The sequence below is a fragment of the Phocoena sinus genome, chromosome 20 (assembly GCF_008692025.1).
Source record: "Phocoena sinus isolate mPhoSin1 chromosome 20, mPhoSin1.pri, whole genome shotgun sequence".
Taxonomy (NCBI): Eukaryota; Metazoa; Chordata; class Mammalia; order Artiodactyla; family Phocoenidae; genus Phocoena; species Phocoena sinus.
In genome coordinates, this window is record NC_045782.1 from 50,550,226 (window position 1) to 50,692,958 (window position 142,733).

Consider the following 142,733-nt stretch of genomic DNA (forward strand, 5'->3'; position numbering starts at 1 on the left):
TGATTTCCCTTTTTTTTCTTTCATGATCTTTACTTCTAAGAGTTTATCTACTTTGTCTTCTTGAAGAATCAATTTCGCATTGGTTAATTATTTCTTTTGCAGATTTTATTTCCCTAATTTCTGTAGTTAACTTTATTATTTCCTTCCTCCCATTCTTTTAAAAATTTCCCTGGCATTTTAATTTCTTCTGTTGAATGCTTAATTAGTTTTCACTCTTACTCGTTAACGAGTTTTTAAAGTTACTCATTACTGCTTCAGCTATCTCCCCTGTTTGGAAATGTAGTCCTTTCATTGACATTCAGTTCTAAATATTTGACACTTTTTATTATGCTTTATCTTTTGAATGATTTAGAAGTATGCTTTTCAGTTTCCAAACACTTGTGATTTCTCATTTCTTTATTTAGTGTCAGGAAGTGATCTAGATGATATCAATTCTCTGGTATTTGTTGAAACTTCCTTTTTGAGCCTAATATCTGATTAAATTTGTTAAGTGTCAGATGCATGTTTGAAAAGAATATTTAGTTCCTGTGTATGTCTAGATCAAGCTTTTATTAATTGTGTGGTTCAGATCTTCTATAGTCTTACTAATTAAGCTATAATTTTTCTGACAGAGATATGTTAAAATTTTCCACTGTGATGGGTTTCTCCTGAAGTTTTGCTTTTTTTTTTTTTGCCACTCCGAGTGGCTTGCAGGATCTTAGTTTCCTGACCAGGGATTGAACCCGGGGCCACGACAGTGAAAGCGCCAAGTCCTAACCACTGGACCACCAGGGAATTCCCAGTTTTCCTTTCTATATTTGACACTAAATAGAGGCACAGAGGCTCAGGTGTGGCATATTTTCTTGAAGAATTATGTCTTTCATTATTGAGTAAAGACTTGCTTTCTGTCTTAATGACTCCTTTGTGTGTCAGTAGTACTGCTATACCAGCTTATATTTTTTTCAAGCTTTATTTGTTTTCAACCTTTCTGTGTTGTTTGGGGTCAATTGTATCTTAAAACATTTTGTACAGGTAGATTTTTTTTCATCCAATCCAGTTAGTCCGGATTTTCTTCATCCGGTTAGTCTGAGTCAATTAACAGGTAAGTGCAATACATTTACTACTATTGTAATTATGGGTATATTTGGATTTACATCTGTTATCTTATTTATCATGTCTCTACCCTAATTTTTCCCTCCTATCTTGCATGTTATTCTCGGCTAGCATTTTAGTTTCAGTTTGGTTTTAACCCCCTTGATTCATCATTATTTTTATTAATATTATGGTTAATTATAGTCAGTGTGCATTGGGTTGATTACCATTTAAATCATTCTGGATTTAATTTCCACTCCAAACCTCTTAGTAGTTCATTCAGTGAGGATCCATGAATAGCAAACTCTTTTTGTCTCTGTCTGAAAATGTCTCTATCACAATCCTTACTTTTGGATGATAGTTTAGCTGGGCATATAATTTTAGTTGACAGATACATTCTCTCACTACTTTGCAAACACAGCTTTGTCTTCTGGCATCCATTGTTGATGCTGAGAATTCTGTTGATCAAATTGTCATTTCTTTTTAGGTAGTGGGTCTTATCTCTTTGGTTGCTTTTAAGATCACTATGTCTTTGATGCTCTCTTGTTTCTCCACCATGTGTCTAGATGCCTATTTATTTTTATTTGTCCTGTTTGAATAATGTGACTCTGATGACTCATTCTTTCAATTATGGAAAAACCCTATAATTTTTTCATTTTAAATTTCCTTCCCCCCATTGTCTTTATTCTCTTCTTCTAGACCATCTATAAGATGTGTCTTCAACCTACTCATTCCATCTTCCACATTTATGTATTGTGTTTTCATATTTTTGATCTCTTTATATCTGGTATTGCATTTGGGATGATTTCTTTCTATTTATCTTCTACTTCTCTAATTCTTTCTTTAGCACTGTAAACTTTGCTATTAATCTCACAAATTTAATTTATACTTTCAATGAATTTTTTTAAAATTTAGGTCTGTTTTATTTTTTTCATGTCTGCTTATTCTCTTTTCAAAATGTCCTATTCTTTCTTTATGACTCTGATTCCTTCTTTTACTTCCCATGTCATTTAAAATATACTTTAAATGTATTTCAGATGTTCAGATGTTCTATTAAATTTAGTTATAGGGGAGCTAATTCTCCTTTTATTATTTCCTTTTCTTTTTTACTTTATTTTATTTTTCAGTTTTTGGCTGCGTTAGGTCTTCGTTGCTGCATGCGGGCTTTCTCTAGTTGCTAGGAGTCGGCGGGGGGGGGGCTACTCTTTGTTGCGGTGCGCGGGCTTCTCATTGCGGTGGCTTCTTTTGTTGCAGAGCACAGGCTCTAGGCACGCGGGCTTCAGTAGTTGTCGCACACAGGCTCAGTAGTTGTGGCTCGTGGGCTTAGTTGCTCCACGGCATGTGGGATCTGCCCGGACCAGGGATCGAACCCGTGTCTCCTGCATTGGCAGGCAGATTCTTAACCTCTGTGCCACTAGGGAAGCCCTCCTTTTATTATTTCTAATGTCTCTTTTTTATGGTGGTTTGTTTACATACAAATTTTGTAATTTTTCTATTGTGGGTCCATATTAAGAGTGTTTGCCCCTGCCCCATGGGAGTCCAGTATGCTCTGGGTTGTGAATTGTCCTTGCAGAGAAGTTTCATATTTGCTTCTGCCAGAGTGCAAGTGTTTAAATGGTTCTAGACCAGTTTTTACGTTATTCTCATGACTTAGGTTTCCTCCACGTCTCGGATTTCATAAAATTATAACTTCCCCCCATTTTTGGCAGAGGCCTGGGGTTTTGATTTCTGACAGGTGGATTTTTTTTTTTTTTCTAATCAGGTCCCTAAGTAACTAGCCCAATAGGTGGAGTTTTCTAGCCCCCTTCGCACCAGCTTCAGGGCAGTAATGGGCAGCTCTTAAAGACTCTAGGCTTCAAACTGGGCTTCCATTCCAGCTACATCACCTCAAGTAAGCTCCAAACGTCACCTCTTCTTGACACATTAGAACCTCGGCCCCCATCCCCAAACCTGGGGAGTGTTGGGGTCAGCCTCTGCTATCCTGCCCCGGCCTTTAATGATCTATTTTCCACCCTGGGAATTTTTCTCTCTCTCTTTTGAGTATGAATACTCATTTTAAAAACCTTTTGGTAGTGGAATTATATTCTGTTCTGCTTATCCTTGTGCTAGAAGAGAGGAGAGAAAAGCCCCCATCCACTTGGTCTGCCATGTTGCTAGAAGCCCTTCTCTCCTTCCATTCACCTGCCCTCCACCTGCTTTTAACATAGACACAGGCATGTTTCCAAAGGCCCTTAGATAGAGGAGGTAGGGGGGAGGGACATGGACCAGCAAGGGAGAGGAGGATAAATAATAATGGAGGGATGCATGACCTGGGTGACCACAGGGCCAGTCTCTACAAGGATGGATTTGGGGAGACCTGGTTTGGGGTCAGGGATGGGCCTATTTAAATAGTCAACTCGGTAGGGTGGTTGGAAAGAGTCCTCCAGAGCAGATGTCCTATGTCTCACTCTATTATCTTTTCAATGGTAACATGACCTCATGGGAATTAACCCCATGGTTGCCCTAGGTCAGGGCCGTGGTCCGGCCAGGTCAGCCACTTCCCTCTAGCAGAGGTCCAGCCTGCAGACCGTCTCAGCCCTTGAGCGCCCTGAGGCCCGTGGCTCTAGAATGCAGGACGGAAAGAGGACACTGGAGGGAAAGCTTCACAGAGAGCCAAAAAAACACTGGGGAAGAGGCATCAATCTCTCGTAAAATAGAAGCCTGCTCATTTCTGATCTCCAATCAAGCAAAGGAGACAGAAGGGGCAGCTGTCATCAAGCGGCCACAGCTCCAGAATCACTGCTGAGTAATTGCTTGGAAATTCAAGTCTGGGTTGGAGGCTCTTCAAGCCATATTTCATGGGAGAGATACTGAGCCCTCGCCGGGAGGAAGAAATATGGTCGTTAAATGACAGCTAATGGTCCATTATTCATCTGGGGGCAAATCAGTGAGGTTCATTAAGCTGACCAGCCCAGCCTTGGAAGAGGGATGTAAAATTAGCTGGAGGATGGAAGAGGCAAGAAAGACACTGGAGGGAAGTGGTGTAGAGGAAGCTGGTCTTCCAGGTGGTGACTCCGGAACATGAAAGGGAGGGAGGTGGAGGTTTGTTTTCTTCCCTGCTCCTTGCAAGGAATGTTTTGACTCTGCGGCACAGACTTCTGAAAAGAATCCCCAGTCCGTGCATCTGACTGGCCAGCTCCCCTCCAAGATCACCAACTTCTACTGTTAAATTCCCACCCCACGCCACTCCCCAAACCTTTCCACAAAAGGCTGCACCATCAACCCGACCTCTGAGTAATCAGAAGATGGAGAACAAACTCCCCTCCCAGGGAAAAAGCTGGAACCTACCTGCCCAGGGAAATCTATATGTAAATTCAGACAATCTGCAGTCTTCCTGGTGCAACACTTTTGGTCTCCAGCCAGGTCACAAGCAAAGATAAAACAGGCTGGCAGCAGATTTCTGGTCAGAGCTGGAACTGCCAGGATGAGGGGTTACTGTTTGGGCAGGGACCCGGGGAGGGGGGGGTCCATGTCCCAAAACCAGGTCAAAAGTTCTCTGCTTTGTCCCAGAGAGCCCCAACCGATAGCTTACTTTCAATTCTTAACATTGTAATTGATGCACTTGAAAAAAATAAAAGAACACAGGTGGAAGAAAATTAAGTAGTTTCAGATATTACGAAGCAAAGCTTTCTAAAAGCATGACACTCGGCAGGGTGTGCCTGCCATCACTGTCCAAGTCGGCCTGGTCACTGGCCACACCTGCCTTCCATGCTTCGAGGCTCAGGACCTCCTCACCTGGTGTTACCTAATGTTTAGCATCACTCAGCACAGGCCACGTGGTGCCGTGGTGCAAAGGCAAACAAGCCCCGAGTCTCAGGGGCTCCCTGTGAATAGTGTCCATTGTGGGTCATCTATGGCCCTGCCCCCAGTGATGACAGAGGCAGAGGTTGGAGTGACATAGCCACAAGTCCAGGAACACTGGGGGCCACCAGAAGCCGGAGGGGGCAAGGGCAAATCCTCCCCTAAAGGCTTGGGACAGAGCACAGTCCTATGATACCATGATTTCTGACCTTTGCCCTCCAGAACCCTGAGAGAATCCTTTTCTGTTGTTTCAAGTCTGTGGTACTTTGTTATAGCAACCATAAGAAACTGATACAAGTTATATCTTTACTCCGGGACCCAGGCTGACCGAGCAGCTTTTACCCAGACCACTGGAGATTTTCCTGGAAGCAAAAGAAAGTAAGGCACAACGTGTGAGCTGGTTCTCAAAGCTTCTGCACAAAAGTGACCCAGTCACTCTGCTGACATTTCATTGGTTGGAGAGGATCACCTGGACATCCCTGAGTTCAAAAAGCTGGGGGATCTAATCCTCCATCGCAGAGGTTGACAAACTTCTTCTATGAAGGGCCCCGTAGTAAATATTTTAGACCGTGGGTTGCATGGTCTCTGTTACAGCCCCTGAGAGAGCCTTGAAATGTGTCCCTTATAGTTGAGAGATGCAAAGGACAGACACCCAGCCCAGCCTGAAGAAGCTTGCATGAATAGGGACGGGGTCTGCACCCCCAGAGACAACACAGCAGGGAAATGGGCTTCGGCTGTTCAGATGGCAGAGTCAGGAGAGGGCTTAGGAGATGAAAGGACAGCCCACAGGCCCAGGTTCTTCAGTGCGAGCAAGGAGATGAGATGTTCTTTGTGGACCAGAGAGAGAATCTGCCAGGGGCCACGTGGGGACCTGTCCAATGGGGCCGTCTGATGGAGTTAGGGGCGGTGCCCTGCAGCACTCCTGATGGCTGTTCAGTCAGAGGAAGGAGTCACATGGGGCCATTCAGAATTTGACGAGCACACCTGGGGTCACAGGTACCCCCAGAGACAGGCAGGGAACGTTTAAGGAATCCACAGAAGCCAGGAGAGGAAACTTTTCTTCACAAGCAGGTCCTGGAGTGTTATTATAAACTGGCAAAGCTCACTTACCATCTTACCTGCCTGCGGGAGCCTCCATGAACCCCGCAAGGCGGCCAGTGGTTTGAGGCTCCTGGATTTCTGCTTTTGAGCTGTCTTACCTGCCTGCGGGAGCCTCCGTGAACCCCGCAAGGCGGCCAGTGGTTTGAGGCTCCTGGATTTCTGCTTTTGAGCTGCATTTGTTCCGCACACACCCTCCCTCAAAGAGATGGGAACCCGGTTAAGGCAATATGAAGTGGGAATACTGGAGTCAAACTCAAGATAGTGGGAGAGGAGGAGAAAAATAAAACCCCATTGTCTTTGAAATTTCAGGAGGGTTTTGGGTTAATTGCGGTGCCAGGGGATCTGCAAAGCACGCTCCTCCACCATGGCCAGGGCAACTTCCCCAACACTCCTTAATTAATAGATGTCCTTTTCTGCAGTGGTTTCTGGGTCTCTCATCAGCCAATTGAACTGTTCTCCTGGAAACAAAGACCTGTTTGGAGGTGCTGGACTTTCCGGTAATTTCTTTCTTCCATCTCTTTGTCTGGAGAAGAGTGCACGGAATGGCAGGTCCGATGAATTCCATTTCTCCGAGACAAAAGCCCTGGGGTGGGGGAGGGCGGTTGCTATAGTGACTGGGGGTGGGCCACTCTATTGATCTGCAGAGGGACCATGAGGAAGTCGCTGACCCTCAGCAGGAAGTCTGAGCTTGAAATGACCATTGTCTCCTGAGTTCTTCTCCATCATCTCCAGGCGAGGGAGAAGTGGACCCACAGGGTTAGCGCAAGCGCAGGATAAGAAAATTGCCTAAGACGTCTGGGGGCCCTGGATGGCGATGTCTCCGCTCCCAGTTCTTTCCTAATATGTTTTGCATGATGCATCCCCGTCCAGCTCTCCTGGGAGGTGGTGCACAAGTGTAGGCTGTGCATTTGAACAGATAAACATCCACCACCCCAAAGAACAACTTGGGAGAAACAGCTTCTCAGGGCAAGGGCTGGGAGGAGGGTGGGATGGGAGGGATTGCCTTCACAGTCAGGCAGAACTTGTGCTGAGTTTCCTTTTATCCGAGGATGAGGCAAGGCAGAAAGGGAAACTGCTGAGGAAGCCTGGGAAGGACCCCACCTCTGCTGGTCCTGATGTAAGACTGTGGTCATCGTACCCAAATGGCCTTCACCTCTCTAGCCCTCCCCATCCTAGGTCCTGGAGCTCGGGGCTCAGCCTTCCAGCAGGACTGGGGGTGCACGGGCATGCCCTCCATCCACAGAGCCCACAGAATTTGGAGGGCAGCTATGCACACCACTATAGCAGCAACACTGCACTCAAAATTGGAATCAGATTTCACTCCCAATTCAGGAAAGGCCTGAGAGCCAGTCACAGAGTGTCCTCGGCAGAATAATGGCTCACAGAGTCCTCCGCATCCTAATCCAGGGAACCTGTGAATCTATTACCTTACATGGTGTAGAATAATAAAATCTATATTTCGTTTTTGTCCCAGGTCCTAGGCACAGAGCTCCTAAGACCCTTGGAATTTCCTGAGTGCCAGGAGTGTCCTCTGTCATTCAGAAGCTGCCCTCCCTTTTTCAAAATTGAAATACAGCTGATTTACAATGTTTCCGGTGTACAGCAGATTCAGATATACATATATATATATATATATTCTTTTTCAGATTCTTTTCCATTATAGGTTATTACAAGATCTTGAATATAGTTTCCTGTGCTGTACATTAGGTCCTTGCTGTTTATCTATTTTATGTATAGCAGGATGGATCTGTTAACCCCAAATTCCTACTTTATCCCTCCCCCCCATAAGAAGCACTTTTTGATCTCACCTGAGTTTATGCTGATGATGTGACTTAGGGTGCCCTCTCCAAGAAGGCCTCTGGATGGGGCTGGTCTCCAGAAAGACCAAGTGACTGGAGAGTTGGAACTTTTAGCCCCACCCACTGGCCTCCAGGGAAGGAGAGGGCCTGGAGATTCAGCTCAGTGAAAACTCTTGAAGATTTGATGAGCTTCTGGCTGGTGAGGTTGGCTCATCCCACAGGGACAGGAGATCGTGCTCTCAGGGCACTTGTGGCCCTGGCCCTGTGGGGACTTGCTCATCTGGCCGTTCATCTGTATCCTTTATAACCACCTGGTAAACGTCAGTAAATGTTTCCCTGAGCTTTGTGAGCCATTCTAGCAAATGATCAAACCTGAGGAGGTGGCGGTGAGAGTCCTGAGTTATAACCAGTAGGTCAGAAGTACTGGTGACAATCTGTGTGTTGCGGGGAGTCCGGTGGGGCTGAGCCCTTAACCCGTGGGGTCGGAGGCTATCTCCAGGTAGATAGCGTCAAAACCGAGTTGAGTTATAGGACAGCCAGCTGGTGTCTGCTGAGAACTGGAGAATTTCTTGATGTGGAAAACACCTCCCCGCTCCACACATGCACATCTGGTATCCGAAGTATTGAGAGAGAAGAGAAAAACAGTTTTCCCTTCACATGACAAAAAAGACTTTGCAGATGTGATTGAAGACCTCGAGATGGGGAGATTATCGTGGGTTATGCAGGTGGGCCTAACCTAATCACAGGGCTGTTTTCCTTCTTTTTTTTTTAAAATTTATTTATTTAATTTATTTATTTTTGGCTGTGTTAGGTCTTCGTTGCTGTGCGCGGGCTTTCTCTAGTTGCGGCGAGCAGGGTCTACTCTTCGTTGCGGTGCGCTGGCTTCTCATTGTGGTGGCTTCTCTTGGTGCAGAGCATGGGCTGTAGGCATGCGGGCTTCAGTACTTGGGGCTCGCGGGCTCAGTAGTTGTGGCTCGCCGGCTCTAGAGCACAGGCTCAGTAGTTGTGGTGCACGGTCTTAGTTGCTCCGCGGCATGTGGGATCTTCCCAGACCAGGGCTCAAACCCGTGTCCCCTGCATTGGCAGGCAGATTCTTAACCACTGCGCCACCAGGGAAGACCCCACAGGGCTCCTAAAATGAGGAAGAGGGAGGCTGAAATTGGAAGCAGAGAGGACTTGACTGGCCATTGCTGGCTTTGGTGGTGGAGGAGGGGGGCCGTGAGCCAAGGGATGCGAGTGGCCTCAAGAAGCTGGAAAAGGGAAAGACACAGACTGCCCCCCACCCCAGAGCCTCCAGAAGGAACTCAGCCCCACTGACACCTGATCGAGTCCAGTAAGACCCATGTTGGACTTCTAACCCATAGAACCGTCAGAGGTTAAACACCTGCTGTGTTAACCCACTCAGTCTGTGGTCATTTGTTACAGTGACAGCAGGAAACTCAGACACAGGGCACACTTCTGGAGGCTTTGAGGATCTCAGCTAAAGCTCCAGTCCCTTCAAAGAAAGAGAAGTAAGACAAGGAAAGAACCGAGCCACAGTTTGTAGGAGAGTAGATGGGCACCTGATCTCTGAGTTCCAGCCTCCAGAACCATGAGAAATGCATGTCTGTTGTTGATAATCCCCTCAGTCTATGGTAATTGGTTACAGCAGCCTGAACTAAGAGACAGCGTCAGCCCACAGGAGTGGGAGGGGGGCCACTCTCAGAATGAAGGCGGATGAAAGGAAAGAAGGTTCCCGGGAGGAGGGTTTGGCCTCCATCCTGTGCAAAGAATCCCAGACACGCAGAGGCTGCCTGAGAGCACACAGCAGGTGGGACTCCCTCTGAGAAGACTGTCCAGTTCCCCAGAACGCGTGTCACATGGTATACACGGGTGTGTGTTCCCGGTGAGCAAGGAATGTGTTCACACACACGGGCTGGGTGGGGTGCAGGGGCTGGAGCAAACACCCACCCTTGTCCACTGGGGAGAAGCCAGCCCGAGCTGGGAGAGAAGTCACTGCTCAGAGGGCAGCAGGGGAAGCCACACCCCCTTCAGAGGGTGATTCTCAACTTGGGTCGGGGAGGGAACAGCCCTTATGCATGTAAACTTTGACATGTGCTCACAGCCAAGAGGTCAGAAAAGGTTTTTTTCTTGAACAGCTCATGTTAAAGAAGCACCAGGCAGGCTTTCGTAAACAGCCAAGACCTTCCTGAGGAGGCAGGGAAAGATGGCCCGTCCTGCAGTGACCGGGTAACTAAGGGACAGTCAGAGCCCTCAGGGGCAATAAATAGTACCTTGGGTCCCAGACGGGCAGGACTGATTTGTTCCCTGCTGGGGCGGCTATAAAGAGAAGGCGAGTCCATCTCGGGAAGGCAGAGAACAGGCCGGAAAAATAAACTAAAGAACTTCTATATTTTCTGAGCCAAAAATTATGCCTGGATTCCCCCCCGCCTTCACCTCGAGAATGCATTTCAATAAAAAAGATGACGAGAGCTTCCCTGGTGGCGCAGTGGTTGAGAGTCCACCTGCCGATGCAGGGGACACGGGTTCGTGCCCCGGTCTGGGAAGATCCCACATGCCGCGGAGCGGCTGGGCCCGTGAGCCACGGCCGCTGAGCCTGCCCAAAAAAAAAAAAAGATGACGATAACCAGTTCTATTCCCTGTGGGCAGCCCTAGTCCAGCCCTCCCCAGCCCGGAGCTTCAGCTATTCCTGTTTCCCCTGCATGTCATTCCTTCCAATAACCCCATGACTCCAGGTAACCACAGTGCATCTGGAGCATCGACAAAACAGCCATAAACATTAAGTCACATTCTGTTATACATTGAGCAACTCTCTTTTATGGAAAACAATAAAATCTCGTGAGCAGAAACAGAAAATCCTGCAAAAATATACACCTGTTAATATAGTGAAATTGCAAGGGTTTTTGGAAACCGGGGAAGAATGACGTCTGTCATCTTGGGGACCCTGCCCCAGGGTGCTGTCTCATGGGTAAGACGCAAACATCTTCCGCCGTCACCCCCACTCACCACAAATCATCTTTGGAGTCCAGCTCCACTTCGCCAGGCCAGTAGGTGGGGTCCCTGAAACCTGGGAGTGAGTCAGGATTTTGTGAGTTGAATTCTATTTGCAGTGCCCCAGGTGTGCTTGCTACCTGAAAGGGAAACTTTAGGCACAGTAAAAAAAAAAAAAAAATGATTATAAGGCACATCAGCCCTATCTATTCTATCCTTTTTTGGTAAAACTGATTTTTGACTTCTGTGTTTAGATCTGGGAAGAGTGTCCGTGAGGGAAAGGACTGGGTGGCCACAGGAGCTTGTCAGTAATGGTCCAGCTGAAATTCTAGGGCAACAGGCGGTTCTCAGGGCATGGATGTAGTGAGAACTTGGCTCTTTTTGCACTTCCGCGGGGAAGGAGCTGCAAGGACTTTGAGCCCTAAAGCCTCAGGTCAAGGGAACCAGCTGGCTACTCTGTGGAAGTGGCCTTTTTTTTTTTTTCGGTACGCGGGCCCCTCACTGTTGTGGCCTCTCCCGTTGCGGAGCACAGGCTCTGGACGCACAGGCTCAGTGGCCATGGCTCACGGGCCCAGCCGCTCTGCGGCATGTGGGATCTTCCCAGACCGGGGCACGAACCCGCGTCCCCTGCATCGGCAGGTAGACTCTAAACCACTGCGCCACCAGGAAAGCCCTGGAAGTGGCCTTTTGCCTGTGACCCCAGGTGACCCCATGTGATGGTTTAGCAGAGCCCTGGCGCTCCCCTTGGCATTCCCTCATCTCTATTCTCAGTGTCAGGGCTATTACAGATGAAGCTGCTATGACTATTTCTGTGCAAGTCTTTCTTGAGTAAACGCATTTTCACTGGGGAATGGAATGATGGGTCACATGGTAGGAGTACGTTTCACGTTTTAAGAAACGAACCAGGTGTTTTCCGAAGTGGTTTTTCCATTTTTCATTCCCTCCAGCAGCATCTGAGCGTTCTGGTTCCCTCACATCCTCTCCAACAGTTATTTTGAAAGGCAGGCGGTGCTCTCTCGTGATGGTTTTAATTTACTTGCATTTCCCTTATGGCTGACGATGGTGAGCATCTCTGCACGAGCTTCTTTGGCATCTGTATATCTTCTTCAGTGACGTGTGTGTTCAAATCTTTTGTCCATTAAAAAAAATTGGGGGCTTCCCTGGTGGTGCAGTGGTTGGGAGTCTGCCTGCCGATGCAGGGGACGCGGGTTCGTGCCCCGGTCCGAGAAGATCCCACATGCCGCAGAGCGGCTGGGCCCGTGAGCCATGGCCGCTGAGCCTGCATGTCCGGAGCCTGTGCTCCGCAACGGGAGAGGCCACAACAGTGAGAGGCCTGCGTACCGCAAAAAAAAAAAAAAAAAAAATTGGGTTATTTGCCTTATTATCTCATGGCAACAGTACTTTATACATTTTGTCTTGTGAGTGGGTGGGACACGGTGGCTGGCTCTTCATCTTTTCACACCAATCCATCAACTTTATGTCCTAAGTCCTTCAAAGCTGACTTTTGAAATTCAAAATCCCAGGTCCTTGCCAATCAGAAGCAGACTCACCTCTGCTTTTCTGCTCTATCCTGCTGCCTTCCCTCCATTTCGATGGCCTGGTGAGGGTGGCAGTGCCTCTTCCCAGGGTCAGCTGGATGGCTCATTTCCAAGCAATTTTGTCTTTGCCCCACCCAGGGTCTACGCCTGCTTCCCGAGAGCCGCTAACTACCCTACGACGTGCTCTATGAGCAGAACCTCCCCACATGTCCAGTTGATAACAGGAGAGGTTTCAACACAGGAAGCCTTTAATGTTCAAACTTAGGAATTCTGGGCTGTGAAATTTGGGGGTGGGGTGGGGGACCTGCTGACCCACTCTTGGACCCTATGATTCATCTGGAATCCTGTAATTCTTGGCTTTGCACAAAACAAGCACCTTTCTGGGTCCCCTGTCAGCCCGGAAATGGGCAAGTAGGATCCTGTTTATGGGCACCTGGATACCCCCCTCCAAGATGGAGCGGCATTATTACTTCAAAGCAAACCCGTGCTTCTCCCAGTTGCCAGTACACAGAGCTACTGTTTCTTTTTTCCATAACATCTTCCAGCACTATTTATTATGCATGTGCTGTATCTATGGTATTATGCATGTGCTGTGTCTGGTTCCCCCACGAGGATGTAATCGCCTCCAGGGCAGGAATCCTTGTCACACACATCCATCCCCACATCTCCAGAAGAGCGCCTGGCGAGAAGAAGCAGCAGAATGACTATTGGTTGAGTGAGGATGGTCCCAGGAGGCCGAACTCCTTGGGATTCAGCCTCGGGGCCTCTCCCTCCTGATGTCCAGCCTCCCCGACAGGGGGGGGTCTCTAAGAGGGGCGAGGCTGCTGTATCTCCCCATCCTGAACAGGGAGAGAGGCTGAAATTATACCAAGCTGCCTCCCCGCCCCCCATCACTGCCTTTCTACCTAGCACGATCCCCCAGTTCCCTTACTTTGCCAGCAAATGGTACATGATGCCCTCCAGTACTTCCCTAGTCAGCCTAGGAGACACTGGTGAGGTCTAAAGCTGTTTCTATGGCAACAGGATCAGAGATTTGATGCTGCAGGACTTGGTACAAGGGGGCTGCCTCCTGCCCTCCTGGTGAGGGGGTGTATGAATTGGGGGTGGGTGGGGCCCTTGGGGTGGGACCACATCGTGAGGTAGAAATCACTGAGGCATCGATGCACCTAGATTCTTCTTCCAAATGTGTCACCTTCTTAACTTCCCTGACCCTCAGTGCCCCGACCCTAGAATTGCCACTGGGTCAGCAGATGTGAGGTGCCCAGCATGGGCCTTGCACATAGCAGGAGTCAGTAGATGTCACCAAGAGCCCTGGCATGGCATCAGGGAGGGGATGTCTGGGCAGGCCGTGGGTGGCACCACTCGGGGTCAGGGGCTCAGAACCAGTGCGAAGGATGTTGGTTATGGACAGTTCACCCTGACTCTTTCCATATCCCGTCCCAATCTCCCAGCTTGTAGGGTCCTCACTCAACGATGCTTTCTTGTCCCAATCTCAGCCTTGGCAGCCCAATTCCCCAGAGATGTTTTATGCTCTTTCTACTCCCATCATGACAAAACTGTCCAGGGTTGCGTTACTCTAGGGCCTGCTTTCAGCTGGAGAAAGTGCACCTGGGGATTAGTCAAGGCAGCCAGGTCCCTGCCAGGGTGTCCCTTAGATGACATCGTGCCTTTCCCAGGGGACAGCAGGCTGGAATCTGTGTAGCATGTGTTTTCACCCCAGCTCTGAGGAGTGGCTCTAAGGTCAGGGAGTCCAGGCTCCCAACGGGCCAAGGGGCAGACTCTGCACAGGTTGGGGACACACCTTGGGAGTAAGCCAGCCAGAACATTATTATAAATGTGAATGACACTAGTCTCGTAGGGCTATCTTTTAATCCCTCCCAAGTGGCACGATTAGCCATAGAAAACATTAGTACCAGAAAGGCCCAAAGAAACCACCAGATCTGAGTTCACAAACTCCTATGGCTACAGAGCCAGTCAGGTGATGGAAATGGTCAGGGAACACTGTAGGACATGGTGCAACCTGTGGAAAACTGGAGAGCGTGTGACCCCTCTAGAGGGGGGCTGCTACCCAGCTCACGAGGGGTGTCACCACATGGGCGCCCCCTAGCTGGGTGACCTCAGGCAAGTTACTTAACCTCTCTGAACCACTGTGTCTGCATCTGTAAAATGGGGCAGATGAGAGAAACTGCTGTGTCTCGGAGGATCCAATGAGACAACGGGTACAAATGGACTGTCCAGTGTCAATGCCTGGCAGCTGTCACTGTGACTGCCCCTGATGACCTGTCCCATCCTCACTCCTCCCTCTGGGCCTCTTCTGTGTTTTGCTCGCTTGACAAGTATATATTGAGCACCTGTGTGGTGGGTGCTGGAGCTGCCCAGATCCCTAGTCAGCAAGGAAGGACTGGGGGCCTGAGTCACCGACACTCAGCCCTCAGCTGGCAGCTCCCTTTGGGGACTGCCTCGGCTGAAGACAGCAGCCTTGCTTGGATGACACCCCCTTCTCAGGGTGACCCGTGTCAAAGGACTAATCAACACAGGGATTTAAAGTCCGGGCCTCTCCTCCCACCTTGGGATGGCTCTGGGGGTCACCCATCTTTGCAAATCCCTGTGGGGTCAGCCGGGGCTTCTGTTGAGACTACATCACATCCCAGCTTTTCCCCCGGCCCAATCTGTTTCCTTCCCTTCCCTCCCCTCCCCTCCCCTCCCCTCCCCTTCCCTTCCCTTCCCTTCCCTTCCACAGGCATGATTCCAAGAGCACCCCGATCAACCTTGTGATGCTAATCTCTGACTCAGCGTCTGCCCCCCTGGAGAATCCAGCCTGGGGTGTCAGAAGGGTCCAAAACACCCACATGGAGTTGGATTTTGGAGCTGGGTCATCTACCATCTGGTTGGCAACGAGGACCCCAGCAGTGGTCAGGGGAGCATGGATCTTCACACAGGTAGCAAACGTTGTGAAAATTTTCCCCATGGTGACCTGGCATTTTGGGGGAGGAGAATGCACCAGCTGACGTGGTATATCTGGCATTCGATAAATACGGAGGAAACACTTATCAAATGAGGACCGCGATGCTTTGGGAAAAGATCATGTAAAGCTGAGAGTGATTAGCGGGCAATTAAAGGCCAGGTGTGAAAGATGGAGGGCCTTCCTGGGAAAAACATAAGAGGCTCTCATGTCTTGGGGTGAGACCCCAGTTTTGGCCCAAGACCTGATCCCAAGAGTAGCAGAACTCCATAGAAGACTAAACTCCTAATCCAGGAAGGTCTGCCAAGCCAAGGGCAGAGTCCTGGTTGGGAAGAATGGGACCCTGATACGTGGGATAGGAACTTATGGGACGATATTCCCCAAATCTTGAATCTCAAGATTTCTCCAACTCTCAGCTTTACATTATCTGCAGAGAGGCCCACGACTACATGTAGCACCCTCCTGCTTGGTGACCACCCGGAGGCCTCTCCCCTGCAAAACAACACGCATCCTTTTCAGAAACTGCTCCCTCCCCCACCCCCACCCCAGCGGCCAGGGCAAGTTGGCAACATAGCTCAGCTGGGGACACTCTGGGCCTGATGGAAGAGGAAGACCACACTGCAGAGTAGCTTGGGGAGCAGCCGGCTGGATCCTACAGAAGGCAGATGAGTCCACACGGAACCGGCGCCGGACGCGCTTGACCAAGTAGGTGGAACACGGGCCCGGCCGGGGGAACAGTGTTCTGGGCAGAGACCCCCGGAGGTGATGCGAACACCCCGCTAGGACAGCCCCCAGCAGCATAGCAAGGTGATGGCCCACACCAAGAGAGGTCGAAATGCCCGAATTCCATGGGGTCAAAAGGCCAGAGAAGTGGGTGGGTTCAAGGAGATCTACCAGGGAAGGCCAGAAAGCCACCAGATGAGCAGGTACCACGGGAAGTCCCAGAGGACACACCATTTACCAAAGCGTATGGAATGCGCTGGGGAGAGGGCGCCAGCATCTCTAGAAGGTGCACTGGTGCCTCCTCTGTAAGCCCAGGCGGATGGTGGGAGGTACAGTTGCCCAAAGAGCAGAGCTGAGAGCAGTGGGAGGAAGAGGACCCCACCCCGCTCTCTACCTCCTCCCCTCCCCGAAACAACAGAGGCCACGTGGCGACACCTGACCATCAGTACCCCGACGGACGCAGTTATCACAGTGGACAGCAGGATTGGAAGCCACCATATAGGTACCACTCCATGGGGTCTCCATGGCCATATCCATGGAAATTACAAATGCATGTACCTTGGACCCAACAAGTCTACAGGGAATGTATCCCACAGCTGCCCCATGTTAAGAAAAATAATCCTAAGCTGGTAGCTGCTTGTCCTTTCAGTGTCCTTGAGGGTGATGTCTACCAGACCCACACGAGGATCATCTAGTTTTATAGACATTTGCACCTTGGTTTGACCTGCTTTTTGCTATGGGTTAGGGTATTTTGCAATGCTGAAGGGCAGATGTCAGCTTGTAGAAAACTGTTAGCTATGCAAATGGTGCTTGTCTAATAACAATTCATATGAATTTTGTCTGGAAGAGATGCAAATCATTTCTATCCTGTAGAAGTACTAAGCCTGAAGGTTACAGTTTTACTGCCCTGGAGTTTATACATGAACCAGTTTTCTATGTAACACAGCTGCCTTATTCCAGATTCCTTTCAGTGCCTATATGTATCCAGCCTCTTGAATTCTCTTTGAACCAATTTTGCCATCCTGCTGGTTCCTCCCTTAATGAGTTCAAGGTCTTTGACACACAGTCACTTTACAGTGGTGCAAGAATCATGGTTTTCACTTCTTGGAAATAAAACTTTGACCCCTAGCACATATACAAATAAAAGCACTCATGGCGTTGTTTCTTGTAAGAGAAAAGTATTGGAAACTAATAGTAAGGAACAGGTTAAGTTAATTATGGTGCATAGACACAAAGGCATATTGTACAGCTCGTACAAAGGATGAGGCAACTGTGGATGTATTTATATGGAAGAATCTCTGAGATTTAACGTTAAATTAAAAAATAGCAAGGTAGGGGCTTCCCTGGTGGCGCAGTGGTTGAGAGTCCGCCTGCTGATGCAGGGGACACGGGTTCGTGCCCCGGTCCGGGAAGACCCCACATGCCGCGGAGCGGCTGGGTCCGTGAGCCATGGGCGCTGAGCCTGCGCGTCCGGAGCCTGTGCTCCGCAACGGGAGAGGCCACAACAGTGAGAGGCCCACAGAAAAAAAAAAAAAAAAAGCAAGGTAGGGGCTTCCCTGGTGGCGCAGTGGTTAAGAATCCTCCTGCCAATGCAGGGGACACAGGATCGAGCCCTAGTCCGGGAAGATCCCACATGCTGCGGAGCAACTAAGCCCGTGTGCCACAACTACTGAACCCGTGCACCACAACTAGCCTGCACGTGCCTAGAGCCCGTGCTCTGCAAAGAGAAGCCACCACAATGAGAGGCCCACGCACCGCAATGAAGAGTAGCCCAGCGCAGGCAGAGGACACGGGAAGGGGTGTTCTGTCCTGGGAAGGCCTCCTAGGGTCCTGCTTGGTTACTCTAGGAGTGGGATGCTGGGTTTGCTTAACTTTGTAAGAAACTGCCAGATATTTTCCAGAGCCGCTGTCCCATTTTGCATTCCTAACAACAGTGTACAAAAGCTCCTGTTGCTCTGTATCCTCGCCAAAACCCGGTATGGTCAGGATTTTTTCCCCTGAGCTTTAGCCATTCTAATAGGTGTGTAATGGTATCTAGTTGTGGCTTTTGAATTTCTGTAAAGACTTATGATGTTGAACATCTTTCCATGTACTCATTGGCCATCTGCCTCTCTTCTTCGGTGAAGTGTCTGTTCAAATGTTTTGCTGGTTTTTGATTGGCCAATTGTTTGTTTTCATATTAAGTTATGGGAGTTCTTCACATATATTCTGGATACAAGTTCTTTATCAGCTATGTGCTTCACAAATGTTTTCTCCAAGTCCGTATCATGACTTTTTAAAAACGTTATTGGCTTCCTGTTGTAAGCATGAGGATTTAGCTCACTTCTTTCTCTTCCCCTCTCTGTCTCTCAAAGTTTGAAAGTTGTTGTTATTTTGTTCTCTTGAGTACCTTTTAACTCTAACATATGAACCTCTATTTCATGTTGCCATCAACTTTTTTTTTTTTTTTGCGGTATGCGGGCCTCTCACTGTTGTGGCCTCTCCCGTTGCGGAGCACAGGCTCCGGACGCACAGGCTCAGCGGCCATGGCTCACGGGCCCAGCCGCTCCGCCGCATGTGGGACCTTCCCGGACCGGGGCACGAACCCGCGTCCCCTGCATCGACAGGCAGACTCTCAACCACTGCGCCACCAGGGAAGCCCTGCCATCAGCTTTTGACAGTATCTCCTGACTCCGACTTTGTAACAAGGATATATGCACGCCCACCCTTTTCCCTAACAATCTTTTCCACTCCTTCTGACAACCACATTTGAACCCTTACATCGTCAAAGTTCTTCACATCTATAATCTGTCTCTGAACTACAACCAAGTCTTGTCTGCTTTATCCATAGTTTGACTTTAATCATATGTCTACCATACTGTAAATTCTATGGATACCCCTGCCCCCAGCCAGCCTTGCTCTTAGAATCTTTATTCCTCCTGCTCCACTCTTGACTGGCTGGTCTCGAGGCCTGGGGTGAACAACCATCCTGGTTTCCCAGCACATAAATAAGCCTGTTAGTGCTAAAAAAGAAAACATCCTGGGGCTTCCCTGGTGGTGCAGTGGTTGAGAATCTGCCTGCCAATGCAGGGGACACAGGTTCGAGCCCTGGTCTGGGAGGATCCCACATGCCGCGGAGCAACTAGGCCCGTGAGCCACAACTACTGAGCCTGTGCGTCTGAAGCCTGTGCTCCACAGCAAGAGAGGCCACAATAGTGAGAGGGCCGCGCACTGCGATGAAGAGTGGCCCCCGCTTGCCGCAACTGGAGAAAGCCCATGCACAGAAACGAAGACCTAACACAGCCAAAAATAAATTAATTAATTAATAAAAATAAATAAATTAAAAAAAAAAAAAAAGAAAACATCCTGGCAACCTGGAACGAGTCGGTCACTCGATCCTGAAACTTCTGTTGACTCCTAGGTTGAATCCAGCTTTCTGGATACTCTATCATCCTCTTTCTTTATTTCCTGACTTCTCTGATATCCTCCAGCAGTTTTTAGAGAAAGGGTGTGTTAAAGATAAACTGTGTCCTTCCATGTCTGAAATGTCTTTAATTCTTCCCTGAGGTTTATTGATGGATAGTTTAGCTAGATATAGAATTCTAGGTTGGAAATCATTTTTCCTTGTAACGAATGTTTCATTTTCTTCAAGCATCCAGTTTTACTGATAGGTAGTGTGGCGTTAGCCTGACTCTCCTTTCTTTACTGAGCCTGCTTCTCTTTTCTCCTATGTTTCCCATCTCTGTTTCCTTTAGTTCACTTGTTTTTTGGTGTGTCTATTGGACTTTTAATCGTGGCAAGCATGTTTTTAAAATTAAGAGCTCTTCAGTTGTTCTGATTTTATTCCCCCGCCCAAACTGAGTTCTTGTTTTATAGATGGAACATCATCTCTAATCTCTGAATATATTCAGCAGAGGTTTTTTTAAATTATTTTTAAAATTTTTATAGGAGTATAGTTGGTTTACAATGTTGTGTTAGTTTTTGCTGTACAGAAAAGTGAATCGGTTATACATATACATATATCCACTCTTTTTTTAGATTCTTTCCCCATATAGGTCATTACAGAGTATTGAGTAGCATTCCCTGTGCTCAGCAGAGGTTTTAAATGCTATCTTCTGTTCATGACTCATCCCTGCTTCCTCAGGGCCAGTGTTTCTGTTGTTTTCCTGAATCTTCTCCTTCACACTAGTGACCTTCCTCAAATGCCTGGTGACCCTTTGTGGCTCATTCACGTATAAGAGACAAGGACTGGGTGACAGGTTGGTGTTTCCTCTGCCATTGTGTCACTAGGCCTCTCCATCCCTCTGGAGTGAGAATTCTATATAAGCCTGGTAAGGGCAGGCCTTATTTCAGAGAGAGCTACCCCAGTTCCCCAACCACCTCCCATTGCCGGAGGGGTAGGGCTTTATAGTATCCTCCTGGGAACCACAATCCTACTTGGTGGCCTTGCAGCTCAGTGGCCTTAGCTTTCCCTAACAGTTGTTTCAGCCTCTTTAGCAAGGGAGCCTGCTGGAGTTTGGTTGGGTGAGAAGCACAGGGACTGGGAGAGGTGAGCTGCCCCTGGTGCCGTTGTCTTATAAACAGACCCTCCATCCCTCCCCTGTCCTCAGCAACCCCTCTTCGCACTTGGGTTCTGCAGTGTCTCTTGACCTGAGCGCAGAGCCTCAGGACTGGATCAGTCCTCCCTTACCTGCATGGCCTTGCCCGCTCTCTGCAGCTCTGTCACAGCCTATTCTGGGCTGAAGTATGTTCCCCCTATGTAGCCCCACAATACCCTCTTACCACTGTCTCTTCCAGGGATCGGTGAGCCCCCCACCCAGGGCTACTCTTTGCTGTTGTGGCCGTTCCTTTCCTGCTTGTACACTTGCCTTTCACTGGGGACTTGGAAGATGCTCATGTACACAGTGCTCAAAATGGAAGCCTCACCCCAAGATTGAATTGGGGCTCAGTAGGAAATAGAAGTTCTCACAACACGAATGAAATTGGACATTGATCCGCACTTGTAACACACCAGGCACAGCGTTTCACGTGCTTCTCTCATTTATTTCTTGTTATTATTCTTTCCCCGTTTTACAGTTTAAAACCGAGACAGAGAAATTAACTCACTCCAAATTGGGGGGAACCAGAATTCCAACCCCAGCGCATTTGCCACGAAGGTCCAGATGGCTCTGCAGCCTCCCTGTGGCCCCACTGGACCATCGTCCACGGGCAAGACAGCTCCAGCCTTCAGGAATCAGCAAAGTCCATGCCAAGCACTGGGGGAGATGTTCCCGCACACCCAGGCCCTCGCATCCGGTATCCTCACCCACACTTGTGTTCCAGGAACACTGCCAAACACTAGCTTTCTCCGGGGCCCTTGCTGCCCCTTGCGACTTCTTTCTCTCTTCCAGGTTATTAATGCACCTCGATGAGAGCCCCACCTGGGGCCACCTCCTGTTCTGACGGCAGCTGTCCGAGGAAGGAGATGAGATGCCTGATGGGGTGGGGATACCTGAGCCTAAGGCAGAGCTGCTCCCCATCATCCCCCACCTGGTCTGCAGGTAACACACCTGAGGAGTTTCAGAGTAATAGCTACCATCTATTGAAGGCCTTCCACAGTCACGTGCGTTAGGTACGTCATCTCTAATTTTCCACTAACCCTTTCAGGTAGGGATGACCATCCCCATTCTTCTGATGAGGAAGCTGAGACTCAGAGGTTAAGACACTTGTCGAAGAGCAGCAGCTGGTAAGTGGCATAGACATTAACCTATGTCTGAAAGTTACGGCCGTGTGCCCCGTACACGGTGACAGGATTCCCACCTCTGCCACAGCCTGGAGTGGCCCGAAGGAGCAGTCAGCCCCAGAGGCTGACCCCAAGAGGCCCCTGGCCTGGGTGTCCCCAAGGCCACTGGGTTGGGAATTTTGGAGGTTGAATCTTGGGCGCCCCCCTCCCCATGGTCCTGGAGAAACAGCCACGTTGTTGGTGGTCAAGATTCTGGATCAGTCCTTCCTCGCCTGCGCGGCCTTGCTGGCCACCCGACCCCGCTCGGCCGCCCGCAGCCTTCAAGCCTTGCAGAACTTGATTGCGCCTTTCATCACCTGTGCAGAGCAGGAGGTGGCGGCCCTTACAGAAGGTGGAAAAAACCCAAGGAAGCACGCGGTGAAGGGGGTGTGATGGGAAGGAAAGGAAAGGAGAATCGGAAGTGAAATCTAACTTTTAAAGGGGAACTGTCCCCCAAATTGGTAGCTGGAGAGAAACCTTTTGAAAAGCATCTGGTTCAGTCCCCGCCCCCTCCACTTTCCCAGCAGTAGGTACCGGGGCCCGCGGTTGCGGGGCTGGTGTCTTGGCTCAGAGTAGGCACCGGAGGGGCTGGCGGGAATGGAGGGGGCCTGGGGTCAGCAGCCTTCTGGGCGGGGAGGGCTCGCACTGAGCCCCCTGAAAGGTGGGGTAGCAGGACAGAAAGGAGCTCCTGCTTCATGCCAGGCGCCCGCACGCTGAGCTCCTTAAATTCCCCCTACCCCCCACCCCCGCCCGCCAGCCTCAGGACGAGGTCTCACAGAAGAGGAGGGAGAGGCTTGCCTCGGGAAATTTCCATTCTCACCCTCAAGGGCTGGCCTCGGGCTTTGGCAATCGATCCTGCCCTCCAGGAACCCTCCCCCTGACCCCTCTCCTCCTTCCCCATCCCCATCCGGGAGACAGAGAAAGAAAGGGTGAGGGAGCTGCCGGCCGCTGGGGTCTCCGGCATCCCCAGGCACAGCTCCTCGTACATAAAACAGGAGGAACCTTTTCCTCCGCAGTTAATCAAAACCTCTGGGCAGAGATTGCAAATGAAGGGCCCCTGTCATTTCCCTTGCAAATGAAGCCACTGCTCCCGTGTCTTTTCCTCTAAAACCTGATCAACTCAGCGGTCGACCCAGGAGCCCAGGGCTGCTCAGCTCACCGGTCCCCAGGCAGGTAGCTGGCACATTTCAATTAGCTTGACGAGTCCCCATTAAGCATACGGGGTACCTTCGATCCCTGACCACCACCACCCCCGCCCCGACCCCGGCCCTGGCTGAAGCCCAGGGAGCTGGGGCTCCCGCCTTCAGTGGTAATTAGTGGATTTTCAAGGCTGGTGCCCCAAAGTCGGGCCCAGCTGGAAAGGTCTGCTGCACAGGTCAGGCTGGACCTGTCACCATGCCTCTCAGAAGTCCGAGGATTTAGACTTAGAGGTGGAGGTGGGGAGGTGGGGTCGGGGAGCCCAGGGATACACACACCAGATCTTAAGGGAGACCCCCGATGGGGCTCTGGTGGAGGGACCTCAGCTTGCAGAGCTCAGTCCCAGATAAACCAAGAGATGAAGACTCATTGCTCACTCTCTGGGTGCCTGGAGTCCCCCTATCTGTAAAATGAGATAATACGATTATCTGCCTCGTAGGGCCGCTGTGAGGAGTAAATGAGATGGCCTGGGTATAGCCCTTGGCACAGTGTCTGGAACTTAGAAAGCATTTCATAAATGTTAGCCACGATTTGTATCAATGCAGTATTCTATCAGCACCAACATCAGACCACCCCTACTGTGGACAGCTGCCATACTGTATTGATAGAATCAGCCATTCACTAAAGGAGGGGGAGCTTGGATATGTTACTTAACCTCTCTGTGCTTTCCTGTTCTCATTCCACAAATAATGTACCTATTTTGTGGGGTTAATGAGGGATTTACTCAGATAAAAAAGCTCGAGGACTCTCAGAGGCACGCAGACTCTAGAGCCAGATTCCTGGGTCCAAATCCCACCTCCACTTAGCTCTGTGACCTTGGGCAAACTACTTTACGTCTCTGCGCCTCGAGGTCTTCCTCTGTAACATGGGGGATGACAACAGTACCCATGTCAAGGACCGCGAGACATAGCTGAGGGATATTTCTTATGAGGGTAAAATCATGGCTCAAATGGAAAATGAACATGTTTCAAAGACTTTCTTGAGCTCATTAATTCCTGAGGGAACCAAGGTGTTACAACCAGTTCAAAGGAGAATTCAAAGAACACACACACGTGGGTAACTGGGAATGCTGAAATAAATTTACGAAGCGATGCAGACCTGGCCCCAGGACAATAATCAATTGCGTTCCATCAGCTCAGCTCCTATGCATTCCTAGGGACAAAAACTCCGTACATTATTAACAGTTTTCTACAACTTAGAGTTGTAGCTCAAAGACAACAAAAAGCGGAGATAACCCCAAAGGTGTGTGAGACAGGATACACGGTAAGAGGTTTGGGGTTTTTGCCCATGTCAGGGTCTTTTTCAGCATAAATGAATCACTACACACAGTGCCCAGTATATAGTAAGTGCTATACAAGGTTTTGTAAAAAATAATATGGAAATATTGGTACGTAAATGAAGCCCAACCAAATGAGAATAGGCAAAGACCATTTATTCAAGGTTGCTGTAGCCCCCATCACTTTTCTTTCAGCAGAAACTCAAAGGCAGGCAAGGGAGTGGGAAGGCTTTCTAGGGGTGCAAAGAGGAGACCTCAGGTGTGCGCCGATTGGTGGCTGGCAGCCTGTGCAAGCTGGTGGGGGTCTGCTAGCAGCAGGGCATCCCATTGGTTAGGGGTGCATATTTGGCACTCTCTGGTTGGTCCTAAGCTGGAAGTGGGGACAAAAATTAGGGATGCTGCCGGTTATGAATCAAGTCCTAGCTGTTTGGGGCCAGTTGTGACAGGGCTGGTTGTTAGGCTTCCAGGATGTTTGCTAGAGATAGTGGTCTGAATTCCTCCAAGTCTGACTTACAGCCAGCAGGCCGGCTTCCTGGACTGGTTACTGTAGATAATGGGTTTGTTTCCTGGGCTGGTTGCTGCAGGTTGTGGGTCAGCGTTCTATTTTTATTTACAGTCTGGCCGTTATCCATTTGTATATTCAGTCTCTCAATAACCCCAGTGCCTGACCCCTTGGACCCTCCAACAGTGACAATTAACATCAGCTGATACTCACTGATTACACAAGATAGCCAATTCTGACTGGTTTAAGCAGAATCAGGAGTTTATGGCCTTGGGAGCTCAGAACATATGGGGAGAGCCAGGCCAGGGAGGACAGGAGCCAGAGTGGCTCCAGCCCCATGCCTGATGCAGCCCGTTTCTGCCCTGAGTCACTCTTGGAGATAAGGTCCTGGGGGAGGATGGGGTCCTGTTGATCTGCCTTGGGTCATGTGCCACCAAGGGAGAGAGGTGACTATTCCCTCAAGGAAAACCAGGGTGCTGATACCATAAAAACGAGGCTTGGGGGACTTCCCTTGTGGCACAGCGGTTAAGAATCCGCCTGCCGATGCAGGGGACATGAGTTCGAGCCCTGGTCCGGGAAGATCCCACATGCCGCGGAGCAACTAAACCTGTGCACCACAAGTACTTAACCTGCGCTCTAGATTCCGCGAGCCACAACTACTGAAGCCGGCATGCCTAGAGCCTGCGCTCCGCAACATGAGAAGCCCGCGCACCACAACAAAGAGTAGACCCCGCTCGCCGCAACTAGAGGAAGCCCGCGTGCAGCAACGAAGACCCAACGCAGCCAAAAATTAATTAATTAATTAAAAAAACAAAACAAAGCTTGGTTACCGGATCACCAGAAAAACACCAGCATCCAATCAACAACCCCAGGACATAGGTGCCATGGATGGCCACGGAAACATCCACGTTTCCAGCTGGGGATACTGAGGCACACAGAAGGGCAGTCATTTGTGGGATTCAAACTCAGGGTCTGCTCTCTTCAAAGCCCAGGCTTTTCCCTCTGTGTCCCTTTGCCTTGGTGTGTGGTGCACTTGGTGTCCCCTGACCCTCAGGTACATCTGAGCTCCCACCTGCCCTGCCCAGCATCGTGCACAGAGCCCTCTCCCTCCTCTGAACTTGGGTCCTTCTCTGCATGAACACCCTTTGGCCCATTCACATCACTAATTGCTGTGTGTGTGGCCTCCTTCCCCAGCGGGGCACAAGATCCTGGAGGTCACCTGTCTGTAAACACAGAAAAAACTTTAAAAGGAAATCTTGAAATCCAAGGGTCTCTGAGAGAGGAACCATCAGAGCAGAGGAGAATGAGCCAGCTCTCTGGAGTTGTTCATTTTCTTACTGTTGAGTTTTAAGAATTTCTTGTACATTTTGGATAACAGTCCTTTATCAGATGTGTCTTTTGCAAATATTTTCTCCCAGTCTGTGGCTTGTCTTCTCATTCTCTTGAAATAGATAACACTTGGCTAACTCCAGTTAAATCTTACTCCAAATCCTGCTACTGAAAGAGGCAAGAAGTTTGGAGTCAGTCATGTTTTCCGCCCCACACCCCACCCTCTCAAAGGTCATACAAGAATGGGGAAGCCCCCATCTTTATCCCTGCATGGTCCCCGGGGCGATGCTCTTCATCCAAGATGCTGGAGTCCGTTCAAAGATGGGCAGCTCCATCCCTGGGGCAAACTTGGGTTTGCGGACTCCTTTGCCAGGGCTCCTGAGCCCAGAGCTCTTGGGACCTGTCTACATCTGTGCATCATCCCTTCTGAAGACCTATCTCCTGGTAAGGATCCTCATGGGCCTGGGACACAGGTTTCTCCACCCTCAGAATCATTCACCCTCAAAGCTCTGATATTCCTTCCTTGGGAAGCCACCTCCCAGCCAGTGTCCCCATTCTGAAAGCCCCGGAACTGTCCGCCCCCAGTAATTCAGTCATCTGGACTCAAAGCCCACCCCATCTTGTTCTTTGGGGTGGACAAGAAAAAAGAGCTCTCTGAAGTCGGATTCTTTTACAGGAAGGACAAATTAGACATGCCACATGGGGAATTATCCTGCCTCAAGTGTCACCAGGAGCCCAGAATGGTGCCTTTGTTCAAAGGGGGGTTTTCTGAGTTCTGGAATTCTGCCAGGAGTTACCGCCTCTGGGAAGCCCTTCCTTTCCCCTCCTCCCAGCCATCCCTTGCCGGCTGAGCCGCATCCTCTGTGTTGCCATAACACTGTCTTCCTGATGGGCTGTGAGGTCCCTGAGGGCAGGGCTGTCTTATTTGTCTCCCCAGAATCTGGCACAGATGGCGCCAACACATTCCCCATGCCCGCCCCCAAATGAAGGTGCGAACTCCAAGTCTTGGGTCGGTGCAGGAGGCTCCCCACCCTCAGGAAGCTCCTAGGCTGATGGGGTTGGGGATAGATGCTGGAGTCCTTGGCCTTTGGGTTCACCCTACTTTCCTAGACTCCTCTTTTTTTTTTTTTTTTTTTTTTTTTTTTTTTGCTGTACACGGGCCTCTCACTGTTGTGGCCTCTCCCGTTGCGGAGCACAGACTCCGGACGCGCAGGCTCAGCGGCCATGGCTCACGGGCCCAGCCGCTCCGCGGCATGTGGGATCCTCCCGCACCGGGGCACGAACCCGCGTCCCCTGCATCGGCAGGCGGACCCTCAACCACTGCACCACCAGGGAAGCCCTAGACTCCTCTTTATGCAACTTTCCTCGCCCACACCCACCACAGCTGGTGAGAGCGGCTCCTTTGAGATTCCTTTTGCATTTTCATTAATTTCTGCTGAATAATTGAAACCAGAAAATTAGTACTTTCAACCTAAACCTGAATTGCAGTGTGTGTGCTTTTTCTAATTATAATTCCACTGCGGTCTGAAACATTTGAGTGAGCCCACCTTCTCCGGGGATGGATGGAACAAATCTGAGTCTGGAGAGCTTAAAACACAGTGCTTGGCTCAGACAGCGCACCTGGACGTTGCTTTTTTTTTTTTTTGCGCGGGCCTCTCACCGTCACGGCCTCTCCCGCTGCGGAGCACAGGCTCCAGACGCGCAGGCTCAGCAGCCGTGGCCCACGGGTCCAGATGCTCCGCGGCATGTGGCATCTTCCCGGACCAGGGCACAAACCCGTGTCCCCTGCATTGGCAGGCGGATTCCCAACCACTGCGCCACCAGGGAAGCCCTGGACATTGCTTTTTAATTAATGGATGGATGGATGGACCCCATCCAAGGACCCCAAAGGTCAATCATCAAGCCAGCTGTATAGAAGCTTCCAAAATTAGGGATGATTCTCCTTACTTTCTGAGCTAAAACCAATTTTGTTTCTTTTACCAAAATGAAATGGAGGAACTCCCCTGGTGGTCCAGTGGCTAAGATTCCACACTCCCAATGCAGGGGGCCCAGGTTCAATCCCTGGTCAGGGAACTAGATTCCATATGCCGCAACTAAAAATCCCATACGCGGCAACGAAGACCCTGTGTGCCACAACTAAGACCCAGTGCAGCCGAATAAATAAATAAATAAATAAATATTTTATAAAAAATGAAATGGAAATCGCAGGACACCAAGGGGCCGAGAACCTGGCCAAAAAATTCTGCTTTTCCTTTCTGCCCTATCCGATGCCAGCCCACCTCACATTCTAGATGTGACCTGCTTCCAGCCTTCTCCTAGAGGCAGGATTTCTAAAGCATTGGCACCATCCTGGGCCTGGAGTGTGCTTGCTGATGAGAGGGGAGCAGAGAGCTTTGGTCTGCAGCCCTCAGCATGGCCCCCTTTGGTGACAGCCAGGTGACCACTCTAGCAGGCAGGGACACCCTTCTAATACCTTTTACTCTTCTCCCACTCCTGGCAGGAATCGGGGGTCCTCGGTGTCACCTCAGTGCAGTTCCCATTAGCCTTACTTGGGATACAAAGGGATAAGCATCTCTGATTTTAGAGAAACGTAAAGAGCAAGTGAGCAGGGCAACCGCAGATGGTCCACGTTCATGTGACCGCTGATCTCTGGGAGGGGCCCTGGCTCCCTGATACGCCTTGTTAATTCCATTCTTTCCCCAGGAGAAGGGGAAGTCATCATCCAGAGTCAGCAGTGACTCATGGCCTCCCGGAGGCGGTTTTCCCAAGGGGGTCTCAACAGGAAAAAAATAAAGCTGATGCGGCCCGGGAAGCCAGGAGAAGACCCGGCTGGAGCGAGATGGAAAGCTGAGTGTGAGGCAATCCCCAGGGGAAGCTACCTCCCAGGCTCCACCCATCCTTGTTCAAGGCTGGGATGCCCGGGCTCTTAGGGTGGGGTCCCCCACCTGGCTGATCATCACAAGCCCTGGCAGGTTAGGGTTCTATTGCTATATTTTTCACTGCCATCTAAATGCCTCTCCATTTGGGGGTTCAACCACAGTACCTTGAGGGTCTAGCCCAGGGCCAGGCACAGAACTGGAGTTTAGGACTCTCTGTAAAGAGCATGGAGTCTGATCACCACTCTCCCCATCTCTGTGTTTGTTCCACCCACACTAGCATTTTTTCCACCTTGTACCTGCCTCAGGGCCTTTGCACAGGCTGTTCCCTCTGCCTGGGCTGCTCTTCCTTTTGACTCACTTCCTCCAGCTTCCTGGCCAAATGCCATCTCAGCAAGTGTCTTCTTATAAACCAATAGCCACCTTCCCACCTTCCATACTCCCTCTCCTTCTTGCTGTAATTTTCTCATTTTTGTTTATTGTCTATCTTCCACCAGCTGCAATATATGCTTGATGAGAACAGGTGTCTTTTGTGCACAGATCTCCTGAACAGTACTTAACACATAGTAGGGTCTCAATAAACACTTGCTGACTGAATGAGTGAATCACAGGTGCTGTCTAGGGAAGGAGCACAGGGTGCTGGGTCTAAAAAGAGAAAGTCTTAACTTTGGGCTCAGCTGGCCAGAGGCCATGTGGTCCAAGCTGGGCACACAGGCTGTGTCTTGCCCTTTCATGGAGGGCGGCCACCTGCTTCTAGGCCATCTGCTTCCCTCCCCACTGGTGGCCACAGCCGCACCAGCCCTCATAGACTTGAGGGCTCACCCTGATCTTTGGGGCCCCACTCCCCAGGGCCCTTCCCATGCTTTCTGGCTGCACCTTTATACCCATGACCAGACCCCTCACTCCCGCCTTCTCAGGCCCCATCTGCAAAGTTGCGATCACAGAGAGGTGTGGCGGTACTCATGCTGGGCAACAGAGCCAAGCTTTCCATTGCAAATCAAAGTTTAAAAGATGCCACTTTTAATTATGTTTGACTGCAACGTACCCTGAGGCTTTTGTGGTAAATGGCTCTCAATAAACAGTTTCTTTGTTAATTATTATTCATTATTGAGCAGTGGCAAGGGGGAGGCAGGACCCTGCTCAGCCCACAGCCACATGTCAGCTGTCAAACCCTCGGATGAGTGGGGCTCTGAGTAGCTGCCCTGTCGGCTCCATCAGGCTCGCCTGGGCCCAGGGTGGGCAAGGGAGCAGCCTGAGTGGCGCCAGAGCCAGAGCTGGGAACTCCAAACTCTGGGAGGAAAGAAGGCAGGGGAGAGGGAGAGGGCTGTACTGGCGAAAACACCCCTTCCACCCGGGAGACACCTCGCCTCTGGAGATCCCCTCCATGGGGTAGTGAGGACTTTTGTCTTCAGCAGAGCAGGAAAGAGAAGAGAATCACCACTTACTGAATGATGACTGAGGCACCTTACACATGGGATGAACCTACTTTCTGAAAACAAAATGCAAACAAGACCTTTAAAGCCCTGATCTGCAGCACATGCCAATTTCCAAGGTGAAAACACTCCCACCACGGCCAGTTTCAAGATAACAGCAAGTTAACATTTGGCTTGTAAAATTCCTGAAAATTTAACCACCATTTCTGCACGTTAGTGGGAGCCAGCCCCAGCACCACAGTGTGTGTGATGGTATTCAAAACTTCCCTGCAAGAAGGTGTCGTGGTTAGTTAATTTCATGTGCCAGCTTGATGTGTACCCAGATATTTGGTCAAACATTAACCTGGGTGTGTCTTTGAGGGTGTTTCGGATGACATTAACTTTTGAGTGAGTAGACTGAATAAAACAGATTGCCCTCCCCAGAGTGGATGGGCCTTGTCTAATCAGTTGAGGACCAGAATAGGACAAAAAGACTGATGCTTCCCTGAGTAAGGCCTGACTGTCTTGAGCTGGGAAACTGATTTTTTTTCCTGCCTTTGGACTCAAACTGAAACACTGGTTCTTCTGGGTCTTGAGCCTCTGATTTTTGGACTGGAACATACTCTATTGGCTCACCAGATCCTTAGGCTTTGGACTCAGACTAGAATTACACTGTTAGCCCCCCTGGGTCTCCAGCCAGATGGTCCACTCTTCAGATTTCGTACTATCCCAGCTCCATAATCACATGAGCCGATTTCTTAAAATAAATCTCTTCCTATATATGTACATATCCTGTATATACACATACATACACATCTGTTTCTCTGGAGAACCCTGACTAATACACATGGCAAGGGAGAAAACAGGGAAGAATTAAGGTTGCAGGTGGAATTAAGGCTGTTAGTCAGCTAACTTTGAAATAGGGAGATTGTCCTGGATAATCCACAAGGGCACTGTGGAATCACAAGAGCGGGCAGGAGGGTCGGTTGTCCAAGCGATGAGATGTGACAGACCTGGCCAGCCATGTAATGGGGCCACAAAGCAAGGAATGTGGGCAGCCTCTAGAAGGAGGAAAAGGCAAGGACACAGATTCTTCCCCAGAGCCTCTAGAAGGAACACAGCTTTGCTGACACCTTGATTTTAGCTATGAGACCCATCTCGGACTTTGCCCTCCAGGACTGTAAACTAATAGGTTTGTATTGTTTTATGCCACTAAGTTTGTGGTCATCTGTTACAGCAGCCATAGGAAACTAATACCGCTATGTATTGTCCGCAGTTGACTAGATGAGCCTAAAACTCAGAGAAGCAGGCTGCCCAGGTTGCCATAGTGATGAGGGTCAATGGGGTTTGAGCCTAGGGCTGTCTGATTCCAAGGGCCAAGTTCTTTGTTCTGTGTCATGAGAAAAGCCATTCTTTAAATGTAAACGCCCTTAGGAAGGTCACCAACTTAGTCCTATTCCAGCCTAGGTAACTGGGAAGTTTTCTTTAAGAGCAACGTCTAGGTGAAGGCGCAGCTGAGCTTGCTGGAGGAGGGAACCCGCCCCCTCCGCGGGGTAGGTGTGGCCCAGATGAAGCTGGAGATGAAAACTACCAGGTGGTCAGTGTATGAGCCTGGCCTTTAAGTCTGTGAGGCCGAGAGGCGATTCCAAATCCTGCACCAAGGGGCTTGGATGTCAGCCTCTCCCTGGAGGCGGGAGACAGGGCCTGGGGATCGAGGTGGGGAAAAGCAACCTCTTAAGGACCACAGCTTCAGTGAAAGGGTAGAGCAGAAAATACCTGTCCCAGTGCAGGGACATGAGGAGGCTGTTCTGTTTTCGTGGAAGAGGCGAAATACGAGGAGATGCTGGCTGAGCACTTTCCAGAACGGATGAAAAGCAAGCATCAGCAGATTCAGGAAGCCCGGTGAGTCCCATTCCCCCAGGCCCTGGATGCTGGTGCCCAAAACACGGGCACTATAGATGGGAGCCCTGGTATCTTCTGGGCCAAACGCTGTAACAAGCACCTGTGCTGGGCCAGTGTTTGCTGGATGAATGAGTGACGGGAAATGAGGAGGCCAGCTTTAGACAAGGCTGGGAATTCACAACCTCTACCCACCCCTCCATCCCCACCTTCTTAGGACCCCAGAATGGGGTGGACAGAGAGGGGTTCTGGGGGACCGAGGGGGGAGGCTAGGGAAAGGGTATCAAGCGTCCAGGGATATCTCACATGGGTCCAAGACGCCCTCACGTGACCTAGCCCCCAGCCTGAAACTCCAAAAGCCAAATGCCCAACCCCACCCAAGCCCTGGGGATCCCCGCTGGAGAAGACGCCCCCGAAAGGGTCTTGATAGGAAGAGGTGGCCGATGGTCAAGCCTGGGAAGCCAGGGACAGAGGAGGTAGCTTAGAGTTGAATTACCCAACTCGGGGGACTCAGCTGTACCGTTTCTCCAGAACCACACGTCTCTGCAGCCCAGTATTCAAATATATGCAGAAGTCGAGGCTGGGCTATATTCAGAGTCAAGGGGAGATGATCTAAGGCTGACTGAGCAGTGCCAACCTGGGAAGTCAGGCTGGAGGGACCGCCCCCCCTCCTGCTGGAAGTGCCCGGACGCTCCTCCCAGGTGCCCTGAGAGCCCGTATTTGGGGGTTTTGGCGGCGAGGAGAACGGGCATGACCCACAGCCTGCCTAGAGCCCTGGGTACAAGCGTTGTTTTTCCTTTGGGGGCTTTTATTGAGCCAGCACCACGCTTTTATGAGAAAAGATGGACTGGGCTGTGTGCTGGGGCCGACAGCCTGGCCGGGGGGCCATTGGGCTCATGACTGAGGGCACTCAGTCTGGTTACCTCTCTCCTGCTATTATCTTTAAAAGCAGCAGAAATCTGACCCCGTCTGTATTAGTTTCCTATGGCTGCTGTAATCAGTTATCACAAACTGCATGGCTTTAACAACAGAAATGTATCCTCTCACAGTTCTGGAGGTTAGAAGTCTGAGATCAAGGTGTTGGCAGGGCCGCCTTCGCTCTGAAGCCTCGAGGGAAGAATCTTCCCTTGCCTCTTCCAGCTTCTGGTGTTGCAGGCAGTCCTTGGCGTTCCTCGGTTTGTAGCTACATCGCTCTAATCTCTGCTCTGTCTCCAAATTGCCTTCTCCCCTGTGTATGTATGTGTCCAAATTTCCCTCTGTTATAAGGACTCAGGGCCCATCCTAATCCAGTATGACCTCGTCTTAACTACGCCTATGGAGACTCTTTCCAAATAAGTCACATTCACAGGCACTGGGGTTAGGACTTCAACACAGCTTCGGGGGGGATGGGAGGCGGTGCTCAATTCAATCACGACACCTTGCATCTCGTTCTACCCAAGGACAGCCATCCCCCACCCCCAGCAGCTGTGGCTAAAAGAAGGCCCTCCGGGTTGGGGGTTCAGAATGCCTGGTGCAGCAGCAGGCCGGGAGCAGCATTTCCCGCAAGCCTTACTGGTCTCACCTGCCAGGGAGGGGCGGTCAGCCCCTCTTACCTGGAAGCACCTGGAGGCGGCCCTGAGCCTTCACAGCCCACTTACTCAACACCCGCCTCGTCCCACACATCGCAACCTGGCTTGTACCTGCCTGGTCTTGTTTCATCTTCATCGCCCGTGTGTGCTGGGATCATTTTCCTCATTTCACACAGGAGAAAAAAAAGGGCAAAATAAGGTGAGCCCCACGACAGCAGGTTGGGTGCCCGGATGCCAGCTCGGGCCTGACTCAGCTCTTGTAAGAGCTGGAACAGGGGCTTCCACACCTGTCTTCCCTTCCGAGCTGGGGGCAGGGCTGCACAAGCAGAGGCCATGGGGAACAGGGGGAACCTCTCCCTAGCACTGTCCTGAAAAGACCCCCCCAATTAAGGAAATGTTGTGACCACTTTAAAGGTTACTAGGATAAGATACTGGAGGAACCAGCGTGACCCCTGTGGGCCACCGGGACTTCCCTGGCAGTCCAGTGGTTAAGACTCTGTGCTCCCAATGCAGGGGGCGTGGGTGGGCCTTTTTTCTCGAGACCTCACCCCTGCCCTGGGCTCATTCCCCCAGACATGGCAGGAGGAACACATGGGGTTTCAGGGGACTTTGAGTCAGCTAAAGGGAGGGGCTGCAGCTGCGGTGCCAGGACATGGGGGAGGCATATCTGCCAGGCCCAGCCCCGGCTAAGAGGGTCCTTGGTGACCGGGAGAAGAAACTGGAGTTGGGAATGCCTTTCAGCGCTCTGCAGAGACTAGAGGAGACCCTGCCCCTCGGCAGCCCTCCCCCTCCCTGGTTCTGGGCAAGCAAAGCTGGTCAGCAGCCTCCCTGCACTCTCTCTCCAGCCCTTGATCTCAGGATTCTGTCTTGGAGCCTGTGTGCGCTCTTGGCTCCAGGCCCAGGCCGGACGCAGCCTCTTCCCTCTTCATTCCCAGGCTTGGCAGCCTCCCGAGCCCTGGGCTGTAGGGAGGAGCTGCTTTTGGCCTGAGGGCTGCAGGTGGGGACTGGGGGGGCTAAGCCTTCAAAGGAGGCCTCCTCCAGCGCCCTCAACCTGATCACAATCTATGAGACCAAAGCCGGGAGGTGAGGGAGCAGGGAGGAGCCATCCAGGCATGACGGGGAAACCGGTGGTTCACGCTGGACGCACATTAGAAACACCTGAGTGTTGTTTTTTTGTTGGTTTTTTTAATTCTGTCGCCGGGCCCCGCCCAGAGATTTCAGTTTAATTAGCCTGCGTGCAGCCTTGGACATGGGGATGGCCAACGCTCCCCAGGTGACTGCAAAGGCTAGGGCGGGGCCTCATCACACCTGCTTCCTCACCTGTAAGTGGAGAGAATGGCGTCGCCTTGCAGGGTGGGGATGAGGCCGGTCCATGCCTATTTCAGCAGTAGCACGGGTGAAGCAGGGGGTGGCCAGCTTCGGTTTTAGGGAGGAAGGGCCTCCTGGCACCAGCATCTGGTCTTGTATCCGGGCTGCAGTTTCTTCCCAGCGCCTGACTTCTTTCTCTTGCCTGCCCCTCCAGCTTCACCTGCCCCCCACCCACTCATCCACCTCATTAACATTTTTAAAAATTTATTTACTTTATTTATATTTGGTTGCATTGAGTCATTGTTGCTGCATACAGGCTTTCTCTAGTTGCGGTGAGCGGGGGCTAGTGCAGGCTCAGTAGTTGTGGCGCATGGGCTTAGTTGCTCCGCGGCATGTGGGGTCTTCCAGGACCAGGGCTCGAACCCGTGTCCCCTGCATTGGCAGCCGGATTCTTAACCACTGCGCCACCAGGGAAGCCCTCATTAACATTTTAAGAAAATTCAAATGTAGTCTCCTATACAAAAAGCCTCAAAACTCAACAATAAGAAAGCAAACAACTCGATTTAAAAAATGGGCAAAAGGGCTTCCCTGGTGGCGCAGTGGTTGAGAGTCTGCCTGCCGATGCAGGGGACACGAGTTCGTGCCCCGGTCTGGGAAGATCCCACATGCCGCGGAGCGGCTGGGCCCGTGAGCCATGGCCACTGAGCCTGCGCATCCGGAGCCTGTGCTCCACAACGGGAGAGGCCACAACAGTGAGAGGTCCGCGTACCGCAAAAAAAAAAAAAAAAAAAAAAAAAAATGGGCAAAAGACCTGAACAGACACCTCACAAAGAAGATATACAGCTGTCCAGTGGGCGTATGAAAAGATGCTCCACATCCTATGTCATCAGGGAATTGCAAACTAAAATTCTATTGAAAATAAGTAAACTAGCTACTGGTACCCACTTGATCTAGACCAGTGGTGTGCAGCGTGTGGGCCTTGGCCCTGCAGCAGCAGCGCTGCCTTGGTGAGAACTCAAATTCCCAGCGCCCACCCCAGACCGACTGAATCAGAAACTCTGGGGGTGAGAGCAGCCTGGGTTTTAATAAGCTCAGACTCAGGTGATTTGATGCCCGCCAAAGTTTGAGAACAGCTGGCCTAGAACAGGGTTTCTCCCCCTCGGCACTGCTGATGCTTTGGGCCAGATAGTTCATGTTGGTGCCGGCCGTCCTGTGCACTGTGGGGAGGTTGACCCACATCCCTGGCCTCTACCCACTGAGTGCCAGGAGTAGGCTACTCCCCTGCCCCTATCATGACAGTCAAACATCTCCAGATCGTGCCAGTTGTCCTCTGGGGAGCTAACTGCCCCCGTTGAGAACCCCTGGCTAGGGGAGCATCTCAAACACAGGATTATGTAAAACCATGAACATATACTGTGGCTTGGGCACCATGCTGGGCTGTCCCTCTATTGGGTCATTTGATCCTCACTTTATAGCAAATCCCGTCTCACTGCTTAGAAGCTGTGTGACCTTGGGCAAGTTACTTAAACTTTGTGCCTCAGTTTTCTCAACTGTAAAATGGGGATAGAATAGTACCTACCTGGTAGGATGGCTAAGCACATAAAATGACAAATCGTGGTGTATCAAACTCTCAGCATGGTGTCTGAAGTACAGTAAATGCTCAGGAAATACGTCTTTTTTTTTAAATTGAAGTATAGTTGATTTACAATATTGTATTAGTTTCAGGTGTGCAGAAAAGTGATTCAGTTATATATATGTATACATATTTTTCAGATTCTTTTCCGTTATAGGTTATTACAGATATTAAATATAATTCTCTGTGCTACACAGTAAATCCTTATTGCTTATCTATTTTATGTATAGTAGCGTGTATCTGTTAATCCCATACTCCTAATTTTCCCTCCTCCACCTTTCCCCTTGGTAACCATAAGTTCGTTTTCTACGTCTGTGAGTCTGTTTCTGTTTTGTAAATAAATTCATTTGTTATTTTTTAGATTCCACATATAAGTGATATAATATTTGTCTTTCTTTGTCTGACTTACTTCACTTAGTATGATAATTTCTACGTCCATCCATGTTGCTCCAAATGGCAAGGTATTATTCCAATATACCTCTTCTTAAGCCAGTTGTCTGTTGATGGGTACTTGGGTTGTTCCTATATCTTGGCTATTGTAAATAATGCTGCTATGAACATTGCGGTGCATGTATCATTTCGAATTAGAGTTTTCATCTTTTCTGGATATATGCCCAGAGTGGGATTGCTGGATCATACGGAAACTCTATTTTTACTTTTTTAAGGAACCTCCATACTGTTTTCCACAGTGGCTGCACCAATTTACATTCTCACCAGCAGTGTAGGAGGGTTCCCTTCTCTCCACACCCTCTCCAGCATTTATTATTTGTAGACTTTTTGATGATGGCCATTCTGACTGGTATGAGCTGGTACCTCATTGTAGTTTTAATTTGCATTTCTCTAATAATTAGCAATGTTGAGCATCTTTTCATGTGCCTGTCGGCCATCTGTATGTCTTCTTTGCAGAAATGTCTATGTAGGTCTACTACCCATTTTTTGACTGCGTTGTTTCTTTGATATAGAGTTGTATGAGCTGTTTGTATATTTTGGAAATTAACCCCCTGTCGGTTGCATTGTTTGCAAATTTGTTCTCCCAGTTCATAGGTTTTTTCATTTTGTTTATGGTTTCCTTTGCTGTGCAAAATCTTTTAAGTTTGATTAGGTCCCATTTGTTTATTTTTGCTTTTATTTATTTTGCCTTGGGAAACTGATCTAAGAAATATTGCTACGATTTATGTCAGAATGTTTTGCTATTTTCTCTTCTAGGACTTTTATGGTATCATGTATTATATTTAGGTCAAACCATTTTCAGTTTGTGTGTGATGTGAGGGAGTCTTCTAACTTCATTGATTTACGTGGGGCTGTCAGCTTTCCCAACACCATTTGCCGAAGAGACTATCTTTTCTCCATTGTATAGTTTTTCCTCCTTTGTTGAAGATTGACTGTAGGTGTGTGTTTATTTCTGGGCTCTCTATTCTGTTCCATTGATCCGTATGTCTGTTTTGATGCCAATACCATGCTATTTTGATTACTGTAGCTTTGTAGTATTGTCTGAAATCTGGGAGGGTTATGTCTCCAGCTTTGTTCTTCTTCCTCAGGATTGCTCAGCAGTCTTTTGTGGTTCTGTACAAATTTTAGGATTATTTGTTCTAGTTCTTTGAAAAATGTCATGGGTGATTTGATAGGGATCGCATTAAATCTGTAGATTGCTTTGGGTAGTAAGGCCATTTTAACAATATTAATTCTTCCAATCCAAGAGCATGGGCTAACATTCCATTTCTTTGAATCAATTTCCTGAATCAGTGTTTTATAGTTCTCAGCACATAGATCTTTCACCTCCTTGGTTAGCTTTATTCCTGGGTACATTTTTTCTTTTTTATGTGATTTTAAATGGGATTTTTTTTTTAAGTTTCTCATATTTCATTTTTAGTGTAAAGAAGTGCAACTGGGACTTCCCTGGTGGTCCAGTGGTAAAGAATCCGCCTTCTAATGCAGGGGATGCGGGTATGATCCCTATCAGGGAACTAAGATCCCACATGCTGTGGGGCAACTAAGCCCGCAGGCCATGACTACTGGGCTCACGTACCTCAACTAGAGAGCCCACATGCTGCAAACTACAGAGTCCATGCACTCTGGAGCCTGCACGCCACGACTACAGAGCCCATGTGCCCTGGAGCCCGTGTGCCACTAGAGAGAAGCCCACGTGCCACAACTAGAGAGAAACCCGCATGTCGCAATGAAGAGCCCACGCACTGCAACGAAAGATCCTGCATGCCACAACAAAGATCCCTCATGCCACAACTAACAGTGCAGCCAAAATATAAAATAAATTAATTAATTAAAAAAAATAATCTGCCTTCCAATGTAGGGGATGTGGATTCGATCCCTGGTCAGGGAACTAATATCCCACATGCCACAGGGCAACTAAGCCCATGTGCCACAACTACTGAGCTCGTGCGTCTCAACTAGAGAACCCGTGTGCCACAAACTACAGAGCCTATGCGCTCTGGAGCCCGCGCCACAACTAGAGAAGAGAAAACCTGCACGCCACAACTAGAAAGAAGCCCGTGCACCACAGCAAAGAGCCTGTGTGCTGCAACGAGTGCTGCAATGAAGATCCCGCATGCTGCAACGAAGACCCGATGCAGCCAAATAGATAAATAAATGTTTAAGATAAAAGAAATGCAACAGATTTCTGTATATTAATCTTATATCCTGCTACCTTGCTGAATTCATTTATTAGGTCTAATAGTTTTTGTGTAGAGTCTTTAGGGTTTTCTATATAGAGTATATCATGCCATCTGCATATAATGACAATTTTACCTCTTCCCTTCCAATCTGGGTATGTTTTATTTCTTTTTCTTGTCTGATTGCTGAGGCTAGGACTTTGGATATTATGTTGAATAAAAATGTTGAGTGTGGGCATCCTTGTCTTGTTCAGAATTTAGTTCAGCTTTTCACTGTTGAGTATTATGTTGGCTGTGGGTTTGTCATTAATGGCTTTTATTATGTTGAGGTATGTTCCCTCTATACCCACTTTGATAAGAGTTTTTATCATGAATGGATGTTGAATTTTATCAAATGCTTTTTCTGCCTCTATTGAGATAATGTGGTTTGTGTATTTTGTTGATGGGGCATATCACATTGATTTGCATATGTTGAATCATCCTGGTGACTCTGGAATGAATCCAACTTGATCATAGTGTATGATCCTTTTTATATACTGTTGGATTGGTTTGCTAATATTTTGTTGAGTTTTGTTTGCATCTATATTCATCAAAGATATTGGCCTATAATCATAGTGCTGTGGTCAGAAAAGATGCTTGAAATAATTTCTATCCTCTTAAATTTGTTGCGGCTTATTTTTTATCCTACTTTGTGGTCTATCCTAGAGAATGTTCCATGTGCACTTGAAAAACAATGTGTATTTTTTTTAATATAGAGTGTCCTGTAGATATCAATTAAGTCCAACTGTTGTATTGTGTCATTTAGGACCTCTGTTGCCTTATTGATTTTCTGTCTGGAAGATCTGTCCATTAATGTCAGTGGGGTATTAAGGTCTCCCAATATTGTTGTATTCCTGTAAATTTCTCCCTTTATGTCTGTTAGTATTTGTTTCATATATTTAGGTGCTCCTATATTGGGTGCCTATGTTAACGAGTGCAATATCCTCTTCTTGTATTGATCCCTTTATCGTTAAATAGTGCCCTTCTTTGTCTTTCTTTATGGACTTCATTTTAAAGTCTATTTTATCTGATATGATTATTGTTATCCCTGTTTTCTTGTCATTTCCGTTTGCATGAAATATCTTTTTCCATCCCCTCACTTTCTGTCTATGTGTGTCTTTCACCCTAAAGTGAATCCCTTGTAGGCAGCATATTGTAGGTTCTTGGTTTTTTATTCAATCTGCCACTCCATGTCTTTTGATCAGAGCATTTAGTCCATTGATATTTAAAGTAATTATTGATATGTATTTATTGCCATTTTAAACCTGGTTTTCCATTTGACTTTGCAGTTCTTCTTTGTTCTTTTCTTCTTCTGTTTTTCCTTTAGTGTTCTGATAGTTTTCTTTTGTATTGTGCTTGAGTTCCTTTCTTTTTGGTTTTTTGTGATTCTATTTTATGATTTTGGTCCATGGTTACCCTGGTTTTCAAGTATGTTAACCCATAACTATATATGCTTGCTGTAGACTTATAGTCGTATTAGTTCAAATACATTCTACAAGATCTACATTTTGTTACTTCTCTCCCCCACATTATGTGATTTTGATGTCCTATTTTACATCCACATGTTTATCCTTTGCTATTAATTATAGTTATAATCACTTTTACAAAAATATTTTGATTATTTTTTAATCTATGTACTGGTTTATTTAAGTGATCTTCAGTCCTTTGATATATTTGCCTTTCCTATTGTGTTTTTCCCTTTCCTATTGATTCTTCTTTTCTATTTAGAGAAGGTCTTTCAATATTTCTTTTAGGTTAGGTTTAGTATTGCTGTATTCTTTTAGTTTTTGCTTGTCTGAGAAATTCTTAGTGTCTCCTTCTATTCTAAATGATAATCTTGCTGGGTAGAGTATCCTAGGTTGCAGATTTTTCCTTTTCAGTACTTTGAATATATTATCCCTGCTGGCCTGCAAAGTTCCTGTAGAGAAATCAGCTGATAGCCTTATGAGGGTTTGTTGGTAACTGACACTTTTTCTCTTGCTGCCTTTAGAATCCTATCTTTAACTTTTACCATTTGAATTATGACATGTCTTGGTGTGGGTCTGTTTGGGTTCATCTCTTTGGGACCCTCTGTGCTTCCTGTACCTGGATAACTGTTTCTTTCTCTAGGTTTGGGAAGTTTTCAGCCATAAGCTCTTCAAATACATTTTAAATCCCCTTTTCTTCTCCTTCTGGAACCCCTATTATGTGTAGGTTGGCACATTTTATATTATTCCATAGATCTCGTATATCGCCTTCATTTTTTTTTTTAATTTGTCTTTCCATCTGCTGTTGATTGGGTGATTTCCATTATTCTATCTTCCAGATCACTTATTTGTTCTTCTGCATTATTAATCTGCTATTCATTGCCTTTAGCTCAGTTTTTATCTTGGCAATTGAGTTGTCTAATTTTGACTGGTTCCTCTTTATAGTTTCTAGTCCCTTGTTACAGTGATCTATATTTCTATCAATCTTTCTTCATTCCTTTAACATTTTTATTACCTCCTTTTGGAATTTGGGGTCTGGTCAACTGAAGAGGTCTGTTTCATCGTATTTTCAGGGGATTTCTCTTGTTCTTTTAATTGGGAGTAGTTCTTCCACTTTTTCATTTTACTTAAATTCTCTGTCCCTGAATTTAGGAGAAACGGTTTTCTACTGTGGTCTCAAAGGGCTGCTTTTACATGGGAGTGACCCGGTATAGACTGTGTGCATCCAATATTTTTGGTGTGAGGGCTGTTTTGGGTATGGATGTCTGCCACATCTTTCCTCAGGGTGTGCTGGCTGTTGTCCCTTTGATAGGGGGCATGTTTGGTGTTGTGGTGACCAGAGCCTGCACTGGATGTTGGGTGGGTCCTCCTCTTTGCTCTGTGGTTGTCACAGCTATGTTGGGGGCAGGGTCTGCTCCCCAGCTGTTGGAGTAGAAGCTCCCAGATCCAGCTCTAAGCTGCAGTGTGAGGTAGGTGGGACTGGCGCACTTCCGCTGGGAAAAGAACCCTTGCGTATTCCTCCCCAGGGGTTGCCCCCTGGGGACATGCAATTCTGTGGTGCTGCCGGACACTCAGTGTGCCTACCAACAAAGTCAGCTGCTGCTGGACCTGCCCCTGGACCTGCCCCCGCTGAGGGAGTGCTGATAATAGGCTCAGATGTCAGCCCTGCCCCGCCGCAGTGTATGCACTCCCAGAGCCCATGGCCACTGTAGCCAAGCCCCACCTGAGCACACTGACAGCAGGGGTCTTATATGGCAGACTCCCGCCTCCCGTCTTGCACGTGTTAACAATGGTGCCCAGACCATACTCCAGGCCCTTTGGGCTGTTTCCACACAGCTAAATCAAGTCTTCTCCCTGGGTCTGTCTGCTGAAGCCCCAGCCACGGTGCATACTAGCAGTAGCATGTTTTGGGCTGAGAAGTGTGGAGACGTGGCCGCTGTCGGTGCTGGTCTCTCTCTACCCTGCCTGGCAGCAAGTCAGCACCCACCCACACCTCCCGAGCAAAGTCCAGGCCGCTCCAGCTCCCTGTCTGCCCCAGCGGGCCTCCCAAATGGTAAAGAGGGATCCCAAGATGAGGGAACCTTTCCTCTTTCAGAGCTCCCTCCCAGGGGCCCAGTTTCCATCTGCTTTGTTTTTTTTTCTTCTGTCCTACCTGGTTACAAAGAGATCTTTCTTACAGCTTTGGTTGTGACAGATCTTCTGACAGCTTTCAGTTGGCTTTCTGGGAGAACTCTTCCACCTATAGATGTATTTTTTTTTTTAATTAATTTATTTTTGGCTGTTTTGGGTCTTCGTTTCTGTGCAAGGGCTTTCTCTAGTTGTGGCGAGCGGGGGCCACTCTTCATCGCGGTGCGCGGGCCTCTCACTGTCGTGGTCTCTCTTGTTGCAGAGCGCAGGCTCCAGATGCACAGGCTCAGTAGTTGTGGCTCACGGGCCTAGTTGCTCAGCGGCATGTGGGATCTTCCCAGACCAGGGCTTGAACCCACGTCCCCTGCATTGGCAGGCAGATTCTCAACCACTGCGCCACCAGGGAAACCCTATAGATGTATTTTGTTGTTGTTGTTGTTGCGGTACGCGGGCCTGTCACTGTTGTGGCCTCTCCCGCTGCGGAGCACAGGCTCCGGACGCGCAGGCTCAGCGGCCATGGCTCACGGGCCCAGCCGCTCCGCGGCATGTGGGATCCTCCCGGACCGGGGCACGAACCCGCGTCCCCTGCACCTGCAGGCGGACTCTCAACCACTGAGCCACCAGGGAAGCCCTATAGATGTATTTTTGATATTTGTGGGGGGAGATGAGCTCTGTGTCCTTCTACTCCATCTTTTTTTTTTTTTAATTTTTGGCTGCATTGGGTCTTCGTTGCTGCGCGCGGGCTTTCTCTAGTTGTGGTGAGCGGGGGCTACTCTTCGTTGCGGTGCGTGGGCTTCTCATTGCGGTGACTTCCCTTGTTGCAGAGCACGGGCTCTAGGTGCGCGGGCTCAGTAGTTGTGGCTCGCGGGCTCTAGAGCACAAGCTCAGTAGCTGTGGCGCACGGGCTTAGTTGCTCCGCGGCATGTGGGATCTTCCCGGACCAGGGCTCGAACCCGTGTCCCCTGCATTGGCAGGCGGATTCTTAACCACTGCGCCACCAGGGAAGTCCCTACTCTGCCATCTTGATCTCCCTCCCCTAGTTAGTGTTCTTATCACGACCTGGCTCAGGCTCTCATCAAAATGCATTTATGTTCTCTGATCTCACAGCAACCACAGCCAGCAGAGGCCAGCCCCAGGTGAACAGAACTGGATCCAGCCCTGCTGGTCAAGCGGGGTCCCTGGAGTCACAGTGCTGGAGTGGTGGGAGGGGCCGTGGACTTCTGGCGCGCGCAGGGACTTCCTTTAGGCAGCCGGACACAGCGCCAACTTTGTAGATGGAGTGACAATGTGGAGGAGGGGCCCGGGGGCCCCAGATATTCACCACCCCCACACCCAGGGTGTTCACACCCCCTCACTCCTCCAGGCCTGGGCATCCCAGGAAAAGATGAGAAATAGCACAGCTCCTCCTCTGCACCTCACATCCCAACAAAATATTTATTATTTCAAGAAATTTTTAAAAAAAAGAGAGAAAAAAGAGTATCTCTATTGCTTTCCCCCGACAGGTCAGGTCCTTGGTGACTGTTGAGTTTCTGTGGCCACAGGAGCTGCCCAGGCCGAGAGGGCTCTCTGATGGGAAGTATCCACCTTCAGGCCCTGCCCTCTGGACTCGGGGCCCTGTGGCTGCCTCCCTGGAAGGGAGGAGGGGCAGGCCTAGGTGGGTGGGGCGGGTTGCCTGGAAGGGAGTGGGATTAAAAACGGGGTTGGGGTGGCAGTGTTTCTGACGGCCCGATCTGTTTCCTTAGGTGAAGGGGAAGGCAGGCCACACGGATGGACGGCTGGATCCAGAGGCGGTTGGAGGCTGGAGGAAGCTGGAGGTTAGGGACACGGACGCAGCATCGATGGGGCAGGGGTGGCTACGTGGGGGTAGCAGGCCTGGGCATCCAGGAACTGGGCCACGTGTGCCATGGGGCTGAAGCTTCATCCCAAGCCTACAAAAGATGCTTAGGAGGTGGGGGCAGGGTAGATTCTAGAACCTGTTCTCAGAGGCTGGGGTGGGGACTGAGGCTTTGGAAACAAATCCACGGTCTGGAATCGAAGTCATGCTGGGATAGGTTTCAGGAAATGCCCAAAGTGAAGAAAGTTGGAATAAGCAAGAGGGAAACAATTCAACCCAGGGTCTAAGTGGTCCCTGCAACCCTAACTGTGGTGCCCAAGTGTGGAAAGGAGGGGAATTTGGGAAAACAGGAGGGGTGGGGGGGCTGAGGAGGCATGAACAGGGTCCCCCAGCCTGGCCTCCCCCCAGTCCCCGGCCCTTTCTGTCCACACCCCAAACAACTCCACAGGGACAAGGCTGACCCCTCACACATCACTCCCCACTCTGTGGACCCTCCAGTGGGCCACTGGGCGAGCATCACCCTGCTTCCTCTATCGTATGCCCAGAGGCCCCATCCTTGGGCCCAAGAAGGACAAAGGCCCTCACTCCACCTGGTCCAGAGCTGGTCTTGCACGAAGCAAGGGGCCTCCGACCACCTGCTCCCGGGCCAGTGGGACCCTCTGACCAACCCCCAGCTGCTTGGCCACAACGCTGCCACGAGCCCTCGGGGTGAGAGCAAGGAGCCTGCCTAGGGCGGGCACCAGGCACTCGGCAGACTTGCCTCCCTCCCCAGACCCGCGCACCTATGGGCTCGGCCCACCTCCCGGCCAAGAAAGGAGGCTCCAGCCTGGGGGCGTTGCGGGGTGGGGGGCTAGGGCGGGTCGCTGGAGCTCGGAATCTGCTGGTGCTTTCTCCTGCGGCGGGGAGGGCCAGCCGGTGGGCGCCCTCACAGACAGTCCTGGCACAAGGCCACCTGGCCCTTGCGGAAGTCTCGGCAGGGGCAGAGCCGGCGGTACTTGCTGCTGGAGCCGGCACAGCTGAAGAGCAGAGGCTCCTTCTGCAGGAAGCACTCCTGGCCCGGCTGGGCAAAGGCCGGGTACAGGTGGTTCATCTCCGACTCGGTGCCATCACAGGGCACCTGCAGCCTGGGTGGGCACCAACGGAGGTGGTCACTCAGCGTGCGGGGCGGGGGCTGCCCCAGCCTGGCACTGCCCACTCCCTCTCCCTGGCCCATCCCATTCCAGACCCAGGGAGATGTCTCTAGGAGGCGCCAGGACAAACGCTGGGCTGCAGCTCCTTCCCGCCCCTGCTGTGAGAGAGGAGAGTGGGCAGGAGGGTGGGGGGCCCAGGCTCACCCATCAGGGGGAACCTGGGGCAGCTTCTGTGGCCTTGACCTAGAAGGTGCCCAGACAGGCTGGGCAGGGCCTGAGGGAGGGATGAGGAGGTCAAGGACTGAGCAGGGAGCTTCCCCTGGTGGTTTGGGGCAGAGGCTTTGCCAAGAGTGGGCAGCTGTGCTGTGGATACCTGCCCGGAAGGTCCCTTCTGGATCCTTCCTGACTCACTGGAAAGCACTGCATGCCCCCACTGCTGGCAGGGCCGGGGGCAAGGCGGCCACGGGAGCAAAGGAGCTACAGGTGAGGTCAGCTGGGCCGGGTCGGGCCGGGGCTCACTCACGTCTGGAAGGCGTCCTGGCTGTTGAGGAAGGGGAAGAAGGAGGGCTCGCAGATCAGCCCGTGGTCCAGGCAGGCGTCCGTGCAGGCCCTCCCAGCGGCAGCCAGCCAGGCCCGGAGGGAGTGCGCTGGGGGCCAGGCCCCGGGGGCCAAGCTGGCGTTGCGGGCCCACTTGAGATGAGTGGCATTGGGGGCCAGGATGAAGGGGCTCTCCGGGGCTCGGGCCCCTGGGCGGGCAGGACCTGGGGCTGCACAGAACTCCTGCCCAGAGGAAAGCAGTGTCAAGAGGGAAAATGGAATACCTCACTCCCAACTCATCCTGTGGGTAGGGGTTGCAGGGGGGAGGGTCTTCCCTACTCCCCACTCACTTACTAAACTTCTAAACAACTGTGTAATAAAAATGAAAAATGAGTCTTTGCATTTCTGTGCTGTGATATGGGGGTTGAGACTCGAGCTGGGGGCCCAGGGCAGGGGTGCCCCAGGCCTGGTCTCTGAGCAGTACTGCTCGGCCCTGCCCATCTCCAACCCCCGCGCGGAAGGAAACAGATTGGAGAAGGACCTGGAGGTTAAAGCACACTGCACCCTGGGCAGAGGTGGGGCCTCAGACACTGGAGCCAGCTCGGCCCCTGGAGACAGAGAGTGGGGGACCCACCTACCTGGTGCTGGATGTAGGCATGGACCCGCTCCAGCATCCCCTCACACGTGTACTCGTAGGGCAGGTAGGGGTCCACCTGTGCGAGAGACAGGCAGACACATGGGGCAGGAGAAGCCCTGGGCCTCCCCAGACCTGGCTGCTCGGCCCTGGGAGCAGCCAGATCTGGGGGCTCTCACGGCCTGCACCCAGGGAGCCGACCACCCTATCCACGCAGATGCCCCGCTCCCCGGTGCACCCTTCAGTGGCCCTCGGGGGCCTCACGACAGCTCATCCCTCCCTGACCCCCTCCCACTTCCACTGAGCTTCTCCTCTTTCCCTAAAGCTCAGCATTCCATCCCCTCCTCGGCTGTGATGCCTGCTCTTCCCCAGCCAACCACCGGATGCACCCTCCCCTCTTAGACGTCACCTCCTCCAGGAAGCAGACCCAGAGCTCCACCCCACCTCCTGTTAAAGGACCACTTTCCTTTGCACACACCCCAGACTTTCCCAGTAGAGAATTAGTGCCTGTGTCATCATTTCTGATTTTTTTTTTTTTTTTTTTTTTGCGGTACGCGGGCCTCTCACTGTTGTGGCCTCTCCCGTTGTGGAGCACAGGCTCCGGCCATGGCTCACAGGCCCAGCCGCTCCGTGGCATGTGGGATCTTCCCGGACCGGGGCACGAACCCGTGTCCCCTGCATCGGCAGGTGGACTCTCAACCACTGCGCCACCAGGGAAGCCCATCATTTCTGATTTATCCCTTGTCTCCCTCAGGTCATAAGCCCCATGGGCTGTGGGACCACAGCTTGTTCACCATTAAATCCCTGGTGCCTGGCACAATGCCTGGTACACAGGAGTCACTGAGGAACTAGTCATGGAATGAAAAAGCATCCCCAGCTCTGCCTGTGTTCTGCCCAAGATGTGGAAGTTTCACGCAAAGCAACACAGGGAATCTCCCAGCCTGATGGAATGAGATGACATTTGTAAAGCTTCCTGCCCAGACCAGGCACCCGGGAGCTACATGAACTAGGTGCCCCCAAAGGGAGGCCACATACCGTCAGTCTAAATATCAGAGTTATAGAACAGCGCACGCTGGGGCCGACGGGACCAGATGGATTTGGTAGCTGGGGCGCAAGGAGCAAGGGGAACGGAAGAGGTGATGAGGCCGCTGCCTCCCCAGCGCGAGTACCCCCACCTCCTCTCCAGTCTTCTTACCTGGCCACCCCCTCCCTGTTTACAGCAACCCTCGGTGGCCCAGCACACACAGCCTCCTTGGAGGAAACTGTCGGCCAGGTGGGCAGGAGGCGAGATCGCAGTGACCTGGGAGATGTTCCATCTCAGACTCAGAGGAAGGTCTGTTTTGGCCTTTGGCCCCACCCCCCACTCCCCACCATGTGTGTTGGCACCATACCCAGCCCAGCCGCCTCCTGATAATGCCGTTTCCCTGCCAGCAGCTCCAGAAATCAGGCAGTTTCCGCCCAGGTAGTGAAGTGTTGCTGGTCTGCCCAAGTCCTTTCTCCGCATCAGAGATGGGTGTGTCAGAACCCAATCAGGCTGCGCTGGGTCCTGCCTCCTGTAGACCCCACCTCGAAGGGCTGGAGGCCCATCCTGGGCCCTCTGGCCCAGGGGACATCCCCGACTTCAAGCTGAGGAGGGCCTCAGGGAAGCAGCAGCTACCACCAGGACTGATTCTTGGGACCAGGCCCCACCCATCTGACCGTGCCGCGGTTCTGACTTCACCTGCCCTGTGAGTCGGTGTCCTTAATCCTGGGGCAGATCCGGGATCCCAGAGAATCCCCAGGTCCACATCCAGCCACCACTCCACAGCCCATCAACCAGCACAGCCTTTCCAGCCCTGAGCTCCACACAGCCAATCCCAACCCCAGCTGATGGCCACCGAGGCCCCGGCCGCCAGCTGCTGCCCCAGGGGATCCCCAGTCGCCTCGGGTCCAAGACTTCAAGTCCTGGTTATAAATAAACCCACCAGAGAAGAGATTTCCCCTCCAACTATTACCCTGCCTGCTCCTGGCGGCAGCCACCGAGTCATCCCCGGGGGTGGTTTGAAGCCCATCACGTGGTGATTCTAAGCCCCCCTCCACCCGTGAGAGGGAGGGGACCATTCGCAGCAGCCACGCCCCGCCTGCCGTGAATCTCCCACCGGAGGAGCCAGCCTGCCTGGAAATTACCCCCATTAGGTCTAATTACAGGTGTGCATGGTGATCCGTCTGGACAGAAAGGCAGGTGCTGGTCCTGCCGGGATTGCTGGCCTGTGATGATGAGGGGGGAAGGGGGCGGGAACAAACTAGCAAGATTTCAATAAAAAAATTTTAAAAACCCGCAAACTCCAAGGCTGCACCGGTCCTTTTAAATCAGAAGCTGGGGATAGGCCAGGGAATCTGCATTTTAAACACCTCTCAGGCAATTCTTGGGTAAAGGGTTAACCGTCCAAGAGTCAGGCTGGGGGTGGGATGGCTAAAGGCAGGGGGGGCACGGGCTGGTTTGAGGTCCAGCTGCAATTCAGCCTGACGAATCTGCAGTACCTTGGTTCCTGGACCCTTTTGTTATTCTTTTTTTTTTTTTTTTTGCGGTAAGCGGGCCTCTCACTGTCGTGGCCCCTCCCACTGCAGAGCACAGGCTCCGGACGCGCAGGCTAAGCGGCCATGGCTCACGGGCCCAGCTGCTCCGCGGCACGTGGGATCCTCCCGGACCGGGGCACGAACCCGCATCCCCTGCACTGGCAGCCGGACTCCCAACCACTGCGCCACCAGGGAAGCCCTGATTTTTAATTAACTAACAATTAAACAGATGTTCATGTTTTAAAAAATCAAGAGAAAACAAGGCAAAGCAAGTTCTCCTCTGACCCCAGATGCCCAGCCCCTTCCCCAGGGCAGGCACTGTTATCAGTTTCTTGTGTGTCCAGCCAGAAATAACGCGTGAATAGATGAGCAGGCTCACACGCACCGACGCCCCCCAACATACACCCCTGTTTAGGTCTGCGGCTGGGAACATGGCTCTCCACAGGGCTGGGATCTCGCTCACACAGGCACAAGGGATCTTGAAGGTGCAGCCAGACCTGAGGCCTGGGGGTGGACAAAAGCCTTCCTGGTCCCCTTCCCACCCCGCCCCTGCTCCCCTGGGGTGGAAGTCCCAGAGGGTTGCTTTTGCAAGGGGTGCAGAGAGGGAGCAGGGACAGAGTGCAGGATGGAGGTCCGCTGCAGGGCAGCTTCCCACAGCGCCCTCCCCCACCGTCTGTCGGGGGGTGGGCGGCTTTCTCTAGCTTGCTCAGCCCAGTGTTGAGAGCTGACACCTGCCCCCCCGGTTCAGCCTCAGCCAGCGGTGGATGCAGTTGTGGGAAAAACACCCCGGTTTCCTCATTTCTCAGGACAAGCCGGGATGCGAGTACCCCACCTCTCGGAGGTCCCCGCCGGCACTGAGCACCAGGTGCTTGAAGGCAGGGGTAACCTTCTTGATGACACACCCTGACTCACTGGCACTCCAGGACCTTCCTTCCTGGGATCACCCCCCAGATAAACTACTTGTGCTCAAATCCCTGCCTGGGGTCAGCTCCGGGAAGAACCCAACCTCAGTCCGGGACCTGGAGGAACTTCCAGCAGAGGAGGATTTGTTTAAGCAGATGCTTAAGAGGGGGCGGAGGGCTCTCCCTGCACCACTGGTGGAGGTCCAGGGGTTCAGCCACTTCGCGGGTCAACCTGCCCGCATCTGCCACAACCAGAGATGCACCTAGGCTGTGACACAGCAGTTTCCTTGGTACTTTCACTAGAGAAACACTCACACCCAGACAGGAGGGAAGGACGAGAGTGGGGTGGGTAGAAGGGGGTGGGCAGGGTGGGCATGGATTTTCTGGGGTCATTTGCTGAGGGGGTGGGCTAAGACCGAGAGTGCCGAATGGGAGGGACTGATCCACGGGATGCAGGAGGGTGTTAAAAAGAAAAAACAATGCAGGCACTTCCCTGGTGGCACAGTGGTTAAGACTCTGAGCTCCCAGTGCAGGGGGCCCGGGCTCAGTCCCTGGTCAGGGAACTAGGTCCCACATGCCGCAACTAAGAGTTCGCATGCCACAACTAAGGAGTCGGCGAGCCACAACTAAGGACCCTGCCTGCCACAACTAAGACCTGGTGCAACCAAATAAATAAATAAGTAAAATTTGAAAAAAAAGGGCTTCCCTGGTGGCGCAGTGGTTGAGAGTCCACCTGCCAATGCGGGGGACACGGGACCATGCCCCGGTCCGGGAAGATCCCACATGCGGTGGAACGGCTGGGCCTGTGAGCCATGGCCGCTGAGCCTGCGTGTCCGGAGCCTGTGCTCCGCAACGGGAGAGGCCACGACAGTGAGAGGCCCGCGTACCGCAAAAAAAAAAAAAAACCTGGCAGTCCAGTGGTTAGGACTTGGCACTTTCACTGCCAGGGCCTGGATTCAATCCCTGATCAGGAAACTAACATCCTGCAAGTTGCATGGCACGGCCAAAAGAAAATTTAAAAAAATACGCAACCCTGCCTCCCAGTCAGGACAACCAAGCAGGGCTCTGGACCCAAAGTTAAGCCCTTAAGACCGTATGGGGCATCGATGCGCGGTGGCCTCTGCCCCAAGCCCGGCAGTGTCCCCAGCTCCCCAGACAGCTGTGTGTCCTCCCGGGCAGGGCTCTCCCTTGTGGTGGCCCCTGCCCCAGCAGCCTAATGCTCTCTGATTCTGCCACAAGTCCGCCCAGAGCAGCACAACCACCCCCAGCCCCCCGCCAGGGAGGGCACGCTCGGTGATCTTGGTGATGGGCAGAGAAGGGGACCTGACCGGACTGGGGTTTTTTGCTCAGCCTGGTGTCCGAGCTACAGCAAGAAACGGGTCCAGAGGGATCACGGAGAGCAGGGCTGCCCCTCCCCCAGATGCTCACACAGTCTGCCCGCTTCTCAAAATGAAGGGACTGCGAGAGCGCACACGCACAGGGAGCCATCAAAAGCCACAGAGGTGCCCACCGGGGAGAGGAGCTGCACAAGCCCCTCCTTGCCCTCCGCCCACACCCACCAACACTTACTTGCTGGAGGAAACGCAGAACGCTCTACCCACTTGCTATGCAAAGGCAGCACCACCCAGACCTGGTTTGAAATGCAGGGCTTCAGCCCCACCCAACTTGCTGACTCTAAACCAGCGCTTTAACAAGACCCCCAGGTGATCTGTATGCACATTATAGTCTGAGATGTGCTGCTAAAAGACCACAGAGACAGCAGAGTTCAAAGAACCTTCACGCGTTCATCCTGAAAACATTTACTCAGCACTTAACCTGTGCTAGGAGTGCTCGCAGGACCCGGCCCCCAGAGACACGTGATAAATGATTCTGGATCCAGGGCTGCCCTGTAAGGTTGTGCAGGTTGCTCACAGCACAGAGGCAGGTTTTCCCCCCACTCCCTCAACAAACACACACGCATCCAAGTTGCCAACCCAGGCCTGCAAGTCTGAATTCACCAAGACGAGCATCTTTTTCTAATTATAGCAAAGACCCAAAGTTTAGGATATTGGTGGTCCCGACTGGATCCGAGCCTCACCTGGGTTCTCACGATGGTCTTGATGGCTGCTTCGAGCTCCTCTGAGTTGTTGTAGTCGACAGTCCACACGTGGGGCTTGCCAATGAAGCTCTCTGCGTAGGGATGCTGGGAGAACACCTAGCCAGGGCACAGAGACGGGAGGCTTCTCCCTCTGCCTGCCAAGCTGGGCTGCGTGAAGAGCAGAAGCCCCCCACCCATCTGTCCCATCTCTCCCTTCACCCCATGTCTCAGTCTCCCCCTTCCAGGAACTGCAGGGGTCCCATCTCGGACCCTCCCGATGTGGGACCAGGCCCTTCCCACTCACCTCTCTGGAGGTGGGTTTGCCCCGGAAGAACTCATGGTTGAGCGAGCTGTGGGGCGGGCTGAAGCGGGACTGCAGGAAGACACAGCCGTTGGCGATGGCCTCCAGTGGGGCAGGGCCCTCGTAGGGGAAGCCAAACCCTATGAAGAGCTGCAGAACCGAGGTGGCACGGTGGTCAGGGAAGGTTGGGTATCACAGCCCAGGAGCCCCAGGAAGCTGGGAGCGAGGCTGGGGTTGGGACATTCACAGGAGGCGTCTGGGGCAGCAGAGAGCCCAGAGCAGCTGTGTGCCTCAGCCATTGTGGAATCAGGACATCTAGTTAGGTCATATCAATGGCCTCCTCCTGCTCTAAAGGCTATGACTCTGGAGGGGAAAAGAACAAGGGTTCCCAAGCTTAGAAGGCTCCAGGCCACTCCTACAGCTGACCTCAAAGGACCTTTACTCATTCACCCAAAAAACATTCATTCAGTACCTGACTTGTACTAGGAGTGCTCAGAGGGTTGGCCCCGAAAGGTGATCAATAAGTGATTCTGAATCTGGGGTTGCCATGTAGGGTTGTTCAGGTTGCTCACTGCACAAAGATACCCTCTCTCCACCCCGACACACACACGCACACACACACACACGAGGCCTGAAGAAATAAGTTATGGTGAGAACAGGAGAGGACCTGGCAGCTGGCTAGAGACTCTCCAGCCTTCACTGACACTTCAGGGCCCAACAGCAGGATCACGCTCCAGGGACACAGCTCAGGGAATTCCAGAAGCAGTTCGTCAGAACTACTGGCCCGATGGAACTCCAGCCAGGCTGCGCCCCGTCCCTTTGCCCCCAGCCTGCCCTTCCACCCTCTCAGTGGCTCTGAAAGCCAGGTCCAGGAGTCAGCTGGGCTGCACTGGTGTTGGGGCGGGGGGGGCAGGTGGGCAGCCCAACTCCTCTTCACCATCACTGAGCCCCACTCAGGTCCGTTTCACTGTGGGGCCTCCCCTGCCTGATGGCCATCCCCATCTCTGCCCCCAGCTCTGACCAGCCCCTAAGAGGCCCAGACACGAGGCTCAGGGCAGTAGTGTCCTGGGCATGTCCACACGTAGAGGGGGCCACAAGTGATGGCGGCAGGCGTGGCAGGCACGTATGGGCACCTCCTGGACGTCTATGGCCGGGCTGGGGTGAGGATGGAGGACGGCTGGGGCTCACTTTGGCCTTGCGCAGCAGCTGCTGGAACTCAGGCTGCGGCAAGAGGCCGTGGTTCTTCACGAAGGCCGGGACTTCGGGGGGCCGCTGGCTCTCGTAGTACACGGTGCCGTGGATCTCCATGTACTTGTTCAGGATACTCAGGAACTTCTCCTTCCCCTGGAAGAGGAGATGGAGGGGATGGGAGCCTTGCTCCAACCTCAGACGGCAGAGCCAGCTGAAGAGACACCCCCGGTCAGGAAGTCAGAAAACATGGGGCCAGTCTCAGGTCGGCCCCTAACCAACTGTGTGACCCTGAGGAGGCCCCTGCCCTCTCTGGTCCTCAATTTCTTTATCTATGAGTTACCGAGGTTGGATTAGACCAGAGGCCTCCTGACTATTTTTAGCCACGGACCTGTTCTCTTTCCAAAGGTCTCCTATAGAGACCAACATTTAATTGTATCCAGCTGGAGCTACTTGGCCTCCCCTGAATCGCTGATTACCTCCAAGGACCTCTGAGGAGGCATGGAGCATAGGTGAATACATAACACCTCAGCGTCCGGGCACCCATCTGACGCTACGGCCAGGGCCCTGAGCTGGGAGCGAGCTGCGGTCAATGTAGGACCTCAACAGGAACAAGCATGGGATCGGCTGCTGGGTTCTATTTTTTAGAGATTTTCTGAGGCTCGCAGAAGAGAGGGAGGGGAATGTAGCTTCGAGATCACAGAGAAGGGTGGGGCGTGGGGCTCTCTTCAGGGAGGATTAGTTCCCAACAGGCCAATGGGTCAGACAAAAAGAACTCATGGTTCCCCACACCCCGCCGGCCAGCATGAGATCAGACCACCAGGAGCTCCAGCCCAGGTTCACTTTATTAACCACAGCTCTTGTAGAATATTATCAATGGACATCAGAATAATTGTGAACAATTCACATTTTGAAACTCAAACTGTATACATTTTTCACAAGGAGGCCTTCCACTTTGGGTAATGCAGATCAGCCCTGCCTCTGAGAATGACCAGGAAAAACGGGAAAATGTAAAATACATCTATGAAGGCCCTGGAAAATCTAACAAAGGATGAAGAATTACAAGGCCAAGACCTGGGAGAAGGAGGAAAAGAGATTGCTGAGGCCAGTGTTGGGGTTGGTTTTCCCCCTGGGGGCACCTGCTGATTCCAGGGGCAGCATCTAGGCAGCTAAGCAGACCTGGGAGACAAAAGTCAGAGTTTGGGGCCTGCCAAAGATGGGGAGCCCTGATGGAAATCCACACTTTGGGTTGGAACTCTGAGGAGTTACAGCCTGGAAGAAAGGAGGGACCAGAACTAGAGCAGCTCTGGCAGGGGCTGAATCCTTTTAAAATTGTCTCAATCACTATCATTGGTTGAGGTGACCTGGGATTGCTAGGGCCCCAGCTGTAATCCAAGGATAAAAGTAAATCCTCTCTGGAAGAAGAGAGTATCATCCTTGACCTCAAATTATTTCTACAGTTTTTCATATTCATTTTCCAGAACTATCTAGAGGTAGTTTTTCTCAAAAAGAAAAGAAAAGGGAACCAGTAAAATCCCAATCAAAATCCCAGCAGGCTTTTTAAAATAGGAATTGACAAGCTAATTCTAAAACTCATTTGGAAATGCAAGGACCTAGAAGAGATAAAATAACTTTGAAAAAGAAGAAGAAATGGGGCAGACTTATATTACCTGATTTCAAGACTTATTGTAGAGTTACAGTAATCAAGACAGTGTGATATTGGCATCGAGAGAGACAGATCAACAGAACAGAACAGAGAGTCCAGAGATAGACCTACACATGTAGGGTCAATTGAATCCTGGCAAAGATGCAAAGACATTTCAGTAGAGGAAGGATAATCTTTTCAACAAACAGTCATGGATCACTCTATATGCAAAAAAAAAAAAAGGAAAGGGAAGGGAAAAAAGGACTTCAACCCAGACTTCATATCATATATAAAAGTTCATTCAAAATGGATCACAGACTTAAATGTGAACCTAAAACTATAAAACTCATAGGAGAAAAATCTTTGTGACCTGGGGTTAGACAAAGATTTCTTGGATACACCAAAAGCACAATCCATAAAAGAAAACACTGGACTTCATTAAAATTAAAAACGTTTGCTCTTTGAAAGATGCTGTTAAGAGAAAGACAAGCCACAGCCTGGGAGAAAATTTTTGCAAAGCATCTATTTGTTAAAGAACCTATATCCAGAATATGTAAAGAACTCTAACCACTCAATAATAAGAAAATAAACAACCCAATCTTTTAAATGGGCAACATTTTTGAAGGTATTTCACCAAAAAAGATAAACGGAAGACAAATAAGCACACAGAAACATCTTCAACATCCTTAGTCATTAGAGAATTACAAATTAAACCCACAATAAGATAATACCGCACACCTGTTAAAATGGCTAAAATTAGAAAGACTGACCATGCCAAGTATTGATGAATTTGTAAAGGAATTGGAACTCTCATACATTGCTGGCAAGATTGTAAAATGGCAAAACCACTTTTCTTAAAACGTTAAACAGGGCCTCCCTGGTGGCACAGTGGTTGAGAGTCCGCCTGCCGATGCAGGGGACACGGGATCGTGACCTGGTCTGGGAAGATCCCACATGCCGTGGAGCAGCTGGGCCCGTGAGCCATGGCCGCTGAGCCTGCGCGTCCGGAGCCTGTGCTCCGCAACGGAAGAGGCCACAACAGTGAGAGGCCCGCGTACCACAAAAAAAAAAAAAAAAAAAAAAAAACGTTAAACATAGTTCTACAATATGACCCAGCCATTCCACTCCTAGGTATTTACCCACAAGGAATGAAAGCATACGTGTGTACAAAGATATGTACGTGAATGTTCATAACAGCTTTATTTGTAATAGCCAAATACTGGAAACAACCCAAATGTCCACTAGCAGGTGAATGGATAAATAAAGTGCAGTCCATCCACGCAATGGAATACTACTCAGAAATGAAAAGGAATGAATGAACTATTGTTACATGCAACAGGATGACGGAGTCTCAAAATAATTATACTCAGAGAGAAAATCCAGACAAAAATGAATATATACCATATGATTCCATTTATATAAAATTATATCAATAGAAGATGAGAACTAATCCATAGCGACAGAAAGCAGACCACTGGTTGCCTGGAGATGAGGAGAGGAGAGATGGGAGGAAGAGATGCCAAAGGGAAGAAGGGATTTCAGGGGTGGTGGATCTATTCTCTCTCATGATTGTGGTGATGGTTTCACGTAAGTCAGAAGCCATAAAATTATACACTTGAAACAAGTTTAGTGTATTGCATGTCAATTTTCCCCAATAAAGCTATTAAAATAGATTTTTAAATACCTTGATTTTTAAAAAAATATCACGTACATAAAGAGACAAGACTATATGATCAACACCCAAGAGACACGACAATCAAAACAGATTCATAGGAGATCTATATGCTGGAGTTATCAGGTACAGACTTTAAGATAATATGCTGAATATAGTCTAGGAAATAGAAGATAAAATTTGAAACCAAATGGAAAAAAAAACCCACAGTGGCAGAAACTAAAGACTAAATGGATGGATTTAACAGCAGATTAAACACAGCTGAAGAGAAACTTCACTTACTGAAAGAACAAAAGAAAACATCCAGAATGAAGCATAGAGAAACTAAAGGATGGAAACTGCAGAAAAGAATGCTGGAGACAAGGGGATATAATGAAGATTTAATGTCTGTGTAAATGGAGTCCCAGAAGTACAGGAGAGAGATTGGGGCAGAAGCAACATTTAAAGAGAGAGTAGCTGAGAATTTCCTAAAATTAGTGAAAGGTCAAACCACAGATCCAAAGAGACCTACAAACTCCATGTAGGATAAAAACAAAACAAAACAGAACAAACAAACAAGCAAAAAACCACACTGAGGCTTATCATAGTAAAACTTCTGAAAACCAAACGGAAGCCTTCAAAGCAGGCAAAGGAAAACACAAAAAAGAAATTACCTTTAAAGGAACAATCAGACCTACACTGACTTCTCAACAGAAATGACAGAAGGCAGAGGACAAGCTAGGATTTGTACATAATGAATATATCCTCCGAGACATTCTTAGAAAATCAAAAACAGCAGTCCCAGACTAAGTTGGTTTCTTCTGGAGACGGGCAATGATTCCAGATGGAATCTCAGAGATGTAAGAAGGAACAGAGAACAATACAAAGGGTAAACGTGGGTAAATGTAAATGAATATTGACTTTGCAAAACAACAGTAGCAACGACAACAACAGTGATAATAATATATCGTGGGGTATAAAATATTTGGAGAGTATTAAAATACCATAAAACATATAAGCTGGGGCCGGATAGAAATAAAACATTTTAAAGTTCTTTTATAACCCAATGAAACGTAAAAGTATTGGCTTAGACGTTGATAAGTCAAAGGTGCGTGTTATAACCTTTGGGGTAGTGTAAAGAGTATAAAAATATTAAGAAGATCGGGACCAAAAGAATATGAGAGTACAATTAGCTAAAGGGAGGTGGATTTTTAAAAATATATCAATGTAAAAGGATAAGAAATGAGCGGAAAAGGAACATAGAACAGGTAAAAAAAAAAAAAAGAAACCAACTAATAAAATGGTAGACGCAAAGCCAAATCATATCAGTAATCACACCAAAAATTTTAAAGGATTACTTATTATAAAACTGAATTATGGCCCTAGAAAAAAATCAAATCAAGGACATAAAGTGTTTAGAAAATGTCTCCAAAGCCCCCATTCAACTTCCTGATCCCATTACCAGAGCAGCTATTATTAACAGTTTCTTGTGTGCCTTCCTCAGATCTTTTATGCATTATAAGCAGGTGTACATTTCCTTTAAAACACACACATACAGGCTTCCCTGGTAGCGCAGTGGTTGAGAGTCCACCTGCCGATGCGGGGGACACGGGTTCGTGCCCCGGTCCAGGAAGATCCCAGCGGAGCGGCTGGGCCCGTGAGCCATGACCACTGAGCCTGCGTGTCCGGAGCCTGTGCTCCGCAACGGGAGAGGCCACAGCAGTGAGAGGCCCGCGCACCGCAAAAAAAAAAAAAAAAAAAAAAAAAACCACACACATACATGCACAAATGGGTTCACGTTACATGCACTGTTGAGCAACTTTTTTTCACCTAATCATACACGTGTGTGTATTTATGTATGAAAACTTAAAGTTTTACAAAACAATAATTACTCTTTAAATATAAAGTCCTCTGATATCCTTTTATTCTATTGTTTCTAAGTTATTCTGCTTCATTGTAAAGGCTAATCAAGGCTCTCTGAGTTAAAAAAAGACAAATACTGCATGATCTCACTAATATGCAGAAGTGAAAAGAGTCAAACTCATAGAAACAGTAGAATGGTGTGAGTCAAGGGCTGGGCGGGGGCGGGGATGGGGACATATGAGTCAAAGGGGACAAACTTTCAGTTTTAAGATAAATAAATTCAGGGATTTAATGTCCAGCATGGTGATTATAGTCAATAAACCTATATTGTATACTTGAAATTTGCTAAGAGAGTCGATCTTAAATGCTCTCACCACACACACGATAACTGAGGTGGTGGATGTGTTAATTAGCTTGATTGTGGCACTCGTTTCACAACATAAATGTTTATCAAGCCATCATGTTGTACACCTTAAATACATACAATTTCTCTTTGTCAATTATACCTCAGTAAACCAGAGGATAAAAAAAAAAAACAACAACCACCAGAGCTAAGTTGCAGTTTGAAAAGTCCACCTTAGCTCCCCCCAGAAGCACTTCTGAGGTCTGGAATGTTTCTTCCAACAGCAAGGCTGGGTTTGCCCTGCATCCGGACGAGCAGCCTCTCTCCCATCCCTCAGTCCTGCTCCCTAGGACAGGCTCTCCTAAAACAGCAGCATCTAAGCCTTAGCCTCCAGCTCTGGGGACCCAGGATAAGACAAGCCTCCTCGGCACAACATTCACCAAAGCCCTCTTCCTGACCCCGGCTGCCGCCCCCCTAAGGATGTCACGACCTCATACCCTCCTCCCTCCTCCGCTTCTCGCCACCTGGCCCCCTGAACTCTAGATGGCATTTGTCCCAGGATGCTGCTGTCACTCCTTCCTTCAGCCGGCCACCTCTGCCTTCCTTGGGTCACAAAGACCAGAGCAAAGATGTCTTTTTTTGGAAGCAGCTGCTTTTTTTTTTTTTTTTTTTTTTGGCGGTACGCGGGCCTCTCACTGCTGTGGTCTCTCCAGACGCACAGGCTCAGCGGCCATGGCTCACGGGCCCAGCCGCTCCGCGGCATGTGGGATCTTCCCGGACCGGGGCACGAACCCACGTCCCCTGCATCGGCAGGCGGACTCTCAACCACTGCGCCACCAGGGAAGCCCGGAAGCAGCTGCTTTGAGGTCTCTTGCACAGCGTTGCTCCTGGCTAACCCAGAGGCTCCAGAGCTAGAGAGAAAACTGTTCTCTTCCCAGGCCTCATAACCTCTCATTCTCTCGGGGCAGTTTCTTAACAGTATTTTCTGGTCCAAGCAGACACCGTCTGTGCTCGCTCCCTTGCCCAGCACCCCGGGCATCCTGGCAGCCAGCTCGTTTGGCCTCAAATGAGGATGAGTCCTCGCCCCTCTCCCCACACCTGGCAGTGGGCACTGGTGTCTCAGCCAGGGCTTGGACCCGTAGTCCAGCTTAATCCAGAGCTTCTCTCTGCCTCTATCCAAGGCGTCATAACCGGGGAGGCTATGTAGAGTCAGCGTTAACTGTTCTGGCTCTTAGAGTTAGATGTGGGTTCAAATCCCAGCCCCACCACTTAACTAGCTTGTCACTCTAACCTCGTAGTTGACGGTCAAGTGAGAAAATATATGCGAGCACCTGGCAACAGTAAGCTCTGGATGGACCAATATTAGCCATGGCTATGACCTCATAGGGTTGTTGTGGCACAGACCAGGAGATGTCCCATAATATCGCTTTCCTCCCCCTTCCTCAGTCACAGAACTCCAGGGCTGAGCTGGGCACCTGGTTGCCGGGGGCACAGCCACTTCCAGCATCCCCTGAGACGGGGCATGCCCACGGGACGGAGACCTAGCCACAGGGCCATATGGGGAAGAGATGCGCGTAACGGTCAGGCGATATCCCTAAACCTGACCTTCCCCCGCCCCTCCTCCTTCCTCCTCTTCCTCTCCCCGCCCCCGCCCCCCCAGCTGGAGGGCAGATGTAATGACTGTGCACTGTCTGTGGTCATCTTAAATGATGAGGCAAGACCAGGGTGGGAACTAAAGAGGGCGGGTCAACCAGGGGAGAAGAGCCCCAGGGGTCAGGCCAGGACTGACACCTCCAGAGTCTGTCAACAGAAAAGAAGACACACTTGCATCTTGCCTCGATCACTATTATTCAGGGCTTTTCTGTGCCAGCTGGACTTAATCCTAATCGACACAGCCTGAGAATCATTCACTAAGATGGTCATGTGACAGGCTTGACATGGGGTACGGGGGCTGCTCAACGTTCCCCATGATCGGCATCTTTATTATTAAACTTTAGCCTCATACCGCCTGCCTTAGGTCAATGGCCCATCCTAGGAGCTGCCCCGCGCCACGCGGAGCTGGACCCTGACCTCCAGGGCCTGCCTCCCCTCAGAGGGCCCCGGGAAGAGCCTGAGACCCCGCTGTCCCCGTCACCCTCCTCCCACCTTGGTCTGGTCCATCCACAGGAGCCACAAACCCCGGAGAGCCCACCTCGGGAGCACCCCCAGGGGAGACCCTATAGAGAGTAGAGGGGGGCGGGAGGCGAAGGGAACACGTGGCATACCTGGAGCTGCCTCGTTGCCAGGGGGGCAGAGAGAAAAGAGGAGAGAGGACAAGTCAGTGGCGGGGTGAGTGGGTACCCTCCCATGCTGGTGGACGGGGTTCCAGTTCCTAGGCCTCTCCTGCTTCTCCACGGCCTCCCATCCCACAGAATCCCCACGTCTAGCCTAAACCCCCTTTGCGGGGTGAGAGTGTCTGTTGATCCATCTGAGGGAGGGTGGAAGGCTAAGCCATTTGAATTCGTTGCAAAGCGTGGGAGCAGGGAGAGGGGTGAGGCATGAGTCCCCGGCCTGGTATTTCCAAAGGCAGTTAGAGGCCTCTTTTCTGACCCATTAGTGGGGGCTGTTTTCCACCGTCGTCTGGTGCTGGGGGCGGTGGATGGGAGCCAAATCCTGGGGCTGGGAGCCCCTGGGGGCCGAGGGCTGGTGCTTGCGTTCAGCGGGGCTCACCTTCCAGATACTCGCCTCCTTGCCGTACACCACGGCCATGTTGCTGGCCTTGCCGCCTTTGATGAGCTGCTTCTCCGTCTCGTTGAGCTCCTCGGACACGAAGCCCATGAAGGAGTTGTCCGGGGTGTGAGCTGCAGCCAGACCACGAGGTCAGGAAGAGGGTTACCAGGCAGCCAAGGGCACACCCTGGGTCTACCCGGCCCAGCCCCATCAGAGGGCTCCCTGTTTGGCAAGGATGGGGAAGGGGGCTGGGAGGTAAGGGGTCCTGTTTGGGGCGGGGAGAGCATCAGTGCCCTGACCCCCTTCCACGGCATCTCTTACCACCTACCCAGCCCTCTCTCCACGCAGCCCTTTGCTCACAAGGCCCTGCTGAGAGGTCTTTCCTGACCCCAATCCCACTCTGTCTCCTTTCCCTGCTTTATTTTTTGTCCCAGCACTCACTGACCAGATGTGATAGTATAAATTGATTTGGTTGTGTATTGTCATCAGAATCTAAGCCCCACAAGAGAAAAAGCTGTCTGTGTCCCCGGTACACGGGGGCGCCCGGCCGGCTGGCTCACAAATGCACGGAACATCTTCCCTTTCACACCTGCCAGCTCCTGCCCTGCCCTTCCCTCTGCCTGGAGCGCCCGCCACCCTTTTCCAGGATGAGAAAATCCTATTCCGCTTCAGGGCCCCACTCCCACGTCACCTCCTCTCCTCCCAGAAGCCTTCTCTGGGGTCCACGTGCCCTCCCTTGTGGCCCCATCCACTGTGGTTAGGTCTCCGGCAAAGCGCAGATCGCACCCTGCCTCACCTCCCAGAACCGAGCACACCAGGGGCAAGGAATGCGTTTCAGCTAGGGCTCCAATTCCTCGGCCACGCTGCAGGAATGTCACTGATTAGCCCTGCCTGCCGTGGCAGGGTAGAGGTGTAGGCACGAGTGTCATCCAGCTGCAAGTCACAGATCCCTCCGTTCCACGTAGAGGACCTTGAATAGAGTGCTTTTGGAACCCAGTTAAACCTACTCTACCTTCCCAGGTGGGAGAGGCTGCGGGGAGTAGGTTGGTAACAGCCAAACACCCTTGATTTCCCAGAACAGCCCTGATGCCAAATACCCTATTTCTTCATTTCAGGTGCACGTTTTTTCACATTTTAGCATTTCTGAAATTGGGATGCATACTTTAATCAAATGTGTAGATTTAACACAATATGTCTACCCATCCCTCTCAATACCCACAAAATTTATAATCAGTATCTGGTGTACCTTAGAAGAGGTGGTGGTTTTCTGTCGAAGTGCCCCAGAAAGCTCACGGATTCGTGAGTCTGAAAATCCGACCACTATAAGGACGGGCTACAGAACAAAATGATCTCTCCTCTAGGGCTTCAGAGGCATAAGGGGGGCCCTGGAGGCCTGGAATTGTTTCTGTGATGGTCAGAGCTCAGGCAGCTCTCCTGTCTCAGGAGGCTGTGCCAGGCCAGGGAGAGGCCCCAGGAGGGCAGACCAGACCCTCCCTGACCCAGTTTGCCTGCCCAGCCCCACCCTGGCCTCTGTCCCTACCCTCTGGCTCTAGCTGGGGCTGCACCCAGGTCTCTCTCCCGTTTGCCATTTCCTCCCTATTCTCAGAGATGAAGAAAATCTCATTCCACCAACTCTACCAGAAGGGACAGGTTTAGAACAATTAGCTAAACTAGTGGGCGTGGAACAACGAAGTATTGCAACCAACTAAAATATCAGGGACCATTAAGCAAAGAGCTCCTGGGGGCGGGGCAAGGCAGGGAGAGGCAGCCAGAGCAAAGAGCAAAGGCAGTTAGCTCTTTGGGGAAATCAACCAGCTATCAATAGATGGGGAAAGAGGTCTGCTCATGAATTCCTTCCTGGACTTGGTATATCTTTAAGACAGGCAAGTCTGTTTTTTGTTCTCTCTTTCTTTAATTGATTCAGTCAATTAACATTTTTCTGAGGACCTTGATAGGCTCCAGGGAAATAAAGATAAATCAGTCAGTGGCTCCTTTTTGAGTGATTCATACATAATCTATCAGTGGAAAGAAATGTATAGGCAAATAACTCTATTTCAATATATGCTTTAACAGAATTAGGTTGAAGAGTTATAAAAACATTCTGCCTGGAATAGATAAGGTGATCAGTGAAAGTGACAGTAAAAAGAAGAGACATTTGACATGGGGTTTTGGAGGATGAGTAGGAGTTTGCCAGCTTTGGAACTCTAGATCCAGTGGGTTTTACCCCAGGGCAAGTCCTCATTTTCTCAGTGTAGATTATCACAGAGGGCTCTTAACCCATCTCCTGCTTCCCCGTCCTCTACCACTGTCCCTTTGGCCATCTGCAGTCTGCCAGAATAATGTATCTCAAAAAATTTGGGGGGTGGAATTCCCTGGAGGTCCAGTGGTTAGGACTCCGTGCTTTCACTGCCGAGGGCCTGGGTTCAATCTCTGGTCATGGAACTAAAATCCCGCAAACTGCCCGGTGTGACCAAAAAAAAAAAATTTCTCCATGATATTCCCTAGCTCAAGAACCTACAGTGAACCTCGAATTACCATATCCAATGTAAACTCTGGAATCTTTGCTAAAAGACCCCACCCCTCTGCTCCCAGATCCTCAATGGTATTTTTTCTGCTCTGCTATCACATATGCTGTTTCCACAGCCTACAGCAACACCACCACTACCCAGCCCCACTTCCTTTCCCTCCAGAAATCTCCTCAGGACCCATCCCACTTCAATCACCGTGCTGGGAGCACAATGCCACCAGATGACCTGTTAGGACAGTCACTCTTCTCTTGGAGAAGCCTCATACAACCTTGCAATGGGCTATAGGGAGGGAGTCTCGTCCCCACAGAGCCATGTGACCTCAGACAGGACATTCCACCTTTCTGGGCCTCAGTTTCCTCATCTGGGCTCCAAGGAAACTTCCCACCTTCCCAACCTTCTGGGATCCAATCAAGCCATTACTCGTGTATTATTCAGAAATCTTGTCTGCCTCTAATACAGCCTAGAACCTGAAGAGTAATACAAAAGCAGTCCCTAAGCACCCAAAAGGGAGGCATTCATTTGACAGGCTCAGCAGAGATCAGCCACTTTACTTACGAGCAAGTTCCTCGGGACCCTGCTTGGAACTAAACTCACTCTTAATTTAGAGACAATCCTAAGGAGGGCACTTATCCGGCTTTCTGACCCACAGCCTTCAAAGAGCCGCCAATTAGACGTCCAAGATGCTGCTGGACGCAGATAGCTTGACGACGATTCAAAGTGACAGCTGACAGTCTCCCAAGTAGGAGAAAAGGCGCCACACCAAACAGCGACAGGAGAAGGGGCCACTCAGCAGGGGACGTGGCTCCACACACCTCTGCCGGCCCCGCAGGGCGGGCCCCACACCAGAGAGATAGAGCATTGGCCCCGAGTTGTCAAGAAAAGGTTCAATTATTTTCAGCGCGCTGCATGTAAGAGGGGAGGTCAGTGTTTATATATTTTAAAGTCTCATTAAAAATCACGAAAGCGGGCTTCCCTGGTGGCCCAGTGGTTAAGAATCCGCCTGCCAATGCAAGGCACATGGGTTCGAGCCCTGGTCTGGAAAGATCCCACATGCCGCAGAGCAACTAAGCCCGTGCGCCACAACTACTGAGCCCGCACTCTAGAGCCCGCAATCTACAACTACTGAAGCCCACGCGCCTAGAGCCCGTGCTCCACAACAAGAGAAACCACCGCAATGAGAAGCCCGCACACGAGAGTAGCCCCCGCTCACCGCAACTCGAGAAAAGCCCGCGCGCAGCAACAAAGACCCAAAGCAGCCAAAAATAAATAAATAATTTTTTTAAAAAATCACGAAAGCTCAGCTCGAATGGCATCCCTTGCCCGAAGCCCGTCACCCACAGGGGCCCCAGCCACCCCACCCCCCAGCCTTACTTCCCATTATCCCCAACGCTGGAGCCTCCCGGAGCATTTGCATTTCCAGAACCTTCCATTCTTTCCATATCCATCTTCACTACGTCTGTTCCCTCTGCTTAGAAAGCCTCCCTATGCTGCCCCCTCGCCACTCACTTAAGTCTCCCTCCACGTTGGAATGTCTCTCTTTCTCAAAGGCCATGGAACCCTCTTTGTTCTGGAACCCTGTGCTGAGCCGCTCTCGAGAGCAAGACAGCAACGTGTGCTCCAGGAGGAAAAAGGCTGCGTCCTCTGGGTGTTGGAAAGGTTACCATGCTTCCCCCACCCCCCCGCCACCCAGGCTGCCCCCTCCCTACACACCCCAGAGGCTTCCTCTGTGGCTCACACATTTGCAGAGAGGGGAACAAGGCTTTCCCGTCCAAGGGGACACGCCAAGGGGGTGTGTTCCCCCCTCCCCGCACAGGCCCCAAAAGGAAGGAGAGGAAGGAATGGGGCCTGCCTCCTCCCGGGCCGCCTCCCAGAGCCGGACACTCACGGAACATGGTCATGAACTGCTTCGGGTTGAGGTTCCAGTAGCCCCAGTTTGTCCGGTAGCCGTGCAGGGTGGCGTACTCCTCGTGGTTGTACGCAGGCTCTGTCCCAAAGGTGTCGATGACCCGGATGCGGCACCTGTCCACCCCCCCGGGATCAGGAACCAGGGTCACCAACCTCCCTGTGTCTCCCTGGGCTAGGATTGTGCCAGCCGTGGGCTCTGTAACCCGAAGGTGGCTGGTCAGGATAGTGTGATGTGTGGTCAGGGCTTGGGCTCAGACACTAGCTGGCTGTGTGACCACGGGCAAGTGCCTTAACCTCTCTGGGTCAGCTTCCCCACTGGTGAAATGGGGATAACTGTCTCAGGGTCTTAGTGATACACCTGAACCAGGGACCACTAACTCAGGAACTGTTAGTTTTTACAGCTGCCCCAAGGGAGCCTAGAAGGGGAGGCCCAGCCTGGAATGGGATCCCTCCCCACTGCCCCAGGGGTCACTTGTACGATTTCTACTTTCCTGGGCAGGGGGTCCACAGTCCCTCTGCCCAGGAGCCTGACACCTGCAGGATGTGCCGGGGTTATCTGGGCTGAGATGCAGAAGATCAGGGCCTCAGAGGGACCAGCCACTGCCACGGGCCCATCGTGCCCATCGTGCCTCAAAGTCTCCTGCAAGTGTGGCCACTTCAGGTGGGCCTCCCAGCCGGTGGAGGTTCTGTCCCACCCTTTGGCCCACTGAGGCTGCTGTCAATGGGCCAAAGCCCAGAACCTCTCCCTCCATCTGGGCCACCCCGGAGTGGGCACCTGAAGAAAACCGCTGAGACTCAGACGCCCCTACAAGGAGTTCCCTCACCCAGAGTCCTTGCCGGTGACCCAGAATTGTCCAGACTGCTGAGGTCAGCACTCCTCCCCCGGAAGAGGCGGGAATGGCAGGAAGAGGCCCCAGTGCACGGAGAACATGCATTAATAATAAAAGCAATAACGCTGCCTGTCACTTTTTTTTTCCCTAATAAAATCATGTGGGATAGTCAATGAGACTAGAGCAAACGTAATAAACAGCAGGGCTCTCTGTGCTAAATTAAACCCCGTGCCCAGCTGGCTGCAGAGAGACAGGGCTATGGCATCGGCCTTCCTCCTGCCCTGGAGGGGGTGGGGTGGAGGAGGGAGTCGGGGTGGGGGGCTGCTGGGTCCCCACCCACAGAGGTCACGCCCCGTTACCTGCCTTGTTCCCCTCCACCACTCCCCGCAATTCCTCTGCCCCCTCCATCTGGGTCAGCTCTGACCCTGCCCCCCAGCCTGTCCAGCAGCACAGGGGCCTGGATCGCCCGGCTGTGGTTTATTAATTGCCATCTGAGTCAGCCTTAGTCAGGAGGCAGAGCGGTCAGAGGAGGAAGGCAGTGGGGGAGGGGAGCCTTCTCTCCACCGCAGAACCTGGGAAAGTGCAATCCCCCACCTTGGGGACCAGCCGGCAGCCAGAGCCCGGGGGCTGCCATGGGCCATCGCCACCGTCGCGCTGCCCTCTCACCGGTACTTCCTGAAGGAGAGTCCCATGTACCGCTTCATGTGCTGCAGGCCGTGGTAGTCGGTGTAGACGAGGTCGAAAGGCAGGGGCGTGGCGAGCGGGCAGCTCCCCCGGCCTGGCGGCGCCCCTAAGTTACTGAGAGAAGAGCCCTTCAGAGTCTGAGCCCCGAGAGGGACCCACAGACAGCAAAAACCCCTCTTCCCAAACAGGCTTGCCCTGGGGGGACCTGGAGCCCACCCTCGTTCCTATAGCCCAGAATAAGTGGCGGGGAGAACACTGTAAAGGAAAGTGAGGTCAGTGCATGAATCCTGCCGAACTCTTGGAGAGGAAGCAAACAGGGCAGCCATGTACGGTTGTATAGGTTTTTCACTGCACAAGAGACTCCAACGAGGGACAAATGGGACTGAGATCCAGCCCCGGCTAGCTTGCCAAGACTGTACCTGGCCTGGGCTACCTGCCAGAAGGAAGGAGCACCTTCTGTTAATTTGCACAAACTTGATCCCTGCAGGGCTGTGTCCACCCAGAGGGGGCACCTGTACCCAGTGTGCACAAGGTGCCATCAACACCTGGCGAGGTCCTCGGCGCAGCGTCAGCATCTGTTAGCAGCTGAAGGGTCCCCAAACCTGTGTCCCGTGCTGCTGACTGGCTCCTGGCCCACGGAGATGCCTAGCCCTGCCCCACCGGCAGACCCTGCCTGCTGGGTCACTTACTTGCAGGCTTTCACACGGGAACAGGGCTGCCACTGGTGACCCAGGGTGGAGACTTCGGATCACCTCACTGGAGCCTGAAGGACACGGCCTCCCATCTGCCCAGTCCACCTCCCTGGAGACAGGCTCAAAGCCCCCTGCCTGGCCCCCCCAGTGCCAGCGTGAACTTTGCCCTGGATGCCCCTGCCCACCATCCGGGAGCCTTTGCTAAGCCTGACTACACAGCCCCGGCAGAGATGACGCGGCTTTTGGATGAATGACTCAGTCAGTCTGTGCTGAGCGGCTGAGCCAGGAAGACTAGTGTCGGCCCCCAGGGAAGCCCCCCAGCAGCCGCCCACCTCCCCCATTCCCGCCTCCCTTGGATTCGTGGTCCAGATGCTGCAAGGCATCCGTGAGACCTCCCAGTGAGCCCCTTCAGGGATCCACTTGGCAAAAGGCCACAGTTATCATCAGTTCCCTGGGTCGCATCTCCGGCTCCTTGAGACAATTCAAGCCATGTGGAAAAGCAGCACCTGGACGCCTCTGCGCTACCTAGCGCACGTTCAACAAGACACCCACAGAGGCTCGGTAAACACTGTGCGCTGAGCAAACTGCCCTAACGCGGCCTTTTCAGCGACGTTGATGATAACCTGACGACAAGGCCATGATGGAAAGATGTCACGGGGAGCTTCGGGCGACGGGGATCAAGGCCTCAGGGGTTGGTCTGTGGCCGGCAGAGAAGGGCATGCCCTCCCCCCCGCCAGTGCACCCAGCCTCACGCAGCTCCCCCACGCTGGCTCCCCCAGTGGTAGAACCTTTGCTGCTAAGTGGGGAGAGAGGAGTGCAAAAATCTTATAACCATTTTCTCCCCATTTCTTATCTATAAACTTAAAGATGGCCAAGCACCCCCCCCACCCCTGTCTCCACCCGTCCAACCCTCCAATGAGCCCCTCTTTCCAACCAGACGGCCACACAGGACTCTCAAACCCAGGGCTTCTAAGGCAGGGCGTGCTTCTTCAGCTTTTTTGCTGAATTACTCAGAAAGCAAAGGGGAATAAGCCCAGGACCCCAGGGGTCTGGAGCCATCACAGGAAACAGTTCCCACAACCTGGAGACTTCATGAAATGTTTGGTGGTATTTTTAAGTGGTGAGCAGGTTTTACATTCTCCTCTGTAGGATCCCTGTTTTCCTTCCAGCGTGGCTGCCTCTCACACCCCAAAGCCCTCCAGTCACATGAAGCATCATTTTTGTCCTGAGCTACAGAAGCTCTGGGTTTAGGACAGACCCTCGTCCCCCTCCCCACTTCCTCCACTCAATTGAGAACCACAAATAGAAAGACAAGGTGATGATTCCTCTTGCAGAAGTGAGGAAGCGGGTGGCTGCTCCTCCCTCATGGAATCCGGGTCTGGGAAAATTAAGACGATTCTGAAAATATAAACCGTAGGTGGGTCTAGTTGCTGCTACCTGCACCAGTCACATGCTTGATTTTCCCACACTGCATTTCTGGCTGGTTACCAGGCAACATGTTGTCCCTCTGTGGCCATGGGTGGTGCCAACAAAGTCATGGGTGCTTCCTTTGGTTGCCTCAACCCTGACCACACCCCTGGCCCCAGCCCCAGACACCAGGGCCACTGAGGCCAGATAAGCAAGTCACAGCCCTGTCCTGGGAAAATGACCCCACACTGACTTCCTAGAGCCTGTGTCGTCTTCCTCACCTTCATGGCTACCATTTTGAACACAGGCACCATTCTACGTGCTTTCAACTCATCAATTCTTCAATTCCTTTCATCTGGGCAACTACCCTATGAGATCAGACGCATTCCCATCCTGCTCCCCTCTTTACAGATTAGGACACAGAGAGGTTTAGTCATTTACCCAGGATCATACAGCCAGGAAGGCGTGGAGCTGGGATTGGAACCCAGGCAGTGGGCTCCAGCGCCCACACTCCCACCCACTGAGCTCTCCTTCCTCCCCAGGGCCACTGGGCATCAGACAGCACAATGGTGGGTCACTGGACCACAGTGACATCCTGAAATTGGAGCCCCGGGCTGCCAGCAGAGATCGGGCCCCAGTCCCAGTTTTGTTGCTAACTTTGGAGGGGCCACTAGCCTCTAGAGATTTCATTTTTCTCATCAGCAAAAGACAAATAGAAATGCCTACCTTGGGCTTTCCTGGTGGCGCAGTGGTTGAGAGTCCGCCTGCCGAGGCAGGGGACGTGGGTTTGTGCCCCAGACCGGGGGGATCCCGCGTGCCGCGGAGCGGCTGGGCCCGTGAGCCACGGCCGCTGAGCCTGCGCGTCCGGAGCCTGTGCTCCGCAACAGGAGAGGTCACAGCAGTGAGAGGCCCGTGTACCGCAAAAAAAAAAAAAAAAAAAAGCCTACCTCACGGGGTTCCTGGTAGGATCAAGTGGGGCAAGGAGAGTGAAAGTTCCGTTGATTATTATTACTTTAGTCATCAGGTTCACCTTCTGAATTTCCGAATCTGGCAACTCCTTACCCCATCCCCACGCCCAACACACACACCCCTCACTTAAGGTCACGGTCATTTTTCAGCTGGAATCTTGAGATAATTTCCTCTCCATTCTGCCTCCCTCCTGTCTTGCCTGGCTCTTTTCTAGAGAGATCTTTCCACGATGTCAACCTGGTCAGTCATCCCTGGCTCCATCTGATCCTTTCCAGAGACTTCTCACCTCCTGTTCCTGGACTCAAACCTTGCCTCCTCCTCCAGGAAGCCCTCCTTGGACCTCTGGTCAGAGTGAGACGCCCTTCTCCCTCGATCCCCCTGCCCCAGCATCCCACTCCCCTCCCCACCATCCCTCTGCACTGCCCTGAGTCACCTCCTCACAACCGGGGCCCCTCCAGGGCAGGGCCAGGTTATCTTTGAAAGCCCAGAGCTGGGACAGGATCTGACCCAGTAAGTACTGTTGTGTTCATGAACGAATTCACAAGGTAATGAACCATGAGAACCCGCCATCCCCCCACCCCTGGAAGAACTGGTTTAAAGGCTGAAAATATGGTCAAGAAAAGCATGTTAGGAGAGAGGGGGTGGGTGAGTGAGAGGGGCCCAGGGCTGATGGGCGTCGCCGAGGGTTATTAGCTGAGTAGCCTCCTGGTCTGGACAGGACACAAGTGGCCCCACGGGTCCCAGAAGGACATCACAGCAGGAAGAAGAGGAGGAGAGACAAATTGGTCCAGAGACAGCAGGTCCTCCTCCCAGGAGGAGTTAACGAAGAGACCCACAGTCCCCCCAGCCCTAGAAAACAAAGATTTTCAATTCACGGTGACTTCACTGGAAATGTGTCTGAAGCTTCCTCATTACTCTTGTCACAAGGAATCTGAGCTCGTCCCGAGGAGAGCACAGAGGGTCAGCCGAGGGGAGAGGGGGCTGTGGTTTTATCACTTGTAATTTAAGTTCACTTTTATGGGCAATTTTACTCTAAGTGGTTGGTTGGAGCAGTGACATGAATTGAAAAACGCTGTCTCTTGACAACCTTCAGACAAAGTGCCCAGGAAGGCTCAGCTGTACAATTCCACCTTCCGTGCTGACTCCTCAAAAGGCCCCTGTCCAGACATTTTCCTAATTCCAATGTCAAGTTCACTTCTCTTCCGACTCTTAGCCCAGGGCTGTGTCGGGAGGGGCTCACAGAGCCTCCCCACCCCCATGGCCCTGGTGAGAGGGGGTCAAGCAGCCTCTCAGCATGAAGGGGCTTCAGACGTACCCACTTAGCCTCCCCTGCCCGCCCACTACCACCCACAATGCTTGGGAAGTTTCTGTGGAATTGCCAAATTGGGTGGTTGGAATGAATTTCCAAATGTCCCCAGGCCACCTGTGTAGGAGTCTAAATACAGATGAAGGGGGTGGGGGAAGGAGTGATCTAGGGAAAAAGAGCCCTTCTACAGGTCACCTGGTCCTCTGATCCCGCTGCCCAACCCAGATTAATCCACCCTTGAAAGCCAACCTGTCAGGGGCAGTGGGGGATGGGGACTTACGGTTTAATGTGAACCGTTTCAGTCTGGGAAGGGGAAAAGGCTCTGGAGATGGATGGTGGGGATGGTTGTACAACCACGTGAACGAACCTAACGTCTCTGAACCGCACACGGTTAAGATGGTAAATTTTACGTTGTACGTACTTCACTACAATTTTTTTTTTAAGAGCCAAAACCAAACTGTCCACACTCACGGTTCCGTGCCCAGACGCACAAGTGCACGCCCAGCACTCTGTCTCCCAAAGGCACCCATGTCCCCATCTTCTCCAGGGCCCCCCACGATGCAGGGGCTCAGCAAAGAGCCAAAGCAGGATGGCTGTTACTCTTTGCTAAAAGATCAAAAGGTGAATGGGCAGATGGGACAAGGCAGAGAAAAAAATAGAATCTACGCCCAAAAGAAAAAAAAACAAACCTCAGCTAGGAATGAAGATGCTGAGTCCCACACGGTGAAGAGCAGCCCTGGGCGTAAAGCTCCAGCGCGAGCTCGCTGGGTGACCTCGCGCAGACACAGAATCGCTCTGGTGTCCACCTCCGCTCCCATTCCATGACACATGGACAAACCTCCACGGCTCCTTCTAGGCTAAAAATTCTCCGGTTTTATTTCTCCCTGTGCCTTTGGTCTGTGGCTAGAAATAATCTCTCCAGGTAGTGCTCAAATTCTGGAACAAACTATTCTCTCTCCCTCTCTGTCTTCTCTGTGTGGGATGGACCTAATTAAAAAGAATCCTACAAAGCCTCAAAGATCTTTGCCTCCAGGCGCTAAGTGCCCATGGGGAGCTTCAGCTTCCCTGGATCCATCTCATTACCGGGAGCACCCCGCCCGGGCAGCCCAGGACCTTTGTCTCCTCTGGGGCCTGCTAGCCCTCTGACCCCGTCTGGTGCCCACCCCCTGAGCACTAAGACATTGACCCCGTCTCTCTCTCACGGCCATTGTTAGAGCGGCTGCTGCCCCTTCCCCAGAGCGTGAGGACCACAGAGAAATAAACCCAGAAAGTTAACTGGGCTTCTAACGAGCTGCTTTAGCAGGTAGGTTAGGATCACTAACAAGGAAGGAATTAAATTCTCCTGCAGGGTTTTCTTCTCTTGCCCAGCCTGAGCTGACCTTCCTGAGCCAACAAAAGCAGCCTTGTGAAGCCCTCACGATGGCCTCACCCGCAGCTTCCGTCTCCTGAAAAGGCAGGTGTCCCAGTGCCCTCGGAGGGTCAGGGATCACAGCTAAAGAGAACGGTCAGGTCCCCAGTGGAGTCAGGGCTCAGAGGAAAAGGGAGTTCAAAGGAAAAGCCACTCCTTAGCCAAAGCCCAAAGGAAACACAGGCAGGAGGATTCGGAAATGGAACTGGGCGGCCTGCACTGGGCGGCCCGCATTGGGCCTGTGGTCCAAAGCCGACACTTTCTTCCCCAGCGTTCCCTCCTAGTAAGCAAACTCAGGGCTAAAAATATGGCTGCTGCTCCCAGGAGAGCTGGGTGAAATGACAGACTCCTTCCAGCTCGCTGGCGGCCGCCGGGCAGGGAACACATCCCTCTGGCTGTCCCCTGCCTCCTTCCCGCATTTATGTAACAATGCACGTGAATGCTGCGAACAAATCAAGGCTTCTCTCATCCAAGCCAGGATTTCAGTGAAGGTGGCTCTCAGGCCCGGGTGCCGGTGAGGGTCACTGAAGCCCGTGTCGGCTCTTAATGGCCAGGTCGGTCCCAGAGGTGCCACCTCTTCGCTCTGGGGTGGGGCCTGCCACTGGGATGTTGGTTTTCAGTTCTTCCGGGGATTCTCAGGTCCTAGGGGCCCTCGCTGTTCTAACCAGTTCCACAAACCTTTGTGAGGAACCAACCCATGGAGGAAACAAAGATGGGTGAGACTCTGCTCTCAGTCCCACTGGAACAAGCCCTGTGGGGGACCTGGGTTAAAGGAAAGACACAGCCCTGGAGTGCTGCCACGAACCGTAGGGTAATCTGGGTCCGTTCCAGAACAGTCTGGCTCCCAAGATAAATCCTCTCTTGACCAGGGGCCCTTTTATGATTTCGGGGAAGTCAGAAGGAGTGCTAGGGGTTATTTGTACCATCCTATGCTTCTGCCAGCTTCATTAGGAATAAAGGAAGTCCCAGGCCGGCCCTGCCCCTGCTCTGAGCCCAGAGTAGTGGAGTTTTATCCCTCCTGTGGGGGGCACTTCAGTCTCCAGGAAGTTCATCCCACTGTCTGCCTTCCACCTCTCCAGCCGCCATGGGACAAGACCTCCCCTTGCTCAGGACCCCACCTCTGTTTACAAGAACCCATGGCTCCTCAGATTTGAAGATGTACTGATGCCTCCCTCCCGCCGCCCCGTGGAAGGAATCCCACCTCCTTACCAACTTCCTTCAAAAGCCTTCAGAAGCCACCCCTCCTCTTCATTTCTTCTCTGACTCCCCCCAAGTTCTCCCCACCCCACTTGGGTTGCGTGGACCTTTCCTGAGGGCCTGTGATTTCTTTTAAATCGCTCTTCCTTTACAACCTCCCAGCCCCAGTGTGGACCAGGCCGGAGCTGGAAAAGATGCCTCGGCCACTACATCCGTGTGGTCACACTTATGGGCCAAGGTCAAGGCTTAGGGGCCTTGATTTGCAAGAGACAGACTCCCACTCTTTGTGGCTCAGAGCAGCGTGGAGCGGGAGGTGCAGGGAATCGTCCCTCCTGGGTCCCGGGGAAGGATGAAGGGCAGGGACCAGTGAGGCTCTGGGCCCCCAGCAGCAGAGACCCTCATCTTCCTCGGTGTTCAGCTATACCGAACACGATCCCGCTACGCAGATTTAAATGCCTCCTTGGAACCCAAGGAGGAAGAAGGCAAAAGAAGGGAGAGGCGGGACTTCCCTGGCGGTCCAGTGGTTAGGACTTCACGCTTCCATTGCAGGAGGCACGGGTTCGATCCCTGGTTGGGAAACTAAGATTCTGCAAGCCACGTGGCACAGCCAAAAAAACAAATAAACAAACAAACCAGAAGGGAGAGGGGATGCAGTGTTTTAGTGTATATTAGTCATTTGCCTCTCATGCCTCCTCTGGGAATAGGTGGGGGAGAAAGAACCACTGTGTACAGGGTCTGCTAAGCGCCAAGCAGATGCTGGATGCAGCTCTTCCCCCCCGTTCGGATTGAACAACAAAATACTTTGAGCATCCAGAAAGTTATAGAAAATAATACAATGATATAACGTGTATCTGTGCTCCCACTTCCCAGCCTTGTCGAGTCATAAGATTTTGCCATATTTGGTTGAAATCTCTTTGTTAAGGGCTAACACATGACAAATCCAGGGCGGCCTTCAGGGTGTTCTGGTCTCGTCCACTCTCCTCACACCTCCCACCCCCTCCACCTCACTCCCAGCAGATGTTCATCCCTCCTACATCAAAGATGAAATAAAAAGCATCAGTGGGCATGCTGCAACCCCTGCCTCCATCCCTGTAGCCCCATCTCGGTGCCCCCACCACATCCTGCCTCTTCTTCCTCCTGGGGGCCATCCTCTTGGGCCACCATGCATGACACTATCCTCCCTCCTGTGGCTTCAACTCCTCCTTCTCCTCCTCCTTCACACCAGCATTTAAACATGCTTACAACTCTCCCATCTTGAAAAATAAACATGCAAAACTCTGTTATGGGTTGAATTGTATTCTCCCCAAAAGATGTTGAAGTCCTAACCCCAGTATCTGGGATGTGACTCATTTGGAAATGGGCTTTGCAGATGGTCAAGTTAAGGTGAGGTCATTAGTGCCCTCACAAGAAGGGGAAATTGGACACAGAGACAGACACAATAGAAGGAAGATGGTGTGAAGACACTGGGAGAAGACAGACATCTAGAAGCCGAGGAAAGCCTGAGGCTCCCAGCATCTAGAAGAGGCATGGAACAGTCTTCCACCAGCCTCAGGAGGAACCAACCCTGCCGACACCTTGATTTCGGACTTCTGGCCTCCAGAACTGGAAGACAATAATCCCCCAGTTTGTGGTACTTTGTTTCAGCAGCCCCAAGAAACTCACACACCATCTACGACTCCGACTCCACTGTGCCCCCACTTCTCTTTCTCTCTCCTCCCGCTCACAGCTCAACTCCTTGGAGAAGAAGCTAACTCGCTGCTGGTTTCCTCAGCAGCCCCCTCATTCCACAACCCACAAATTTCTGGCTTCTGTGCCCACAACTCAACCAAAATGGCTCTTTCTAGGGTCGACAATGATGCCCATGTGACCAAATGCCGGGGACATTTTTCAGTCTCCTTCTTAGTTTTTGTGAGCATGTGACATCACTGGCCACACCCTCCTTCTAGAAGCATCTTCTCCGTGGGTGCCCACTCCTTCTCAGTCCCTCTGCCAGCACCTCTCTCCCCAAGAAGCCTTTCAGTGTTGCTGTTTCTTAAGGCTTTGCTCTCAGGCCTCTTCCCCTATCACTTGGCAATTTTATTCACGCGTGTGTTCAGTTACCAGCGGCTGCCGAGATGTTGTCTCCATTCTGAGCCCCCGCGGCCCATCACTCAGCTGCCTCCACGTGGGCACCTCTAATTCGACGTGTCTAAACCCAAATTCAAGGTCTTCCCCATGTGCCCCCCAAAATCAGTGCTTTTCTCTTCTCTCCCCTCCCCCCACTCCAGAGAATGGTAGCACCATCCCCCCAGTGGCTGCCTTAAGCTGGCTAGTTCAGGCCAGTTTGAGCCAGTCACAGACAGATCTGAATGGATTCAAACCCTGAGGCCTGCCTGGACTGGCTCCTCAGAGGGTTTACTGGCTGCAGCTTGGTCAAGCTGGGCTGAGCACGAGGGACAGGATGTGGTCCCTGCCCCTGTCATTCTCCGGGGACCCTCCCCAGTATTTCCCTTGAACAAACACTGAGCAAACAAAAATGCCAGGAGACCGATTTCCACAGGGGGCAGGGCTACACAGCCGAGCTTCCCGTCCTCGTCCTCCTTATTTAAACATTCTCCTCTCAAACTTTCATTATTTTCCAGTTAAGTCAACTAATTTTCTACTAAACCCAATTTCACTCATGGAGGGAGGAAGAGCTTGGTAATTTTTCCTCATGCCAATGTACTATTAATGACGCTTGAAATTATGCAGATAAAATGGGTGAGCACAGCCGATTCTGGGCAGGCAGGAAGGGAAAGGCTTCACTTTAAAATGCCCACCGTGGATCCGGGCATCCATGGGGATGTCTCAGATGCAGCTGACGGGAGCTCTGGCTTCATCTCTCCTCCCGTCTCACGCGCAAGGCACGGGCGGGACTGTCTGACACGCCCAAGCTGCAGTCTGATCAGGGCCCATTGTCCCTGCACGCCACCGCTCTCACCCCGGAAACAACTAGCAGCAGCAAAGTCAGATGTAGATTCTGTGCACTGCCCCAAACATCACTCCAGTGAGTCGGTTAATTAAAACACCAAAACACGAGGAGCAGAGAAAAGCGGCTCATCCGTCCGGCCTCGTTGTTGAGTCAGTGGCCAAGACATCTGCCGTGAACATCTGTGAATAAACTGTGACAAATGGACAGGCGGCATCTTTGTCCTGCGGTCTTCCCCACGAGGGGCATTTTGCCAGCCCAGGGAGACGTTCTATGGCAGGACCCAAGCTGCGACTCTCAGAATTCGGATTACCTTCACATCCCGTTGACCTGTTCTCACGTTACCTTGGTGTCACCTGCATGGAGTAGCTCCACAAGGCTGGGAGATGGGGTCCCCAGATGATCCCACCTCCCGCAGAACCCATGGCAGTGCCATGCCTGTATTCAATGGTATCTCCGCCCACAAACCCTTTCTAGGTTCAAATGATCACCGTCTTGTTATGGGTTGCATTGTGCACCCCTCGCCAAACCCCCAAAACCCCAGAATGTGACCTTGTTTGGAGGTAGAGCTTTTACAGAGGTGACCAAGTTGAAATAAGGACATTAGTGTAGGTCCTATAAGGGGAAAATTGGACCCAGACACATACACAGAGAGAATGCCACGTGCAGATAAAGGCGAAGATGGAGGTGATGCTTCCACAGGCCAACCAACGCCAAAGATCACCAAGAACCGCCAGAAGCTATGGGAGAGGCCTGAGACAGGTCCTCCTTCACACCCTCAGGACCAAGCAACCCTGCCAACACCTTGATCTCGGACTTCCGGCCTCCAGAATTAGGAGACAATACACTTCTGTTGTTTAAACCCCCCCAGTCTGTGGTACTTTGTTATGGCAACTTCAGCAAACTAAATCACATCTGTATTTTAATCTCCACTCGAGGAAAGGCCTGCATTTACGCAGCGTCCGGGTGGTCCCAGCAAAGAATCAGTTGGAGGAGCTCATAGCCCCAGCCGACAGCCATCACCAGGAAAAAGTACATCCAGGAAAGGGCGTGGCATGAAGTACACTCCAGGGCAGAGGTTCGCACGGATGTCCTGGATGGGCTGCGAGAGGCCCGCTACCTGGGCCACCTCCAAGGAGTACCTGCCTGGCCTGCCCCTCCGCTTGACCCCGACCCTGCAACCAAGGGTAACATTGGTGCTTCTGAGTGTGCAAATGAAGGCTCGGGAGGAATCCACACATCTTTAAGGCGCTGAGCCCTTACCCCAGGCCCTAATCCTGCTTCTCAGAACCGTGCACACATTCTGCAATGTCCTAACCCCACGGCTATCCTGCTACCCAGACTTGGGGCGGGGGCGTGCATTGAAAAGCCACAGCCTCAACTTTTCTACTTCCCAACCATCACTGCTCACTAGATCGTAGATTGCCTGGGGGAGCTTTGAAGACTTGATACCCGTTGCCAGCCCAGATCAATTAAATCAGAGACACCAAGAGTGGGCCCAAAGGTCGGTATATTTCTAAGGCAGCTTGGCTACAGCCAGGGTTAAGGATTCGCACCTGAAACGAATTCCAGCACAGCGGGCGTGGCTAATTTTATAGATACAAGCGTGCTGTCTCCTGCGGAAGGTGGTTTTCTTTTTTTTAATTTTTATTCCTTTAGTTGTTTTAAATTGTACCTGCTAACAGATTTAGAAAGGGTCTTCCTGAGACTGTTTCCTGAGGTGACTGAGCTGTTTACACAGTTCTGCCCTGTCTGGGCAAGAGTCTTTGCTTGCACCTACACCCCGCAGGGAGCCAAGGGCAGAGCTGTCTGGGCACAGCCTTGGGCCTCTGCCCCTTTAACACACTGCCAAGCGGAGGTGGGGCGACCTCTCCCTAGAGCCCCTGCTTCTGGGAATTTCAGATCCATACAGGCTTGGCGGGAAGTGACACACTGGTGGAAAGATATGGATTCTCTGTGGGGTGTGTGCGTGTGTACATGTGTGTGCCATGGGCTGCATGTCATGCACGGGGTATGTGCGTGTCCATGTGCAAGGGTGTGTTTGAGTGTGTGTGGAGGCGTGCGCCCACGTGCAGGGGCGTGCATGCACGCATGTGGGTGCATGTGTGGAGTGGAAGAAATGGCTGCAGGGGCATATTTCAGATTCTCGCACTTTTCACCAGGGCCTCACTTTCAGGGCCTCCCAAGTGCAGTGACCCCCATCTTCACCGCTCTGGCCCTGTGATGGGCAAAAGCAACCTCACTGGCCACAGGCTCCGCTCCAGCCGGGCCAGGGTGGCCAGAGGAAGAGGAAGTACTCTGGGCAGGTAAGGACTCAGGGTCCAGGTTGCAAGAGGAGACACCCCAGCACGGGCTGAGAAGCAGAACAACTGAGTTAAGTTCCTGCCTCTTAGGGAGACTTGTCGTAACCTGCTCTCTCTCACGGAAGGATGGAAGGACGGTTCTCTAAGTGTGATGTTGGGCTGTCACAAATGCACGGGAGCCTTCCCATTCCCTGAGAGAGCAGTAAAGGAAGGAAGTTCTCACATCTCTGGCCCCAGATGCACGGTCAGAAGGGAGGAATCCAGCTCCGCGCTGTTTGATAAACGTGAATTCATCTAACCCTTGAGGTGGAGCTGGGTCCGTGGTGTTGACAGAAGGATGCTTCACACAGACAGAGGACTTGTATGTGGCAGAGTCTGGGATGAGGGCTCTGAACAGTCCCCACCCCCAGGATTCTTCCCACTGCATCTTGGGGTCTCTGGTGACCCAGGGGACAAGGGTCCCCCGATCCTTGCCTGCTGTTCTGCCTGAGGCAGGTCTGGCTTCCCACGGCACTGGCTGTGCCATCCTAAGTGGCCTAAGACCTCTTTGGCGTCCCACACCTCGGGTCCCTTTTCTCCTCCCTCCCCCTCCCCCCACCCCACCCCATCTGAGTTTCCCGTAGGAAGCTTTGAGGCCAGGGAGAGATACCTCTTTTCATTATTTGCAAATGTTAGCTGCCTCTGCAGTGCTCTGCTCCACACACAGTGTAGACACATCTCCTGAGCCCTCGGATCAGGGGGAGCAGGGCCGGGCACAGCTCAGCGAGCAGCAGTGCGCTCTGGTGGGCAGCGAGAGGGCACACCGCTCTGAAATGGCCCGCACAATGGTAACAGCTTGTCTGACAACAAAATGCCACAGGGATGTGCCGGTTCCCTCTCCCAGCACCGGGTAGCTAGTTTGACGGTTCAGCACCGGCATACGGGGACAGCTCCCAGCCTAGTTCCTTCCCACTCTGGTGACATTCAAACAGATGGGGCAGAGGTGCCATTTCAAGGTGGCACCTCCTCCCCCAGAACCTGCTGCCCCCCTGACCTGGGATGGGCTTCGCAATGCTGCCACAACCATGCAGCCCCTTCGTCGGTCCCTGTTGCCTTCTACCCCTTCAAAGCGGACCCTCTTCCACATGCACACTTACATGTTCCGTTCCCCTCTGAAGACACTTTCCGTCTTTACTAGGCCTACTGGAGACAAGCGCACCAACTTAAAAGGATGACTCCAGAGGGGTGAATTTCAAGCCATGGGGATGTAAACCTTCAAAGCACATCCCAGTCTCAGCCTCCCTCTCCCCCTACTCTCTCTCCGACTGAGGTCACAAGAAGTTCTACCTGAGTCACTGGCAGACTTTAAGCCTCAGGGGAAAACTGCAGAGGCTGACTAGCTGCCCGAGACCAGCACCCCCTGGGCCCTGTCGGCCTAGGAGTGTCGATGGCTCTGTCCCCACCAGCATCCTCCTCTCTCCAACACTTCCGCGCTACACGGCACCAGCACGCGTGGGCGGGACAAAATGCCAATCAGAAAAAGAGAAAGACGTCTAGAACCAACAGACCATCCTGCTGGTGTGAGGGCTCTGGAGAGGAATCACATTCTAGCTTGAAAACCACCTGAGAGTAAATTAATGGGCTGATGGAGAAAAGTTCATTTGCAGGCAAACAACTCAGAGGCCTTCCTTAGTTACGCCCCGGCACGAAGTTAAGACAATCTTATCCCAATGCCAGTGAAAGGAATAGAAATTCACCAAGCACAAAATCCCAAGCCGTAAAGAAAATATTTGATAACTTTGATTACATTAAAATTAAGACCTTCTGTTCCTTAAAACAAAACAAAAGACCATAAAGAAAGTACAAAGACAAGCCACAAATTAGCCTTCGAAGATTTTAAAACACATATCATATACACAGGATTTATACCCATAATATATAAAGAACTCCTCCAACTCAATATGGAAAAGAGAAACACGGCAGAAAAGTGAGCAAATGACGTGAAGTGGCATTTCATCAAGAGGAAACAAGGAGGGCCAAAAATATAACACACTGCTGAGCCTCATGAGCTGTCAGGGAACACAAGTTAGGACCATAACAAGATGTTACAGTACCAGTCCACACCCCTAATGAGAAAGTCCGATAGCACTAAATGCGGGTAAGAACGTATCCCACTGGGAACCTACACACGGTAGGACTGGACTGGTACAGTCACTTAGGAAGACAGTTGGCATTTTCTTGTCAAGCTGAATTTTCAGACACCCTAAGTCCCAGCAACTGTGCACCAAAGTCTATACCAAAGAAAAAACTCAGTCTATACCCAAGAGAAACTCTGACCCAGGGACACCAGGTGACATGTACAAAATGTCCACCACAGCATCATTCAAAATAACTTGTAAAGGACTCCCCTGGGGGTGCAGTGGTTAAGAATCCGCCTGCCAATGCAGAGGACACGGGTTCGATCCCTGGTCTGGGAAGATCCCACATGAAGTGGAGCAACTAAGCCCGTGCGCCACAACTACTGAGCCTGCGCTCTAGAGCCCGCATGCTGCAACTCCTGAGCCCGTGGGCTGCAGCTACTGAAGCCCACATGCCTAGAGCCTGTGCTCTGCAACAAGAGAAGCCACCGTAGTGAGAAGCCCGCACACCACAATGAAGAGTAACCCCCGCTCGCCACAACTAGAGAAAGACCACACAACCAAAGACCCAATGCAGCCAAAAAAATTTTTAAAAATAATAACTCGTAAAAACAGGGGAAAATGTCCACAGACAGGAAAAAGTGATAAATTATTACGGTACATTCGCACAATGGTATATCATACAGCACTGAACATGAATGAAATAGGGCTACAGGCAGCAATGTGGAGAAATCTTTAAAACCTAATAACGGGTGGAGAAAACAAGTCTTGGAGGTTACAGACAGCAGATGTCATTTTTACAGAGCTCAAACCAAACGAAAATAAGGGCTTCCCTGGTGGCACAGTGGTTGAGAGTCCGCCTGCCGATGCAGGGGACACGGGTTCGTGCCCCGGTCCGGGAAGATCCCACATGCCGCGGAGCGGCTAGGCCCGTGAGCCATGGCCACTGAGCCTGCATGTCCGGAGCCTGTGCTCCACAGCGGGAGAGGCCACAACAGTGAAAGGCCCGTGTACCGCAAAAAAATAAATAAATAAAACTAAACAATATATTATTTATTGATACGTGAATTTGTAAAAATAAAAACTAATTTTTTAAAAAAAAGCAAAAGAGGAACTTCCCTGGCAGTCCAGTGGTTAGGACTCTGAGCTTCCACTGCAAGGGGCAGGGGTTTGATCCCTGGTCAGGGAATTAAGATCCCACATGCCGCACGGCCAGCCAAAATAAATAAATAAATAAATAAATAATAAAAAGCAAAAGAATGATAAACACAAAATCCAAGTTCCAGGTTTCCTCCAGGGCCGGGGCAGGTGGGTGGGGGGTGGCAGGTAGGACAGAGGGATGGGCAAGAGGAGCCCCAGGCGAACATGAGAGCCCTGGTAATATTCTCATTCTAAAGGTGGATGGCAGAACCACGGGCGATCACTCCACTCTTGTACTTCATGACATACAGTACATATATTTTTGTATGTATCAAATATCATATAATAAATATTATTAAATAAAAGAAGAAAAATCTTACATATTTCTACATCCCACAGATACAGTGGTTAAAATAAACCTCATCACACACACACACACACACACACACACACACACACACACACACACAAAATCCTACCCACTCTAATCACTAGTCTCCCACCTCCAACAATATCAGAGGGACCCTGGAAAGGCAAGCACTGGAAGGGGTAGGCATCACCGGCCCACCTCACCACCCTCCAGGTCTTCCTGGCCCCCAACCCCCAGAACAGGCCCAGGAAGGAGCCCCGTTCCAGAAGAGGACCCCTGAGGCTGCACCAAGTCCACCAGGACAGCAGGCAGAGGGGACCCCATCTGTGTGACATGGCTCAACTCCACAAGCCAGTATTGGTCAGTCCCTGAGCACAAACAGTAGCCCCGAGATGGAGACCAGGACCTGTTTGAACAGCACTACGCAAATACACTCCCTTGGTGCATCCCCCAAAATGACTAGGCATCAGCGTTGAGGACAGAAGGGCAGGAGGCAGACCGAGCAGCCGGAGGACGGAATTAGGAATGTCTCCATCCGACGAGCTCCCGGGCGACAACGGACTCCCCTTCCTCCCCCTCCCTCCCTCGGCACCCACCTCTGCAGCTCCTTCAGGGACACCGTGACCCGGAGGCCGTGGCCCAGGACGTAGAGAGCAGCCAGGATGTCTGCCCACTGCACCATCTCCCCCAGAGGCCCGCCCTTCAGCACCCGCGGGCTGAACACGTCCCCAGACTCCTCCGTCAGGAAGCCAATGTGGACAAGGACCTGGTTGTGGGGCACAAAGGATCAGCACAGAGAAGCAGCAGCCCTCAGCCCTGCCGCCCCAGGGGGACCCGGCCAGCGGAAGACACTGTGTCCAGGCTGTGCCTGGAAGGGCGCTTTCTGGCACCAGAGCACAGCGGAGGGGCCAAGAGGCAGAGTGACCTCGCTGGAGACACAGGTGAACAAGACAGTCACATCCTGCCCTCTAGGCGCTTACGTTCCAGATGGAAGAGGTAGACAACAGTAAACACAGACAAGAGATAATTTCATGAAATGATAAGGACTCTGAAAGAAATAAACAGGGTGATGAGAGAGTCAGGTAAATATTTATTGCAAGGACGGATGGATGGACAGACAGATGGACGAACCAATGAACTTCCCCCAAACAGGCTACATTATTCCCAACATTCCAGGCAAATGCCATGACTCTTCTGCCCGACAAGAACAAGATGTCTACAGACTGCAGGACTCCTAAGGTGGAGGGGGTGTCACTCTGCCCCAAAGATGAAAAGGGCCAGGGCTACCGCATGCATCTATCCAGACTCTGCCTCCCCCTGCCCGCGGCTCAAATTCCAACAAATGCAATAAAACTTTTGTAAGGGTAGACCCTGTGTCTACTTGGCAGCCTGAGGCCCTGAGCTCCCTTCCTAAGCTCTCTGAGCTCAGCTCCTTCAATGCACATAGAGGATAAGGTACCTGCTTCTGGTCCCGCCGGGCGCCCCCCAGCTTCTGCGCCAGGCGCTGCGCAGCCAGTGCCCACTGGGCCGTGAGCCGCTTCGTACGTTTCTTCATGAAGATTAGAGACTCCTTCCCGCTGCCCATCAGCTCCAGGAGGTGGGATAGATTGCTCCGGAAAACTGCCTGGAGGAGGGTCCAGACCTCAGTTCTCTAATCCTCCACCCAGCAGCCACGACACCGCCATTACCCACTGCCCTGGGCACAGGGGCTGGCACCTTCCCCGTGAGGCTGGGCCTGTTCTAGTTTCTCCACCTTTTTCTGTTTCCTTGTTTTTTGTTTTTATTTTTTGGCTGCGACCGCCCGGCCTATGGGATCTTAGTCCCCTGACCAGGGATCAAACCCGCACCCCCTGCATTGGAAGCGCGGAGTCTTAACCACTGGACCACCAGGGAAGTCCCTCCCACTTTTTCTGAGAGGCCCACCAGTCCCCACAGTCAGGGAGCCCAGCTCTCCTCCCCCCAACACTCACTCCCCAGCCACATTGGTCTGTCCCAGTCCAGCTCCAATCAGCCACCTGTCCCAAGCCCGTCGTGAGGGGGTCAGCTATGACAGTTCCCAGGATCCCAGCCGCGACAAGGAAGCAGTAGATAGTGGTCGGAGCCGGGGCTCCAAGGGCAGGGAAGCCAGGCCGCCTTTCAGTGGAGCCAGAGTAACTATATGCCTTGAAGAAGTTAACTCAGCTCTCCAGACCTCAGATCCGTCATCTATTAAATGCGATTACATAAGGACAAATAAAGTGGCACACAGGAAGTCCTCGATGAGTGACAGCTATTATTACCATTATTCCAGTCCATTAAGGGGGCACCTCCAGGGCCCCAGCCTGCCCCTTAAGCAGCCTCAGCTTTGCAGCATCCTGCAGAAGTCGGGACGGGCACCCGCAGGCTGGCGGGCTGGGAGCAGCCCATCCACCTGGCAGAGCTGGCTGGCAGCCCCGTGCCGGCCCACTCACCTCCCACACCTACCTGGACTTTGGGGAGGGGCTTGCGGGCTCTCTGGGTGGCCGTCTGGTTCCTCCAGGGCAGCGGGGGACAGAACCACTCGACCTCACTGAGGTAGACGAGGAAGGAACACTCGGTGCCGTCCACGCCGAAGAAGGCATAGCAGGGGTCAGAGGTCCAGCGGGCACGCATCCACTGTGGAGAGGGCCAGCCTGGGCCAAGGAGCCAGCGCCAGCCCCGTGCGCACCCTCGGTGAGCCCCTGCATGCGTGTCCCTGGGGACCCCGAGGTCTCCCAGGATAGGGTCTCCGGGGCCCACCCCAAAGATGCAGCAAGGCTAGAAGCAGAGAAGAGAGACTGGACCGGGGCCCTAGGACCCAGCCCTGTGTCCTGGCTGCTGAGAGCCTCAGGGAAGGCCAGACAGGACCACCATCCCCCAGGCCCAGAAAGAGAAGGACCCTGGGGGAATGAGGCCAGTCCAGGACACATGCGGCCAAGGTTCCAGGGGCAACAGTGGAGGTGCAGCAGCTCAGGGCCTGGCTGGTCCCTCTTCCTTTGTCCTCCGCCCGTAACCAAGAGCAGGGTTCAGCTGAAGCCAAGGTCAGGGAGCAGCCTCTGAGGGGGGCCAGGGCTGCGGCTAGGGCAGGACTCATCCACAGTGACCCCCACCTGGTCCCCAAGGAAGGGGTCTGCAGTGCCAACACCCCACGCTCTTAGGGATTTCAGCACCAGTGAGGGGGCTGGCTTTTATGCCTGTGGACTGGCTCCCCGGATGGACAGACTTCATGCAGCCAGAGGTGGGACCCTGGAGGCGCGGACAGGGAGGGGGTCTCTCCCTCCAGCTGGTCAGCTGGGCCGGGAGGGAGGGGGAGAGCGAATGAGGTCCACACCTTGTCTCAATTTGTTGGGAATCAGGCTGCTGGTGGTGCCATACGTATACTTAATAGTTCATCTGCTGTAAGAAAGTACTGAAAACCCTGCAACGTGAGCCATCCTGGGACGTTTGGGTTGGTGCCCCAGGCAGATGGCCCAAGCAGAGAAGTGGCTTCCCTGAGGCGGGCCCCTGCCAGCTAGTGCCAGGTTCTGGGTCCAGAGGTCAGGCAGAGAGGCCCTTGATGGTGGATATCCCTGCCAGGAGCAGAACCACAGAGCTAATCTGGGGTATGGCCCCCGTGGAGGAGGGGCCCCTGGCCATCCCCAGCCTCAGGCCCAGGCCTCACCTCTACCTTCCCTGAGCAGTCAGGGAACTTGGGGTCGTTGGGTGCCTCACACTGGTCCCGCCGACCTTCAGACACTGCAGGGAGAGAAGGTCACCTTGCTGAGGACCTGGGTCCAAGGAGGAGCGCGGTAGAGAAAGCGTGAGGCAGGTAGGCTGGTCTGGGGTTGGGCAGTGCAGGAGGCCACTCCGCCCTTGGCCTGAGTTTTCTCCCCTGAAAGGCCACCGCCAGGGGGTCCCTGTGCCTGGGGTTCCCCCTCTTCCAACACTCCCACCCTCCTTAGGGGGTTCAGAACCAGTGCGGAGCTGGTCTGAATGGCTATGAACCAGCTTTCTGGACGGGTAGACCTCAGGCATCCACCCAAATGTACTCCTGACTTTTTGACAGGGGCAGAGGTAGGGCCTCCCAGCCTGATGCCCCCACATCAAGAGGAATGGAAGGGGCCACCCAGGGACGGTGGGGTGAACCCTGAGGCACCCCGCTGAGAGCCAGACACAGGGCCCCGGGGAGCCAGGGCAGCTGCCGTGGGGAGAAATCAGGGCCCCACCCCGGACGTCCCACCCTGTACTCTGGCCTCCTGGGAGTAGAGGGGTGCCCCCGGCCCCCACCCTTGCCGTGCAGGAGCAGGCTGTGGCGCAGGATCTGGTCCACCTTCACGGCGATGTCCGAGACGTTCTGGGCTATGGCCTGGATCCGCTCCATGAGGCCGGCCCCGGGGGGTAGCCTAAGTGGGAGAAGCCAGGGTGAGCCTGCCGTGGTCTCCTTCCCGGGCAGGGCAGGCCTCAGCCTGCCAGCAAAGGCAGCAGGACTGCAGGGCCCCCGGCACCCAGACACCGCCCTGCCCCAAACGGAAAGGTAGCGATGGGTAAAGTCAGGCCAGGAAATGGAGCCGCTGCTGCCCCAGCCCTGGCTGGAGGGGCTCGCTAACCATCAACGGACCCACGTGGCATGCATCTGGGAAAGCCCACATCTGTCGGTGCCAGGCGTGTCTGCACACATGTGAAGGGCAGTGCCTGAGGCTGACATGGGCAGAGGAATTCCATTCAAGAGCCTGGACGAGATCTGTCTAGGGATCTCCAGGCGATGGAGGCCCTTTTCCTGAGCACAGCCGGCTGTCCTGAGTCTGTTTTCTCTATTTTCTCCCAGAGGAATTGTATCTTGTCAAAGTAAATTCCACCCAGAGCAGCCTGGGGACTTGCCAACTATTAAACCTCTAGTAAATTATTGTTGGGTTCCCAAGAATGAATTCTTCCCAGGATCTTAAATGAGTTTAGTGCCATAAACATCACAGCCCTCTACCTCATCAATACTCGTGCTGCCTTTATTTTTGGAGAATTTATTTCCTGGTGTTGATTACTACTCCCCTCTCAGAGAAGTTTATTAGACATCAGATGCAGTATTTATCTCATTGCCAAAACTTCTATTGAGACAGATCCCACTTGGCTGGCACGTGGGTCTCGGAGCAAGGAAGGCTCTGGAGGCCCTTCTCCAAGAAGCTGCTTACTTTTTCTGAAGACGATAATTCCAATTCCTTTGATTTTCCCCACCTCCTCTGGCTCCGCAGGCCCCGTTTAAGCTCCATTTATCCCTTTACAAGGACTTTATTGTAAGGTCTTTATTGCCGCACATAATGAGAATTATACGAAGGAGGATTTTTCCAACCTGGGCTCCTCTGGGGTCTGTAAACCCCACCTCTCACCAGAGGAGGCAGAGTGGTGCCCCTCCTTGGCCACCTGGCCCCTCGGGCTGCCCCCCGTTCCCCCCACCTCTATCTTCTGTAAGGAGAGGAAGGGCGTGGCCCCATCCACAGAGAAAGGCAACTGGTATGGGAGACACGGAGGTGGGGGTGGGGACACAAGGCAGAGGTGACAGGAAGGGGGTGACAGACGAGCCCTCCACACACATATACACATGTACACACACACATACACACGTGCACACACAGTCCGGTCCACCCTCTCCAAACTCTAATGGAAAATGGCATTGCCTTTTACTCACTTCCTGCTGTAACAAATGACCACGTACTGGGGGGGCTTAAAGCAACACAAACGTCTTCTCTCACACTTCTGGAGGCCAGAAGTCTGAAATCAAGGTGTCGACAGGGTTGGTTCCTCCTGGAGGCTCTGAGGGAGCATCTGTCCCAGCTTCTGGCTGGGACCAGCGGTCCTCCGCGTTCCTGGGCTAGTAGACGCATTACTCCAGTCTCCTCCGCCTCTGTTTTCACTGTCTTCACTTGGCCTTCTTCTGTGTGTATCCGAATTTCCTCTTCTTATAGGGACACCAGTCATTGGATCAGGGCCTACCCTGATCCAATATGACCTCCTCTTAATTTGATTACATCTGCCAAGACCCCATTTCCAAATAAGATCATATTCATAGGTACCGGGGGTTAGAAGGTCAACATATCCCTTTGGAAGACACAATTCAACCTTCAACAACCTTCTATGAAATTACAAATAAGAATGAGCAAAGACATATAAGATGATGTTTCTTTTGCTCAAGAAAGTCCTCAGGCAGGAAGTAGCAATATTTCTCCTTGGTCTTCAGATTGTCAAGGAATGCTATAGGGAAGAGAACAGTCAGTTCATCTCCAATTTACAGCGACACACAAAGAGATGAGCTGAAGCTCTGCCTCTTATGAGCTGTGTGACCCTGGGCAAGTCACTTAGCCTCTCTGTGCCTCCGGCTCTCATCTTTTAAAATGGAGGAGAAAGGAACTTCCCTGGCGGTCCAGTGGTTAGGACTCTGCACTTTCACTGCAGGGGGCCCGGGTTCGATCTCTGGTCAGGGAACTAAGATCCTGCAAGCCGTGCACACGGCCAAAATTAAAGATAAATAAAAATTTTTAAATAAATAAAAAATCAAATAAAATGGAGGAGACAGTGGCACCTCCCTCATAGCACTGGGGGGACTCAGTGAGGAAAGGTGTAAGGCACACAGGACGGCAATGCCTGCGTGAAAGCAGCCCTGTCTGCGTTAGCGATCATCATTGTGCAGATGGGGTTGGAGCCGCAGCAGAAGGGATTTGGGCTGGACCATTGTTTCCCAACCTTTTCTCATTATCACCCCTTAAGGAGCCTTTTTAGACATTGTTTCCCCTTCTCACCCTCCCCCCTTGAAATGTCAACTCCACCGATATTCTGCAGATCTGTTTACACACACTATAGCCTGTGGAGGGCCACAAACCATTGTAATAGTGAAAATTGCAAGAGCCAATTTTCACCCTTTAGGGGGTGACACCCACCCATTGACAATGCCTGGGCTACAGCAGAGAAGGAACGTGATGACTGTGATGACCTTGGTGTCCATTGGGCTCTGAAATAAATTCTGAATAAGGGTCGTGGAATGCTTTCCCCACTGACCTCCAGGGACAGGATGGACAGTGCACTGCCTGGAAGGAGCATTTTGGTGATGGAGGGAGGTGGCCACAGGGTAGAAGGCCAGACCTGACAGCTGCTGGGTCAGGGCTGGCCCAGAGCACGGGCGGCTGAGGCCCAACAGGAGGGGCTCCCAGGTGGAGAAGGACTGGGTGCCCTCCAGCTTCTAACCAGAGACCTTAGGGCACAAGTTACCCCTGTGTGGGACCAGTGGGGGTCCTGCCAGGTCCCTGGAAACTTTGGAAGGGATCTCACCTCACTTCAAGCCTTCCTGAAGTCACCTCTCCGTCCAGGCTCTGCTCCATCCACCTCTCTGGTCACCACCATGCCTGGGGGTGGCTATGAGTGGCTGGTTTAAAACCCCCAAAGGAGTCCTGCGCCTTCAAGAACAGGGATTTGCTATCGTAAGTGGAGCCTGGTACCGCCCCACACGGGCCACATGCCCAGAGCTCCATCACTGTGCTGTGTTGAATAGTGTCCCCCCAAAATTCACATCTACCTGGAACCTCAGGATGTGACCTTATTTGGAAATAGGGTCACCGCAGAGGTAATTAGTTAAGATGAGGTCACACTGGAGGAGGGTGGCCCTAAGTTCAGTTACTGGTGCCCTTATAAGAAGGCCGTGTGGAGACACCCAGGGAGAAGGAAGCCATGTGACGATGGAAGCAGAGACTGGAGTGATGTGTCTACAAGCCAGGGACACGTGAAGCCACCAGAAGCTGGAAGAGGCAAGGAAGGATCCGCCCCCGGAGACTTCAGAAGGAGTGAGGCCCTACTGATACCTAGATTGTGGACTTCCAGCCTCCAGAATGGAGAGAAAATAAGTCTCTGTTGTTTTAAGACGCCTGGTTTGTGGTCAGTTTTTATGGCAGCCCTAGGAAACGAGGAAAACGGCTTTTAATCCACTACAGAAAAAGAGCCCAGGTTCTCCTGCCACCCTGCTGTCCGGAACGTCTTATCTCCCACCCACCCTCCTCTTGCAGAAGTCCAGCCTCCATCCTGCTGCTCCCTTCATGGGAGATGAAGAGCCACGGGGGGTAGGGGAGCCCTTGACTCCTCAAACTTCTAGGTCCATGACTCTCCACATTATTCCGAGACTTATTGGACCAAGAAAGGGCCCCAGAGTCTGAGGTCTTGGATTCAAGTCCTGGTTCCACTGGAGAGCTGTGTGACCTTGGGCGAGTTATCTAACCTCTCTGAACCCCTTTGATTTATAACCCTTTATATGAGGGTTAGCTCATATAAAATCTGAATAATCTCAACTACCTCAGAGTGATTAACTGCAAGGATTAAACATGAGGCTGACTGTCAGGTGCTCAGCATACAGTAAATGCTCAAAAAATGCTTGAGACGCTCTTACTCCCTACCTATAGTGGTCAGCCCATCCCTGAGAGGAAGTCTCATAAGTCTAACTCCCGAGCAAAGCAATTTACTGTTGGGGAGATTCAGCAATTTTCATCTGATAAGCATTTTTTGCATAAAACATATCACCAGCCCTGGCTTTAAAACCGTGCAGATGGTATCTGTCTGATTTAACAAGTTCAACTTGTTCAGAGCAGAATTACTTGGCGTCACTATTATTATACTGGACTTAGCATTCGCACAGCACTTTCTATTTTCAAATAATATAGGATTAGGCTTCTCTCCCTGGGAAGCTTTTTTTAAAATGACAATCAAAGAAGATGTCCCGCAGCACATCTATGACTTGGGAAAAGGAAAAAGGGGGGATGGATTGGGGAGACGGTGTGCAGCTGCCGGCAGCTAACAGTGCTGTCACCATGGGGTCAGGGTGGTGGCAGGGCTGGCTTCCCCATTAGGCCCAGGCAGTTCAGTACCAGGGCCCATAGTGCTTTTAGGGGTCCACGAAAGTGTTTCCATTTCTTTAAACATCGGGAGACAATTGCAGGTCAAAGAAAAGGTTTTAATATGTAATGTTACTATGTGCATCTTTCTGGCAATGCAGTCATAAAATATTATTTTGCTATTGGTTAAACTGTGTCCCCCCGCCCCGCTCCCACCCAAGTTTGCCCGGGGGATCAGCCTTGCGCTGTCCCCCTCCAGGCCCGGGACTCTGTAGGTGCCTGGGCTCCAGGCTGAGGCAGGTTTGGCCCAGGCCTTGCACTTCCTCCAGTAGCAAAAGGTTCTTCCTGAGCCAGTGTGGGAGGGGCCCCACAAGCACCCCAGCAAGAGGAGTGAGGTTCTCTGGCCCCAACCTATAATCTGTAGGTGCCAGGCCGGGGCAGAAAAGCTGGGGACATTCTGCATTATCACGCCAGCCCTAAGGGTCCAGCCATCCTCTCAGCCTGGCGAAGATGCCACCTCGCACCCCTCCCCCACCAACGTGACAGTCACGTGTTGCCCGGCTCTCAGCACCACAGGGCAGGCAGGCTCGGCCCCCTCCAGCCCTAAGACCTGGGCCAGTCCTTTTCCTGTCTGAGCCCAGTTCCCTCAGATCTGTCAAATGCAGACCTGAATAGGATCTTCCTCATTGGGCCGCTGGCCAAGGTCAAAGTTCATAATATGTACCCAGTAGGGGGTAGCCGCTTTTACTATTCTCATCATTAATCATTATTACTGCTACTTCAGTTAGCTCTGAAACTGGCCCAGAGAAGGTAAAATGATTTCCCAAGGTTGCACTGCAGGCTGGGGACGGGGCGGAGACTCAGACACTGGCGCTCTGGGCCAGCCCTGCTCCCTCCCACTGTATTTGCAAAATAACTCAACATGCTCAGACTGTGAGCCCTGGGCCTCTGTGCACACATACTGAGTACCAGGCATTCCACCAAAATGATCAATTCTTACTTGGAAAGTAAAAGAAGGCCAAGACAGGCCCCCGGTCACCCGCCCACTCCACTCCTCAGCCCCAGGGAGCCTCCCTGGGGTATTCGAAGCATTCATGGTTCTCTAAATCCTCAAACACCTATCTGAGCATACCTCACTCACAATGACAGATGGGCCACCAGCCCCTCCTGCTAGGGCGTAAGTGGCTTCCTGGAGCCAGCCGGCCTCCAAGGAGCAGCCAGCCTCTGAGCACTGGCCCAGGGTCCCCTGAAGAAGCAACCAACACCACAGGCCACCCACTGGCCTCAGGACACCCTGCTCCCTCCACCACCCAGGGCCAGGAGCCAGGGGTCAGAGCCAAGGCGGGAACTCTGGCTCCAGCTGGTAGCCAGTGGCCACCTCCCCCCAGGACACCAGCTCCAGGCATCACCTCCCAACAGGCCAGGCCCCTCAAAGGCCCCCTTGAGGCTCAGCCCCCTCCTCCCAGCCCCACGAGGCCATCGCTGATTCCAGCCCTCAGTCCCCTGGCCCTGAGCGCCAACTCTCCAGGAAGCCACTGGAAGGAGGTTTAATTTCGAGTTCCTCCCGTGATTTATGAGGGTTGCATTCAATTAATGAGACATTGATTTCTGCGCACCCAGCCAGCATGCTTGCTGTGAGTTATTTCACTACAAAACTGATCGCTTTCCTTTTAAAACACAGACTCGAGCTCACAGGGGCCCGCAGACACACGTACCAAGACGTGCTGTAGACAAACACTACAGCCAGAAACACAAGCACCACAGACAGGAGATGTGTACTTTCTGGGTTTGTCTGTCTGTCTGTCTATCTGTCTACCTCTCATGCACACCACACGGGACACAGGAAACCCCCAGCCCGGTGTCCAGCCTTCCCTGCATTTTTACTGCTCTCCTCCTCTGCTTCAGCCCCTGCCTCATTCCCATCAGAGGTCCTGATGCTGTGAGTGCCCCCAAGTGATGACTAAGGAGCTGCCTGCCCCTCCCCAAGTAAGACCCTCCTTCTCTCCTGCACCAAGAAATATATATACACGTACGTGTACACATATATATTTATATTAGATAGATAGATAGATGTCTTCCCACTATCGATAGGAAGAGAGCTGGAGCTGGACTGCGTGTGGTTTCATCACTTGGGGAAGGGAGTGGTACCCCATGGGCGGGGCAAAGCCGGACTACGGGGGATAGAGGCCCCACTCACAACCCAGGGCCCAGACTTCCCCTGGAGGATTTTCCTTTTTAACATCTCATATGTTTATTCTATTTAAGACACATTGAGATCCTGCTACATACGCCTTGTATCTTGCCTCTTTTACTTAGACTGTATGAATAAATACATTGCCAGTCAGTAAATCTCTTTTAAAACACATTTTTTAGTGGTTACATTTTATTCCATCACAGATATCCCTACTGTACTGGCCCTTTTCCTATTGTCTTCTTAATAGTAGTGCTTTTAAGTATCTTCAAAGTACATGTGTCTATTTGGCTGTACCCTCAAGGATAAAAGTCTTATAATTAAAACATACTTGTCACTTTGATAAGTTAAACCATTTCTTAAGGGTGGGATTTTTATTATTAGTGAGGCTGAAGTCTTTGTCCTGTTGAATGTTCTTTTGCCTCAAATTCTGCTTTGTTTGCTATAAACACTGCTATCTAAACTTTCTTTCCCTTTGTGTGTCCTGGATACGTTTCTTTTTATTCTTAATTTCTGAGTCATTTGTTTTTAGGCCTGTCTTACAAATGGCATGTAATTGGATGTTGAGAACCTCTGTCTTTATTAGGGATGTTTAACCCTTCACACTTCTGGCACATTTGATAGGTGTCTGCCCTGGAGTGACCTTCTCACCCACCCGCCAACTACCCCCGACACCCACCAGTCTGGCCTCTCCCCAGCCCAGGAGCCAGACACGCTCCCAGATCTGTCCTGTTAGGAAGGGGCAAATCCAGGGGCTGGGCCCAGCACAGGGCCTGAGAAAAGTGAGGCATATCTTTTAAAATTGAGCCTGAAGTCATCTTAACCGGTAGCATCTCCCCACCCTCACACATAGAACCCCAGGGAAGCTACGTTCCCCGGCACCTGGCCTTGCCAGTAAAGAGATGGCCAGGAATGTCTAGAAGCATTTTTGAGTTTTTAAATAAAGCTTTAAAAAAATTGGGAAAAAAACCTCAACTCCTTACCCACAGACAAGAATTTTGATGTATCTTCCTTCCTGCCATCTCCTCTGCACAGGGACAGGGTGCTGGCTCCCTCTCCCTAAGAGGCTCGGACACTCTTTGAGGACAGAGCTCTCTGACTTCTGTCTCCTGGGTCTTCTCCACTCATCCCTGACGCTCCAGCCCAGACCCCGCAAACAGTAGGCACTCAACAAATACGGACCGGCTTGAACGCAGACAGCCTCAAACCCCGGCCTCATTTGCCACTGCAGAGAAGCCTTATGGAAAATTCAGAGATCACTACTATTTGGTTTTAGGATACATAACATGATGCCATTTGCAACAAATCTGCAAATAATCCCAAATTTTGTTTTCCTAGGCTAAAAAAGGCAAATTTGTTTTCCCTGAGGATAAACCAGCCATAAGTGGGAGGCACAGCCCAGAAGCTTCCAAAGGGCAGAAGGAGGGCAGTGGAGGTTGTTCTTTTTTAAGCCACAGATAATTGTAACGTGAGAAATCCAAGTGCAGGTCACTGAAGAGTTTGCTAGAAACACAGCAGGGTTCGTGTCTGCAGGATTCTCACCCACCAGCTCCATGTTGACAGCCGGAGGGGGATAAGGTGGGGAGGGGGCTGCGGTATTTGTGCACATGGGGAGTGGGGGCAAGCAGCCCCAGCGTGCCCTGGACACACCCACTGCTTTCTTGCCCTGAGACCAGAAGCAACAGTGTCCCTGAAATTTATGGCTCTGCCCTTGGGGTTTGATGGGCTCTGCTGGTCATGGTAGATTGTTGCTATTTCCTGGGGATGGAGCTGGAGGGGGTGGAGATGAAGGGTAGAGCATGGGAGGGAGGCAAGGCCAGGACTGGAAGAAACCAGAGACACTGAATGTGCTGGCAGGAGCACATTCAGGAGTCAGGCCTGCCAAGGAGGAGACCCGGACCCTCTGCCCTTACCCTGATGAACAGACCTGTGGACAGAGGCTGGATCCACAGCCCAGACAGGTGGGAGCACAGCTGGGGGCAGCCGGGAAAGTGGAAAGGATGCGGGGGGGGGCGAGGGGCTGAATCAGAGGGGACACAGCAGCATGGGAGAGAATCGCTCTGTGCACGTGGAGAAGAAGCAGTCTCACGCCTCCAGAGGGGTCCAGGGGAGCCCAGCAGCTTTGCCTCTGTCTCCTGTCTCTGCCACTGGGCCCTCTGCTTCCCCTCTCCACCCCCCCCCCCGCCCGCCCCCGCTAACCCACAGCTCTAAGAATAGTGTCCCAATGCTACTTACCACAGCTGACCCCTCCCAGACCCCACCACGCTCCGCCAGGTTGGCCTTCACACTGGTTCCTTTCCTCCAACACACCAAGCTTGCTCCTACCCCAGGGCCTTTGTACTTGCTGCTCTCTCTACCTCAAATTCTCTGCCCCCCAGCTCCTCACATGGCTGGCTCCTTCCCATCATGCAGAATTGAGCTCAAATATCACCATTTCCCAAGGGCCTTGCCAGACCGCCCTGTTTGAATAGCCCCTTTCCCAGCCACCCACTGCCTCATCCTTAGAACACGGCTCAGTATCTGACTTTATCTCATTTCTTTCTTTTTCTCGGTTACTGTCTGTCTTCCCCGCAGGAATGAGCACAAGGCTCATCACTGTGTCCCCAGCACCGAGAGCAGTGCCTGGTGCTTAGTAAGTGCCAGGACGTATTTCACGAGCAGACAGATCCCTTTAGTTTCTTCTGTCAGATGCTCAGTCCCTGGAGGGTGAGAGCATTTAAACGGGGACCCAGCACACAGCCGCGCAGCCCACCCAGGGGCCCCGACTTCCCGCGGGTGGAGAGCTCCCACCCGGAGCCAGGCACTGAGGTGGGCTCCTCACACCCACAACTGCATTTCATCCCAGGCTCCAGGACTGTAATTTTAGTGCCTACATTTTCCAAAACAAAAAAATCAGAGCAAAGGTCTAACAAAGGATTTGTTTGCCCTGAGCTGTGAATTAATTGATATGAAAAGTCTTGCAAAGGGATAAAAACGAACCCCTACGTAGCCGCATATTTAACGAACGGCCACCAAGAGCACACTGGTTAGAAAGGTGGGGCTCTGGGGCCATCTGACCGGGGCCCCAGCTCCTCAGCAGCTGTGCAACTTTGAGCAGGTTCATGAACATCTCTGTGCCTCAGATTCCTCCTCTATGCAACGGGGATTAAAGCCCCCCATAAGGTGGCTGTGGGATTGGCAGGATCATGGAGGTAACTCAACAAAGTGAGCTTTCAGTAAATGGCGCCCATTATGAGGACGGGGATGCTGACATCGGCTGACCTGACTGGGCACCCAGAACATTCAATCAGCAAGGCCTGTTTGAGTTGGGACCCACGGCCAGTAATCCAGCCCAGGCAGCCTATGGGGCAAAGGATCCCCCCACTAGACCAAAGAGGTGGGCTGTGCTTCAGGCTCCACCCAGCCAGGGCCCCTCAATGACCAGGACTCACCACCATCACTTTCTTTGATTTTGCCCAACACCGAACTTCAGAAATGCCTGGAAATTTGGCTTTTACATCACACGCATTGGCTGAGGTATAGCTTTCCCACAAATTGTCTAAAAGTGTGGATTTCAAACATAATTTTCAGCAGTAGAACACTTTTACCAAATCACACTGGCCGAGGTATAGCTTTTCCCAAATTGTGTAAAAGTGTGGGTTTCAAGCGAATTTTTCAGCAGTTAGAACACACTGAGCAAATTCATCTCATCAAGAACCTCAACATCTAAAAGGTCAGGTGCAGAGTGCCTCCCTGGCATGGGTGGGGTCCAAGCCTCCTCCCTCCACATCCAAGTCTGGGGTCCAGGACTCCCAGCTGGGATGGCCCTGACCTCACGTCCCCTCATTCTCTGGGATTCAGGAGAACTCGACACTTAAGGTGCACCACCTGGGTTCCTGGGGCTACACAGAGGCACGTGGGGCTGCAGCACAAAACCCTGGGGAACTTTGCACATTCTGGCCTCAGTGGGGGTAATATTTAGAATGAATAAACCAGGAAATCCTGCTTGCAAAGATGGCCCGTGTCGGGGCTTCCCTGGTGGTGCAGTGGTTAAGAATCTGCCTGCCAACGCAGGGGACATGGGTTCAAGCCCTGGCCTGGGAAGATCTCACATGCTGCGGAGCAACTAAGCCCGTGTGCCACAACTACTGAACCCACGCGCCTAGAGCCCATGCTCCACGACAAGAAGCCACTGCAATGAGAAGCCCGTGCACCGCAACACAAAGAGTAGCCCCTGCTTGCTGCAACTAAAGAAAAAGCCTGCACGCAGCAACAAAGACCCAATGCAGCCAAAAATTAATAAATAAATAAATAAAAAGACGGCCCATGTCCACGGGAGGAGGACAGGTGATCACTATGGCCATCACAACCAAGTGCATACCCACACATGCCCATCGACATGGACAGAGCTCAAAATCACCACCATGAGTGAAAAAAGCAGGGGCAACATATGTACAATGGGAAGCCACTTAGGGAAGATTTATAAAAACCACACACTATGCATTGTGTGTGTGTGTGTGTGTGTGTGTGTGTGTGTGTGTATAAAATGCATTTTGAAGCCGAATCCCCAGCCCAGCACACAGTGGGGTGCCTCTCTCCCTCCCGGGGGCCCCCTCACCTGTCCACAGGGAAGTGCCTGTCGCTGGCAGCCCGGTGCAGCTCGCTGCTGTTCTCCAGTCTGGCCAGCGTGTCCATGCGCTTCACCATCAGCTCCAACAGGTCACTCATCTTGCGGAGGACACCGCGGGACTCCGGCCCACCCATCACTGCAGGAAGAGTGTGGGTGCAGTCAGGCACAGCCCAAGCAGCCCAGAGGCCACCTGAGACCACCTGGTGTCTGGCGGGGTGGCTCAGATCCCAGCCCCACCCGCATCTTCTCGGGAAGGGGAGGGGTCAGGAGAGTGAGCCTGCCCCACCCCCTACCCCTGCAGGACAGGAATCCAGAGAGGCCTGGGCCCACCCTGCTCCCTACCAGCTGTGTGACATTGGGATGACCTTTTAACCTCTCTGGGCCTCAGTTTTTGTCACCAGCAAAATCTGGCTTTAGACATAATCTCAAGTCTGTGAGAAGACAGGGAAGGCCCAGTAGTGGGACAGGAACCCCAAAACCCCCTAACAGCAAGTTCCAGACAGAACCTGTAAACCAGGGTTTCTAAAAGTGTGGTCAACCGTCCACCCGCACCTGAATCTCCTGGCCAGGCTGTTAAAGTCCAGATTCCTGGGCCCTTGCTGTCTAGATCTGCCAATTCAGATCTCTAGGGCATGGGGCCCAGGACCCTGCATTCTGCTTGCTCTTCACGTGGCTCGGATGCACAGGCTGGGAGCCCGTGTTCAAGGGGTTCGGGGCCCCAGCCACCTCCCATCCCCACCCACTCCCCCAGACACCACCCTAGAAAAACCACTGTGAATTTGTCCTGACTCTCAACCCGGTCTTTGGGTTCCCCAGATATCAACTCCAGGGTTGAGGGGCCGGGAGACCTTGTGAAGAATAAAATTAAATGAAAACGAGGTGCTTCAACCAAGATTCCATTAACCAGCCCGAGACTTTCCACAATTTCCTTACTAATCACTCCCGAGCATTAGCATCGCCCGTGCCAGTGTGGGAGAGCAGCCCTTGCCTTCCTTTTTAATTAAATTTTGTGAAGGTTTTAAGCAGCCCCTCCAAACCATCCGTAGGTGCTCGGTTCCAGACACTGCAAACCCCAACCGGGCTGCCTGCAAACCCCAGGGGCCAAGCTCTGAGTCACTCTTAATTAATGAGCTGAATCCATGGGGACGCAGATGCTCCCAGGGACTCCCCAGGCTGCTGGAGGGGCGGGGGTGTCAGGGGCTGCCTTGGGTGGGGCTCCCCAGAATCAGACCCTGAGACAAGGGTTTGAGGGCAAGTCGTTATTTGGGAGGTGAAGGGAAGTGGGGAGGTGACCCAGGGACAAGGAGGCAGCCCAGAGAGGGCATGTCATCAACCTGGGGAAACCAGCAGGTGTAGAACCAGCCTCAGAGTTCTCCCCCAGGGGGCGAGGGGGCCAGGCATGTGCACACCACCTCCCGCCAGTCACCGCTTAAGGGCTGCTCCCAAGGACGGCCATGTTCTGGTACTTTCCACCTGCCGTGGGGTGGCAGCGCCGTCTCCAGCATGTGACAGGAATCGTGAGGGCTGAGGACGTGGGCACCAACAGCATCTGCTTCTCAGGAAAGGAAAGGGTCAGGGCCCAGCGGACTCAGAGGGGCTACGGTGGACACCTGGCCTCTCACCTGCCTCTGCCAGCACCCCCTGCATGGCCATATGACCAAGGGAGTCGTCATACTGCTCTCAGCCTCAGTGTCCCAAACCCAAGGCAGTAACACCAGGCCCTGTCTGCAACCCAATGTCAAGGTGCCAGGAGCGGGGCAGGAGAGACCACGGCTGGCCACTGAGGACCAGAGGCAGAGACGGGGAGAGAAGTGGGGAGGGGGGGCAGGAGGGGGCCGGTCTCCTCTGCTCCATGCCTGGGACTGAGCCAAGGACGGGGGCCTAGAGAGGCTGCACGTCACCAGGGCTGCTTGTGACATTTCTGCTTTGCTTGTTCCCATGTCCCCTGGCACCAGGCCCGTTCCAGTGACTGCCACCGCTTTCTCACACCAAGTCGCCTCCTGGCTGGGCTCCCCTGCCAGCTGAGCCCACCTGAGGTCAGATGGGAAGCCATGGGGAGCTCGGCGGGGGGAACCCAGCCAAGCATCCAATCCAGAGCAGGGAGGAGTTGCAGGTTCCTCAGAGAGCCTGGATCTCTGGCTCCAAAGAAATGGATGGGCATGAATGGGGGGCTGGGGGCCAAGGGTGGGGAGAGCAGAGGAAGCGGAGGACAGACACAGGGTGGGGTTGGGAACTGGAGAAACTGGGCTTCAGAAGGAAGGAAGGAAAGAAACTGTCTCCAACCCCTCCCACCCGAGTAGCTGAAAGAGCTAATGGTCTTCCCACTTTCCCCTCAGAAAACTGGATGGATTTTTCCGTTGGGATCAGGAAATTTCACCATAGTGTTAAATGAAGCAAAACTGAGGTCTCTCCCACCACTTGGCCTCTCCCGACTCACTTGGCCTCAATCGGTTAGTCAATCAAAAAGCAAGATACAAATAGCTCCTTCTCTCTTTCAACTCCACAGAGCTGGGGACAACAGATGACTCTTTTAAATCACTCTCACCTTGAGGACGACCCCCAAAGCCCATCATTCAAACGCAATACCTTGCTTTCAACCAGTGCTTGGAGCACAGAGTAAAACAAGAAGGGAGTTCCCTGCATTTCAGCTAGAGAAATACGAGCCCATCAGATGATTTGTCCTGACAGCCCTTTGCACAGCCCCAGGGGAGCCGCTCATGTTGTGGGCCACCTGAGGGATGTCCTGGAATTGTGCAGTGCACAGCCTGGCCGGCCTCACTGGGCTGCCCTGATCGCTCATAGCTCAGGCTGGGGTGGCCCCTTCCCCAAAGGAGTGGGATGAAGAACGGAGAGTGAGGCCATGGCTGGGAACATTCTCAGGCCAGAGCCTGAGAGGCCCCCCAGCCACGCACTCAGGCCCAACTGGACCACGGAGCCTGGGCGGCAGCTGGAACCTGAGACGTAGCACTCTAGCAGTGCTGAGGCACATCACTGCTCCTGGGGTGGCGCTGCGTTCCCACAATGCCTCAGGCCTGGCACCTGCCCTGTCACACGGCTGTCCTCTCTCTGGGCTCATCCCAAGCTTCCTTTTCCCCTCCGAGCTCACTGTCCGTGCCCCTCCCAAGATCTCACTGACAACCATACCCCACCCCCACTCCCAACCCCATCTCATTTCAAAAACTTCAAAATAGCTGATGGAGCCGATAACTGCAAGATCTGGCCTAGAGCTACAGCGGCCCCAAGAGCCAGACAGAGCCTGGGGGCAGCACTGTGGCCCAGGAAGCCTTGACTCCAGACCTGCTCTGCCCCAACTAGATGGGGGAAGGGGCATGCCACTGTCCTTCTCTGGGCCTCAGCGTCCGTCTCCCCCCGCCCCCACCGTGGTCTACAGCCTGGGACCCTTGTTTCTGCTCTTCCCCTAATTGCTCCCAGAGATCAGGGTAATAGAAAAGGAAAGAAGTGTTCCTATAAAAGCCGTCAGAATCTCCTTAGCGAGAGAGCTCTGTTTTGTTTTGCTAAAGCCCTGGGTGGGCCAGAGCTTCATCTAGATGCCGGGAGCAATGAGACAGAGAGAAACCTAAATGACGCTGCGTATTCAGCCAGGAAGACTGGAGTTTCCCAGCCCAGCCTAGGGGACCAGGAGAGAGGACAAGGCCTGAGGACATGGGCAGGGGGCAGGACAACGACCCAGAGGGGCTAAGCAGGATGGGGGAAGCTCCGCTGCCACAGAGATGACCCGTGGGGAAGCGTTGCGGGGGGGGGGGGGGGGGGGGTGCTGCGAAAGGCAGGGATAAAAGAGAATTGTCATCTGTTTGCTGTGCTGAGCAGTGGTCCAAACCCCACCCCAAATCCCCCCACCCCTGTGGAGGGTTTAGGGAGGAAGGTGTGTCCTTCCCACTAGGTCAGTGTAGGAGACACAGAGGAGGCAGGAGGGGAGACATCCAGTAGGATAATTCAGTAGAAGCAGGGGATCAGAGCAAGAGGTGACCAGGGAAACATAAGCCCCCTAGAGTATTTGGAGATATCTGGGGGTTCTGGAGTGCCCTTCATACAAGGGACGAAGCCAATTCTTTAAGAATGTCAACAGAGGGAATTCCCTGGCGGTCCAGTGGTTAGGACTGAGCTTCCACTGCAGGGGGCATGGGTTTGATCTCTGGTCGTGGAATTAAGATCCCGCATGCCACATGGTGTGGCCAAAAAGGAAAAAAAAAAAAAAAAAAGTCAACAGAAAGAGGGACCCCAGAAGACCAGAGGGCTTATAGGCTGGGGCTAAGGAGACAGATCTCAGATGGGTCTGTAAGGCCACCTCCATCAGACTGGACGAAGATACCCTCCCAGCACCTGGGGTTCGGGGGCCACTCCCATTGTCTGCAGATGGTACAGGACTCCAGGAGCTCCTGAGACCTCAAGAGACAGCCCCCCACCAACCCCCCCACCCCCGTCACTTCCTGAGGAGACCCAGGACACTAGGCACATTTTCTGCCCTGGACGAGGCAGGGGGTGGCTCCCGGGAGGGAAGCAGGCTACACACAGCCACTCCAGCCGCTCGGCCACGTGGTGTGCCCCCTGGATGCCACCGCCGGCCAGGGCTATCGGCAGAGCGGGTTCCTGACGTACCTGCCCTGAGTCACCTCACCGCTCTCAGCGGCGGCTAAACTGAAACATATTTAATGTGAGGCCCCAGTGACACATCTCAGAAGTCACACAGGTTCCCTCCATATTTCCATATAAATAAGGAAAGCTGGGATGCTGAGAGATACAAATGGTCCTCACATATATCGACAGGGGTGCTTTATCACCCACCGAGGCCCCGTCCCCTCCTCAGACATGCTCTCTGTTTCTCTCTCCTCTCTGCCCTTGTCCCCTTTCTTGTCCCCACCCGCCACCCGTTCCCACTGGTTCCTGGAAACTGAAGGAGCCCCCACCGTGCCAGACAGAAGAGACCTCCCAGGCACTTGAGAGGGGGCTGTGAGCTGCTGTTTGCACAGCTGAAGGAGTGTGCACACTTGTCTCTGCACACGGCCAACGCGGAAACCAGCTGAGGCCACGGGAGCTCTGGGCAGCGTGGGAGACAAGGGCAGGCCCTGGCTCACCCATCCACTGCCAGCCTCTGAGAAGAAAAGCCCCATTAGCACCGAGACCCAGGGCCAGAGCCAGAGCAAGGAACTACGTCTCTGATATTCCCCAGGTTCCAAGGCTGGCCAGGGTCCAGGACGCCTGGCAGGGCCAGTCCACGGGGGAACCTCAGGGTGGACACAAGCAGCTGAAGCAAGGACCTGTGGCCTGCAGCCCTCTCCCCGGAGACGGCCTCTGACCTCTACTTCAAGACAGGACAGAGAGCCAGGAACCGCCACACAGGCTCTGCGGGATCTGCGGCGACCCCAGGAGGGAGGCGTCAGACATAAGTTCGAGTCCCCTCTAGTTAGGAGCGAAGCAAGTTCCTCTTAGGACAAGAGCAGGAAAGCAGAGGCAGGAGACAAGGAGGAGGGACTGGGGTGGGGAGGGAGGACTGCAGAGGGAGCATATAAAAAAAAAAATCCTCCCCCAAGGCCCAAGCGGGGCCCAACTGCGGCACGAGGGAATTAGGCTTAGCCCTCCATCCAGTTATGATTCTCTGCTTGGGCTACTGCTCCCCTAAATCTTAAGATGACTGTGCAGAATATAGAATGAGATGTCTGTCACATTTTTATCCCCAAACTAGAGAACTTTAACACAAAATAGGAACTGGCCCACAGGGGAAACCAGAGCCTCCCCAGGGAGACCACAGTCCGTAAGAGGCTGTGGCAGGCGCTCCGCTTTTCAGAGAAAACCCTTCACCCGGCCCCTCCCGCCCCAGCCACGTCCACGTCTTCACAGGCTGGACAGGCAAGGAGAGGAGAGGTTATCTCCCTATTTGTGCTCAGACAGTTTTATTGACCAATGGAGGATTTTTCTTTCTAAATCGTTTTTCTAACCCTTAGTGGGTTTTCTTCTCCTGCTTCTGCCTTGGGGTTTCACAGACCCCCAGAACAAACATTATCCAACATCCAACCCCCCACTGTGACCTCCAGTATCGCTCCCCAGACCCCTTCCCAACCGCCCCCCACTTCCAACCCCATCCTTCCCTGGGCGGCTCCTGGGTAGAAGTGCTGGCACCTCCTAGGTTGTCCGCAGGGCCACCCCAGGTCCAGGGTGGGGTTCTCATTTGGGGGGTCATCTCTTACAGGACCAGGATTCTAAGCCCACAAAGTCAACTTAGGGCTTTTCCAAGTCTCTGCCTTGGGTCTGTCCAAGCAAATCCACTTAATCCACGGGCATGAAAAAAAATTGAGGGGACAATGGGACCTGGGATGTGAACCGAATTGGGGTCAGTTCCCAGGGGTTCTCAGAGGGCTCCCTCCCTGTCTAGTTCCTCCTCATGGCCTTTACTTCCATATTCCAGGCACGAAGCTTCCAGCACAGGGGCCTGGGAGGTGTGAAAAGACTTGAAAACACTTGGTCTGAGAACTAATGTCACAACACACAGGAGACCCGGCAACTCCACCCCCAGGTGCACCCAACAGAAATGCCCATATGTGTCCACCACAGACGTGTGCTGGAATGTTCACAGCAGCACAATTCACAAGTGCCCCAAATTGGAAATAGCCCAATGTCCGCCCCGGGGTAGAGTGGATAAATATATCGTGATGTATCTACACAATGGATGCTGTGGAGCAGTGAAAACAAACGTCTGCAAACGCACAGCACGAGACGGATGAATCTCACAAATGTACTCTCGAGAGAAAGGGGGGCACACAATGGAACACCTGCCGTATGATTCCATTCTCATAAAGTCAGAGAACCAGGCAACAGTCCTCTGTGCTATTAGAAGTCAGGGTCCTGGAGTCCTTGGGAAAGTAGTGAGTGGAAGGAGGCCGGGGGCACTTCTGGGGATGGATCACACTGTTTCTTGATCCAGGTTGCTGGTGCATGGATGGGTTCCGTTTCTGGATACTATACTCCGATAGGAAGCTTAACCACGTGTACGTGTGCGCATGTACGCACACACGCGCGCACACACACACACACACACACACGCCTCTAGTCTAACTGCATGACCCTGGACAAGTCCTCTGCCCTCTATGGCTCTGCCCACCCCTTAGACACAACATCTAGATTGGAGTTGGACCCTTTCTCCCTCTGCCAGGCAAACTGCACAGTGCAGGGCACGGCAGGACGCCCACAAGCCCCCAGTCCTCTGGGCACTGGGCCCACCCCCTGCCAGGATGGGACCCCCATCCCCCACCCCAGGCAGATGAACGGAAGAACCAGAGCCCAGCCATACACCCCTCCTCCCCCAGTCCCTGACTCCCACCTGCTGGGGCCCTGACCTTGCTGAAGGTCAGCTTGCCCAAGCCCCCTGCAGCAGCCCACCCAGACAGACACGCCCCCTTGCTAGGGACGGCACCCAGGTAGCCTGAGCATCGCTCCCTATACCCCTTCCCCTACTCTCCACCTCCCCAAGCTACCCCTCAAGTGCACCTTCACAGCCCGCCCCCCACATCCTCAGGAGTCTCCCACGTAGAGACCTCAGTATCTCCTTGGTCCTCTTTTCCCTAAACATTCTTTCCGGCAATGCCCCCGTCTCAGACTCACCACATCCAGTAAATGTTTACAGAGCTCACAGTATTTGCCAGAAGCTGCTCCAGACCCTTCATATATGTTATCTTCACACCCCCTCATGACAATCCCGGGGAAGAGGGTATTGTTAGCCCCGTTTACCAGAGGAGAAAACGGAGGCTCCGAGAGACCGAGGGATCTCTGTGGGTCAGAGAGGGGATAGATTCATTTACATTCAGGCTAGAATGTCTAATAAATGTGAAATTCCTGCTGGGAGCTGTTGCAAATTTAAAGAAGTGCATGTTAAACCAAAGGCATGAATCTAAGGAGACACCAGATGGCAGAGTAAGTGCCCCTCGGAGCACCGACCCTAGATCACAACGCATCCTACGGGAGGGTTTATCCGTTGCTGGGAAGAGGGGAGCCGGATGAGGCCTGGGGGTTTGAGAAGGTGGACTTCAAACGGAGACTTTCCCAGAGGGGCAGGGGAGAGCCCACAAAGCAGCCCCCTGAACAGTTCCAGAAACCCCCTTTGCCCCAGTTTCCCCACTATGTGTCTCCTTCCCACGGTTACTGGGAGAGCCCCCATGACACACTGAGCAGTTCTGAACTGTTCTCCATTCTTCCTTGAGTAGGATGAGGGGGGAGCGGGACCCACCTTCAGGAGGAGGTCTCCCAGGCCACCACCCTATCACACCCCCACGCCACGTGAGCCCATTTAATCCAACCCCTGAAAACGGTCACTGCTTTCCTTCTCTGAAGGTGAGTTAAGTGATGTGGCCAATGGCACACAGCTAGTAAATGATGAACCAGGGTACAAACCAGGTCCATCTGGTCCCCACAGCCCATGCTCTGAACCTCCATTCCACTGCCTTGTAAGCATCACGTGGGCAAGAATGAAGGACCAGAGAGCCTGGAGATAAGACCCGTGAGCCCACGGCAGTCCTGCCCTCTCTCCTGTGCCTGGGCCGAAGGTACAGAATATGTGTATCTCAGAGAGACAGGTGTCATATCCAGAAACCTCAAACCACCCCACTAGAGAAGCAACACAGGCAGCCTCTTCTGATGCCTGGGAGACCCCGGCTCAAAGGCCCCTCCTGGCCTGAGAGGTTAGACCAGCGGAAGCCTGATTACCACAGCCAGGACAAGAGCCAAAGCAGGGTGCAAGGCCCCCACCATTCACACAGCCACCAACGAGGTGGCCAGATGCCCAAGACAGAGCCCCAGAAAGCCTCTTGCAGCGTTAGGCTCAAAGGCTTCCCTGTCCTCTGACCCCCCAACCCCTGCAACCCTTTCGGACTCCCCTTTCCCCACCAACATACCTTCTGTGCGGACAGTGAAGGGGGAGTCCCCCGGGCGCCGGGCTGAGAACTGGCCTCCCAGAGACGTCATCAGGAAGCAGAGTGAGAAGAAGCCAATGCCCAGGACAAAAAGCCTGCGGAGACAATAGGGCAGGTCAGGGTTAGGTCAGCACACGCACCCCTATCCTGTAAGGGCTCCCTACGAATGAATGAGTGAGGAAGGGATGGATGGATGGAGGGATAAAAGACCAGGGGGTTGAGCTCCCAGACCAGTAGGTCTCCCATCACACAGGATAAAGAGAGCTGGACTACAAGGAAGTGGCCACATGCAAAACCATGCAGGACAGTGAGGCATCCTTAAGGTATAAGGTTGGGCAGGTTCTAGTCTCCAGACGGAAGCTGGCTCATTGACAGCAGAGGTCCTCAACGTGTGGTCCCCAGATCAGCTGCATCAGCATCACCTTGGACATGTCAGAAATGCTCATTCTTGGGCCCTAGTCCCAGGCTTACGGAATCACACACTCTGGGGGTGGGATAAGCAATGCATTCTAATAAGCTCTCCAGGTAACCCTGATACACGCTCAAGTTCATGAGCAACTGGTTTAGATGGAAACGGCAGGACCTGATGCCAGCCAGAGGGCAAGTAATTGGTCCAGACAAAACCCACCTGGAGCCCATCAATCACCTGGGCCCTGATCAGCACTTGTGTACACACAGGCCTTGCTGCAGCAACCAGCTTGAATACATCCTTGTCATGTTCAGGGCAGGGGGTGGGGAAGGGCTCCCATCACTACCAGATGGTAAGATCTAGAAGGGCAGGGTCCTGTGGCTGCCTTCTGTGTGCAGACTCCCCCTATCCACATCTTCACCAGGCAGGCACACGGTAGATTACACCACGGCTCAGAGTAAGCCAACACCTGTGCACGGGGTGTCATACAAGTGTGTGCCGTCACAGTGGTCAGGGGAGTTGGCCAAAACACGACTGTCTATACTTCAACACATAGTTTTTGATTACATCCCAAGTGCCAAGAACTAAGGTATCCCCAGGGGGACAGCAGGGAACCCGCCCTCAAGTCTGGCCCCAGGCTCCTGCTGCTTCCATACTAGATTCTGGGCCAGCACAGCCTTAGGGAAGCAGAGGTAGAGGCTGTTCTGGGATTTTGAATCTACCCGAGGCAGAGCTGAAAGGGGAGCCCCCCCAGGTCAGGGTGAGGAGCCCCATCTCTGGTGGAGCCAGGCTCACCATGGGAGGCCCCCCAAATCATGCCGGAGACCTCCAGCCTTCCCACCTCCACCTCCATCCTCAAACCCCACATTTGTTTGTATCTCTATGCAAGACTTGTTTACGCATTTTAATCTTCATTATTTGAAACTGGCAGTGCAGTATTTAATTAAAATTTGATTCATTAAAGAAAACACATAATTGTAGCAGAAAATAAAAGCACAACAAAATTCCCAACCCATACTTAAAGGAAGCTGTTAGAGATTAAGTCAGAGCGGGGGGGGGGGGGTGGGGGGGGTGGGGGGGGCAGAACCCAAAAGCAGATATGGCACTGGGAGCTTCCCCCAGCAGATGGCACAAGGAACACTGCTCCCTCACCTCCCAGGGACCCCTCACTGAATTCTATCAAGCCTGGGGGTGGAACTCTAGCCCTGGGATCCCCAAGATGAAGTCAGGCTGGTCTCAGGCTACAACAGCCAGAAGGACCATGTAGGGGGAGGGTGGTCACACATCCAGGAAGATCCTGGGGGAAATCAGCGGTTTGTCCCCCCAGCCTGAGGACTAGGATGGGTTTCTCCAAGTTTCTCGCCCCCCACTCCCTCTCCCCTTCCCCAGCTATGGGGTACTTGTATTTAGAGCTGGGGACCTGAGCTGCCAGCGTCCAAAAACCTGCTGTGAGAAAGGTATCTAGGCCTTTAGCCCAGAACCTGAAGCCCCAAAACACCTCATCTGCATCTCTCTCTGCCAGACCCAATCCTGGGGCTATTTACAGTAGATTCAAGTTAAAACGGTTTTGTCCACCCATGTATCCATTCAAGCAACATTCCAGAAGCAATTATAGAATAAGGACCCTGCCGGAGGCTCTGTGAAAACCACTGGGAATAGGGCTCCCAGCTGCCCTTGAGGATTAACAAGTAGGGCTGATACGGTTGGAGGTAGTAAACCCCCCACACACACACCCCGCATCTGAAGGGGACTTGAAGACTTCACTGGTGGCTGTGGGTCTCTGGGAAGCCTAGGGATACCCTGAGAGGAAGTTACATAACCTGGGGGTGGGGAGGGAACCTATGCAACCCCACCTCTGCATCCTGCTTTCAGAAAAGAGCCTGAAAGAGCCGCAGGGGCAGGACCCAAAGGGAAGGAGCGCTAGGGAGCTGGCGCTGTCCGTGGTGCTGGCGCCAGCCGCTGCCTCCAATTGTGCCGGGAAATGTCCAGCCAAGCTGGGGTCAGAGGCTGGGCTTCCCACGGCCTGGAGGGAGGGGCCAACACTGGGTGGGACAGACAGGGCTGAGGACGGTCTGGGTTGGGCTAGGGATTTGAGGATTCCCCCGGAGGAACAAGGCCCTTTCCAGAGATGCTAGCTTCCCACCTGCTTCCCATGGGAACTTTAGGGCGTGGGGGCTCCTGACACCCCCAATCACCTGCCCAAGGCTCTATTCTGGGGACCCCCAGCTCTGCGGTCGTCCCGAATCCTCTGGACATTGGTGGTCCAGCTTGACCCCTGCCGTCCTAAAGGTTGTCTCCTCAACTCTGCACCCTACGCCGGAGGATCCAATAGCTGGAGGCAATGGCGGGGCGGGAGCCACGTGAGCCACGGTCTTTCCATTAGAAGGAAAACCAGCGGGGGGCATGGGAGGGGCCGGGTCTCCGCCTCAAGTCTGGAGGGAAGGGCCTCAGATCTGGCCCCTCCCGACCCCCAAACTTCGGGCATCTCTGCCCGTACAGCTCCTGCCTTCGCGGGCTCCCTCCCGCGCCCGGACCCCACCTGTGGCCGCATCCCGAGTGCGGCCCACCCCCGCCCCGGGCCCCGCCGCCCCCTCGGCGCCCTCCGCCGCTCAGCCCCTGGGCGAGGTGGCATCCTGACTCCGCTGGGCACCCATCGCTTAGCGCCCCTCCCCAGCCCCGGCTGCAGGCCCGGCTCCGATGGCGCTTGGGAGGAGCGGGAGCTGCCCCGGAACCGCCGGGCTCTGGGGGCCCCTGGGGTGGGACTAGCAGAACCCAGGCAGACCCCGACGGCCGTAGCCCTACCTGGCCTTGACCGCCGAGGTTGGGGTGGGGGGTCGGTCTCCGCTTCCATCCCGCCTCCACGCTCTCGTCGCCCTTCCGCCCCACAGCGCCGCCCCTGCCCCAGCCTCTCCAAGGCCCGCGATCGGGGATCGAATTCCCATCACAGGGGGTCCTTGCCGCAATCTCGGGGACCCTCCCGTTGGACAGAGGCCCGCAACCCGCGGAGAGGAGTGCGCGCAGAAGGCGGCGTCAGAGGGGGTGGGACAGGCAGAGGGGGTGAGCAGCGGGCCGACTCAGGGCTCCACTGGCCCGCCAGGTGGGGGTACCGCCCCGCCCAGAGCGCTAACTTTGCCGCGGGGGTTGGGCCGTCCGCGACGTGGGGAAGGACCGGAGGGGCAGGGAAGGGGCACCCTGGCTGGGGCGACTTCCAGGGTCCAGGACCACAACATCGGTGACTTCTGCCCCCATTCCCACCTTCACACCCTGAGTCCTCTCCAACCTAGACCAAACTCGGCACCCGTCCCAGAGTTACACACCCTCCCCACCCGAACCGGAACCCCAGCTCCATCCCTTTCCCAGCCCCACTAGCCACCACCGAGGGCCGAAGCACAAACCGCCCCCTCTGCTAACGGGACAGGCAGCCTTGGGACAGACACTCTCGCAGGGGCTGACCTCGCCCACCCCAACCCACGCCCCCTTGGAGAAAAAGACCTCCCCACGCCAACCGGGAAACAACTTTACCGAAAGGGTCTCAGGGTGACCAGGCATCTTCTGACCATTATCTTCCCATCAGGGTTGACTGTGATCATTGTTCAAACTTGTCTGGGCGAGGAGCCGCGGGCGAGGCCGGACGCACCGTCCCGGGCCCTGCTCCTACCACGTCCGAGCCACGAACCCGCTGCGGGCCGAAGCCGGGTCCGAGCGACGCGGGGGCTCAGCGGCTTCGCTGCCCGGGCCGTGGCCCGCGGGGTCGGCGCGGCCTCGGCGGGCAGGGGAAGGGGAGCGCGGCGCGGCTGCCGGAGGGCGGCGAGAGCGCCCGGCCGGGCCGTCTCTGCGTCTCTGCCCTCCCCGCTTCACATTCTGGGGGCCGGGAGGCGGCGCGCCCCCAGACCGCCGGCCACGCGTCTGCCTGCTCGGGCTCGCTCTCTGGGCGGGACGGCGCCGCGGCGCGCAGACGGGCTCCCCGCCGCGGTCGCCCTCATCCCCGGGCCCGCGCCCTCGGTGCCAGCTAGAGGCGGCCCCGGGCCCGCGCCCCGGCCCCTCGCGCCTCCGGGCCGCGCCGCTCCCGGGCCCCGCGCCGCGCTGCGCCCATGGCTCCGGGCAAGGGCGCCCCGCGCCCGCCCTGCCTCCCGCTGGCTAGTCTGCCCGCGCTCGGGTGTCCGGCGTCCGGCCCAGCGCTGCGTTACGCCCGGAGGCGCCGCATTGTTTCCTTGGAGGAGGCGGCCGAGCAGCGGCTGGGGCGGCCCAGGAGCGGCCGCCGCGCTTCCTCGGCGCGCTGGTGCCACCTCGTGGCTGCGGCCCAACAGTGCGTTCTCCCGGTCCGGGGCGGGGCGCGGGGGGCGGGGGGCGGGCGGCGGGCGGCGGGCTGGATTTCGGAAGCATCCCGGGTGCCACCAGCTCTGAGGGCCGAGGCCTGCTTCGGCTCCTGCAGAGCACAGAGGAGGTCGGCGCTGGGAGTCGATCCCCGCTTCCGCCCGGTGCCAGGGCCCTCCCTCCGGTCGCCGCCGCTGCCTCTGCCGCCACAGTGGGCTTCTGCAATGGCCCCTTCACACCCACAGTGATTTCGCTTTGCAGACTTCGCCCATCCTCTGGCCCTCTCTGAACAGAAACTGCAGCAGCTCCCCTTTGCTTTCTGATTTCAAACTCGGCCTGTGACACTGAGGCTCTTCCACTGATCCCAGAAGCAATGGCGCGCCCTGGGGGTCTGGGTTCTAGTTTCAGACCCTCCATTGACCAGTGGCTGATGCCTGAGAGTCAGGGGGACTCCCGGGCCTCGGTCTCTCTGCTATGAAATGAGAGTGACCGACGTTCACTAATGCACCTTCCAACTCTGTAAAGCATGCACAGCCCCCCTCACCCCCACCCCACCCTCCCTCCACTTCTTGACTCTGGAGAGGCGTTTGCCACCGCAGAGAGGGGTCAGCAGCCCCTGTGAGCACCCGAGGCACGGCAGCTCCCAGAGCCAGGCCTGGGTCTGAAGATGCTGCTCAGTCAGGAAGGGCACTTGCCAGACCAGCTTGGCCAGGCACAGATGGAAGACCCAGGCTGGGAAGAGCCCAAGGCCTCAGGCCACATGTAAAATGACATGGATGACCCTGAGGGTCTTTCCACAAGACAAAACCTTTATTCTGGTCCATCCAGTCCCTGCCTGGTCCAACTAGGCCCCCGGCCCTCAGCCCCTTTGCTGCCCGCCTAGCCCACCTCCCAGCCCCTTCTGAGCCATTTCTCACCAGCTGTGACTCTTGTTCAGTTTTTCCTGCTCGTTCCTCATCAAAATTCACCTGTCCCACGTTCCATTACCTCATCACCCTGCTCTCCGCTGATATGAAAACCAATGATGAATGGGTGTTGGCAGATTAATATGTTAACTCCTGCTAGGTAGCCAATTTACATTGAACAAGGACATGCTGGCCAGGCCAAATGGTGACGGGAAATTTGGGCATCACAGCAGGCTGGCCAAGGAGATCTCTGAGGGCGGGGTGGGGGGTCCTCTCCTGGGGTCCCACTTGTCCCTGGGCACCTACATCTGCTACACACTCAGGCAATAACTGAAGCCTTGGATGTCAGGGCGAAAGCCACATCTACACTTGGACATGAAATGCCCCTTCCCATTGTGTGCACCTCTCCCATAAGTTCAGGGGGTCACATTTGCTCCTGGTTGGCATTTAGGCCAAAAGGGAGGGGAGAAGATGGGGGTCTCCCCCAAGGCACAGTCATGTCTGGTGTGGCTCATCTGGGGAGGTGTCCTCCTCTCGGCCAGAAGCCAGATTTCAGAAGGTGGGAGAGGGTACCCCATTGCAGGCTCGAGCCAGGCAGGGAGGCTTGGAGCAGACAGCGAAAGACACTGAACCAGACCACCCTGCTACCTCTTCCTTTCAGAGTCCATTTCCCCTTTGTCGGCCTCTTGTCTGTGGCGAAATTCAGTGTATGTGGGCCTGCTTGCTCTCCGCTGTGCTGCAGACATTAGGGGAAAACTTGTGAATTGCCAGTCGTGAATTGCCGGGCACCTTGGAGCCCTCCCAGCAGGTGGTTATGACTTTTCTTGTTATTGTCTACCTGTAGCAGCTGCTGCTGGCGCCTCGTCCTACTCCCCGGGCATTCAGCTCTACATGCCAGAAGACAGACCACGGAGGATACATGCAGCGCTGCCTGAGGCTTTCTTCCTGGCTGTGAGAATATGCTCGAACATGCAGGGGCAAGATAGAAGTATCAGGGAATTCATGCCCTGGAAGCAGCCCTCAAGGGCTCCCTCTCCCTCAGGTGGGCTACTCGGTTCCCAGAGTTCCCTGAGCTCCCTCTGCCCACAGTGGTAACCGGCTCGGTCATGTACCCCATGTTGGCTTCCTTCCTTCCCTGCCTCATCCCCCACTCCTCCATCCATGTTCCTGAGGCCACCTCCCAAATAAACTACTGGCATTTGAACGCTTGTCTCAGAATCTATTTCTGGGGAACCCAAACTAAGACCCCGGCTTATAGGCCAGTGGTTCTCAGCCCTGACTCACAGCAGAATCACCTGCAGAATGCAGTCCTTATTTTGATTCGGTACCTAAGATGGGCCCTGGGCATTTTTTTTTTGGCCATGTTGTGCGGCTTATAGAATCTTAGTTCCCCGACCAGGGATTGAACCCGGGCCCTCGGCAGTGAAAGCACAGAGTCCTAACCACTGGACCGCCAGGGAATTCCTGGCACATTTGGGGGTTTTGGGGGGGTTTTGTTTTGTTTTTTAACATCTTTATTGGAGTATAATTGCTTTACAATGTCACATTTGTTTTTTAATGCCACAGGTTATGCCCACATAGCTGGCCAGGGTGGAGAACCACTGGAGAAACACCCATGTTCTAGATACATACCCACAGCCTTCAGATAAGCAGCAGAGTGACCCTAAACAAATGAGAGGAGAATAGGGGGCACTTCTGCTGGGGGGCACATCCAAGGACCCAGGATGCCGGGTCACACCAGATTCCAAAACCCTCCCCTTTCTACTGTTTTACTCTTTTGAGGCTATAAACAGAACCACAAGCTAGCCCAACGTGGGGGGTCAGGTGCAGACCCTGCATCAGCCCGGGTGCTCTAACTGTGGCACTTCCTGGCTCTCTCCCACTGCCCTCTGCATGACCCGATGGTCTGGCTAGAGGGGTCAGGAGGAGCTCAGCACCAGCAAGAGGCCCTGGCCAGGCAGGGGAGGGTCTCTCTCCGAAAGGGGAGCAGGACTCCAGGGAAGGAATTTGGGGAAAGTGAGTGATGTACTACTGCTCGGGGGTGTCGTACTCAAAATACCTAGATGGTGGGCCATGCAAAGAAGGGAGGGGTGGGCTTCCCTGGTAGCGCAGTGGTTGAGAGTCCGCCTGCCGATGCAGGGGATGCGGGTTCATGCCCCGGTCCGGGAAGATCCGCGGCTGGGCCCGTGAGCCATGGCCGCTGAGCCTGCGCGTCCGGAGCCTGTGCTCTGCAACGGGAGAGGCACAACAGTGAGAGGCCCGCGTACCGCAAAAAAAAAAAAAGAAGGGAGGGGAGTTATATTAGTCTCCTAGGTATGCTGTAACAAGCGACCACAGACTGGGGGGCTTCAAACCATAGAAATGTATTATCGGGACTTCCCTGGTGGTCCAGTGGTTAGGACTTGGTGCTTCCACTGCAGGGGACCTGGGATCGATCACTGGTTGGGGAGCTAAGATCTGGTATGCTGTGCAGTATGGCAAAAAAAGAAAAAGAAATTTATTCTCTCACAGTTCTGGAAGCCAGAAGTCCTAAATCAAGGTGCTGGTAGAGTCAGTTCCTTCTAGAAGCCCTGAGGGAGACTGTCACGTGCTCCTCTGCTGGCTTCAGGTGGGGCCCAGCACTCCTTGGCATCCTCGGCCTATAACTGCATCTCTCCAGTGTCTGCCCCTGTCTCCGTGTGACCTTCTCTGTGTGTGTCTCTCTGTGTCCTCTCCTCTTCTTATAAGGACCCCAGTCATTGGATTCGGGTTCACACTAATCCCGAATGACCTCATCTTAACTAATTACATCCGCAAAGACTTTGTTTCCAAATAAGGTTATGTTCTCAGGTTCCAGATGGACATGAATTGGTGGGGGGGCGGGGTGGGGCCGGCACTGTTCAACCTACTTCAGGGCCCTGGTAGAAAGAGGCTGGAGTGATCAGAGAACGTCAGAGACTGGGGGTCCCTGAGGGGACGTGCCGCCATTGCTTTGTGTGACTCCAAGCCCAGTTATTTCAAGGGAGTCAGAAACCTGGGCTTCTCACGTGTGGCCACACAATTTTAAAATGCAGACTCAATATTTTTAGAACATGTGCAAGACCGATAAAATTCATTGGAGGTCTGCCATCTGGGTCCTCCTGCAGATGTCACCCAAGGGCAGAGCAGGGAGCCCACCAGCCCTGCCTGTCCAGCAAGTCCAGCTTCCCTGAGGTCAGGTCCCCCTCCCCGCAGCAAAGACACAGTGCTGCCCCCAGGAAGGTCGAGACTCCTAGTGGTTCTAGGGGCTCCCTGGGGACCTCCCTGCCCCCTTGAGGGCCCCCCTGGAGTCTCCTGGGGCATCACAGCTTTGACTACACACCCACCTGCCCAAGGCGTCAAGGTTGCTTCTGGAGCTCACAGCGGCCTGGGGTGGGAAGAGGAGAGAAAGAAACACGTGGTTTACGGTGTTTGAAATCCCCATTTAATGTGCTCCGACTGCCGCAGCAGACAGCACCTTAAGAGGCAATAGGCCATTGTCCTTTGCCGGAGAGTGGAGCATTAATAATGTCATAACAGCGTTTACTGACACTGTACACAAATCATCAGCCACCTCTCTGGGCGGCAACAAGCAGCCGCACGCAGCCTAGAGCCGGGCATGGCAGCCGAGAAGCGGGGAGAGCTATTGCTCCAATTCATCTTCCATGCTTTCTGTTTCACATTTAGGCTAATCTTCCGATTGAAAAGCAGCGTCTGGGGTTTATTTTTATTTATGACAGAAGGCCATTCTGCCGCACAGCTTGTGAGAGCAGGGAACACAGCCATTGTACTTCCCTTTTCTACAGGGAAGTTAGCGGCTATGTCTGTGTCTGTGTCTATGCGTGTGTGTGGACGGGCAGGGAAGCCCAGGACAGACTAGACAGGGGACCCTCCCAAGTGGACCCCATCCCAGCGCTGGAGACAAGGGCAAACTCTTCATTTAACATGTTATTGAGCACCTACCAGGTGCCCAGAAATGACTCAGGGATTCTAAATATGTCACCACAGTTATATTTCTATTTTATTTAAATTTTCTTTAGCAGGGCAACTTGAAAAACATGACCCCCAGGACTCCCCTGGTGGTCCAGTGATTAAGACTCCATGCTCCCAAGGCAGGGGGCACGGGTTCGATCCCTGGTTGGGGAACTAAGATCCTGCATGCCACGTGGCACGGCCAAAAAATTATAATAACCAAAATTTTTGTAAAAAGACCCCCTTTCTTTCTGGACAGTTTCCCCAGTTGCATCACAGGTCACTGCAGGAGTACGGGAGCAGCCATCTGGGGTGAGCAGAATCGTGGTCTCCCAAAGATGACCATGCCCCAATCCCCATAATCTGTGAATATGTTATGTAACGTTGCAAAAGGAGAGTAAGGCGGCGAGTGGAATTAAGGTTGTAAATCTGCTGACCTTAAAATAGGGAGGTCATCCTGGATTATCTGGGTTGGCCTAATGTAATCACAAAAGTCCTTAAATATGGAAGAGGGAAGCAGCGTGAAAAAGACTCCACCGGCCACCTCTGACTTTGAAGATGGAGAAAGAGGCCACAAGCCAAGGAATGCAGGTGGGCTCTGGAAGCTGATTCTCCCCAGAGCCTCCAGGAAGAAAACAGCCCTGCTGTCACCTTGACTTTAGCCCCATGAGATGCATTTTGGACTCCTGATCTCCAGAACAGCAAAATGATTGATACATTTGTGTGGTTTTAAGTCACTACATGCGTGGTTATTTTTTACAGCAGCAATAGAAAACTGACATACCGTCTTTTAGAGCCACCACTGCCAGGCACTGCAAAGGTTGATGCTCCCCGCACACAAGCTCATATCTCCACTTCACAGATGAGGAAACAGAGGTTCAGAGAGGTGAAGTATCTTGCTCAAGGGGTCACTGCAGATCCAGCCTCCAATCTCAAGTCCAGCAGACCTCAGAACCTATGTCACTCATTGTGTTCAAAACTCTGGTCCAGGGGTCCTGGGGGGCAGGCATGAGCAGGTGTCCTCCAAAGAGTTCAGCCCCCAGGAAGAAAGCTCCCTCCCTCCAGGAGCTGCTGGTGGACATGGGAAGCCACCCAGCTGCCTCAGTTTCCCCCTTCTTCTCCCCGAATACCCCTGGATCATCTCAAAAGAGCAACTGCCCAAAGGCTCCCCTCTCTGGTTTCCATTCAGGCAAGGGTGATGCAGGATTTCAAGTTGCACTGGGCTGTGTCTCAGACCACCTTGGAATCTGTCCCTTTTTAGCAAGATCTCCTGGCATCCAACCCCATGTGGGACCGTCCCCTACTGAAAGGCAAGGACCTCCCAACACCCGGCAGGTATGGAAAGCGGTCCCTTCCCCCTTCATCAGTCCCGCTCTGCCTCTGCTTCCCACGCCCCAGCTTGTTGTGGGAGAGCTGTGATCCCTTCTAGGTCCCTTGAGAGGTTTGAGGAGGAGGCAGATGAGGGAGGGTGAAGATGCACTCCCCCAGTTAGGAGAAGGATTTTTATCTCTTGTTTACTGATGTGCCCCAAATGTCCTGGACGGTGTCTGACACAAGCTACATCCAGTAGAGAAGTTTGGGCAGGGAAAAGTCGAAGGGCTGGTTCTAAAGACCCCAGTTTCTAAGCCCAGCCTGACCTGTCGTCAGCCGGGGCCATTTCTCACTTTCCCTTCTGCACCCCACTTCTACTTCGCAAGCCCCCTCCCCTCATGAAGTATTCACTCCCACGCCATCCAAAGAGTTCCTGCCCCAAACCTTCCCTACTTTCCACTGTCACCAAATCTGGTTCCTTTGTGCAAATCCCCATTCACGCTGAGTATCACCCCCAAGGTCAGCCTCCCTGTGCTATTCCTGGCTTTTTGGGGTGTATATACATATATCTCCCAGGGCATGGCCTGGCCCCTGCCCTGCATGCTCACCTATGCACCTGAAGGGAAGCAGTGCCTGCAGGATGGGGGGTGGTGGTCTTCTCAGCCCCAGATCGAAGCTGCCTCATTCTGGGAATTCCCTGGTGGTCCAGTGGTTAGGACTCAGCTCTTTCCCTTCCGTGGCCCGGGTTCAATCCCTGGTTGGGGAACTAAGATCCTACAAGCCACTGCCTCACTCACTGCAGGAGTCTGGAGTTAGAGGGGCCTGTGCTCCAATCCAGCCACCCCATCCCTGCCTTAATCGGGCAAATTACTCTCAGAGCCTCAGTTTCCTCATCTCTAAAGTAAGGATTGCACCTACTGTATAGCACAGGGAAATATACTGAATATCTTTTAATAACCTATAACAGAAAGAATCTGAAAAAGAATATATATATATATATTATCCTACTGAAAACCCGAATGAACTTTTGGCCAACCCAATATGTGTGTATGTACAACTGAATCTTTGCTATAACCTTGAAATTAACACAACACTGTAAGTTATCTATACTTCAATTTTTTTAATGGTTAAATAAATAAATAAAGAGTGAGGATTGCACCTAAGGACTTCTCACGGGGCCTGATACATAGTAAGTGCTGATTTTTATCTGTCTTATTTTCCTACTAAATTATAAGCTCCTCAAGGACTAGATTCAGACACAGAGAAAGATAAAATCATTGTTATTATCAGCTTCCATTTCTTGAGCACCCACCTTACACCAGGTATGTGTCTCATCAATTTACACTAAGCCCGGAAGGTCGCAGCTACTATTTCACGAACAAACACTGAGACTCAAAGGATGGAGTAATTTCATTCCTAGGTCAGTTCCCAAGAGAAACGAGAGCAGACAGCCACACACAAGCCAGTACACAAACGTCCATAGCAGCGTGATTCAGAATAGCCAAGGAGTGTAAAAAACCCAGGCTGCTCATTGATGGATGAATGCATAAACTGTGGTGTGTCCGTATGACAGAATGCTATCTATTCAGCCTTAAGAAGGAATGATCCTCGAAAAATTAAAATAGAATCACCATATGATCCAGCAATTCCACCTCTGGGTATATACCCCAAAGAATTGAAAGCAGGGTCTCAAGAGCAGTGTTATTCACAACTGCCAAAAGGTGGAAGCATCCCACATGTCCACTAACAGAAGAAGGAAAAAATAAAATGTGGTCCATCCATACAATGGAACGTTATTCAGCCTACAACGTGGATGGACCTTGAGAACATTATGCTAAGTAAAACAAGCCAGTCACGTATTGTATTCTCCCATTTATCAGAAAAGTACAGAACAGGCAAATCTATAGAGACGGAAAGTAGATTACTGATTACTGTGGGCTTGGGGGAGGGGAATGGGAGTGGCTGCTTATGGGTAGGGGGTTTCTTTCTGGGGTGATGAAAATATATAAGACTGGATAGTGGTGATATTTGCACAGTCTTATGAATATACTAAACCACTGAATTGTACACTCAAAAGGGGTGAATTTTATGTGAACTATATCTCGATTTTTAATAAATGAAATAACTTGCCCACAAGTACACAGTTAGTAAGGGGGAGAACCGAGATTTGAACCCAGATTCTGTCTCCAAGCCCGAGCTCCCTGGTTGCTCTGTGCTCTTGTATATCTGCAGACACAGCAGAGAGGGCGCTGTGGACCAGACACCAAATAAATGCTGCTCGGACTGGCAAATGCTTAAGAAGTGAAGGACCGGGCGGGACCGGGCCCCTGGGTTCCCAGCGTGAAGACAGCCCTTGTTCCCGGCCTGTGACCCACCAAGCCCCCCCCCCGAGGGTCTCCAGCGTGTTATTTTAAAACTTTCCTCCTAGAATATGGGTCACAAGCCCTGTCTCCCCGCCATCTTCTCTTCTCCAACTGATGAGAAAGAATCTTAATTAAGTGCCCCTTGGCTGCTGGTTTAATTCCATAAATATAAAATTGAAGCAAGCTAATAAAGCCATCAGTCATCCCTAAGCCCAGCAGTTCTCTGAGGGCTTTTTTTTTTAAATAAATCCATTTTTAAGATGATAATGAATTAAGTCTTCTTTGGAATATCCGAGAAAGCTGTAGCCCAGTGAGGTGACACTGGGGAAAAAGGGACTCGTCACCCCTGCATGAAATCTCTCACAGGATCCCAGAGGGCACACACTTCCTCCCACCCGCTGTGAGGCCAGGCCTCCACCTCTCCACGAGGCCCCATTCCCTCAGCCTGTTCCTTCTTGCTTCTGCCCAGGGCGGCTGGGGGGCCGGGGTGGGGTGTAGAGGGTGAGGGTGGAGGGGTGTGGGGAGATGGGGGGGGGGGGGGGGCTAGAAGTGCGCCCCCTCCTGGTCCCACTCTCTCACTTCATGGAAGTCAGAGGTATTTTGTGTGACTTTCCAGGAACACGCTGAGATGTCTCAGACGTCTCAGAGTATCCTGCCCTGCTCCTGAGCTGTACTCAGTCCCACCTGTCGGCACCTGTCCCACAGGTGTGGCCCGCCCAATCTTAGACTTGCCTTCAGGTGGAAAGGGAGGAGCTCAACGAACTCAGATGGTGAAATTTTTCAGTTTTGTCCTAGACAGATTTCTCCTGACTCCGCCTGCATCTTTCTCCCTTGGTGATCCTACTGTGTGTCCTTTCGCTGTAATATACCTTAGTCGTAGGTACAACTCTATGCTGAGACCTGTGAGTCCCAGTGAATCACCAAATGTGGCGGCAGCCTCAGGAACCCCAGACACAGAGGAACCAAAGAGAAAGACGGGGACTAAGTGGAAATCCAATAAAAACTGTCTCCATCCAAAACAGGAATCAGTTTGTGCTATATTGATGGGTTACCTTGGCTACAAATCATCTGAAAACTTAGGACTCCTTCAGCATAACAGTCATGGAAGACGGGAAGGGGCTGGCCTGGGTGAGGGTTGCAGTGCTGAATGGGATCCCGGAGAGGTGTTGCAGGGAGTCAAACCCTCAGAGAACTGCCCAACATCCCAGGAGACAGGCAAGGCCTACAGTCTGCTGGTGACGGGCCACCCAGAATGGTTAGGATAGGGGGGGCCCCAGGGCAGAAATCCCGCTCCTTGCCTGTAGTAAACTGGGCAGCTCCAGGTCCTGGGGCCCTGACCACATCCACCCTCTCCAGGCCTTCCCAGCTCATGTCACACCCCTTTCCAGGGCTGTAGATTCCAATCCGTCCCAAGGGAGGTCTTCCTGGTGACTTGTCTCCACATCCATCCCCCATCCTTCCTCCCCGTAATACATTTAGGCACCCATGATTCCTCCTGAGGGGGTCTACTGGGCCGTGCACTGTCCAAGGGTAAGACTCACCTCGCTTCTCACCTTGACCCACAATGCAGTTAGGGCATCAGGATTTGGCAGTGACCTTCAGAAGGTCTCCAGCAATGAGAGTGGCCGGAAGGCATGACTGGGACACAGGGAGCGAGCAGTGGCAACAGTATGACTCAGAGTCCCAGCAAGCGCCTTGGCCTGAGGGTGTTGGGAGCCATCCATCAGCTCCACACCGGCGCTGCTCCTGTTTCTCTCATCACAGAACAGATGACTCAGGACAGCCACATTCAAGGAAACAGGAGCCAAGCTTGGCTGCTCCTGCCCTGACCGGACACTGGTTGATACTCTGACAACCCTGTAGAAATGGCAATGCTGCGAAGGGGACGGAAGAGAAAATGAGCAACGGGGTGACATTAATCTAAAAAGCCTCTACGTAAAGAAAAAAGAAAGCGTCTACGCAGCAAAGGAAACCATCAAATAAATCAATAAATATTTTTAAAAAATAGCATGAAAAGGCAACCTATGAGATGGGAGAACATATTTACAAACCCTGTATCCAATAAGGAGTTAATAACCAAATAAAAACAAGAAATGCATACAACTTAATAGCTAAAAAAGGGACTTCTCTGGTGGTCCAGTGGCTAAAATTCTGCACTCACAATGCAGGGGGCCAGGGTTCGGTCCCTTGTCAGGGAACTAGATCCAACATGCTGCAACTAAGACCCGGCACAGCCTAAATAAATAAATAAATATTTTTAAAAATAGCAAAAAAAAAAAAAAAAACCAACCCCAAATAACCCAATTTAAAAATGGGCAAAGGACCTAAATAGACATTTTCCCAAAGAAGACATACAAATGGCCAACAGGTACATGAAAAGAGGCTCAACATCACTAAGGATCAGGGAAATGAAAAACAAAACCACAATGAGGTATCACCTCATACCTGTTAGAATGTCTAGCATCAAAAAGGCAAGAGAGGGCTTCCCTGGTGGCGCAGTGGTTGAGAGTCCGCCTGCCGATGCAGGGGACGCGGGTTCGTGCCCCGGTCCGGGAGGATCCCACATGCCGTGGAGCGGCTGGGCCCGTGAGCCATGGCCACTGAGCCTGTGCGTCCAGAGCCTGTGCTCCGCAACGGGAAAGGCCACAACAGTGAGAGGCCCGCGTACCACACACACACAAAAAAAAACGGCAAGAGATAGTGTTGGTGAGGATGTGGAGATGGAAAGGTTTTGTGCACTGTTGGTGGGAATGTAAGAAGGTGCCGCCACTATGGGAAACAGTATGGAGGTTCCTTAAAAAATTAAAAATTTCCATGTGATTACCATACGATCCAGCCATCCCACTTTTGGGTACATACATGAAGGAAACGAAATCATTATCTTGAGGAATTATCTGTACCTCCATGTCCCTTGCAGCCTTATTTGCAATAGCCAAGGTATGGAAACAGCCTAAGCGTCTATTGACAGATGAAGGATAAAGAAAAATTATATGGGGACTTCCCCGGTGGCGCAGTGGTTAAGAATGCCCCTGCCAATGCAGGGGACATGGGTTCAAGCCCTGGTCCAGGAAAATCCCACATGCCGCGGAGCAGCTAAGCCCGTGTGCCACAGCTACTGAAGTCTGCATGCCTAGAGCCCGTGCTCCACAAAGAGAAGCCACCGCAATGAGAAGCCCGCGCACCGCAACAAAAAGAGACCCTGCTCACCGCAACTAGAGATAGGCTGCACGCAGCAACAAAAACCCAACGCAGCGAAAAAAAAAAGAAATGAGGTTTTTTCCTCTCCTGATAACCAGGAAAAATAAGGAAACAATGAATAGGCTGAGGAAACAACATAAACAGGCCTGAAAGAGTTAAGCAATCTTGGTTATTCTTTAGTTGTTACTACTAAGAAACTTGTAGCTAGACTTGTCCCTCACAAAGCTGAGTACTCTCTGACTCCATACAAATTACCCTTTGCACCTGGCATTTCTTCTCCCCCTATACTCCCTTGTGGCACTCATCATTTCAGAAAGAAGGTCACAGGCCGATAACTTCAGGAACACCAGACCCGGTTGACGAGCCACCTGATGCCAGCTTTGGCCATGAATTTACAGAAGAAAAGAAATGCAAGACCTTCACTACTCTTGATCCTTTATCACATGCCCCGGACTTCGAGCCCCACTTTAAAATCTTCTCCAATTCCCCAAGGAGGGGGCACAGTTCTTGAGGTGTTAGCCTACTGTGTCTTCCCTTTGCCTGGCAAAGAAAATAAAAAGCCTCTCTATTTCTTATCTTCCAACTCTCTGTCTCCATATTGTTATTCGGCATAGGTGCATAGGGAGCCAGATTTGGCAACAAGCTCAAGCGTGATACCAGGAGGCGGGAAGGATGCTCAGGTCCGTGTCCTCATTAAGGAGGAGGGACGAGGCCTTCAGGCCTGGGCACCACTGGTAATGCTTGGTGGCCACTCACGGAACTGCCTGGCTGCACCTTCTCCAGGGTGTCGCTGAGACGTGGAGCCCAGAGGACAGAGCGCAGGCCGGGAGTCAGCAAGGGGAGGGGGCACCCTGTCCCACCTCTGGGCTCACTCCCTGGATGGTGCGCTGAGCGGCACTTTGCTGTCTTGCTTCTTCTCAGTACAGGTTTCACTGCCGCTGGCCCACCTCCAAGGCCGGGCCTGAGCTCTTCTTCAGTGGGTCCAGGCCAGCAGGGTCCTTTCTGCAGGGTCAGATCCACGGAAGCAGACGTCTGTGCCTGGAAGGGTCTGAGCTGCTTCCCCACCCCGTGAGCTCGGGGTGAAGGTGGCGGCCCCAGCCCGAGGCAGGCCAAGCGGGGCCCCAAGATGCCGGGCCTGGGAGGGCCTCACAGGCCCAGTCTCTGCTGCTTCTCGTGGGTTCGTTCCCCTCACCCTGCAGATCCCCCTCGTGGGTCGTCTGAAGGCCCCACCCCACTCGTGCTCCTGTTCCCAAAGAGAGAATAAGATACCGTGTGTTAGTCTGCTCAGGCTGCCACAACAAAGCACCGCAGACGGCGGGCTTAAACAACAGAAATGGGTTTCCTCACAGTCCTGGAGGCTGAAAGCCCAAGGTCGAGGTGTCGGGGGTCTGGTCTCTCCTGAGGCCTCTCTCCTCGGCTGCACACGTTGCCTTCTTGCTGGGTCCTCACAGGGTCTTCCCCGAGCACACACATCCCTGGCGTCTCTCCGTGTCCACACTTCCTCTACCTGTGAGGGCACAGTCGCACTGGATCTGGGCCCATCCTAATGGCCTCGTTTTAACTTAATCACCTCCTAAAGGCCCTGTCTCCAAACACAGTCACAGCCTGAGGCTCTGGGGTTGAAGGGACACAATTCAGCCTGTAACGTACAGTCTACAGGACCTATTCCTGGACACTCTATTTATTTTTTTATTTTATTTATTTTATTTTTTTATTTTATTTTTTGGCCTTGCTGCACAGCTTGTGGGAATCTTAGTTCCCCGACCAGGGATTGAACCCAGGCCCTCAACAGTGAAAGCACTGAGTCCTAACCACTGGACTGCCAGGGAATTACCTAGACACTCTCAAAACAGGAGGAAATAAAGGCAGAAGCCACCTCCTCACCGCAGCTGCCCGCCACTGCCTCCAAGAGACACAATCTCAGCTCGTCGCTATGACCCACCTCTGGGTTCAAATCCTGCACTGGTGGTAACGATCCAAATTATGTAAATTAAATTTGGGGACAGGGACTTCCCCGGTGGCACAGTGATTAAGAATCCGCCTGCCAATGCAGGGGACACGGGTTCGAGCCCTGGTCCGGGAAGATCCCACATGCCGCAGAGCAACTAAGCCCGTGCGCCACAACTACTGAGCCTGCGCTCTGGAGCCCGTGAGCCACAACTACTGAAGCCCACACGCCTAGAGCCCGTGCTCCGCAACAAGAGAAGCCATTGCAATGAGAAGTCTGCACACGTCAACAAAAAGTAGCCCCCCACTAGCCACAACTAGAGAAAGCCCGCACACCACAATGAAGACCCAATGCAGCCAAAAATAAATTTTAAAAAAATAAATAAATTTATTTTTTAAAAAAAGTTTGGGGACAAAGGAAATATTCCAAAATATTGAACGGCAGACTTATGATGGGTTAAATTTTTTTATCTTCCAGTTTTTTTTTCAGTTAGTATGTATTAACTATTGTTTTAAATGAAATATTTTCTTCCAATCCTAATTCAGCCACTTTACTGTGAAACCTTGGGTAAATAACTTGTCAGAGGCTTAACTTCTCCATCTGTGAAATGGGGATAACACTGCTTCCCTTAAGAGTGGTTGGAGAATTAAATGATGTTACTTACATCAGTGGTTTCCCATTTTTTAGTCCCAGAATTCCTTTACCCTCTTAAAAATTACTGAAAATCCCAGAGAACTTTTGTTTACATGCATGGTTGATCAATATTTATAATATTAGACAGTAAAACTGAGAAATCTCAATTTTAATCTATTAACTCACTTAAAAAATAGCAATAGGGTGGGGACTTTCCTGGTAGTCCAGTGGTTAAGACTCTGTGCTTCCAGGGGCTTCCCTGGTGTCTCAGTGGTTAAGAATCCGCCTGAAATGCACGGCATACGGGTTCCAGCCCTAGTCCAAGAAGATCCCACATGCCGCAGAGTAACTAAGCCCGTGCGCCACAACTACTGAGCCTGTGCTCTAGAGCCCGCAAGCTGCAACTACTGAGCCCACGCCTGCGAGCCACAACTACTGAGCCCATGTGCCACAACTACTGAAGCCCGCACGCCTAGAGCCTGTGCTCTGCAACGAGAAGCCACCGCAATGAGAAGCCCACACACCGCAACGAAGAGTAGCCCCCGCTTACCTCAGTTAGAGAAAGCCCACGCATAGCAACAAAGACCCAACACAGCCAAATTAATTAATTAATTAAATTTATTTAAAAAAAAAAAAAAGACTCCGTGTTTCCAATGCAGGGGCTGCAGGTTCAATCCCTGGTCAGGGAACTAAGATCCCCGCATGTGAGGAGGGGCAACCAAAAAAAAAAAAAAAAAAGGCAATAATAGGGAATTCCCTGGTGGTCCAGTGGTTGGGACTCTGTGCTTTCACTGCAGGGGACCTGCGTTCAATCCCTGGTCAGGGAATTAGGATCCTGCAAACCATGCAGCGTGGCCAAGAAAAAAAAAGCAATGACATGTTAGCATAAATAACATTTTTTAATGAAAAAAACTCCAGTTTCCAAAACAACACAATTTCTGCGCAAAGAAAGGCATCGTTTTACAATAGTGCAGATCTCTTTAAGGTCTGGCGTAACTGAAGCCAGCTGGATTCTCATGTCTGTTTCTGCATTTGGTCAGCTTGCGTAAAGAAAAATTCCTGGAGCTTTGTGAGGACCCCACTTTGAGAATGGGTGACTTAAATGAAGCCCCTGGTCCCTAGTCTCTGGTACAAACAGGAGCTCGATAAACGTGCATCCCCTTCCCTGGGCACAGGGCTGGGCGGCGCCCCTGGGTTCTCTGGGGACGCTGTCAGGCTTGTGCCATTGATCCTGTAGTTAATTCAGCAGCACGGGGGTGGCCTCGTACCAGGTCCTAGAGGCAATGGGAAGTGACAAGATTGGAAGGTGGTGATGAGACAGGATAGAATTGACCCAGAAAAGCAAACTTTGATGTGCTAAAAATATCCATCAGTTAGGCAACCCCCCGGCCCCGCCCCCCCACTGTCTCTCCAGATTCAAATCCAGGAAGTGCCAAATGCAAGACGCCCAGTCAGGATTGAGATCAAGCAATTAGACCATTTAAGACAAACTTTCAAAGCTCAGACCCCCAGACGTTTAAATCTCACAAAGAAAATGTGCATTCCGTGGACACAATGAGAGCAAATCAGTTTCCCTTTTTCGTTCCCTTCTCCGCCCCTGCTCAGAGGCAAGTGGTGGAAGAAAATAAGCATAATTGGGCACAGACAAGGCAAAAATAAATTTAGCAACAAAGGGAACGTCTCTGGGGGAGGTGCAGAGCTGATGCGGCCGTGTAGAGGTGGGGAGCGATGTCCCCCAGGGCTCAGCAGGCTGAGGCCCTGGATGACAGGGGCTGGACAGAGAGACCACTCTCTGGGGGTCTTTGCTGAATCCACAGGGATCAGTGATGAGGGCAGCCCCCCAGGCTGGGGAGGACTTCTCTTCGATCCAAGATGGGTGGCTGTCCTCCCTGACTGAGCCCTCAAGAGGCTCTCAAGTTCTCTGCAGGAACAGAACTTGCAGGTGGCCATTGGAAGAACATAATCCAATCACTGCCCAAAGACTCCTATTCAGCCTCGCCCTGGCTCAGAATCGACCTTGTGCCTTTCTCTCAATCATGAGAGGCCACCAAATGTCAGGGACTAGACCCAATCAGATACTGTCCTTCACCCCTGACCTCTGCTGAATGACAAGCAACCTCTTGCTAAGAAGGATGCATTCTCATCCATCCAAGGGTCCCAGCCTCCAACAGATGACAGCCTGTAACTACAATGAGCTGCCACCGGGCAAGGCAAAAGCTTCCAGAGGGGCAGTTTGGAAGCTCTCTCTTCAGCTGCCATAACAAAACGCCATAGACTCGGGGGCTTAAAGAACAGAAATTTAGGGCTTCCCTGGTGGCGCAGTGGTTGAGAGTCCGCCTGCCGATGCAGGGGACACGGGTTCGTGCCCCGGTCCGGGAAGATCCCACGTGCCGCGGAGCGGCTGGGCCCGTGAGCCACGGCCGCTGAGCCTGCGCATCCAGAGCCTGTGCTCCGTAACGGGAGAGGCCACAACAGTGAGAGGCCCACGTATAGCAAAAAAAAAAAAAAAGAACAGAAATTTATATTCTCACAGACCTGGAGGCTGGAAGTCCAAGATCAGGGTGCCAGCATGGTCGGGGTCTGGTGAGAGCTCCCTTCCTGGCTTGTAGACAGCCGCCTTCTTGCTGTGTCTTCACATGGTGGAGAGAGCGAGCTCTGATGTCTCTGCCTGTAAGAGCACCAATCCCATCATGAGGACTCCATCTACGTGACGTCATCTAACCCTAATTACCTCCCAAAGGCCCCCTCTCCCATTATCATCGCACTGGGGGCTGCGGCTTCAACCTGTGAGTTTGGGGACGGGGATGTTCAGTCCGTAACACTCTGTAAGGCTCCTTCGCCACTGTCCCCCCACAAGGGACCAGGGAGGCTGCTTGGGGCCGCCACCAGGGAGGGGGCTCCATCAATGCCCTGCATCCCTATAGCATCATCACTTAAGAGGAGACACTCCTGGAACGAAATGCGGATCAGAGCAGCACTCTGTCCTTTCCATCTCTGTGAGCTACCCTCCCAACCTCCAACACATACACATTCTTCCACTCCCCACGCTTGCCGCACAAAAGGAATGCCCCTCCACAGCAGGCCCACATGAACAGTCAGCATTCCATATCAGAAGCAAAGCTCTGGTTTTCTTGTTTTGTCGGGGGGGCGGGAGGAGAGAGGAGAAGCTCAATACTTCACGTGACTGTGATACGTCTGTAATTCTGCCAACCTCCTGAATAGATGATTTAATCCTCATACCACCTTACGAAGTAGGTGGTATAATCCCCACTTTATAGACGGGAAAACTGAGGTCTGACAGCTGGGAAGTCGTGAGGCCAGGATCCTGAAGGGTCTGTCCTGTCCCACATCCATGCACTTGCTAATACATCACACGCCCGGAAGAGCCAGGTGGAGTGGGGCTCCCCACAAAGGGCAGTAGATCTTGGGATGAGGAAGAGATAAAAAAGCAGAAGTAGGACCTGGCCGAAGTTCCCGATCAAAAGTAGTCATTCCAGGGCCCCCTTTAGATGAATGGAACGGGACCACATGCCCTGTAATTTCCTAGGATTCTAAGCTGCTTTAAAATATGTCCTTGTGCAGGAAAGGAAGAGAGTGTCCTGATTCTTGCTCACCCTCCCCCAGTTCTCTGCCCAGTGGCCTAAGGAGCTGGCCTGGCTCATTCAGTGGGCTGGTCCCCTCTAGCCAGAGCTGAGCCTTGCCGAGTCATTTCCACCACAAGTGGCAATGGAGAGAAACCACTGTCTAGGACCTTGATTTCTCCAGGGTAAGCACGATCCTGTGGCAGCAACAACGTGGGTCTGGCCGAGCTCCCCTAGAGGATGGAGTCTCCCCCCGCCCATTTTTCAGGCAAAGCCCCCATCTGCAAACCTACAACTGTTGACAAACAACTTTTCATGCTGACATTTGAGAGCTGGCATTTTCTTTTTCTTTTCTTTAATATTTATTTACTTATTTATTTGGCCGCACCGGGTCTTAGTTGCAGCATGGGGGATCTAGTTCCCCGAATAGGGATTGAACCCGGGCCCCTTGCGTTGTGAGCTCAGAGTCTTAACCACTGGACCACCAGCGAAGTCCCTGGCATTTTCTTATACATGCAGCTACCTGCTCTTATACACATCTGTAATTTGTGGATTTTAACTGGATGCTCTATCGCAGACAGAAGCAAAGTGGTTTGCAAAGTGTACAATATGATAAAGTCAAATAAATTAATGGGCCATCGAGTGGGCCTATCTCTTCCAGATAGCCAGGAAGAGGATGCTGCTGACCTACAAATCTGTGGGTGTTAATAGCTCCCACGGAACCAAAGTCGCACTCCCCCGACACATATTCGTTCCCATAGGCCGTGAACTGGTAGGCAGCTCCCACGATGGCCCCGTGATCCTCACCTCTGTGTCCCTGTGGAATCTTCTTTGCTGGAGTGTGGGCTGGACTGAAGGACCTGCTTCTAACAAGCAGAAAACACAAAAGCGATGGGATGTCCAAGATTAGGTTACACAAATTCTGTGGCTTCTGTCTTGCCTGCTCCTTTCTTGCCCTCCCTGGGGGAAGCTGCCCTGGAGGACGGCCCTTGTCTTTGGGAAAAAAAAAGAAAGGAATGTGAGGCTGCCCACTGTGCATGGGGGGATCTTTCTAAAGCGTTCCCCTGCAGACTTCGCCCATGAAGGCACTTCCCTTCTGGCGTTAAGGATTAACACCACACCTCTAGTGAGGCAGGCAACCGGCTTCTCCCCTACAATAAACCCCCAGGCTGGGACTTCCCTGGTGGTCCAGTGGTTAGGACTCTGAGCTTCCAATGCCCGGGGCCTGGGTTCGATCCCTGGCAGGGAAGTAAGATCCCGAAAGCCGCTCAGCCTGGCCAAAAAAAAAAAAAAAAAAACCTAGGCTTGGAGCATGTTCCCCACCACCACCACCAAAACAGAGGCTCTGGTACCTCCATAGCAAGATCCAACAATGAAATGCTTTCCCCCATTTTAATTAATCCACGTAGAATTTCATCAGCAGAGCTGCGCCCTCTCTCCAGCCAGGAAACAGCAGGTATGGAGCCTCGTTCCCCAGCGCTTGCCAGCCGGGCCCTTCCAGGTTGCTGACGGAGATTCCCAGGAAGAAACCTCAGCCATACTGAAAGGACGAGGCTGCGCTGAGCAAGACGTCCCAGGGCTTCAGAAACCCTGGGCCTCACCCCCTACCCTGTTGTCTCACTCTCGGAGCAGAGTTGGGAGAGAAGGGAAGTCCTCATCACCTGCCCCTGGAGGAGCCCCTATAGCCGCGGAAGTCACAGCGCGCCTGCCGACTGGTCCTGTTCAACCTCCACCATCCGATGGCCTCCACGGCCAGCTGAGCCCCCGAGGCCCAGAGCAGAGGTGCCTCGCTCAAAATCAACAGGCAGCTAGTGAGGGGTTGAGCTGAGATCCACTCTCCACTGGCACAGACCCCTGGCTGGTCCACGTGTCCCCAGCTGGGAGCTGTTACAGAGCCAGCGGGAGGGTAAGGCTCCAACCCAGTAAACGTGGTAAAGAGATGGAGGATCCCAGGGGCTCCATCCAGCAGCCATGGTCATGGTCACAGGAGCCCCTCTGGAGGCAGGCCCAGATTCAGAATGTGCAGGGCCCAGCAGGAGGCCCACGGTGTGAGACCTGGAACATGGACTGTCTTTATGGGCCGTCTGGGAGCTGAGGAAAAATGGGATGAATGGAGTTCCAGGGACAGTGGTCTTAAGAAGAAGGGTCTTCAGTTTGTTTTGTGTTCAAGACTGGGAATGGTTTACAAGGTGGGGAAAATGTGCCGGGGGTGGAGGGAGAGCCTGCAGATGTGAGAGAGAGGCCGTCAGACAGTCCACCTTTCAGAGAGTCCTGTGGGGGAAGGACAGCTCAGAAACACAGCTGCAGCTACACCCCAAAGCACACTCACTCTACAAACGGTGCCCCCCCCAAAATATTTGTCCACTTCCCGGATCCTGTGCCAGTGACCTTATTTGGAAAAAGACTCTATGCAGATGTCATTAAATCAGGGGTCTCATGATAAGATTATCCTGAATTATCAGGTTGGGCTTAAATCCAATGACAACTGTCCTTATAAGGGAAAGGCAGGGGAATTCCCTGGCCGTGCAGTGGTTAGGACTCTGCGCTTTCACTGCCAAGGGTGTGGGTTCAATCCCTGGTCAGGGAACTAAGGCCCTGCCAGCCTGCAGTGCAGCCAAAAAAAAAAAAATACAAGAGAGAGAGAAAGGTAGAGGGAGATTTGGGAGGCAGAGATTGAGTGATGTGGCCACAAGCCAAGAAGCACCTGGAGCCTCCAGAAGCTGGAGGAGGTGAGGAAGGACCTCTCCCTAGAGTCTTCAGAGGGAGTGTGCTCTGACACCTTGATGTTGATGTCTGCCTTCCAGAGCAGTGAGCAGATAAACTTCTGTCGTCTTATACCTACACACAATGGAATATGACTCGGCCACAAAGGGGAATGAAATTTTGCCATTTGCAACAACGTGGATGGACTTGGAGGGTATTATGGTAAGTGAAATAAGTCAGACAAAGAAAGACAAATACTGTATGATCTCATTTATATATGGAATCTAAAAATACAACAAACTAGCGAATGTAACAAAAAAGAAACAGACTCACAGGGACTTCCCTGGTGGCGCAGTGGTCAAGAATCCACCTGCCAATGCAGGGCACACGGATTCGAGCCCTGGTTTGGGAAGATCCCACATGCCATGGAGCAACTAAGCCCATACGCCACAACTACTGAGCCTGCGCTCTAGAGCTCGCGAGCCACAACTACTGAACCCGCGTGCCACAACTACTGAAGCCCACGTGCCTAGAGCCCGTGCTCCGCAACAAGAGAAGCCACCGCAATGAGGAGCCCACACACCGCAACAAAGAGCAGCCCCCACTTGCCGCAACTAGAGAAAGCCCACGCGCAGCAACAAAGACCCAACGCAGCCCAAAATAAAAATAAATAAAATAGGGTTTCCTTGGTGGCGCAGTGGTTGGGAGTCCCCCTGCCGATGCAGGGGACACGGGTTCGTGCCCCGGTTCGGGAGGATCCCACATGCCGCGGAGCGGCTGGGCCCGTGAGCCATGGCCGCTGAGCCTGCGCGTCCGGGGCCTGTGCTCCGTAACAGGAGAGGCCACAACAGTGAGAGGCCCACGTACCGCAAAAAATAAATAAATAAAATAAACTTTAAAAATAGGTAGTCTATTTTCAGGAAATCAACAGAGAAGAGAGGACAAAGCAGGAGAAAACATCATTAGCCTTCTGAGACTCTTTTCAGCTAATGACATGTCACTGGGCCTCAGAGCATAAGCGGCCCGCCCAAGTGAAGGTGAGAGAAAAGGCACCCAGTCGGCCCCACTGGTGGTCAGCAGAGCGAACCTGGGGGGAAAGCCGGCTGAAGTCAGGGAGGAGACTGTACCCGTGAGGTTTACCATGGCCCAAGGCAGAGGGGCCCAGAAGAGAAGTCCTGAAATGTAAATTATTCAAAAACACGGGATGGTTTAACTGAGAATCAAAAATGAGAGGCAGCCGCAACTAAGGAGCCCGCCCTGCCACAACTAAAGACCCAGCACAACCTCATTAATTAATTAGTTAATTAATTAAAAAGTAAGAGGCAGCCATCACACACTCTTGTTGAAATGGTCAGGGCTTGGGGAGGAGGTGTATTGATCTTCTGGGGCCGCCATAACGAGTTACCCTAAACCGCGGGGTTTAAAACCACAGAAATTTCTTCTCTCCCAGTTCTGGAGGCTGGAAGTCTGAAATCAAGGTATCGGCAGAGTTGGTTCCTTCGGAGCCTCTGAGGGAGGAGCTCTCCCAGGCCTGTCTCCTAGTTTCTGGGAGTTTCTTGCACTCCTTGGTGTCCTTGGTTTGCAGCTGTATCACTCCAGTCTCCGCCTCCGTCTTCCCATCACCTTTCCTTCTGTGAGCCTCCATTCCGCCTCTCCTTTCTCGTATCAGGACACCAGCCATCGGATTCAGGGCCCATCCCAAATCCAGGAAGATCTCGAGATCCCCACCTTAATCACATCTGCAAAGACTCTATTTCCAAGTAAGGTCACATTCACAGCCCCCAGGGGTTAGGATATGGACAGGCATATCTTTTGGCGGGGACACTATTTAACCCACTACAGAAGGGTAACTAGCTCATCCTGAAAAAAAAAAACAGAAATTCATCTAAGTCCCGGTAAGGGCAGCAGATGTTAGACAGCAGCTGTGTGTGTCTGACAGCAAGTGTTGAGGGATGCTATGACAGGTGTCCCCTGGATGCGGGAGGGAGGGACAAATGGCCCCTGGAGCCAGCCTAAGAGTTCCATACTGTGCTCACGGAGGAAGACACAGGGGACCACAGAGAGCACAGAGGGCTGGGAAACGGCACTGCGTCCGCCCTCCTCTCCCCCACAGCTGTAACTGCTCCGCAGTAAGGAAGTCCCATGACAACGAGTTAGGGCCCCTCCTCTGTGCCACCATTCGGCCCCTACCCTCCTCATGGCAACCTGCAGCAGTATTAAATGGCTCTAAGGATATATATATATATATATATATATATTTATATTTATATATATATACATATATTCTACGGTACTTTCGTTTTTTGGGGGGCCATGTCACATGGCATACAGGATCTTAGTTCCCCCACCAGGGATCGAACCCATGCCCCCTGCAGTGGAAGTGCAGAGTACTTTCTAGGAATTCTAGAGCTTGGTTAGAAATGAATTTATACATTGTTTTTAACTGTTACTTCACAGTTTTCCTGTTTGTGTTTTCTTCTTAGGTAAAGGGCAACGGGAACCAAATGAATCAGTCCTCCTGGGCCTTGTAAGTTATGTTTTAAGGCAAAACCACTTTCAAAAGAGTAATATCTGTAAAGTGGTTTTGCCTAAAAACATAACATACAAGGTCCAGGAGGAGTGGACCTCATTTTCCACAAATTGAGTTCTCAGTGTCTTTCAAAGAGGAAATGAAAGATAGGGACAATTTATGAACTCGGGGGTTTAAATAGGAACGTGAGCACGTAGGCCACGGGACAAGGAGCGACATCTCCACATCAGCCAGAGGAGAAAGGCACAAGTGTGGAAGTCAGAAGAGTGCAGCAGAAGCTTCGTTTGAGGGGCCGAGTCCAGGTTTAAATTGCATCGGAAGTTACTATGTCAGTTCCATTCCTCTTCCATCCCAGCCCTGGGCCTCAGCCACACAAAAGGAGGCAACGACCTACAGGATGCACGCAGGCCAACCGCAAGAGCAGGACGCCCTCTGCAGGGCACAAGAGGACAGAGCCCGATTTCCTGGACGTTTCTTTCCTGCAAGACTCCAAAACCAGCACAGTAATTCCTACTCACCCCCTGGCTAGAAAGAGGTGCATTCCAGCTGGAACTTGTTGCTCTGACAAGCAGTGCAGGTCTAGAGGGCCACAGGGCCGTGGCTGAAACTCCTGCCCAAGCATTTGGAACTCATCTGAAGCTCTAGCTAAGGATTGGTGGTATTTGACCGACCAGGACATGGAAACAAACAGAGGTGGACCTGGTCTAGCAGGGCCCCCATCCACGTGAGAATCAGTCTGTCCTGGCTAATAGAAATCCCAGAGGCCGTCATGTCCAAACCTTTCTTTTCAGATAAGCAAACTCAATTTGAGGGAGCCCATGGCCAACCTAAAGACCCGCAGCAGGGACCAGAACCTGGGTTTCTCATTTGTCAACTTCCTCACCCACCCATAGGAGTGAGCAAAAATCCCAGGAGGACAGAAGGAAGTTCGGGAGGGGTCATTCACCCCGTGGTCTGGCATCTGAAGCTTTGCCTGGACTGGCTTGTTGGAGGGCCTGCTAGGACCTACACGCCAACTCCATCCTTTCCTAAGAAAGTTCTGTTGTATTATCTGGGCAAATCCTCTCTTATTCCTCATCTGTAGTTAACAGATTTGCCAAGCTCCCTAAACAACCCTGTGTAGGCTGGAAACTCTAGGAGGACCAAGCTCTGTGGCTTTTGCTGCCTAATGTGTGGTACTGGGTGCTTGGTACTTGCTGAATGTATCTCAGTAAGTGAGCATGACTTAAACATTTTCCATGCAGTTGGGAGGATTTTACACTGACCTGGCTGCACTCTCTCACCTGCTCTTCCTCATAATAAACAACATACGTTTAATAGATAACTGGCCAAAGTTATAAGTGCCGGGTGAAGCTACAGGGGAATTACACCGAGTATCTACTGAGTAAGCTGATCCTACCACGCCAGGTATTTCCCATGGTCTGCAATCTGCATTAAAAGGAAAACCGGGGCTTCCCTGGTGACGCAGTGGTTGAGAGTCCGCCTGCCAATGCAGGGGATGCGGGTTCATGCCCTGGTCCGGGAGGATCCCACGTGCCGCGGAGCGGCTGGGCCCATGAGCCATGGCCGCTGAGCCTGCGCGTCCGGAGCCTGTGCTCCGCAACGGGAGAGGCCACGGCAGTGGGAGGCCCGCGTACCGCAAAAAAACAAACAAAAAAAAAAAAAGGAAAACTGCTCTGTGTGTTACTATAGTGGTGGACACATGCCACTGTACCTTTGTCCAAATCCATAGAAGTACACCACCAAGAGTGAACCCTGCTGTAAACCGTGGACTTTGGGGGATAACGACGTGTCAGCGTCAGTTCGTTAATTGTAACAAATGTCCCACTTTGGTGGGGATGCTGATAGTGAGGAAGGTTGTACGTGTGAAGAGGCAGAGGGTATCTGGGAAATCTCTGTACTTCCACTCAATTTTGCTGTCGACTAAAACTGCTCTACAAAATTAGGTCTATTAAAAAATCTTTTAAAACATTTCTAAATGAAACAATGAATTTATGAAATCAGTCAGTTTTTGCACAACCCGACTCCCACGGTAAATGGGAAAAAGACCCCCAAATTTGCCCTGTTCAATCTGCACTTCACAGACACCCCCTGGGTGCTAAATCTCAAGAAGAAAAGTCCGCGGGGCTCCCAGTGGGACGCTGGCTGATGGATGTGCGTGACTGAGGTGCCACGGAGGGATGAGGGTTCAAGACGGACTTCCCGGGTCCAGGCCGGGTCTGCACTACTTCCCAGCTTGACTTCCAGCAGGCAATCATCCCAGCTGATGGGTTAGAGGTTGCCTCAATGCCCAGGCCATCAGCTCCCATGAGCCCCTGCAGGAAAGAGGAGGACTTAACCTCATTGCAAAGTTTATGGAAGACACTGCTTCCAACTTCCCCTCGCCAGCAAACAGCACTGTGCTGTGGGAGTGCAGGAAACCAGGCACTGCTCCCCCTCTCTGGAGCCTTGTCTAACTGAGGAAGAACAACCAATGCCGCTGCGCTCATTTCTTAGTCCCTTCAAACACCATACATTTATTATTTTACAGCTCTGGAGGTCAGAATTCCGAAACAGGTCTCACTGCGTGTCAACAGGGCTGAAACAAAGAAACTACAAGGGGCTAAAAACAACTGCGGTGCATGTGCAGTTGGGGCACTTAGGAACAATAAGATACAAAAAGGTTGGGACTTCCCTGGTGGCGCAGTGGCTGGGAGTCAGCCTGCCAATGCAGGGGACAAGGGTTTGGGCCCTGGTCCGGGAAGATCCCACATGCCACGGAGCGGCTGGGCCCGTGAGCCACAACTACTGAGCCTGCGCTGCTGAGCCCACGTGCCGCGGCTGCTGAGGCCCGAGCACCTAGAGCCTGTGCTCCGTAACAGGAGAGGCCACTGTAATGAGAAGCCCGCGCACCACAACAAAGAGTAGCCCCCGCTCGCCGCAACTAGAGAAAGCCCGCGCGCAGCAACGAAGACCCAACGCAGCCAAAAATAAAAATAAATTAATAAATAAATAAATTTATTTTTTTTAAAAAAAGGCCACAAACCCACTGTCATTTCTGAGGTGCCGGGTGCAAAAGCAGGATCCTGTGCATGACCCCTGCACATGGCACCACCAAGGGGGTGGACAGGCCACCTAAGCCCCCCTCCAGCCCGACCCACCGATCCACCCCTGCCCTCCCCCCACTTAAGGGAGCAGCTCACCCCCACCGCAGGAGCACGCAAGGGCACCTGTTAACTTGTTTTCACTCTCACGGGCTGCACAAGTTCCAGGAAAGCTTTGCCTGAATTCCTTGTCAGGTTTCTTATCGGTTTCTATTGATTAAAGAGTCCAAGGACCCGCGTCAGTAATGGGGCCGCGTTCCTCCTGGAGGCTCTGGGGAGAGTCCATTTCCTTGCCTTTTCCAGTTTCTAGAGGCATGTGTTGGCTCGTGGCCCCTTCCTGCACCTTCAAGACCAGCGTCTTCAATCTCTCTCCCACCTCTGCTTCTGACATCACCTCTCCTTCCCTGTCTCTGACCCTCCTGCCTCCCGCTCGCAAGGACCCTGTGATTACACGGGAGCCACACAGAGCGTCGGGGAAAATCTCCCCTCTCAAGATCCTTAACTTCATTACAGCTGCAGAATCCCTTTTGCTGTGCAAGGTGACATTTTCACAAATTCGGGGGATTAGGATGAGGACATCTTTGAGTGGCCATTATTCTGTCTACCGCATCAACCACACCATTAAGTGGTCATTTATATGGAGCTGTTTTACTCCAAGAGGTCGATTTGACCCATTCTGAGCAAGGCAGTCCCTTTCAATGCCTCAGAAGTCTTCAGACTCAGCTAAGTTTTGCCACCTCCTAGAATAGAGATTCTCTACAGGAGTGGGTGGGGACGATTTTGCCCCCTCGGGGACATGTGGCAATGTCTGGAGATTTTTTTTGTTGTTTGTTTTGGCTGCGCCGCACAGGATGGCATGGGGGATCTTAGTTCCCTGACCAGGGATCGAACCTTCACCCCCTGCAGTGGAAGCTCGGAGTCTTAACCACTGGACCGCCAGGGAAGTCCTGGAGATATTTTTGGTTGTCACAACTGGAGGAGGGGAGTGCTGCGGGCACCCTGGGGGTAGAGGCCACGGAAACTCAACATTGTGTCATGCACAGGACACCTCACGAGAGAAATGACAGGGCCCAAATGTCAAAGGAGTCAGGGCGGGCTTCCCTGGTGGCGCAGTGGTTGAGAGTCCGCCTGCCGATGCAGGGGATGCGGGTTCGTGCCCTGGTCCGGGAGGATCCCACGTGCTGCGGAGCGGCTGGGCCCATGAGCCATGGCCGCTGAGCCTGCGCGTCCGGAGCCTGTGCTCCGCAACGGGAGAGGCCACAACAGTGAGAGGCCCGCATATCAGACAAAAAAAAAAAAAAAAGGGGGGGTGGTCAGGGCTAAGAAACCCACTCTAGAAATCTAAAAAAGGGTAAGGTCGAGAGCAAGCTGGGCCGCAAAAGAGGGAAATAGGCAGAATAAAAGAGACATGCTTTCAGATCACCCAGGAGACTGGAAACCATGGTGACAGGGACACACAGGGCCGAGGCCCCCAGCGACTCCGAGGCACTCCCTCCTCCCCCACCCAGAAGACAGTGAATCCCTATGACTCCCACCTCACAAATGGCCGGTCACTGAAGTCCTCCACATTGCACAGACCCTGTTCCATTCTGTGATTTTTCCCAACACCTGTGACTCTGGTTTATTTGTCCAGTGCAGGCACTTGAAGGTACTTTATTGCCTTGAAATTGTTTTGTTTTGCGGTATGCAGGCCTCCTCACTGTTGTGGCCTCTCCCGTTGCGGAGCACAGGCTCGGGACGCGCAGGCTCAGCGGCCATGGCTCACGGGCCCAGCCGCTCCGTGGCATGTGGGATCCTCCCAGACCGGGGCACAAACCCGTGTCTCCTGCATCGGCAGGCTCAACCACTGTGCCACCAGGGAAGCCCACCTTGAAATATTTTTAATCTCGTTTTTCTTTGCATGGAATGAAATGCACTCTGCCGCCCTCCAGGCCATTTTTCATCTCTTCACCCCCAGTGACACTGGTGAACAGTGCGATGAGAACTTCCTGCAGCAGGCTCTGTAATTTTCCCCGTTTTCGAGCATAAGTGTTAATGCTTGCAGACTCTACTGGGTTTAAATTGGCTTTACTGTGGATACCATGACGTTTCCAATAACACAGAGAGACAAGTGGTGAGAAGTCTGTACGGAGGAGCATAGTATTGGAGAGAGAGACAAATGAGACGGAGTCAGCAAGAGCTGGGACCCACAGGCCCACTTTACCCACTTAGCATCTCAGCCCTGTGCTTCAACTTCAGAGGCACATGGGATATTTAAACAATTTACTCCCTCCTAGAGGCTTCTGAGATCTTCCTAACCCACTCTCCTCACCTGGTAATAAATATCCCAAACACTACTGGAACTTCAATAAACCCAGGCTGCGCAATGGGACACATTCCCTATGTCCTGATAAAGCAATGCTTCCACAAGCTGCCCCGATGCACTAAATTCTCTGAGACTGGATCAAAGAAAAGATGCCATATGCTCTTAATTCAGTTTGTAGAATTCTAGTTAATCCAAGTGTTGCAGGAAGGGGGACCCCTTCCAGGGCCCGAGAGTGGGTTCTTGTCTAACACTCGGAAATGAACTGTGCGAGGAGACACACGTGCTGACAAAGCAAGAGACTTTATTAGGAAGGGGCGCCTGGGCAGAGAGCAGGAGGGTAAGGGAACCCAGGATAACTGCTCTGTCACGTGGCTCGAAGTCTCGGGTTTTATGGTAATGGCGTTAGTTTCCGGGTTGTCTCTGGCCAATCATCTTGCTTGGCCCATAGTCTGACTCAGGGTCCTTCCTGGTGGCACGTGCATCACTCAGCCAAGATGGATTCCAGCAAGAAGGATTCTGGGAGGTTAGTAGGACATATGGACTGGAGTCTCTTCTCTCCTTTTGACCTTTCCCGAATTCTTCTGGTTGGTGGTAGCTTATTAGTTCCATATTCCTTACCAGGACCTCCTTTTTTTTTTTTCTTGCGGTACGCGGGCCTCTCACTGCTGTGGCCTCTCCCGTTGCGGAGCACAGGCTCCAGACGCGCAGGCTCAGCGGCCATGGCTCACGGGC

The 142,733-nt window shown here is 52.3% G+C and overlaps 1 protein-coding gene across 2 annotated transcripts; it reads right to left on the reverse strand.

The window, feature by feature from the left end:
* Nucleotides 1–44,509: 44,509 nt before the first annotated feature.
* On the reverse strand, nucleotides 44,510–112,748 carry MGAT5B (alpha-1,6-mannosylglycoprotein 6-beta-N-acetylglucosaminyltransferase B). 2 transcript variants are annotated; one of them, XM_032616826.1, is made up of 18 exons: nucleotides 112,681–112,748; nucleotides 108,732–108,844; nucleotides 99,820–99,967; nucleotides 88,461–88,576; nucleotides 87,856–87,929; nucleotides 86,661–86,831; nucleotides 85,657–85,821; nucleotides 84,794–84,963; nucleotides 68,324–68,455; nucleotides 66,808–66,941; nucleotides 62,395–62,525; nucleotides 61,950–61,955; nucleotides 54,184–54,339; nucleotides 52,999–53,145; nucleotides 52,695–52,811; nucleotides 47,164–47,238; nucleotides 46,512–46,768; nucleotides 44,510–45,982 (listed from the first exon to the last, which is right to left on the reverse strand). In XM_032616826.1, exons 1-18 carry the CDS (start codon nucleotides 112,746–112,748, stop codon nucleotides 45,784–45,786), a joined length of 2,379 nt encoding a protein of 792 aa, XP_032472717.1. In that variant the 3' UTR covers nucleotides 44,510–45,783. The 2 variants fall into 2 exon arrangements, with proteins under 2 accessions (XP_032472717.1, XP_032472716.1); XM_032616825.1 differs by lacking the exon at nucleotides 61,950–61,955.
* Nucleotides 112,749–142,733: the final 29,985 nt, after the last annotated feature.

Bases quoted from the DNA above. Each gene is read 5' to 3' on its own strand.
- MGAT5B (XM_032616826.1), bottom strand. From the start codon at position 112,748: ATGATCACAGTCAACCCTGATGGGAAGATAATGGTCAGAAGATGCCTG. The intron at 84,964-85,656 runs GTACCTTATCCT...CCCCACAACCAG, and splicing joins CCCGGCGGGACCAGAAGCAG to GTCCTTGTCCACATTGGCTT. The intron at 66,942-68,323 runs GTGAGAGGGCAG...GGGGGTGGACAG, and splicing joins CTCTCCTTCAGGAAGTACCG to GTGCCGCATCCGGGTCATCG.